We start from the raw sequence: 144,179 nt of genomic DNA, 5'->3' as shown, positions 1-144,179 counted from the left end.
GCCTATCAGTGAAAAGGTTCCGAGCCATGAAAGTCCCATTAGGGCTTGCAACACTTCCACGAAAGGTAATTGTGATGGCAATATGGATCGCACCAATGGGCCTATGAGTGCTGATAAGCATTCTGTGTGCGGTTCTAATTTTGTTGCTAGTAAGGCTCTTGAGAGACCTTTGGTGTCGGAATCATGCTTTCGGGTGGATGTTGTTTTTTTCAGTGAAAGAATGGTTCTTATGGGAAAAAATTTGCAGTATGGATGTAAACAAGTAAAGACATATTTTGTAAAGAGAATGCAAAATGCTAAAAGTTCACCTGTGCTTCATAAAGGTCATAAGGACGTGAGGCCATTTGGCCATAGGGATAAGTTTATATTGAGTTCGTTAGACCAATGCAGCAAATTGAGGGAATGCAAGAATATTAAGGAAATGTGAGATGGGTTTGGAGACCCAAAATCTCCAAAAGTGTGGCAGGAGTGTCAGATGCAAGACCAAGGATCCCATCCGGATATATTTTATTGAACCCCCAAGAGGATAAGATTGGATATACATCTGACAATATACACTGCCTTGGGATACACCCATGTGATGTTCCTAGGCTTGAAGCTCTATCTAGTTTGGGTCACAGCATTGATTTATGTGAAAACCCAAATAGGGAGGTTCGAATGAGTACAAAGCTATGATTCTTTCTCCCAAAGGAGCCACTCAGCCACTTGAATGATCAGTTTATTCAGATTACAATAAATGTAGGAAATGCGAGCCCACTGAGGCCGTTCATTCAGCTCATAGTGCCCAAGAAGGGATCGGCCTTATTGATGAGTTATCTGTGGAAAGGCTTGGACTTGTGGCTCTACAAAAAAAAAACCTAAGATCAAAAAATACAAGATCAAGCTTTTAGCTAACTTGCATGAGTAGCATGGGGTTAGTCGACCTATGATATGCTATCTTTGACACCCTGGGTAGTCTGATAGGGTGTGATGTATATGCGAAGGACATCAGTATTACGTGGACTAAAATGACCTATCTAGTTTTAAGCTAGGAAGGCTAGATGCTTTGGATATTATGTCCAGATTTCGTTAAGGCCAAGAGGGCCAATCAGTTTTTGTAGTAAAGTGTTTTATTTCATTAGGCAAAGAGGGCCAGTTGTCTATTTAGTACAGGTGCGGTTAATGGTTTCTTATTTTAGTTCTGTGCTAGACAGGTTCGGAAGAAGAGCTTGGAAGGAGACTTTGTTGCGCGGAAGCTTCTTGTGGCCCTATCCAGGTGATATCTCTCCTTTATGAGTACTGTGTTTTATGTCATTTGTGTCTGAGTACTTGTTGGGGGATTTCCGTCTCTTGTTGGGGACCCGGTCCAAGGCATGAAGTCCCAGGTTTAGGTTCAGTATGTTTGAGGGAGGTCTGAGTAGTCGTTGCCTCCTGTAAAGACATTATCAGACATCAAAAGACCTGTCTTAGAAGGGAGTCCTAGTGACCCTGTTTTGCTAGCTTGCTAGGCAGCCGTTCTAGGAGTTCTTGTTAGTTGTGAGGCAGTTAAACAAGCCTGCTAGAAGAAAAATAATGATGATAGAAGGAAAAAAACCCTGAATATCTTAAAAGAACTAAATATATACAGAGGTGTGTAAAAAGGGGTTCTAACCCCTATAAAAATAGAAAAGAAAGAAACGAAAACTTATAAGCAGTTGATCATTGCCTAGCGAAGGACTAGTAGGTTCCTAGGGACAAGTTAGACCCGGGGCCGATGCCTTGTCTTCCTAGGGGTGGCGTCTTGCTAGAAAAGAAGAAAATAAGGAAGGTTGGAGCGAAAATAAAAGTGAGCGTCAGAAAAGGATTAAGTGTCGCCTTGCGAGGGCTTGGTAGGTTCTTGGGTACCGAGAAAGGACCTGAGGCCGATGCCCTGTTCTCCTTGGGTCACTACGCTCAGCTCCCTCCTTTTTACATACCCGAGTAGGGAAAAATAAAACCCTAAAAGAAAAAATGTGCTGAAAGAAAATACTTCCTGATCAGGCTATAGGAGTTCTCGCCTAGTAGGAGCTCCTGGTTGTGTTGTCCTTGGTTAGGTAGGTAGTTCAGACCACCACTTAGGGCAACCTCTTTGATAGTTCTTTTTAGTTTGGCCGTGTTGGAGTAGTCGATTAGTGACTAGCTTCAGATCTTCTATCAGATTATGCTAGGTCTACTCCTTGTGGATGCCATGCCTTGGTTTTGTCAGGGGGCAGGGTGAGCATTGTGTTGTGTTTAGTATGTATCTATTTTGTATCAACTTGATGCTTCCTTTGGTTGTTTGGTGCAAATCTACTGTGGGATTCGACGGGCTGAGTCGCCCTATCCCGTGGTCGCCAATGAGAGCGAAGTTTTGATGCTGAGAAGTGCTTAAAAATAGCCAAAAATTACGAATATTAAGGGAAAAATATTCAACGTCGAAGGCGGCGGCTCCAGCTAGGACGATTTTAAGCATCAAGTGTTTTAAAGGTGCCCATGCGATACTTCTGGATTTTTAGTAATTTTTTCGTACGCCTGTAGGAGTGAGGGAAGCTGCCGGCCAGTGCGGGATGTCGAGAGGGACGCCTAAGATTTTTCGGATTGCGATTCGAACATTGGACGCAGGAGAGGCCGAGAAAAGGCCAGAAATGAAAGAGTGGACATGCAAGGGTCAAGGAGGGTGCCTCTTGCGAACACCCCCCCACCCCATTTTTTTGAAAAAACCGCCGCGGGCTGTTCAGAAAGGAGGCAGCGCAGCAAAACGACCCCCCACGATGTGATTTGGTGGTTGCAAATAAGCCATAGCAATGATGCTGTAGGGATGATACACCATCCCTTCGCTCCGTATCGCCACCCTTCGCACATGAAATGACTGACTCTAGAGAGAGAGAGAGAGAAAATCAGTCTTTCTCTCTCCTCCCTCTCTCTCCTCTAAAGGGTGGTGCACGCGGGAAGAAGAAGGAATGGCAGATACTCGTCCGGCAAAGATCAGACTGCTCCATGGATGAGGAGGGGCTGGAGACGGAAATGCGGGAAGATGCTGAGCATTAAATGCATGCTTGAAATCAGTCCCGTAATCAAGACCAAGAATCCGAGATCTGAAAATAAGCGGTAATGCTATTTTTACAAAGGAAAATGGTCTTTTTATGCTATTTGCTTTATGAAACCTTGTTCATATGGGGTGAAAGTTCACTATGATATTATTTGCCATGAGTTTCAACTGTTTGCAACCTGAAAATCAAAAAATATAAGGCTACACGGCCGGAATTAATGTAAAAATACATGAAAAACACGCGTTTTAAGGGTAAAATTGGGTTTTTGCTATATAAAGAGAAAAAATGATATGTCAAACCAACTAAATCTGAGTTTTTTCTGTCAATGAACCTAAGGGCCACAACCCACAATAAATTTTCATTTTTAGTTATTATTTATTAAAGAAAAATAGGAAAAATACCTAAAAATGGGTTTAAAATTAGGAAAAAATAGGAAACGGGCTGAGGAAAATTAGGGAAAATTATATCTATGTTTGTGCAATGTATAACGATGGCAAAGCATGAGGTTGGCCTCGATTTGTCCACGTTTCTATGTTTTGTGCATATTTATCGTTCTTTTAAAAGGGAAAAATGCATAGAAACCCTATCTAACCGATCAATGATGCAAAATGCTAAGAGTTAGATGAGGAGGGGCTGAAACGCTGAAGGATAATGAAAAGATTTGATTTATGCATTGCACTTGGCATATAGGAACCGGTTTGAATAAAGAGAATGGTAGCATGAGCATATGGCTCGGTGCCTCCTTTCAACGCAGTATGCGTTAGTGAAATTCATGGAAAGAATGCTTTATGCACCATGCACGATGCTGATCTTTCTTTTGTCTCAGCACATAACCATACACAATTTGCATTAAGCATAACAATTAAAAGGTATCAAAAAAACCTCCTGGATGCATGGCACCTATCTTCCTTAGGTTGTGACCAACGATGAGCATGAGAGGATGTCCTAAGTTGTAGGTTAGCCGTTGGGTCCTGGGTACATACTCTGAGCCGTAGAATACTAGAAGAAATGGCATCTACATTCTAAGAAAGGGACCTGGGTTCGCCATGTCCTAAGAACAAGGTAGGCAACACCTTCCAGGAGGCTCAAGTTTTTCCTCTAGAAGGCTGTAATGAAGAAGCTCCCAACTAGAGAGAGGTTGAGGAAATCCATGGGCATTTCACCGCTCTGTGGGTTGTTCAAGCATGAGAAAAAAACAATAAGGCACATTTTTGGAAATGCAGGGAGGTAGGGGGATCTTGGAGTCAACTACAGACTTGGATTAGGAGAGCAGGCTTCGTTGAGCAAATTGATGTCAAGAGGGTATTGTTTGGTGACCGAGGCAACAAACATGACCAGATGATGAAAATGTGGAATGTAGTTAGAGCTGTGACTCTCCAAGAAATAAAAAAAGAAAGTCTTTGGTAGAAGTAGAAAAACCTTAGGCCCTAATGTTCAATGGGCTTGACTCAAGCAAGAAGTCTTGGTAGCACTTAAAGGTTGTCAAACCATAGATAAGGTTTTTAGAGTATCCTATAGAGGCTTGTCAAGGACGTAGGACTGTTGTCTTGAAACTGACCTAACTATATGCTTTATATATAGCCCTTTTTTTTGGGTATTGATAATATCATTCTACCAATGCATTATAAAAAAGTGTGGATGGATAAACCAATTTGGTAAAGTAGTTGTGTTTCATAAGCTAAGAGCTCATGTTTGGATGATCCAATCACATTGAAGAACATAAGAGTGCCTTAGCCAAGTTCCAATGTAAAGAGAGAAAATAGTGATGCCCTTTCTTTTGTTTGGAAAGTTATGAGACAAGATGTGGATAGGTCCATGTGTTGGGACACAAGATAAGAGTGATACTTGATGATGTGGACCAAGCTAGTAGATACAAGGGTAGATGAAGTATCAAGAAAACTAAATCAAAATATTATAAACTTAGTCTATATTCACTAAAATGGATTAGCATCGATAGCGCAATAGATATGATTTTTGAACTACAAAAGATATTCAAAAGTGCATCTATGTATACCCTTATGCATGCATCAAATGACATGTATCTAAGGTCACATGTATATTATGAGCGGTAAGCATGAAGATAAATTACACATGCATCCTTTGTGACATAGCAAGTAAACTTTGCAATTCCAATTTAAGCGTACTTTTATATGCCATTTTACTACAATATAAGCTCATTTTTAGAGTGGCATTATTAAAGATCAAGCATATATATAAATGGATTGGTAGATGTGCATTTCCATATTTTTAAAAAAACTAGGAAGCTATTGGTTGCAACACCACATATAAAACAATATACATTTCTACAATCAACAGTTGCCTCATTTTATTTTGTTCAATTGCAATTTCAAACTGCACTCAAGTTTAAAGTTGCATGAATTGAAAATTGTGTAACAAAATCCAAAATCATCGAATCTATATATCTATAATATATCAAATGCAAAATTTTTTAATTTTTATTTTCCCTCCCGACTGTCGTGCTGTAAGGAGAGGGAAATAGAATGGAGGGCTAAGCTCCTTGGTGGAGCTCGGCGCCTTCCACCGCCATGCACACTGACACATAAGGAGGGGGATGATTCCCCTCGCTCCCCTATTTAAGAGAGGGGTTGCTCCCTCCATGAAGGGGGGAGTCGACCCTAAACGCCGTCTGCCAAAAGGGAAGGAAGAAGGCTGTGGAAGGCGTTGTAGACCCGCGTGAGAGAGGGGGAGGGTGCTAAGAAGCTGTGTGGCTGCCGCTTGCTATGATCGAGGCCACCACTACCACCGCCAAAACGCCACCAACTGCCGCTGAAGTCACTGCCGCCATCCCACCTGATAGTCGCCATAAAGGCCTTCCAATTCTTTATCGTCCATGTAGTCATTAATCCCCCTTTCTTTTCCCACGTGGCCTTGCACTGATCCCAGAATCTTCTTAGAACCTTCTAAGGGGGCTTCTCTAAGCCCCCTTCCTATTGGATCCACCACAAGTCCATTTTAACTCCCGGGATTTAAAGCCCCTTCCCATTGGAACCCTCCAAAATCCCAATTTCCTCCTTCATGTCCCCTTTTTACCCACCCTTCCCCCCCCCTCGTGTTAAAAATCATTAAGCCTTTTACTTAGGCCTTAAAGACCCTTTTCCTCCCCATATGTAACCCCCTATAAGCACCTTTTATTTGGACTTCAAAACTATTCACCCCGTTTTTTTCCCCCTTGTGTTGCCTTTCATCTTTTTCCCCCCTAGGTTTTAAAACCCCTAAAGTCCTTTTCACTCCCGTGTCCAAAGTTTTCCCAAGGCCTCTTCTTATGCCTTTTGGAACCACACACACACACACCCTTTTTCCCGTATATATACCCCTATAGGGCCTTTTCTTTAGGCTTTGTAAACCTTTTTCCCCAAAAGAAACTAAGACCTTAAAGGTCTTATTACCCCTCCTCGAGGTTAGACCCTTCACTGTTCCGTGCTTTTCCAAAATACCCCTTGGACTTGATTTCTCCCCTGCTCGAAAAAGTGAAGAAGAGTATTGACGTGCAAGGGAGCGATGGTGGAATTTCGGAAAGGAGTGTAAAGCTTCTTCCATGTTCGAAGGACTATAGCTGCGATGCCTCCTAAGAAAGTCCAAGGAGTAGCTGTGGGAGGGTCATCTCCCAGTATCCATGTGGATATCTCACCCCAAACCTAAGCTTTTCCTTCTTAATTTTATATCAGTTTTAATTCAATCGTGCAAGATGAATTGTTAGGGATAAGATATATTTTGTCCTAGTTATTTACGACGAAGGAATTTAGTTTAATTAAACATGCAAAATAAATAAAGTATAAACATAGTTTTCCTTCAAAAAGCATTATGCATTGAAACGAATTATGAGCAAGATTATTTACCCACTAAAGTAAGTATACATCGGTTAAGTCTAGAAGGTATAAAACTGCATCTTGCACTATTAATCCCCTATTCTTTTTACAACGAATCATCATGGAAGGTGCGAATCATGAAACGTTTCTTACGATGCTTAAACTCTAGAAAGTTATCATTGCTAATTACATAACTTAGCAAGGGAAAGATTGCTTATTTGGCTTGAGTTTTGTTCTCAAGGAAAAATGAAGATTAATTGAATTTACCTAACCTCAAATCAATAAAGTTTAGGATTGAAAAAAATCAATTGACACATAGATAACAAATCGTGCGAAGGTGATCTCGATATTACCTTATAAAAGTTAACCAAATTAATATAAACATAGAAATACCTATGCTGCAAAATATTCATTGGGAATGATTTAAAATCCAAGAAATGTTTATACCTTAAATACTTGCCCACATTCCCTGATTGTAGGGTCAGTAAATCGTAAACGTAAAAGAACTAGGGTTTGTCCCTGAGTTTCTTAAAGAAAATAATAAAAGCTAGGAAACCCTAGGTCTGACAAACGTCAGCTTAAAGAAACTGAAACGGATTGTTTCGTAACTCCATTATCACATAGTACGATGTAGGACTTGCGCGGCAATTATGAAGTCATATGGTCTTGTGATTGATTCACAAGAAGAAAGGCTAAATTCCTGCAACAAGGATGGCGGATCCTTACGCAAGTTATCTTGCAAGAGGATGTATACTTTGATATCCTTCTAAGTAAGTAAGGTTAAAAACCGGAAACTAAAGTATCCAATGAACTTTAGGGTTTGACCAAGTTGGGTTAATAGGGTACGCCCTAACCTAGAATATAAGGGATCTTGCCAAGTTGCAAGACACCCCGGATCGAGTGCTGGATGCATTCAAAAGGAAAGATTCCTTTCTTAGCAGTTTGCCAACAACAAAATCGATCAATGGAAATGTTTGTGCTTGTTAGAGATTTTAGAGCACTGTTTGACTTGTTTGACCAATGAACCACAAAATAAATAAGTATCTATACTTCAGGTTGAAGGCCTGAAGGGAGTGGCAGCTTCCGTTACCCCTGATTGCCTGCCTGACCCTAACCAAGGGGGTTGTTGACCGCACCGGGAACGTGGACCCAACCCACCGCGAGAGGTCTCTCCATTGGGCACTACTTGGAGCAGGAGGACGCTTGGGTGCCAGGGGGGCTCTAGTCATAAATCCCTCGCCTTTCGGGTCCTGCACAAGAGGCTAACGTGACTCGAGAATGGATCTCGAGGTGCGCATACTAGTCTACAGGCGAAAACTTGGAATAGTGATCCCTATGGATTGCTGGATAGCCTTCAAGCGGACTGTGGATAAGCCTACGGGCAGAACTTTTGTATTTCAAAGATAAATATGATGATATGTTAATAAAGAACTTGTCTAATATTGTTTTTCTATGTCATGTGATAAGATTACGTGAAGGAACCACTGCTTAACGGATTAATTAAAGAAGCTGGTTGTTACATGTCCAACTAATGTGTTAGATAATTACATAACTAAAAAAAATCGAGGAAAGTGCGCAGGATGGGCCATGGGTCCGTCCTACGGTTGGGTGGTCCCGGTTGGCCGGAAACTTTTCTCAAATCTCAAAGAGCAGTGGGATGATCGTCAAAGGACATGAACAACAAAAGCATATGCTTATAAACTGCAACTTCCGGAGAACCTAAAGGTTCACAATGTATTCCATATCAGCCTATTGAAGAAGTATGTACCTAATCCCAACCACGTACTTGACGACCAACAAGTTGTAATGCCTAGTCAAGGGGTCCTTGAACTAAGGCCTGATAGGATCTTAGAAGTTAGGGAGAGACAATTAAGATCCAAGACCTTTAGAGAATGCCTCGTCCAGTGGAAAGATTATCCCGAAGAGGATGCCACTTGGGTAGATGAAGTCACACTCAACCATCAATATCCCCGGTTTATCTCGAGCTGAGGACATCTCGATTCCTCTAAGGGGGAGAGAATGTAATATATCAAATGCAATTTTTTTTAATTTTTATTTTCCCTCCCGACTGTCGTGTTGTAAGGGGAGGGAAATAGAAGGGAGGGCTAAGCTCCTTGATGAAGTTCGGTGCCTTCCACCGCCATGCAGATTGACACATAAGGAGGGGGAGGATTCCCCTCCCTCCCTCCCCTATTTAAGAGAGGGGTTTCTCCCTCCATGAAGGGGGGAGTCGATGCTAAACGCCGTCTGCCAACAGGGAAGGAAGAAGGCCGCGGAAGGAGCTGTAGACCCACGTGAGAGAGGGGGAGGGTGCTGAGAAGCTATGTGGCTGCCGCTTGCTATGATCGAGGCCGTCGTTGCCATTGCCAAAACGCCACCAACTGCCACTGAATCTAAGCCCCCTTCCTATTGGATCCACCACAAGTCCATTTTATCTCCGGGGATTTAAATCTCCTTCCCATTGGAACCCTCCAAAAGCCCAATTTCCTCCCTCGTGTCCTCTTTTTACACACCCTTCCCCCCCCCCCCCCCCCTCCCCGTGCTATAAGCCCTTTTACCCTTCACCTTTCCCCTTGGCTTGGAACTTACCCCCCCCGCCCCCCTCGTGTTAAAAATCATTAAGCCTTTTCCTTAGGCCTTAAAGACCCTTTTCCTCCCCGGATGTAACCCCCTGTAAGCCCCTTTTATTTGGGCTTCAAAACTATTCACCCCATTTTTTTCCCCCTTGTGTTGCCTTTCATCTTTTTCCCCCCTAGGTTTTAAAACCCCTAAAGTCCTTTTCACTCCCATGTCCAAAGTTTTTCCAAGGCCTCTTCTTATGCCTTTTGGAACCACACACACACTCACACCCTTTTTCCCGTATATATACCCCTATAGGGCCTTTTCTTTAGCCTTTGTAAACCTTTTTCCCCAAAAGAAACTAAGACCTTAAAGGTCTTATTACCCCTCCTCGTGGTTAGACCCTTAACTGTTCCATGCCTTTCCAAAATACCCCTTGGACTTGATTTCTCCCCTGCTCAAAAAAGTGAAGAAGAGTATTGACGTGCAAGGGAGCGATGGTGGAATTTTGGAAAGGAGTGTAAAGCTGCTTCCACGTTCGAAGGACTACAGCTGCGATGCCTCCTAAGAAAGTCTAAGGAGTAGCTGCAGAAGGGTCATCTCCCGGTATCCATGTGGATATCTAGGTTTTTCCTTCTTAATTTTATATCGGTTTTAATTCAATCGTGCAAGATGAATTGTTAAGGATAAGATATATTTTGTCCTAGTTATTTACGACGAAGGAATTTAGTTTAATTCAACATGCAAAATAAATAAAGTATAAACATAGTTTTCCTTCAAAAAGCATTATGTATTGAAACAAATTATGAGCAAGATTATTTACCCACTAAAGTAAGTATACATCGGTTAAGTCTAGAAGGTATAAAACTGCATCTTGCACTATTAATCCCCTATTCTTTTTACAACGAATCATCATGGAAGGTGCGAATCATGAAAGGTTTCTTACGATGCTTAAACTCTAGGAAGTTATCATTGCTAATTGCATAACTTAGTAAGGGAAAGATTGCTTATTTGGCCTGAGTTTTGTTCGCAAGGAAAAAGGAAGATTAATTAAATTTACTTAACCTCAAATCAATAAAGTTTAGGATTGAAAAAAATCAATTGACACATAGATAACAAATCATGTGAAGGTGATCTCGATATTACCTTCTAAAAGTTAACCAAATTAATATAAACATAGAAATACCTATGCTGCAAAATATTCATTGGGAATGATTTAAAATCCAAGAAACGTTTATACCTTAAATATTTGCCCACATTCCCTGATTGTAGGGTCAATAAATCGTAAATGTAAAAGAACTAGGGTTTGTCCTTGAGTTTCTTAAAGAAAATAATAAAAGCTAGGAAACCCTAGGTCTGACAAACGTAAGCTTAAAGAAACTGAAACGGATTGTTTCGTAACTCCATTATCACATAGTACGATGCAGGACTTGCGCGGCAATTACGAAGCCATATGGTCTTGTGATTGATTCATAAGAAGAAAGGCTAAATTCCTATAACAAGGATGGCGGATCCTTACGCAAGTTATCTTGCAAGAGGATGTATACTTTGATATCCTTCTAAGTAAGTAAGGTTAAAAACCGGAAACTGAAGTATCCAATGAGCTTTAGGGTTTGACCAAGTTGGGTTAATAGGGTACGCCCTAACCCAAAATATAAGGGATCTTTCCATGTTGCAAGACACCCCAGATCGAGTGCTGGATGCATTCAAAAGAAAAGATTCCTTCCTTAGCAGTTTGCCAACAACAAAATCGATCAATGGAAATGTTTGTGCTTGTTAGAGATTTTAGAGCACTGTTTGACTTGTTTGACCAATGAACTACAAAATAAATAAGTACCTATACTTCAGGTTGAAGGCCTGAAGGGAGTGGCAGCTTCAATTACCCCCGATTGTCTGCCTGACCCTAACCAAGGGGGTTGTTGACCGCGTCGGGAACGTGGACCCAACCCGCTGCGAGAGGTCTCTCCGTTGGGCACTACTTGGAGTAGGAGGACGTTTGGGTGCCAGGGGGGCTCTGGCCGTAAATCCCTCACCTTCTGGGTCCTGCACAAGAGGCTAACGTGACTCGGGATTGGATCTCGAGGCCCGCATACTAGTCTACGGGCAGAAACTTGGAATAGTGATCCCTGTGGATTGCTGGATAGCCTTCGGGCGGACTGTGGATAAGCCTACGGGCGGACTGTGGATAAGCCTACGGGCAGAACTTTTGTATTTCAAAGATAAATATGATGATATGTTAATAAAGAACTTGTCTGATATTGTTTTTCTATGTCATGTGATAAGATTACGTGAAGGAACCAGTGCTTGACGGATTAATTAAAGAAGCTAGTTGTTACATGTCCAACTAATGTGTTAGATAATTACATAACTAAAAAGAAACCAAGGAAAGTGTGGAGGATGGGCCATGGGTCTGTCCTACAATTGGGTGGTCTCAATTGGCCAGGAACTTTTCTCAAATCTCGAAGAGCAGCGGGATGATCGTCAAAGGACACGAACAACAAAATCGTTGACCTAGAGCTATGTCTTACCCGATTTACGATGTTTTAGGGGAACAGAATGGGACTATGCCTTATGGTAGAGAGGTTGAGCTTTGCATCCCTCTCGTTTCCCATTCTTCTTGAACCAAGTGCAGCGTGAATTCGCTTCGGACCTGGCGTTTCTGCGTAAAGTAGTTCGCTTGGGTCTGACGCTAGTTGCCGTTAGGAAATGACCAATCAGGAAAACCCTAATTCCAGTCGATCCTAAGTGGGAATGTCCAGAATACTTCCGCTATGTGGCAGATGCAGAAAGCCCTAGATCGCAAATCCCGTAACATTCCATGGGAGTGCCGGGCGGAGCTTTCTAGACATCCTTTCCGATGGACTGCTAAGATGTGTCCTGGATGATACTAGTGGACACATTACAATATCTATGTATGCAAAGTACATCAATGTTGTATCTATACATGAACTATCGGCATCACTCCATGTTTGTATTGTAACAAATATATAAAAAATCACAACTAATATATTTAGATTAGTTCAAAGAAATCTATTATGTTTTGTAGCTTTGAAGAAGCTACCTACTACTCTATATACATTAGCCATATCTCATATGAGGAGGTATCATCAGAATTACATCGCTTCTCGTCATCCTTATCATTTCCCTCTTCATCACCCTTCCCTTGGCTCCTCTTCTCTTTGTCTATCATTCTTACCTTGCTCCCCTATATATGTGGAAAACATAAATTTAGAAACAATAAAGAAGTTCCCATGCATATGATAAAATAAAAAAGTTAAGAAATACTACTTATTAACAATGTGATGTTGTGCCATATTTCCTATGTCATGCCCCCCTCATATAGTGTATTAATGTATTAAACTTGCTATAGTGACACTTATAAATTGTTCCACATCTAATGGGATGTTAGCCCACAATATTAAATTGCAAAATGAAAATACCATGATACTTTAAAAAATCAATTACAATATTAAGCAAACATAAACTTAAGCAGAATTTTAGATATTTACAATTTGAGTCACCTATGTATTTACCACTACTAATCCAAAATGTGATGATACAGATTGTTCCATCTAAATTTCTTAGGCCTCTCTCTATTGTGGATTGAAGATCATATGCTCCTCCCTTCTTAATGCTTCTATCCACTCATCATAATGCATAATAACTTGTAAGAGTACAAGATCCATGCCTTACTCTATTCTTCTCTAATATTCTATTGCTCTCTATTTAACCAAGGTCCTCTTGTAATTGGAGATGGTTTTTTGGACCCTTTCTCATGCCCAATTGTTCTTAAAACTTATAGACATGAGATTAGGAAACCGACACGAAACCTATTATGAACAATATGGTTAGTTTTCTAGAGTGGAATTTGACATCAATTGGCAAAGGCTTTACAATAATCCCTATAGTTAGTCTATACTACAGAATGGAGGTATCTCACAACCTTCTTTCCACTTGGGTCTTGAAAAGTTACATATTTTTTAGTCAATCTTCTATATGCACATTCAGTCATCTCATTAGCTTCTATCATCATATATTCATCTTGCTAGTGGGTTGCTAGTGAAAATGGGCTCTAAGTGCCAAAACAAACTTGGAGACATTCTCTAGCTCAACTTATCTTCGTGTGCCTTTGGTTTTGGGATAATATCATTCTACTACGATGACCCTAATAATGGAAATGAGAGAGTAGTTACAACATGAGCTAGCAATGCTACTAGTAGTAGGCCAAGCTAGGCCCTATGATATCAAAGAGATCATTGTTGAGGATTGCTCCTCCCTTCTTAATGCTTCTATCCACTCATCATAATGCATAATAACTTGTAAGGGTATAAGATCCATGCCTTACTCTATTCTTCTCTAATATTCTATTGCTCTCTATTTAAGCAAGGTCTTCTTGTAATTGGAGATGGTTTTTTGGACCCTTTCTCATGCCCAATTGTTTTTAAAACTTATAGACACGGGATTAGGAAACCTATTATGAACAACATGCATGGTTTTCTAGAGCAAAACTTCCTATCAATTGGCAAAGGCTTTACAAAAATCCCTATAGTTAGTCTATACTATAGAATGGATGTAGCTCACAACCTTCTTTCCATTTGGGTCTTGAAAAGCGGCATCTGTTTTAGTCAATATTTTGTATACACATTCAGTCTTATCATTAGCTTCTATCATCCTATATTCATCTTGCTAGTGGGTTGCTAGTGAAAATGGGCTCTAAGTGCCAAAACAAGCTTGGAGACATTCTCTACCTCAACTTGTCTTCGTATTCCTTTGGTGTTTGAATAATATCAATCTACTATGATGATCCTGATAATGGAAATCAAAGACCAATTACAACAGGAGCTAGCAATGATACTAGTAGTAGGCCAAGCTAGGCTCTATGATATCAAAGGGATCATTGTTGGGGACCATGAGTCTATATATAGTCGAGAAGATTGAGAACTATTTATGTACTTGTAAAGCTTAGTTGCACTAAGGGAGTGCCCAAAAAAATGCCTCTACCTTTATCATAAATCTATCGTGTTTTTCAAAATCACTTTCAACAATGGGGTTGGGATTTTTAGATGAAGATCTTGACCACATCAACATTTTTAACACAATAATCAAACACATCTCTAAAAGCACAACATGCAAAAATTAGTGGCATTTAACATCATGATACATTCTAAAAATAATAAAAACATTCTAACATTGACATATATATGATATATGCCTAGCCCATAGGGGCTCTACCTATAAGAAATCATCTATACAATGTGTGTTCAAAGGATATGAAATATAATACCCTTTCTTTTGAACTCACATGGTATCTTATATGTCATGCAAGGTGGACCCCCCAAGGTCTCTAGCTTGGCATACTCATATGTTCAATAGACACATATGTATACATATAGCATGACATAGGCATACACATATAGATACACATGAAATATGCATATGTATATGTAAATCTTTACACCTATAGGTATAAGTATATGTATATGTATATGATTATCCTCCCTCTCATATGACACAAGGAAGATATGGTAAGGTTGCATCTCATACTTTAATTAATGATTACCAATCCCAAATCCAAGCTATTGGATTTTCTTGAATAGATTGGTGATTGGTGATCATATTACCATGTTGCAAGCATAGGTCATTTTGGTAGCTTAAGTGTCATCACCTCTAAAACAAGCATTACTTAGAATTCTTGGGATTAGGTACTAAAATTTTCCCATTTAAATGCACATATGTAACACGTTCATATAGACTCCACTCACTTGAACCCCAAAAAGAATCTAATGAACCTAAGCAACAATTAGGATACCCTCATCCGCTCGGCCATTGCATTACAAAACAAGAATAAAGAAGAGAAATCCTACCAAACATAGAAATGAGCCATATCTTGGATTTTTGCAAAATTAGGTTTTTTCTTCTTCTTCTTCTTCTTCTTGTTTTGTTGTTGCTTCTTCTCCAAGCATCCAATAAGAGAAATCCAACTTCAAACTATGAACACAAGTCCTGCCCCAAATAAAGTATTAGTAGATCAACAATCTTGATATAATGTTAGAAAGAACATGGATTGCATTTATGCAAATGGGAAAATTCAAATGTATATTGTAGACAAAGTGCATTTATTCATGTAACTTGGTGGAGACACATCTATGCTACATAATTTCTATCGAAATTATAAACCTTGAATATCAAAAGCGAGTTTAGTAATGCAAATATAGTCATATTTTATGAATATAATTATGTGTAAGAAGATGGCTATAAACAAGTTTGATTACAACAAACACACAACAAAAAGAATAGAGAAGAATATTTTAAAATAGTGAAAGACAGGAACTTCTATCCCCTACCATAAGCTCTAAACTTCAAAAGAATTATAGGCTATTCTTGTTATTTTGGTGGAAATTAGCTTCCCTACGTGCTCCATGATATAGTAAATTTCAAGTGGGCTTTGAGTAATTTTGTGTGTGTGTGTGTGTGTGTGTGTGTGTGGTGCTTTTCCTCTACATACCTTTATTATAAGATAAGTGTGTGATTTACTTTTTTCTCCTCTATGGAAGAAAGGAAAGAGTAGAGGGATCATAATTTTGAACCATATTTCAATTAGATCATGTTTATGTAAACATAAAAGGTTGAACTTTTGTGCACATGTATATGTAGTTTATCTTTGTATTAAGATATCCTTTTGGTCTTTGCTTTTACATGTGAGTTTACACACGTTGGTAGACATATCCTTAAATGGACATTTAGAAATCACATCTATGCTTCCATTTTGTTATAGTGAATGAGAGATGTGAGAGGTAGAGGAATCACTTGTTTTTCCTTTACTAAAAAAACAACTTGTATAAAAGTGAAAAAACAAAGTTAATACGATTGTGGGAAAAGAAGCCTAATGGCAAGAGAAAAATGGTTTGTACATAAGCCATCAAACATATATGTATCAAAATGTGAGATAAGAAAGGTAAGGTTACTTAAGATGATCAAATGACATGCTAGGTAAATATGTGAAATAAGGATGAAATTTTATTAAATGATGAGACCTCTTGTGAAGAAAGAAAAATAAGTTGTCCATATCCTCTTTTTCTCTCGGGAATCTAGTTCTAGAAGTAACATGTCAATCATTTGACACAAGATAAATGTGTGAAGAAGCTCCACAAAGTGGACCATAGTCAAGTAGAATGTTCAAGATTTTGAAAGATGATAGATCTATAAGAGAGATGTTGTTAGACTCCTATAATGGAAGCTATTTTTGAGTTTTATGATGTTCGTGATGCCATGAGGCATATTTCACACTGGATTCCATGCCACGGTGGATTCCGTGAGGTTTTACGGTGGATTCCGTAAACTTTGTTGACCGGGGCTCATACACAAAGTGGATTATTTGTGCAAGAAGTTGATGGGGACGCCTATCCTTTTCGGGCATTTCATTAATTTAGTGTGTACATGGGTGATTCCATAGCAGGTGATTTCACAAAATACATATTAAATTAATAAACGTTTATGAGTTTAGAGTGCGCACTCGTGATAAATTAAGGTGAAGATTGATTTCTAACCAGTTGTTTTATTTATGTAGCTGAAGACTGCTAGGTATTCACTTTTGTGGGTTTAATTGTATTATTTTACTAATGATTGTGAATGCTTCAGTTGATGTGTAGAGATAGCAGCAGTGGCGGAGGAAAGTATTGGAGGATAGCGTATATTCGAGTTATAACTTATATTTTGATGGGCGCATACCTTAGGCATGGCACCTATATTTTGTCGCGCCTATTTATTGAGGCATTGGATATTTATTAATTATTTTTGTATGCGCATGGGCGCATGATTATGATATTTGTATTTGGACATTGTATTGGGTATGCCTAACTCTTTGGGCGCCCGCCCATTAGCTTTATTCCTATTTTGCGCTAAAGCAAACTCAAAAGCCAAAAGCATGCTATTTTGTAATTTGGGCTATTATTTGAGCTTGAAGATGATTAATATATAAAATACATGCTTTGTGGAGCGCTCACACAAGGCATGGGGGGAGATTGCACCCAATTGGTCTCTTGTTCAGATCGTGCATGCTTTCTACCTTGAGTTTTGTGCAAAAAGTAGAGTTCTTTTGTTCTTGGAGACCTTCCGGCATTCACTACGCAAGCATACAGCATCCGATCTGTGCATCAGTGGTATCAGAGTGAAGCTGAGATCGAGAGCTTCCAATCGCTACCCATCTTGTGTGAAGGCAGAGCTCTTGGAACGATCAAGCTCTACGGTCAGTCTCATCGTGAACGGTCGATACAGGTGGATTCCTAGCGGTCAAGAACCTCTGTGCACAGCCTTTGATTGCGAAGGACCGGCCTGCAACGGCGGAGGACCACTCCAACATCTTCTTCTCCAAGTCGTCTTCTCACAGTCAACAGATAAGACTCCATAATTTCCAAAAGATTAAAAGCTTAAGTTAAAAGCTTAATAAGCTTACTTAAAAGCTTAAAAGCCCCAAATCTCATCGTTTGATATCGCGGCATGCTGATGCCGTGATTAGTGGTACAAAAAATGCCCCCCTAAAATTCGTCGTTTCATTCATACTAAGCTTTAAGCTTAGTCAAGCAAGTCTTCAGTCACACAAATCTTCCAAGTTGATCAAGTTTCGTAAGTTTGCAACTCTGCGAGTCAGACAAGTCATTAGAAGTCAGAACTGACTTGTGCCCAAAACTCCCATAAGGACTGTTCCTGCACAGAAGCACCGAACTGCAAAGTTGTTCCCTGGAAGACTCTATTTGCATACGCAGACTTGTTGAACCAGTTTCAGCACACGCAGAAGGTCAAACACAGATTTTACAAAGGTTTCAAATCCCGTAATTGCCAAAGACGAAGACCGTGAAAGCCAAACAGAAATATATAAGCCTTGTACACCCGATCTTGAGCTACACTCATCTCGCTAATTGGATTTTGAGAGTGTGAGGTCTTTTGAAGTTTGGAGGATGATGGAACAAAATATGGATGATTTAATGGCTGAAGGTGATCTTCCTGAACCTATGGTGGAACAAAAGTTGGATTTAATTATGATGCAGTTGGATGAAGAACGAAGAGCCCGGCAAGCATTGCAAGTTCAATTGGCCAATTTACAAAGATCGACTACTGACAAAGAGGGACCACAATCCGAAGATCTTATCCAACGAACCATCGATTCGACTCTCGAAGCTCAATCCATCCGCAAAGAAACAAAGATAAGTAAAAGAAATTTCAAATTCCGTACTTTCAATGGCACTCGAGATGGAAAAACTATTCTTGCATTCATCAGTCAGTTTGATGATTACTTTCATGAAGAGACATACACTGAAAAAGATAAAATCAAGTGAGTCACTAATCATTTAGTGGATAGAGCATCTCTTTGGTGGACCGTGGTTCGTAAGAGTATAGATTGTCCCACTACTTGGGAGAGTTTCAAGAAGAAGTTTATGTAGAATTTTCTTCCTCCACAATTCCATGAAAAAGCCATAAAGCAATGGGACCTTCTTTAGCAAAGAGATCGTGAGCCTATTTCTCAGTACACCGAACGCGTTTGGAATGCCTTACTTCAATTACGCATGCTTGAAGACATACCTGAAGCGACTCACAAGCGTAAGTATATGTTTAGATTACTTGGGCATTACTACGCTGAAGTTAATATGTTCAAGCCTGCAACTCTTGAAGATGCAATTTCTTTAGCTCATGACACTGAAGACAAGCTTCGAGGAAGAGACAAGTGTCCACAACAATTTCAAGCAAATTGTAACTATGGTTCTAAGCAATTCAATTCAAATTTTAGAAGATTCACAATCAAAGTCGATTTCCTTCATCATCTTTCCGTAAGTCTTGGACAAAACCAACTGCTTTGCCATCGAATACCAATCAAAACCCTAAGTCATCTTCATAGCCAAATCTTAATATTCCTAGATTTCCTGCCATTGCAAACAATGTAACTAAAGCCAAACCTATAGTGTGTTACAAATGCCATCAACCTGGACATCTAGCAGCCAATTGCCAATCGAAGAAGCCACCTCTCCATATCAACTATCTTGGAGCAATGGAAGATGAAGAACATGAGGAAATGCCTAACTCTACGGAAGATGAGGATGACATTACTACTCCTTTGGATACTTTACCAGGTATGCCAACTCCACATTCTTTGTTGACAATGAAATGTTTAGTGCATGGAAAAGAAAAGATTATTTTGCATGATGATGGTAGTACACATGATTTTATTTCTGCAAAGTTAGTGAAAGAATTGAAATTACAAACTGTTCCTATACATTATCACATTAAAGTAGCATTCTTAAGCACAAGGTATAATGGAACACAAGAGGTACATGATTTAGAAATTCAAATTGGTGAGTACACTGAAAGAAGGAATTTTCTAGTTGTACCATTATAGTCCAGTGATATTATTTTAGGTATGCCTTGGCGTCATTAGCATAATCCCGACATATATTATTCTAGGCATTCAATTAAAATTCATTTTCAAGGAAAAAAATTATATTTTATGGTATGCATGCATCTAATGCTTTTCCACTGCTTACTCATACTCAAGCTAAACGTGCATTATGCAAAAGTAATAAATCTTATCTAATTTGGGTGAATGAAGTGCAAGCTCAAGAAAAACATATGCATCCTAGACATAAAGAATTTCTTGCACAATTTAAACATTGTTTTGCTGAAGATCTACCACTTGGACTACCTCCTTCACGTCCTGAAGGCCACAAAATAGACTTAATTCCTGGTACACAACCACCTCGTAAAGCACCATATAGGCACAACCAGGTAGAGCAGAAAGAAATTCAAAATCAAGTTGAGGAATTATTAAATAGAGGATTGATTAGACCTAGTAGTTCTCCATTTGGCACACCTGTTTTGTTGGTAAAGAAAAAGAATAATACTTATCGTATGTGCATTGATTATCGTTCCCTAAACAAGATTACTATAAAGAATAGATATCAAATTCCTAGGGTAGATGATCTTATGGATAAACTACAAGGTTCTGCCATATTTAGTAAAATAGATCTTAAATCCGGTTATCATCAGGTGAGATTAGATAAATTTGACATATTCAAGACTGCATTTAGAACACAATTTGGTCATTATGAATTTTTAGTGATGCCTTTTGGATTGACTAACGCACCTGCTACATTTAGTAGAATGATGAATCGCATATTTTTGAAATATCAGCATTGTGTTATAGTATTCTTTGATGATATCTTGGTATTCAGTAAAAATGAGAAAGAGCATTATGAACATCTGTCTTTGGTTTTCAAGTTGTTGAAAGATAATCAATTGTATGCTAATCCGGAAAAGAGTGAGTTCTTTCAAACAGAAATTGAATATCTAGGTCATATTGTGTCATCAGAAGGTATTAAAGTTGACCCTAAGAAGATAGAAGCAATATTAAACTGGCCAATACCTAAAAATGTGCATGAGTTATGTTCTTTTCTAGGTCTTGCTAGTTTTTACAGAAAGTTTGTGCGAAATTTTTCATTACTTGCTTTGCCTTTGACTAAAATTTTAAAGAAAGGTATTGTTTATCATTGGTTTGATAATCAACAGAAATATTTTGATTTATTGAAACATGCATTAACCCATGCTCTTGTATTACAACTACCTGATTTCAATAGATCATTCTTTTTAGTAGTTATTGATGCTAGCAGATCTGGAATAGAAGCTGTACTTATGCAAGATAATCATCCCATAGCCTATTCTAGCTGTAAATTGAAACCCTCCAAACTTAAATATTCCACATATGATAAAGAATTGTAATAACTGTTGTACAAGCTTTAAGACAACGGAAACATTACTTAATGGATTCTGAGTTTATGATTAAGACTGATCAACAAAGTATTAGAGATTTACTTAGTCAACCTCAAATATCTGACTGACATATCAAATGGGCAGCTTTTATTTAGAGTTTTCATCCCCTTATCCAATATCAACCAAGTAAAGAAAATGTAGTGACCGATGCATTAAGTAGAAGACCGACCATTCATAATATCTCTGTTATATCATTTGATTCTCTAACTCCTATGAAAGATACTTATCATCAGGACATTACTTTTCAATCTGATTAGAATAAATTAGTTGCAAATAACTGAATTCCTATTGATTCACTGTCTTACAATGATGGATTCATGTTTTATGAAAATAGATTATGTGTTACAGTCCCATTTAGATCTTTTGTTTTGAATGAGATTCATTGTCCTCCATATCAAGGTCATAGAGGTATCATATCTACTTTGCGCATATTGACTGAAGATTTTTATTGGCCACATATGGACATTGATGTATCTAACTTTGTTTCTGAATGTTTGGTTTGTCAAAGAGTTAAGAGACATCATGGTAAATAGTATGGATTACTTATGCCTTTATCTATTCCATCAAGACCATGGAAACACATTTCTATGGATTTTATTATTGGTTTACCTAATACTAAAGCTAACCATGACATGATTTGGACTATAGTAGACATGTTTAGTAAACAAGCATATTTCATTCCATGTAAGAAAACTTTAACAGCATCTCAGGCAGCACAATTGTTTTTGAAAACTGTTTTCACTAATCATGGATTACCAAAAGTTATTATTTCTAACCGTGATTCTAGATTTTATAACAACTTTTGGATTACTTTGTTTGCTAACCTAGGGACAAAGTTTGATTTCTCCTCTACATTTCATCCTGGAACTAATGGACAAACAGAAGCCACTAACCGTGATTCTAGATTTTATAACAACTTTTGGATTACTTTGTTTGCTAACCTAGGGACAAAGTTTGATTTCTCCTCTACATTTCATCCTGGAACTAATGGACAAACAGAAGCCACTAACAATACTATTTTAGATCTTTTACGTACTTACACTATTTCTAAACCACAGACATGGGTCACACATTTACATTTATTGCAGTTTGCATATAACAATACACCACACACATCTACAAAGAAAGCATCGTTTGAAGTGATTTATGGTTATAGATTGTCTACACCTGTTACATCTTTATCAAATAGAATTCAGAGTGCTGATGATATTGCTAACATGCACGCTACTATTTTTGATGAGGTTAAAGACATGATTTCCAAAGGCGAGCAATCGTATACAAAACAAGCCAATAAGAAAAGACATGCCATTAATTTCAAAGTTGATGACTATGTTTGGTTGAGAATAGAAAAACGTAGATTACAAAGTGTAGATAAACACCCAATTGTGAAATTAGCACCTAGATTCTATGGACCATTTAAGATCATTCACAAAATCAATGACAATGCATTTAAGTTAGAACTACCACCTCACTGAAAAATTCACAACACATTTCACATTAGTTTATTACGACCCTTTAGAGGCCAATTACCCGTACACCCTGTTTATGAAAATACACCTTTATTAGATGAAGAGACTGAAATACTTGAACTTGAAGTTATCATAGATACTAACTTTATGACCACTAGAGCTGGCCGTAGATATTCTAGATATTTGGTCAAGTTTAAAAACCATCCCGTTGAAGAAGCCCAATGGATGCACGCTAGAGACTTAAATGCTTAATTCCCTACTCTGTTAGCTCCACATTGAGCTAATAGCAATTGAGGACAATTGCTATCCCACCCCGGGGGTATGATGCCAAGAGGCATATTTCACGGTGGATTCCGTGCCACGGTGGATTCCGTGAGGTTTTACGTTGGATTTCGTAAAATTTGTTGACCGGGGCTCATATACAAAGTGGATTCTTTGTGCGAGAGGTTGATGGGGATGCCTATCCTTTTCAGGCATTTCATTAATTTAGTGTGTACATGGGTGATTCCATAGCGGGTGATTCCGCAAAATACATATTAAATTAATAAACATTTATGAGTTTAGAGTGCGCACTCATGATAAATTAAGGTTAGGATTGATTTCTAACCAATTGATTTATTTATGTAGCTAAAGACTGCTAGGTATTCACTTTTGTCGGTTTAATTGTATTATTTTACTAATGATTGTGAATGATTCAGTTGATGTGTAGAGATAGCAGCAGTGGAGGAGGAAAGCATTGGAGGATAGCGTGTATTCGAGTTATCACTTATATTTTGATGGGCGCATACCTTAGGCATGGCGCCTATATTTTGTCGCACCTATTTATTGAGGCGTTGTATATTTATTTATTATTTTTGTATGCGCATGGGCGCACTTTTATGATATTTGTATTTGGACATTGTATTGGGTATGCCTGACTCTTTGGGTGCCTGCCCATTAGCTTTATTCCTATTTTGTGCTAAAGCAAACTCAAAAGCTAAAAGCGTCCTATTTTGTAATTTGGGCTATTATTTGAGCTTGAAGATGATTAATACATAAAATACATGCTTTGTAGAGCGCTCACACAAGGCATGGGGGGAGATTGCACCCAATTGGTCTCTTGTTCAGGTCATGCATGCTTTCTACCTTGAGTTTTGTGCAAAAAGTAGAGTTCTTTTGTTCTTGGGGACCTTTCGGCATTCACTACGCGAGCATACAACATCCGATCTGTGCACCAATTTGTGAGAAGAAAAATAGACATAAACTTGAAGCTCATGAGCATAAGATGGTATAATTATTTGTTGTTAGAAATAATAGCTAGCTTGGGGTTCATGTGAAATAGTGAATAGTGGCTTGATTATCTCTTGATCAGCTAAAGTGAGAAATAAGGTTAAGATGTGGGATATGTTAGTAGTGAATATTTTATGGGTGTTAGTATACTTATCATGCTTGCCACTAGGTGCCTTTATGGAAAGTTGGATGGCTCATTAATGGGTTGGTTCATTTATCTTAAGTCTCTTCCTAGAGCCTCCATATACACCACTTTTCAATTACTCATTGAATTGGATCACATCCACTTAGAGAGATGGGTGTTGGAGGTAGTATTGTGTTGGATATTGGACTCCACTAGCTATTATAAGTTATGGGATCATGGGATGTGTTTGGTCACATTTTCCATGTATGCTTGTTGGCTATTGGTTGTAACTATCCGATATTAAGCTTTTCATGAAATATAATGGATGTACTTGAACTATTCTTTGATCAATATATTTGTTTCATGTTCAAGAAACTATCTACCTAATCCTTTTTATTTATTTCCTATTCAATGGTTTAATAACACTGCACTCTATGTTGGGTATAGGTGTTGGACTTTATGGTATTATTGTAAGATGTTTATACTTGATTTAAACTCATTTACCACAATAATCCTTACCTTACCAATGGGTATTGTTTTGGCTCCAAGGGGATACTAACTACGTCAAAATGAAAATCTATTGCATGTCTGTGTGTTAGATGACACCAAGCAAAGTGAGGGGGAGAGAAATCAAAACAAAGGGTAGATCAAGTGGAGCAAGTGCACTATCTCTTTGTGTCATGGTTGCACAAGGCAACATGCAAATTGGAGACAAATATGTATCCACATGCCAAACTTGCACTATATGTATGTGAGGTACTTTGTGTTGGCTTGGCCAAAATGAGCTCTAATAACAATTTTTTCATGACAAACACCCATAGCACATTATTTATCAAAGGACTTGCACATAGTGGGTTCAAATCCTCCATGCATGCCATTTGTAAACCTTAGAAATGTGGATGCTTTATTGAGCATTGAGAAAGTAGAAATAAAGGTTCATATTTGCTAATAGATCAAAGTGAATTTTCTATTTCTTATTCATCATTGCATCTTCCTTCTCTTTGCATCTCAACTCTTTTATCTCTCTTAGGGGGTGAAACGTCCCTCCAAACAAGACAACAATATTACCATCCAACTAGAATATAGAGGAGGTAGAGGTCTAGGATAAGGTGGTAAGTGAGGGACCCCTCGATCTTATAGGAAGACCTAGGTTTTTGTTTGCAAGAATGCCATTACTAGCATGAATGCTTGGAAGAACAAGATTATGATGTTGAAAAGCTATGAAATCATACAAGAAAGGCCTTTATACCTTGAGTTATCATAGTTAAAATTGAGGAGTTATCCATTCTTGCAATCAATATTATTATCCACTCTAGGAAGAGAGCAAAGAAGTAATCAGTGGAGAATCTTATTGGGGTCCACCAACACGATTAAAAAGCCATTTGGTATGATGTTAGAGTAGTCACACTAGTGAAATTACCCCATGATACTTAGGTCCAATTGTAGTTTTAGATGAAGGCCTGATATAGTGATAGGAGAATATCATGCCATAGGGCTTGATAGAAATCCCTAACCGCAAGTCCATGTAGAACACATATTGATGGAAAATGCTACCCTATCTCCTTACTCTATTAGCATTCCTCTTGGCCAACTTTTCAATGTAGCCCTATCATTCCAAGATCTTCTACTTTAGATGTTTGAATCTACACCTTTGACTCCTCCATTGTTGGAGATGGTAGCCTCAATAGTAGGAGAAATGGTCTATGTGATGTGCAAGGCACAAGACAGTCGAATTTTACCTAGACCAATAGTAGACTTGACTATATTGATAATTGCTATATTCAATGTCAATGTTGGATTATGAGTAATCTTCCTCTAGATATTAGCTCCATTTTTGTCCACATGGAAAATCAATACCAGGCATGACCCTCAAGTGTGCTCCACTTCTTGGTCATAGAATTATCTAGCACTTATTTTTTTTGAATCCTTTGTGGGTTTGAAATGTAGACATGGTAGGATGACATTATCACCTTCTTTTAGGATACACGATTGGCTCTAACAAGCCCATAATAGTCACAATTGGAATACGGACTACCTCACCATCAGATGTGGACCCCCTCAACCTTTGATAGCACCATCACAATATCAAATTTGCTCTAAATAAGATTCCTACTCCACCTCTTGCACTACACCATGCCATCATGAAAATAGTAAATATAGTTGAGTATCTAAAGGATGATTTAAAAGCTTATTAAGGATGAAAATACTTACTAAAGTTAAAATTTCATATATTTTTCCCTTCCCTACATGGAGAACATTCTTGATGAAGTTGATTGCCATGAAATGTATTCTTTTTGGGATTGCTTTGGTGGCTACAATCAAGTCCAGTTAGCTGAAAAGAACCATCCAAAATAGTATTTATCAGGGCTTGAGGGGTGTTTTGTGTAGACTCATGTGGTTTGATCTTATAAATACAATTGTTGTCAAGAATCACGTGGTGGGGGGACTTGCTCGAGATGATGCGCCGAACACACACAGAATGCACAAGGAGAAGCTCACTCAAGAGACAAGAAGAGAGATGGAGGCGAAAACGTTTTATTGCTGATTTCTTCTTCTTCTTTCACACACTTTTCAATGTACACAAAGTATAGATAAGATACAACATAAAGGAAAGTGGCCTACTAAGTCAAACAATGCATAACCGACTACACTAGTCGACTAGCGCTATAACTATGCCAGCTGTAGATAGGTGTAACAACCTGAATATAATAAGTAATGAGTCAATGGCCATGTGAGAGTCATAATGACCACTGACATGCTAAGTGTAGACATGTGGACCCATCTAACCAGGTGGTCCCTCATCAATGCCCGCATGTGTTAAGCTTGTCATCTCAACACTCCCCCTCAAGCTCAACTGCATCTCTGCAACTCCAAGTAAGCTTCCAAACTTTTGAAGCTTCTATGTATCCAATGCCTTCATGAAGATATCAGCTATCTGATCCTGTGTGCTAACATACACCAAGTCAATCTCACTTGCTAGTATCTTCTCTCTCACAAAGTGGTAGTGTACCTCAATATGTTTTGTCCTGGCATGGAACACAGGGTTCCTAGCCAACTGTATACTGCTCATGTTGTCACAATAAATGACAACTGGACCTTCCACCTGCACATCTAAATCAGCCATTAACTTTTGTAGCCATACTACCTCACATGCTGCAACAACAGCACCTCTATACTCAACCTCTGTACTCGACAAGGCAATTGTAGATTGCTTTTTGCTGCTCCAAACAACTGCTGCACTACCAAGAAAGAACATGTATCCGCTGCTAGTAGATCTTGTATCAGACATACTACCAGCCCAATCTGCATCTATGTATCCAAACACCTGTACATCTGTACCTGCCTCATAGAAAAGTCCATAATGTAATGTGGACTTCACATATCTCAATATGCGTCTGACTGCATAGTTGCATAAACTGACTCACAAGACCAACATCGTAGCTCAAGTCTGGCCTTGTAATGGTCATGTAGATGAAACTCCCCACTATCCTCCTGAACATAGTAGGGTCTTCTATCTCATCCCCAACATCAGCACTCAACTTTACATTCTGCTCCAACGGGACTGAAAGTGGTTTGCATGTTGTCATACTATACTTGGACAACATATCCAAGCCATACTGTCTTTGGGACAGCCATATACCATCATCACATCTGATCACCTCAATGCTAAGGAAGTACCTTAGCTCACCTAAATCCTTCATCTCAAACTTTTTCTTCAAAAATTCCTTCACTTCAGCAATCCCACTATCACTATCAGCTGTAATAATCAAGTCATCCACATAGATGACTATGATGACCAAACCTGCATCTCCCTTTCTCACATAAAGTGAGTGATCAGCATCAGAAACATAAGAGCCAATATTGACAAGATACTCTCTGATCTTTTCAGACCATGCTCTAGGTGCTTGCTTGAGCCCATAGAGCGCCTTCTTCAACCTGCATACATACGTGGGATGCTCTAAATCTTCATAACCTGCTGACTGATCCATATACACTTCTTCCTGCAAATCACCATGCAAGAAGGCATTCTTCACATCCATTTTTTGCAACCTCCAACCATTGGCTGCTGCCAAAGCAATCACACATTTGACAGTTGCCATCCTAGCAACTGGACTAAAGGTTTCTTCATAATCTATGCCATATGTTTGGGCATAACCTTTTGCAACCAGCCTAGCTTTGTACCTACTAATAGAACCATCGACATTGTGCTTAATCCTATAAATCTACTTACATCCAATAGCTTTCTTGCCCTTCGACAATGATACTAGATCCCGTCTTATTGGCCTCTAATGCAGCCATCTCCTCATCCATTGCTGCATCCCAATGAGTATGACCAACAGCATCCTCAAAACAAGTGGGCTCAACATCCTCAACTAGTTTCACCATATAAGCATAATGGTGAGCTGCATAACCTTCAAAACTAAATCTTTTAACAGGGTATCTCACCCTGCTAGACTTGCGTACCACTGGATCACTTAATGGAGTCTTTGCATTGACGCGTGCTCTCTGCACACCTGGAGTCCTCACTGAAGGAATGCCAAGCTCATCATCCAAGCTCTCTGAGCCACTGGAGTCTCCATAAAGAACTGCATCAATGCCATCTGATACTTTATTATTTCCTTTGTCTTTATCTGTAGTGCTACTAGATGCACCTGAAGATGTAGAGCTGCTCCTTAGTCTCCCAGACCAAGGACTACCAGATGATGTCTCTGGTCCACTAAGAGTTCGTGATTCTTGCTTTTCAGCCTGCACATGAGTGTCATGATCATCATCATCATCCAATGCATCACCACTAGATGCATACCAACTACTCATTTCATCAAAGATGACATCCCTGCTCACTCTGAACTTACATGTGACAGGGTTATAACAGCGATACCCTTTTTGCTCTAAAGAGTATCCAATAAAGACACACTTTTCAGCCTTTGGATCCAATTTCTTCCGCAACTCATCTAGCACATGAACATACGCAATGTAGCCAAACACTTTCAAGTGTGAGACATCAGGCTTCTTACCTGTAAAACATTCTTTGGGGGTCATACCATGAACTGCAGCTGTGGGAGTTCTGTTCATAATATAAACAGCAATATGAACAGCCTCTTACCAAAAATGCTTAGGCATATTCTTTTCAGCCATCAAGGCATGTGCAACTTTTGCAATATGCCTGGTTTTTCTTTCTGCAACACCATTTTGCTATGGGGTATACCTGCATGTGAACTGTCTCTTTATCCCATGAGACCTCAGAAAATCACTGAACTCATTCAAGAGGTACTCTCCCCCTCCATCTGACCTGAAGAACTTTACTTTCAAGCCTGTTTCTCTTTCAACTGTAGGCTTGAAAGTTCTAAAGTGCTCAAACGCTTCACTCTTTTCCGTCATAAAATATACCCACAGCTTTCTAGAACAATCATCAATGAATGTGACAAAATATGAACTGCCTCTAAGAGATACATTTTGTGTAGGCCCCCAAATGTCTGTATGCACAACATCAAGGATATTTCTGCTTACATCTCTGTCATGTGAAAATGGTTGTCTTGCCTGCTTACCAAACTGACATGCTTCGCATACCTTATGAAATTCTGCAACTCTAAATGTAGGCAAACCTGTAACCAACCCTTTGGACTGCATTAATTTCAGCCTTTGTACATTGCATGTCCAATGCGTTTGTGCCAAATTTCAATATCTGCTACAACACCTTTTCCTTTAGCATACATAGCAGCATTCATAGTAGGAATTCCAACATCCAGAGTAAACATATGTCCAACTCTACTTCCCTTTGTAACCAACCTGCACTTGTCATTGAAGTCTTCTACAAAGCAGCCCTTTGCATTAAATCTGACTTGCAGTCCTTGCTCTACCATTTGACCGACTGACACCAAGTTCTTTGTAATAGATGGCACATGTAATACATCTGAAAGACTCTTTGTCTTACCATCATGAAAGGACAAGGGAACTTTTCCAATGTGTGAAATTGGGTGGCATGAATCATCACTCGTCTGCACACAACCTGCATTTTGCAAATATTGCATCTCTCCAAACCATTCTGCATGGCTGGTCATATGATTGGATGCACCTGAATCAACATACCAAACATCATCATGTGTTCCCTTTCCTATAACAGCATTTAGCATATGCTGCATAACAAACAGACGTTCATTTTTATCTTCATTCTGTCACGAAGATGATGCATAGTTTCCTTGCTACAACTTACCATTGCAGATATCATCTTTCTTAGCATAACATTGGGCTGCGATATGATCTGTTTTGCCACAGTAGTGGCACACAATACCAAAGTTGTTAGAACCTCTGTTCTGCCATCCACCTCTTCCTCTAAAGCTCCCCCTGCCTCTAAAGTTACCAGGACCTCCTGAAACCTGCATATCGCCAAATTGTTGATTCAATCTGTTTTGTTGGTTGTCACTACCACGTCGTCCTATACCACGGCCTCTTGAAGAGAACCTGCCACGTCCCCTTCCTGAACTGGAGTAGAAAGCTTAGACCTGTTCACCACTTTTTTCAGATATCTCACTCTGCATGTTGATCTCTTCAGTGATCATAAGGGAGACCAACTCATCAAAATCTGGAAACGGCTTTCTAACATATACGAAAGCTACAAAAGACTTCCAAGCCTTTTCATTGTTAAGTCCACCCAAGGTAGACGACACCAAATCATCATCATCGGGCATTGCATCAATCGCTGCCAAGGCATCTGCAATGCTCCTTACCTTCAGTGCATACTCATTGATAGACATCTTCCCTTTCTTCAATGTATTCAACTCTTTCTTGAGTTGAATCTTTCTTGCCTTTGTATTTACAGAAAACATACTTTCAAGTATGGTCCAAGCTGCATATGAATTCACTGCATTTCTAATGTGTCCCAGCATATTATTGTCAATTACTGCAGACAACCAATATATGACCTTTTTATCTTTTGCATTCCATTCCTTCCGTGTCTTTGTCTCTTCTGTAGTTGGAGGATCACTCACCTCCGGCTCCTTTTCTTCACCTGAAACAAACTCGTAGAGGCCTTTTCCAATAAGGAAGTTCGTGACACAGAACTTTCATGAAGGGTAGTTGTTCTGGTCGAGCTTCTCAATGATGGGGCTTCCACTGTTCTTTGCCATTATCACAAAATTAATACCAACAGCAAGCAAATCTTCTGCAACCCTCGACTTGTAGTGCACAACAATACACCAGACAACCTTTTTCACTGTCTGCTCAACAATACATGCAATCTACAACCAGTTTGCAGATAAACCTTGTGTTTACTTGCTGGTAAACACCTTTGAAGTTACAGATCTGAAGTCTGTAACCTGTGCTCTTGCTCTTGAATCTCTCTCTCCAATCTCTTTTTCTCCTCTTGCCTTAAGGATGCCTCCTTTTTCAAATTTTTGATCTCCTCTTGATACTTGCATGCCCTTTCTCTGGTGCTACTTCTAGCATTTCTGTAGCATCTTAGACATTCTTCATTTCTTTTTGTAGCTCTTCATACAACCTTGCCAGCTCGGTGTGTTGTTGCATCCTCACTAGACCATATTTCTCCTCACCTAGCCCTACCTCCTACTTTCCTTCTTTGCCTTCCTTAGCTTCGAGCTTTACATTCAACTCATGTATTTCTTTATAGCACATAGCTACTTGGTGGGTATTTTCTAATTGGAACACCGCCATGGACTCCTTTTTGGTTTTCTAACTTAGCCAATGCCACCTTCTTATCCTCTACTTTCTCTAGCTAAGAGAAGCTCTTTGACATACTCATCATAATTTGCAAGTGGTGTCATCATCGTGGGAATGGAGGCCATGGAGATTTCCACCCTCTGCCTCTTAGGGTCCTATCTCAACTCTGTTTACTGCTACCAGTTGCTTGGTTCCTGCTCCAGGGGTACCTTCACCTGTCCCTTGGGCCATTTATTTATTAACCAAGAATTGCACCTAGGCCAACATGTTGCTAGCATCAACTTTAGGCGTGGAGCATTGGGTGGTTGTGGTTGTTGGGGTAGTGGGAACAAGGAGAGTAGGGATGGGTTCAATTAGGCCCCTACCCCTACCTTCTTTCACTAGAGGGGGTCTAATATCTAGAACTTGGGTAGTTGAGCCTAAGACATTATCTTGTGGTGGGATCATAACACCTATATTGTCATGTTTGCACTACTATTCTATTGACATGCACGTTGCTAGTGCAATGTCATCTTCTTCCTTCCTCTTCAATTCTTCCTCTTTTTTAGCTGCTTTTCTCCTTCTCTCCTCTTTGACTCTTCTTGATTCTTCATTTAATCTCTTAGACTCTTCTTTTTCTTTTTTCTCCTTTCTTCCTCTTCTTTTTTAGACTCTCTTTGAGCCTTTTGTAGATCTACTTTCTCCTTTTCCTCCTTTCTTCTTCTTGCTTCTCCTGTGTAGTCTTTTTGTATTCTTTCTTAGCCCCTCCTGTGGCTAGATTGTGTTTCCTTTTCCTCCTCTTCGCCACTTACTATTCTCTCACTTTATTGTTCTCGTTCCTCATAGGGAGGCGACATGTCAGGTGTTTCATCAACTCCTCCTTCTCCTTGTCCTTCCCCCAAGGCTTCCTTAATGATAATAGTTAAGACCCCACCAAACCCAATGGTCAAGGCCTTTGTGGATGATGCCTTTCTTGTTGCCTTAGAAGCACGAGACTCCCCTATTGCAGGTCTTCCTCTTGTTGCTAATTCCTTTGTTGAAGGCTCAATGGTCTTTCGCACGAGACTATTCAAGTTTACTTCTTTTAGAGATCCGACGGTGATGCTCTCCAGCATAGGCACATTGATCTGGCTCATTATCGAGTTGTACATTTGGCTAGAGAATAGTGCATGCATTATTTTAGCTTGCAACTAGATTTTTGGATTAGAAATATCAGCCAAGCTGATACCATCATTAGTGTGGAACAATAACTTTGTCAATTCCCAGTATGGCATATATATCTCTCTTCAACCATCTTTCCACCTTGTTGGCTAGGACCAATGCCTTCTCCACCAACTTAGGTGTCAAGTCAATATTTACTTGGTGGGTTTTCTCTCCTTTTCGCATCGTCACAGTGCTGCCATTCTTATTGAAGGTCCAAAGGATTTGTGCGCACTGGTTATAGTCCACCATCTGGTCAATTTCCTCCACATACTTTTGTAGATAGCATTGCTCCACAATCTATTTTATCGCTTCCTCCTCCATGGCTATATCATCCAAGTCCTAGCCCTCATCATTAGATGCGCCATGGCACAGCTGTCGATGGCGTTAGGGTCAAAGAAGAGGGGAGGCAGGCCACGTTCTTGTGGAGTCAGGTCCTTCTTAAGTAATAATTTAAGTACCCTAAGATAATTACATGTAGTTAGGAAAGCTGGATCAGGGCATGAAGAGAAATCCGCAAGAAAACGCGTCATGGAGTCATCCAAGCTTTCTGAGTTGAAGAGGAGGGCATGTTCAAAGGAAACAACATTAGAGTTGTAGATGATAGGAAAATCATAACGCCCATGGAGGGTGGCATCAAAATACACACCTACCCTATGAGGGTATGCCATGAACGTGGGGTTGTTCCTCTCATAGAGTAGGGTGTTGCAAAAAGCCATCCAAGCGAGCATGCTGATGTCGCACACCCGCCTTCTCCATAGGGGTTGGCAGTTATATCCCTGTACGGTACGTGGTACTTCTGATGCACAGATCGGATGATGTACGCTCGCGTAGTGAATGTCGGAAGGTTCCCATGAACAATAGAACTCTATTTTTTGCACAAAATTCAATGTAAAAAAGCATAAACGACATGAACAAGAGACCAATTGGGTGCAATCTCCCCCCATGCCTTGTGTGAGCGCTCCACAAAGCATGTATTTTATGTATTAATCATCTTCAAGCTCAAATAATAGCCCAAATTACAAAATAGCAAGCTTTTAGCTTTTGAGTTTGCTTTAGCACAAAATAGAAATAAAGCTAGTGGGCAGTGCCCAAAGAGTCTGGCATGCCCAATACAATGTCCAAGTAGAAATAACATAATCGTGTGCCCATGCGCATACAAAATAATAATAAATATCCAACGCCTCAATAAATAGGTGTGACAAAATATAGGCGCCATGCCTAAGGTATGCACCCATCAAAATATAAATGATAAATCGAATACTCGCTATCCTCCAATGCTTTCCTCTGCCACTGTTGCTATCTCTACACATCAACTGAAGAATTCACAATCGTTAGTAAAATAATACAATTAAACCGACAAAAGTGAATACCTAGCAGCCTTCAGCTACATAAATAAATCAACTGGTTAGAAATCAATGCTAACCTTAATTTATTATGAGTGCGCACTCTAAACTCATAAACGTTTATTAATTTAATATGCATTTTGCGGAATCACCCGCTATGGAATCACCCATGTACACACTAAATTAATGAAACGCCCGAAAAGGACAGGTGTCCCCATCAACTTCTCGCACAAAGAATCCACTTTGTGTATGAGCCCCACTCATCAAAGTTTACGAAATCCACCGTAAAACCTCATGGAATCCACCGTGGCATGGAATCCACTGTAAAATATGCCTCCTGGCATCATACCCCCGGGTTGGGATAGCAATTGACCTCAATTGCTATTAGCTCAATGTGGAGCTAACAGAGTGGGGAAAGCATTTTAAGTCTCTAGCGTGCATCCATTGTGCTTCTTCTACAGGATGGTTCTTAAATTTAACTAGATATCTAGAATATCTTCGGCCAGTTCTAGTGGTCATAAAGTCAGTATCTATGATAGCTTCAGGTTCAAGTATTTCAATCTCTTCCTCTAACAAAGGTGGGTTTTCATAAACAAGGTGTACAGGTAATTGGCCTCTAAATGGTCTTAATAAACTAATGTGAAATGTGTTGTGAATTTTCCAGTGAGGTGGTAATTCTAACTTGAATGCATTGTCATTAATTTTATGAATAATCCTAAATGGTCCATAGAATCTAGGGGCTAATTTCACAACTAGGTGTCTATCTACACTTTGTAGTCTACGTTTTTCTATTCTCAACCAAACATAGTCATCAACTTTGAAATTCATGGCTTGTCTTTTCTTATTGGCTTGTTTGGTATATGATTACTGGGCTTTGGCAATCATGGCTTTAACCTCATCAAAAATAGTATTATGCATACTAGCAATATCATTAGCACTCTAAATTCTATTTGACAAAGATGCAACAGGTGTAGATAATCTATAACCATAAATCACTTCAAACGATGCTTTCTTTGTAGATGTGTATGGTGTATTGTTATATGCAAACTGTAATAAATGGAAATGTGTATCCCATGTCTGTGGTTTAGAAATAGTATAAGCACGTAAAAGATCTAGAATAGTGCTATTAGTGGCTTCTGTTTGTCCATTAGTTTCAGGATGAAATGCAAATGAGAAATCAATTTTTGTGCCTAGGTTAGCAAACAGAGTAATCCAAAAGTTGTTACAAAATCTAGAATCACGATCTGAAATAATAACTTTTGGTAATCCATGGTTAGTGAAAACAATTTTCAAAAACAATTGTGCTGCTTGTGATGTTGTTAAAGTTTTCTTACATGGAATGAAATATGCTTGTTTACTAAACCTATCTACTACTGTCCAAATCATATCATAGTTAGATTTAGTATTAGGTAAACCAGTAATAAAATCCATAGAAATTTGTTCCCATGGTCTAGACGGAATAGATAAAGGCATAAGTAATCCATATTGTTTACCATGATGTCTCTTAACTCTTTGACAAATCAAACATTCAGAAACAAAGTTAGATACATCAGTGTCCATATGCGGCCAATAAAAATATTTAGTTAATGTATGTAAAGTAGATATGATACCTCTATGACCTTGATATGGAGGACAATGAATTTCATTCAAAACAAAAGATCTGAATGGAATTGTAACACATAATCTCTTTTCATAAAACATAAATCCATCATTATATGACAATGAATCAATAGGAATCAAGTTATTTTGAACTAATTTATTCCAATCAGCATGAAAAGTAATATCCTGATGATAAGTATCTTTCATAGCAATCAAAGAATCAAATGATATAAGAGAAATATTATGAATGGCAGGTCTTCTACTTAATGCATCGGCCACTACATTTTCTTTACCGGGTTGATATTGAATGATAGGATGAAAACTCTGAATAAAAGATGCCCATTTGATATGTCAGTCAGATATTTGAGGTTGGCTAAGTAAATGTGTAATACTTTGCTGATCAGTCCTAATCATAAATTTTGAACCCATTAAGTAGTGTTTCCACTGTCTTAAGGCTTGTACAACAGCTGATAATTCTTTGTCATATGTGGAACATTTCAATTCTGAGGGTTTCAGCTTACAACTAGAATGTTGAGATATCGAGCTCCACTCGTGATACGCCAGGGTGACCGTTGTGCATTTATGTCACCGACGTGTTAGTTGCAGATGCGGTTGGTACACCGCCCATGAATAATAGCTACATGATAGCTATCCTTATCTACTCTAGTTCGTGGCTCAGTTAGTATGCCACCTTAGTTAGTTGAGTTTGGTTTGAGACCCATATAGAGGGTTCTTCTATTTTCTTTGTACTTGAGTTTTTTTGGCTTACACAACTAAGAAGAGGAAAACTGTTTTCAGCCTCCACCCTTGTGTGTCTTCCCCCATTGTGCAAGCAAGAAAGCTTCAAGCGAGACTCCTTCCTTCTCTCCCACAATCTTGACATGGTATCAGAGCCTTGTTCGTGGTAAGGAGCTCAAGAAAGCAAGCCAAGCTCGCGGTGGTCTGGTAAGAGGAGCAGTGTTGCTTTCATTTCCTGTTTTGGGAGCAGATCTCTGCAGGTAGCACAGCCGGAAATTGCAGGAGTGCATTGTCTCAGGTTGAGACGCCCTTCGCGGTGAAGCAAGAGGGCAGTATATGCTGCGGGAGAGGGTTTAAGCCTCGGCGACCTTGTTTTTTTGATTTGAGGCCATTTCGGGGCCTGTTTTGCAGACGGAAGTTTTCTGCACGCACTCAAGAAAAGGCTCAGTTTTATGCTGTGCGACCACTGTTCTACATGTCGGTGAAAAGTTACTGTAGAAATTGCATCGTATGCTTGTGCGCAGAGACATTGGGAGTTTCAGAATCATCCTTGGTTCCTGTTTATGCAAAATCGTCACTAGGAAGTGACTGTGTGGTCAAATACCACTTTCGCCAGTTTTGCAGATTTGCCCTTGTGAGGCTGAAGCTGTGGTTTTTGCAGTGACAGAATTTTTTGCAGTCTTCTGTAATGGCATCTGATTCTCTTTCACAGATTGTCACTGAAAAGCTTGACAAGAACAACTTCCAGGCATGGAAGTTTAGAATGACGAATTTCCTTATGGGAAAAGGATATTGGGAATTTGTTGCAGGAAATGAAGAAGAACCAGTTCTTCCTGATGTTCCCAATCAACAACAAATGCAGGCATTTAAAACATGGCATGAGAGAGCCAGGAAAGTTATGTATTGGCTGTCTATCAGTATTTCAGACTCTATGATTGTGCATATTCAGGATGCAAGTACGCCAAAGGAGGCATGGGATACTTTGTCAAAAATGTATAGCACAAATACGCAAGCCAGGAAAATGCAGCTCAAGCAAGAGTTGCATAATGTGCAAAGAGAAAGTATGAGCATCAACGACTACCACATGAAGGTGAAGAAGATTGCAGATGCACTTGCTTCCATTGGGTCGCCAGTGGAAGATGATGATTTAGTTTCCGTGACCTTGAATGGTCTAGGAAAGGATTATGCACAGTTTCGGACATCCATTTCAGTTCGTGAAAGATTTCCTGATTTTGAGGAGTTGATTGCTCTTCTAATTTCTGAGGAACAGAGAAATGGTGGTGCATCTTCTTCAGGAGGAACATCAAAAGAAGCTGTCTTCTACTCAAATGCTGGAAGAGGTAGAGGCAGAGGTAGAGGAGGCCGATTTGGAGGCCGTGGCAGAAATCAGAATATGCAGCAAACTCAAGAAAACCAGTCCTATGGAGGAGGACGTGGTAACTCTAGAGGCAGGGGGAGCCAAAGAGGTCGTGGTGGATGGCAAAGAGGCCAAAATGCAAACAGTAATGTTGAATGCTACTACTGTGGTAAAATGGGTCATATGGCTAAAGACTGCTATAAAAAGCAGAATGACATCATGAATGGAAAACTGCAACAAGGGAATTATGCATCTTCTAGTAGACAGGGTGATGACAGAAATGAGCATTTGTTCATGGTGCAGCACATGAACAATTCTATGACAAGTGCAGAAGAAAGCAATGATGTATGGTATGTTGACTCAGGTGCATCAAACCACATGACAGGTCATGCAGAATGGATGGAGGATGCAAAGAAAATGGAAAAACCAGGATTTGTGGAGACTGGTGATGATACTGCACATCCTATTGTGCAGATTGGAAAAATTCCCTTGTCTATGCAGGGTGGGAAAAAGAAATACCTGTCCGATGTATTTCATGTCCCGAATATCACCAAGAATCTGGTTTTTGTTGGTCAAATGGTTGAACAGGGCTTGCAGGTCAGATTTAATCCTCATGGATGCTTTGTTGAGGATATGAAAAATAAAGGTCGCTTGATAGCAAAAGGAAAGAAGAAGGGCAGAATGTTTACATTGGATGCAGACATGTCTGAATTGAGTGCAGCAATGTTTGCACATGGGACCGGTGTAGTTGCAGATATTGATATCTGGCATAAACGCATTGGTCATGTTAATGTACAGCGACTTAAATCAATGCAGGCCCAAAATATTGTTGCAGGATTGCCCAAATTCAAGGTTGCAGAAATGCATAAGGTATGTGAAGCCTGTCAGTTTGGAAAACATGCAAGGAAACCATTTCCTAGACATGTTCAAGAGAGTGAGAAGCCATTGGAATTAATCCACTCTGATGTGTGGACTACTAAAGCTGCATCTCTTGGAGGCTGTCATTATTTTGTCACTTTTATTGATGACTATAGCAGAAAAGTTTGGGTGTATTTTATGAAAAAGAAAAGTGAAGTTTTTGGGCATTTCAAAACCCTTAAAGCTATGGCTGAAAAAGAAACAGGTCTGCAAATAAAATGCCTGAGGTCAGATGGAGGGGGAGAATACCTCTCAAATGAGTTTGCAAAGTTCTTGCGGGAGCATGGCATAAAGCAACAATATTCATGCAGTTATACCCCACAACAAAATGGAATTGCAGAAAGGAAAAACAGGCATATTGGAGAGGTATCTCGTGCCATGCTCAATGAAAAAGACTTGCCAGATTTTTATTGGGCTGAAGCAGTTGCTACAGCAGTCTACATAATGAACAGGACTCCCACTGCAGCAATACATGGAATGACTCCAGAGGAGAGGTATACTGGTAGGAAACCAGATATTTCTCATTTGAAAATTTTTGGTTGCATTGCCTATGTACATGTGCCAGATGAGCTGAGATCCAAGTTGGATCCAAAAGCTGAGAAGTGCATCTTTATTGGTTACTCTCTGCAGCAAAAAGGGTATAGATGCTATAACCCTTCTACTCGTAAGTTTACAGTGAGCAGAGATGTTGTTTTTGATGAGATGAGTAGCTGGTATAAACCAGTAAATGTGATTGATGATGTAGATGCACAAAATGGTAATGCTGCACAAAATTCACAGCAGCAGTCACAAAATATTAGTGGACCTGGAGCGTCCTCTAGCAGTGGTTCACATTCTTCGCCATGGACAGGCAGATTGAGATCAGGAGATTCTTCTCAAAGCAATGCAGATAGTGGTATGCAGGTATCACGAAAAGGAAAAGAGAAAGTTGATCAGCCCATGTTTGATGTGAATGCAGGTCACTCTTATGTGGATGGTGAATCCAGTGGCTCAGAGCAGAGCATTGATGATGAGTTGGGTATTCCTTCTATTGTTACACCTGGAGTAAGGAAGACCAGAGATGTTTTGAGAGCACCTGGGAGTGAACCTACTTTGCGCAGGTCTACGAGAGCTAGGTATCCTGTGGATAGGCTGAAATATGATGGATTTACAGCCATTCACTATGCATATATGGTCAAGGTGATACAGGAACCAGAACCCACTTCTTTTGAGCAAGCCATGGGAAAAGAAAAATGGGAGAAAGCCATGGATGAAGAAATGGATGCCTTGGAAGCAAATGCTACATGGGAGTTAGTACCTTTGCCTAAAGGTAAGAATGCAATTGGCTGTAAGTGGGTTTATAAGGTGAAGCACAATGCTGATGGTTCTGTGAACAGATACAAGGCAAGATTAGTAGTCAAGGGGTATGCACAAACATATGGCATTGACTATGAAGAAACATTTAGTCCGGTTGCAAGGATGGCAACCGTAAGAGCAGTCATTGCTATGGCTGCATCAAAGGGATGGTCTTTACATCAGATGGATGTAAAGAATGCCTTCTTGCATGGTGATTTGCAAGAAGAGGTCTATATGGAGCAGCCACCAGGTTATGTGCATGCTGTTCATCCTGAGTTTGTTTGCAGGTTGAAGAAAGCCTTGTATGGCTTGAAGCAAGCACCTAGAGCATGGTCTGACAAGATAGGACAGTATCTTGTCACTATTGGCTTTCAGATTTCCAAGGCAGATTTCTCACTTTATGTGAGAAAAACAGAGAAAGGTATTATGCTGCTTGTCATTTATGTTGATGATTTGATTATGACAGGTGACAGTGATGAAGATATCCTTCATGTGAAAATGCTATTGAAGCAGAAGTTTGAGATGAAGGATTTGGGAGAGCTGCGTTATTTCTTGGGCATTGAGGTGATTAGATCACCAAGTGGGATACAGCTATTGCAGAGGCAGTATGGATTGGACATGCTGTCCAAATATGGGATGACAGGCTGTAAGCCTATTTCAGTTCCTTTGGAGCAAAATGTGAAGCTGAGCACAGATGCAGGTGAGCTTCTAGAAGACCCTACTATGTACAGACGCATAGTAGGAAGTTTGATTTATATGACTATTACCAGGCCAGATTTGAGCTATGCTGTTGGATTGGTAAGTCAGTTTATGCAGGCTCCAAGGAAACCACATTTGGATGCGGCTAGACGCATACTTAGGTATGTGAAGTCCACATTGCAGTGTGGACTATTTTATGAGACTGGGGTTCAGATACAGTTGCATGGATACACTGATGCTGATTGGGCTGGTAGTATTTCTGATAGACGATCTACCAGTGGATATGTATTCTCTTTTGGGAGTGCTGCAGTCACTTGGAGCAGCAAGAAACAGCCTACAGTTGCCTTGTCGAGCACAGAGGCTGAGTACAGGGGTGCAGCAATGGCTGCATGTGAGGTAGCTTGGTTGCATAAGCTACTTTATGATATGCATCAGTCTACAGATGGGCCAGTTGTCATTTATTGTGACAACATGAGTAGTATACACTTGGCAAATAACCTAGTCTATCATGCTAGAACAAAGCACATTGAGGTGCATTATCACTATGTGCGAGAGAGGGTTTTACTAGGTCTTATTGATCTAGTTTATGTCAGCACAGAGGATCAGGTAGCTGACATATTCACGAAGGCATTGGGCGCAGAGAAGTTGCGCAAGTTCAGAGACCTGCTTGGTGTGCAGGAATTGGGATTGAGCTCGAGGGGGAGTGTTGAGATATCGAGCTCCACTCGTGATACGCCAGGGTGACCGTTGTGCATTTATGTCACCGACGTGTTAGTTGCAGATGCGGTTGGTACACCGCCCATGAATAATAGCTACATGATAGCTATCCTTATCTACTCTAGTTCGTGGCTCAGTTAGTATGCCACCTTAGTTAGTTGAGTTTGGTTTGAGACCCATATAGAGGGTTCTTCTATTTTCTTTGTACTTGAGTTTTTTTGGCTTACACAACTAAGAAGAGGAAAACTGTTTTCAGCCTCCACCCTTGTGTGTCTTCCCCCATTGTGCAAGCAAGAAAGCTTCAAGCGAGACTCCTTCCTTCTCTCCCACAATCTTGACATAGAATAGGCTATAGGATGATTGTCTTGCATAAGTACGGCTCCTATTCCTGATCCACTAGCATCAGTCACTACTAAAAAGAATGGTCTATTAAAATCATGCAACTGTAAGACAGGGGCATGGGTTAATGCATGTTTCAATAAGTCAAAGGATTTCTGTTGATTATCGGACCAATGATAAACCATCCCTTTCTTCAGAAGTTTGGTTAATGGTAAAGCAAGCAATGAAAAATTACGTACAAACTTCCTATAGAAACTAGCAAGACCAAGGAATGATCGTAACTCATGCAAATTTTTAGGTACAGGACAATTCAATATTGCATCTATTTTCTTAGGGTCAACTTTAATTCCATCAGATGATACAATATGACCTAAATACTCAATTTCTGTTTTAAAGAATTCACTATTTTCTGGATTTGCATACAGTTGATTATCTTTTAATAACTGGAAAACCAATGACAAATGCTCATAATGTTCTTTCTCATTTTGACTAAACACCAAAATATCATCAAAGAAGACAATTACACAATACTGATATTTAAAAAATATACAATTCATCATTCTACTAAATGTAGCAGATGCATTAGTCAATCCGAAAGGCATCACTAAAAATTCATAATGACCAAGTTGTGTACTAAATGCAGTCTTGAATATGTCAAATTTATCTAGTCTCACCTGATGATAACCAGATTTAAGGTCTATTTTACTAAATATAGTAGATCCTTGCAGTTTATCCATAAGGTCATCGACTCTAGGAATTGGATACATATTCTTTACTGTGATCTTATTTAAAGCTCGATAGTCAATGCACACACCATAGGTATTATTCTTGTTCTTTACTAACAGAACAGGTGTACCAAATGGAGAACTACTAGGTCTAATCAATCCTCTATTTAGTAATTCCTTAACTTGACTTTGAATTTCTTTTTGATCTATCTGGTTATGCCTATATGGTGCTTTACAAGGTGGTTGTGTGCCAGGAATCAAATCTATTTTATGGTCTTCTGGTCATGAAGGAGGTAAACCAGGTGGTAGATCTTCAGCAAAACAGTCTTTAAAATGTGCAAGAAATTCTTTATGCCTAGGGTGCATATGATTTTCTTTAACTTGCAGTTCATTCACCCAAATGAGATAAGATTTACTACTCTTGCATAATGCACGTTTAACTTGAGTATGCGAAAGCAGTGGAAAAGCATTAGATGCATGCATACCATACAATGTAATATGTTTTCCTTGAAATTAAATATTAATTGAATGTGTGGAATAATCTATATCTGGATTATGCTGATGTCGCCAAGGCATACCTAAAATAATGTCACTGGATTGTAGTGGTACAACTAGAAAATTTCTTCTTTCAATGTATTCACCAATTTGAATTTCTAAGTCATGCACTTCCTGTGTACCATTATACCTAGTGCCTAAGAATGCTGCTTTGATGTGATAATGCGTAGGTACAGTCTGTAACTTCAATTTTTTTACTAGCTTTGCTGAAATAAAATCATGAGTACTACTGTCATCATGCAAAATAATCTTTTCCTTTCCATGCACTAAACATTTCATAGTCAATAAACAATGTGGAGTTGGCATACCTGGTAAAGTATCCGAAGGAGTAGTAATGTAATCCTCATCGTCCGTGAAATCAGGCATTTCTTCATGTTTGTCATCTTCCATTGCTCCAAGGTAGTTGATATGGACAGGCGGCTTCTTCGAATGACAATTTGCTACTAAATGTCCAGGCTGGTGGCATTTATAACATACTATAGGCTTGGCTTTGGTTACATTGTTTGCAATGGCTGGAAGTCTAGGTACATTAGGATTTGGCTGTGGAATAGGCTTAGGGTTTTGATTGGTATTGGATGGTAAAGCAAGTGGTTTTTCCCAATTCTTACGGAAATATGATGAAGAGAAACGACCTTGATTGAATCTTCTAAAATTTGAGTTGAATTGCTTAGATACATAGTTACCATTGGCTTGGAATTGCTGTGGACATCTGTCTCTATCTCGCAGCTTGTCTTCGGTGTCATGAGCTAATGAAATTGCGTCTTCAAGAGTTGCAGGCTTGAACATATTAACTTGAGCATAGTAATGCCCAAGGAGTCCAGACATATACTTGCGCTTGTGTGTCACTTCAGGTACGTCTTCAAGCATGCGTAACTGGAATAGTGCATTCCAAAAATGCTCTATGTACTGAGGAATAGGCTAACGATCCCATTGCTAAAGAAGGTCCCATTGCTTTATAGATTTTTCATGGAATTGTGGAGGAAGAAAATTCTGCATAAACTTCTTCTTAAAATTCTCCCAGGTAGTGGGACAATCTATACTCTTGCGTACCACAATCCACCAAAGAGATGCTCTATCCACTAAATGATTAGTGACACATTTGATTTTATCTTTTCTGCATAGGTTTCCTCATGAAAGTAGTCATCAAACTGACTAATGAATGCAAGAACAGTTTTTCCCTCTCGAGTGCCATTGAAAGTACGGAATTTGAAATTTCTTTTACTTATCTTTGATTCCTTGCGGATAGTTTGAGCTTCGAGAGTCACGTCGATGGTATGTCGGATAAGATCTTCAGATTGAGGTTCCTCTTTGTCGGTAGACGATCTTTGTAAAGTAGCCAATTGAACTTGCAATGCTTGCCTAGCTCGTCGCTGTTCATCCAACTGCATCACAAAGTATTGTCACGGTGGATTACCATAGCTTCTCCATGATCCTATTCGATGTGCAGTGGTTTAAAGTGGTACTTGAAGGAGCTGGAGCAACAGTTTGACAAGGTCTATCTGGATTTTTCAAAATAGATTTAAAAAAAAATGGACAGATTTTCACGACATGTTTGTGTTTCCGGCCCATTGCGAACGAGTGCATGAACATGTGTGTTTTTTAATTGTATTACGACATGGTACATGTCACAATAGCTAAATCTCTCTTGTACGTGACTGTGAACATGTACTTTTCTATCCAAACCCCCGACAACCTTGATGGTGGTATGTTATACCTTTAGCTCCCCGAAGTGCGAGAGTATATGATCAAAGCGATGTTCCGAGCATAGATGAGGAAAATATGCAAATAGAGGGGTCGATATTGCAAGGGGTGGAGGCCACCGAAATCTTGGAGCATGTAGAGGAGCCATCATCAAGTAACAATGATGGAAATACAGGAGTCCATTGAGAACGAGGTGGACTCATATTTTTGTGGTGACATGTCTATCGACCTTCCAGTGTATGCGGAGTTATGTTAGGAGATTGACATGGGACCATAGGGTACTTCAAACTTGGAGCATCCACCTACTCAATTCGTTGATGAATCACTTATAAGGGTGCGTAAGATATGCATTTTAAGTAAGATCATTTTTTAAAAATTTATATTACCATGATTTGTATAGGATGAGTCGAGGGATGAGCGATGAGGAGCTAGAGGAGATCTTCATCCATGTGTCTCAAGATCAGATGGCGAGATTCATAGAGATATGGCGGACCAAGAGCTGTCTCGGACACCGTTAATCCGCTCTATTAGATCTACTTTGGCATGCTCTGATGCCTCAGTTTCTAGCAGACGAGGTCGAGGCTCCAAACTTGGGACAAATGAAGGGAGTGGTTTAGGGGGATGCTGCAGAGGTCCGGATACAGTGAGCTCACGATCAGCTCAGGATACAGGTGCTACTCCTTGTGCTCATGGCGGTTTCAGAGAGCGTGGCTCAGGTGGTTGCTATGGAGGTACGGACATCGTGTCTTCGTCTCGTCGTTCTGCTGGAGTTGCATCACCTCCGAGATTTGTCACACCTGTGGGGACATCTACTCCACTCACTCTGGCTTTTGCTCAGCCGTCCGCAGGACACCCCTATGGGTGCTACTCCGATAGATACTACCCCGGTAAGAACGCCGGATATACAGGGGTCTCCTGGATATGCCCAAGAGCGTGGTTGCAGGTGTGAGAGGACCTATCTTAGGCATACCCAGAGGGGTATGCCTACCTTATAGATGAATGGTTAGGAGCCACCATCATGAATGATGAGGGGACGAGGGTGATAGCTCGCATGAGAGAGTTGTGCCAACAAGTTTTTCAGCATAGCATCTTAGATCATTGGAAGAACATACCGGAGGGGGAGCAAGGACTACATAGTAGCATCCTTGCATGAGGAGTTTCTGGTACTAGCAGCCGCAGCAGATAGGTTTTCTATGGGCTTGATGATGGAGTGCATGCGTGCATATATGTCACACAGACGATCGAATGCACGCAAGGCACTCAATAGTGGGGCTTCAAAGCTCGAGTGGCTAGACGCAGACGACTGGTGCAGGCTCAGGGAGGAGGCTATAGATTCTCCAAAACATTGGAGATAGCAATGTGAGGCAGTAAGGGCATGACTAGAGACCGGAGTGGTCCATCATCTTGGGAGTGTGGCCACAGGACATATCTTGAGGACTTTGTAAGTTTTTCTTTTGTTTTGCTTGCTTATTTTTTTACAATATCCTTTGTATTGATGATCGTGTTTCTAACAATTGTATTTTGTTTTCTTTGCAAAACTCCATTACAAATCGCGATCCTACAGGCCTTAAGACTCGATATACAGAGAGGCATGGTCTCATTGCATTGATCGACCAACTGTATGGACATGGCGGCCCTGTAAGTCACTCATCTTTCTTGTCCGTAGTTACCATGTTTAATTAGAATGCATTATTGTATGGTGGACTGATTTGTAGTTGTTTCTTTTTTTGCAGAGTCCGTCCGATGCTCCTTTGCGACGGGACAAGCTTTTGAATGGCGATGATCTATAGCTTGCCCTTGGATCCTTGGAGCTCACATACCCTTCTTTTTTGGTCCCCTGATTTGTGTAGACATTTTCTATGTAGTAGTAGTATCTTGTCATGATTGTACCGGTTGCTTTCATTATGCCATCATGTATTTATTTCATGTATCACTGTTATGATTTAAGTACACTTTGCCTTTATTTACACGAGTATTATACACATTATTGAAACTATTTTGTATGGCCCAAATAAAGCACATAGTGCTATATGTGCTGCCCTGCCACAAAATTTTTTTTCCCTTGTTACCGTCGCTATTAGCGTCACAAATTTACTACACGCGTCACTATTAGCATTGCAAAATGCATCGCAAAGTGTCGTTATCAGCGTCATTATTTGCATCGGTATTTGCGTCGCCTGATATCGACACAAATAGCGATGTTGATAACGATGTTGATACTGGCTGTTCTATGGCGTTGCCAATAACGATGCTTTTTGCAAAGACGGGGGAAATTTTTTTTCAAACATTTTCGTCGCTTTTAACGTTGGTATAAGGCCTATATCTTGTAGTGATGGGGTGACTTTCTGGATATAGTGGAAAATTTGAGTTAGATCTAGTTTGCCTTACAATGGCATTACCAAAGAGGGTGAGATGGATAGCTAGGGTGTTCACTCTTTGTGAAGGAGATACGCCATATGTGAGTGACGAATCCTAGAAAATCACATATTTATGGCTTGTACAGGAGATATCACTCACCTTTTTATGCTTATACAATGCATAAAAAATCCTCATATTGACCAATCATAGAAGACTAGAATATTTCTTATGCAAAATTTACATGTTGCAATGTTAATGAAACAAGATCTTGTGCCTCTTTGGGATGAATATCCACATAGAGTGAGATGGATAGCTAGGCTGCTCACTCTTTGTGAAGGAGATACGCCACATGTGAGTGAAGAATCCTAGAAAATCACATATTTATGGCTTGTGCAGGAGATATCACTCACCTTTTTATGCTTATACAATGCATAAAAAATCCTCATATTGACCAATCATAGAAGACTAGAATATTTCTTATGCAAAATTTACATGTTGCAATGTTAATGAAACAAGATCTTGTGCCTCTTTGGGATGAATATCCACATAGTCCCCAAATTTCAAATATTCAAGGGAGCTGGATATTTCATCCCCAAGGCCTACCTACCACAACTCTTAATCAAGATTTTCTCAAGATTGAAGACTTGGAGCTCTTAGTTCAAATGATTCTTCATGATAGCAATGAAAGCTTCTCATATTAAGCTTTGCAATTCATGAAGGCTTGAGCAAGGTTCATGGGCATCACTTAAACAATAGTGCATGACTGTGATACTTGTAGATTTCAAGACATTCAATGCAATTTTCTATGGATTGATTTGGTAGAGAGATTCAAGTCTTTCAATCGTGAAATCTTAATCTCACTCCTTCAAGCAAAGAAGAGGTGTATCTTGAATCTTAATCTCTCTCATTTATCCATTTTCTAAGCCTATGCCCAATTTCTTGAGAGACATTAAGTGTTCATCCCTATTTTATATTAATCATCATCTTTTGCATGGAATGGTTCAAATGATTGCATCAATCTGCACTCAACCACTCATTGCATGCATAAATGCTTGTAGATCAACCTAACCTCATTCCTTCTGCTGAAATTTGTAATTATTACCTGTAACCATCTTTGTTTTGTATGGTTGAGTCATTGAGTTGTTGATGTAATCCCTTCCTCATCCCACCTTTATTATTTCAATTACATCTTGTCGAAAGAGAAAGCTCTCTTTTAATAAATATTGCATTGCATATTGTTACACTAGCCTAGAATACTATTGCCATGTTTACTCCAGCTAAGAAAAAGGAAAATGCTAAGCAAGGTGGCAATACAATAGTGAGATAACCCTTCCTTGCCACTAAAGACCCTAAAGGAGTGCACAACCTAGTTTAAGGATAAACTTTACATAACCCTCAAGTCTCAAAGCCTAAAACTTATTTTTTTGGTGCAAGTGCATTCCCCCTTTATCCATTTAAAGAAAATTGAAAGTGGAAACTGGATGTATGCTACAAATATATTGATAAGGGTTCGACAATAGGATATTATGGAATCTTGCAAGGGTTTGATAGTGAATTGTAGGTAGTCAGAGACCATGTATAATGTTAATAACATACTTGTAGTGAGATGTGTTTCATGTAGTAGCTCTCACAATGATTTCACCCCATAAAGAGATCAAATAGTGAAATTTAGGTCCAAGACAATGATGTAGAAAATTCAAGATAATCACATAAAATGTATCACTATATTTTATGTATTATATCTATGAGAGAGCTTTATAACTCATTATGAAGAGGTAATGTCTTGTTTGATTTGAATTAGAAAGTTGCTCGATGAGAGTTACGGTCTGAAAGTTATTACAGTCTTAGTGAAGGGAAGTCATGGGGACCACATTAAAAATGAAAAAGCATAGAGGAAAATGGAAGTCCCATTAGGAAATTTAGATAGATATAGGAGACTTTGGTGAATCTATGAATGAGCCTAGCTTTGGCCCAAGAGTATCATGGGTAGAGATACAAAAAGAGGTACCTAAAATTGTCACCTATAGCTTGTTGAATCAAATGCTATGTTAGCATGGGATTTACCATCTAGAGAGACATAATGTTATGGTAGCCAACCACAATTAAAATCTCACTAAAATGAATAAGTAATTGAATAGATATCCCACTCCAATTCTTAGACTCAACAAACACTTGAGTAATTCACAACTCTTATACTTAGTAAGCGACCGCTTAGGTACAACAAAAAGTGAATGACTCCAAGCTTGAGGCTATAACTGCCCCAGTGAGATAGCAATAGCCAATCATTGGCAGGAGCCCCCCACTTATCCCAAGAATCCTTCAAATAATGGTGGTCTAAGTGGCAACTATTTGGCTCAGCAAAATCATAGCTAGCAAGGTGTTAATTGGCAACATGGCATTAATAAATAGCATGGGCCATATGGCATTAATGGATAGTATGGTTTATAATGGAAAATGTGGCATTTATGAATAGCAAAGGTTCAATGGACAACAAGGATTTAATGAGAAAAATGGCCCAAATGAGCTCCATGATAATATCATTCTCAACACATACAATGGGAAATTACCATCCACATGTGACTAGAAAGAATGGACCCTGAAGATGGAATCTTACTTTAATATTTACCCATGCCCCAATGATCAAAAGATTCTCTTTGCTTATCTTCATTTAGAGGGATTTTCTTACATATGGTGGCATCGCATGTGTAGGAAGATCAACAATTCATTAATTGGGATGACCTAAAAATGCAAGTGGTGCAATATTTTGTGTCTCCAATGGAAAAAGGACAATTAGTACTAGGTTGATCAAAAGAACCACATACTAGGGAGTACACAAATCAATTCATGAACTTGACAATGTATGCTGAAAGCGTCATTGATGATGCAAAGTTATACAAGTATGTCTATGGGTTGGTATAATGGATGAGTGGTGATGTTTAACTCCGAGAAGTGCTTAAAATTAGCCAAAAAATCAAAATTTCAAGGGGAAAATAAACTCCGTGGAAGGCGGCATAGGCAATCGAGTCGATTTTAAGTAGCAAGCAGCCGACGGGTTCCAAAAGTGCTTTAAAGACCCACCGAGCGATGGTTGGGGAATTTTAATAATTTCCCAAGATGTCGGATGAGACTTGAGGAGATGCCCGAAGTGGGGGACTTTGAGATGGACATGTAGTAATTTCCTGCAGTCGAATTGGAGGCCGGATAATCAAATGGGGGTGCCCGAAGTGGAGGACCAAAAGAGGGGAAGTGTAAATGGTCTTGGCTAGGAAGGGGGGTGACCCTTGGGGTCTCTCAACCCCTGAAAATTTGACGAATGGGGGGGGGGGGGCATTTCTTTTCATGGTGTGAGAAAAAATGGAGGCGTCTTCTAGATTGTGCTGATTTTTTGAGGGAAAGGGGGTAGTGATCACTTCCATATAACCCTATAATCTAATTCCAGCAGAGATATACACTCTTTCCTTGCTCTCCATCACAACCTTGAGCCCTCAAATGGCAGCATGGATGGGAAGATAAAAAATCAGTATTTCTCTCTCCTCCCTCTCTCTCCTCCTTATGGGTTGCTCATGCACACTACTTTGAAGGAGGAATCAGGAAGGAGATTGAAGAAAATGATGATGGAGATTAATAGAGATGCTGAAGATTGATGTGCAACATGGATTTAGAGAAGTGGAGGCTCCATCCGCTGGTCACGTAGTCATTCAATGTGTCTCGGGGTTCCTAGAAACATGGTATGACTATTTTTTATGAAGGAAATGAAGGTTTTTTGACATTTTATGATGGAAATGATGTTCTTATGCAATGAAAAATTGTTTGAGTTCTAGTTACACCATGTTTAATTGCTATTGATAAAAAAATTATGATTTTTTATTGATGCCAGGAGGCATATTCCATGGTGGATTCCGTGCCACGGTGGATTCCGTGAGGTTTTACGGTGAATTCCGTAAACTTAGATGACCGGGGCTTATACACAAAGTGGATTCTTTGTGCAAGAAGTTGATGGGGACGCCTGTCCTTTTCGGGCGTTTCATTAATTTAGTGTGTACATGGGTGATTCCATAGCGGGTGATTCCGCAAAATGCATATTAAATTAATAAACGTTTATGAGTTTAGAGTGCGCACTCGTAATAAATTAAGGTTAGGATTTATTTCTAACTAGTTGATTTATTTATGTAGCTGAAGACTGCTAGGTATTCACTTTTGTCGATTTAATTGTATTATTTTACTAACGATTGTGAATGCTTCAGTTGATGTGTAGAGATAGCAGCAGTGGCGGAGGAAAGCATTGGAGTCTAGCGAGTATTCGACCTATGGATCATATTTTGATAGGCGCCACGCCTATATTTTGTTATGTCTATTGAGGCATTGATTATTGATTATTATTTTGTATGCGCCTATGCACACGGATATGTTATTTCTATTTGGACATTGAGATTGGGCGTGCCAGACTCCATGGGCACCATCCATTAGCTTTATTTTCTATTTTTGTAAAAAGCAAACTCAAAAGCTAAAAGCTTGTCATATTTTTGTAAATTGGGCTATTATTGAGCATAAAGATGGAAATATACATAAAATACATGCTTTGTGAAGCGCTCACACAAGGCATGGGGGGAGATTGAACCCAATTGGTCTCTTGCTTCTTGTCGTTCATGCTTTTACATTGTTTTTTGTGCAAAAAGGTAGAGTTCATTGTTCTTGGGGACCTTCCGGGATTCACTACGTGAGCATACAGCGACCGATCTGCGCACCATTTATAAATGATTTACATGTGCTATTTAAATCCTGCAAATTTCAAAATGCGGTTTTTAAGGGTAAAATGATAGTTTTGTCGTTTTGGGTGGGTGAAATGTGTTCTTATGGGGGAAAATGGAAAATGAAAATTGAATTTCAGTATGCTGAAATGATTAGTATGAAAGAAATTAGGATATAATAGTGATTATTGATAAATAAATGCTTTAAAAAAGGAAAAATAGAAAAAAAATAGAAATACGCTTTATAAAAATAAGAAAAAATATAATCAGTGTTTGTGAATGTATAGTAGTGGTGAAGCACCAGGTTTAGCCTCATTTTTTTCTATCTCTTTATCAAATTTCGTGATTTATCGCTTTTCATACATCAAAACATGACAAAATGAAACCTTAAACCTATGCAACGAAAGCAATATCTAAAAGTAGGGGGTGGGGTGTTTGAATGATGCGATTTGAGTGCTATTTATTACTGATTTTTCTTATGCATATCATGATATAGGATTTGTTGTATTTTAATTAAGAGAATAGTAGCATGAGCATTATCTCGGTGTTATCCTTAAATCGCTGCAAGGAGTTAGTAAATGAGCATTGGAAAGCCTGATTGTGCACGACACGTTTCTGATTGAAAATTATGTTTGAGTAACTTAGGATCATCCACTTTTGCATGTGCATATCAACCAGGTATTAGAACACAAAGAACTGGATGCATAGCATATGTTTTCCATTATGATGACCTACGCTTGAGTGTGTGAGATGACCTAAGCTGTAGGCTAGTCAATCATTTTCTTGGGGAATTGTTTGGTCAGGACACATGGTATCTCCTCAAATACATTCAAAATGAAAGAGTGGAGCATGTATCTTGTGTACTTTATGTTGGAGCGATGCATCTTGGGGCCAATCCCCGAGGTGTAGGAGAGTCATAGTGGAGCTAGGGTAGTCAACCAAGAGGTGCTTCCCTATGTTTGTATTATGAGGTATTATGCCTATATGTTATGGGATTTCCCTCCGACGAGAAGGGATGGTAAATGTTGGACTATGACCTAATACAAATGAAGATTCCACATTAGCATTTAGTGCAGAGTGAGTCTTAGACGCTCCTGGCCGCAAGGCCATGTGATGGGGTTGTTTGTTGTGTGTATGAGGTCCGGTTAGTGCCATAGCAAGTGCCAACCCATTTTAGGTCCCATTAGTGGTGCATTTGTCAAGAGCCGCCAATAAGGGGTGGTTTCGAATCTAGGGTTTCTAGGGACAAAATAGTTGGTTTATATCCTCTAACAAGAATCATCAAGCTGAAATACAAAAAGAGGAATGTGCTAAGTGTTGAGATATCGAGCTCCACTCGTGATATGCCAGGGTGACCGTTGTGTATTTATGTCACCGACTTGTCAGTTGCAGACGCAGTTGGTACACCACCCATGAATAATAGCTACATGATAGCTATCCTTATCTACTCTAGTTCATGGCTCAGTTAGTATGCCACCTTAGTTAGTTTAGTTTGGTTTGAGACCCATATAGAGGGTTCTTCTATTTCTTTGTATTAGAGTTTTTTTGGCTTCCACAACTAAGAAGAGGAAAACTGTTTTCAGCCTCCACCCTTGTGTGTATTCCCCCATTGTGCAAGCAAGAAAGCTACAAGTGAGACTCCTTCCTTCTCTCCCACAATCTTGACATGGTATCAGAGCCTTGTTCGTGGTAAGGAGCTCAAGAAAGCAAGCCAAGCTCGCGGTGTTCTGGTAAGAGGAGCAGTGTTGCTTTCATTTTCTGTTTTGGAAGCAGATCTCTGTAGGTAGCACAGCCGGAAAGTGCAGGAGTGCATTGTCTCAGGTTGAGACGCCCTTCGCGGTGAAGCAAGAGGGCAGTATATGCTGCGGGAGAGGGCTTTACCCCTTGGCGACCTTGTTTTTTCTATTTGAGGCCATTTCGGGGCCTGTTTTGGAGGCGGAAGTTTTCTGCACGCACTCAGGATAAGGCCCAGTTTTATGCTGTGCAGCCACTGTTCTACAGGTCGGTGAATAGTTACTGTAAAAATTGCATTGTATGCTTGTGCGCAGAGACATTGGGAGTTACAGAATCATCCCTATTGCCTGTTGATGCAAAATCGTCACTAGGAAGTGACTGTGTGGTCAAATACCACTTTCGCCAGTTTTGCAGATTTTCCCTTGTCAGGGTGAAGCTGTGGTTTTTGCAGTGACATAATTTTTTGCAGTCTTCTGTAATGGCATCTGATTCTCTTTCACAGATTATCACTGAAAAGCTTGACAAGAACAACTTCCAAGCATGGAAGTTTAGAATGACGAATTTCCTTATGGGAAAAGGATATTGGGAATTTGTTGCAAGAAATGAAGAAGAACCAGTTCTTCCTGATGTTCCCAATCAACAGCAAATGTAGGCATTCAAAACATGGCATGAGAGAGCCAGGAAAGTTATGTATTGGCTGTCTATCAGTATTTCAGACTCTATGATTGTGCATATTCAGGATGCAAGTACGCCAAAGGAGGCATGGGATACTTTGTCAAAAATGTATAGCACAAATACGCAAGCCAGAAAAATGCAGCTCAAGCAAGAGTTGCATAATGTGCAAAGAGAAAGTATGAGCATCAACGACTACCACATGAAGGTGAAGAAGATTGCAGATGCACTTGCTTCCATTGGGTCGCCAGTGAAAGATGATGATTTAGTTTTCGTGACCTTGAATGGTCTAGAAAAGGATTATGCACAGTTCCGAACATCCATTTTCGTCCGTGAAAGATTTCCTGATTTTGAGGAGTTGATTGCTCTTCTAATTTCTAAGGAGCAGAGGAATGGTGGTGCATTTTCTTCAGGGGGAACTTCAAAAGAAGCTGTCTTCTACTCAAATGCTGGAAGAGGTAGAGGTTGAGGTAGAGGAGGCCGATTTGGAGGCCGTGGCAGAAATTAGAATATGCAGCAAACTCAAGAAAACCAGTCCTATGGAGGAGGACGTGGTAACTCTAGAGGCAGGGGGAGCCAAAGAGGTCGTGGTGGATGGCAAAGAGGCGAAAATGCAAACAGTAATGTTGAATGCTACTACTGTGGTAAAATGGGTCATATGGCTAAAGACTGCTATAAAAAGCAGAATGACATCATGAATGGAAAACTGCAACAAGGGAATTATGCATCTTCTAGTAGATAGGGTGATGACAGAAATGAGCACTTGTTTATGGTGCAGCACATGAACAATTCTGTGACAAGTACAGAAGAAAGCAATGATGTATGGTATGTTGACTCAGGTGCATCAAACCACATGACAGGTCATGCAGAATGGATGGAGGATGCAAGAAAAATGGAAAAACCAGGATTTGTGGAGACTGGTGATGATACTGCACATCCTATTGTGCAGATTGGAAAAATTCCCTTGTCTATGCAGAATGGGAAAAAGAAATACTTGTCCGATGTATTTCATGTCCCGAATATCACCAAGAATCTGGTTTTTGTTGGACAAATGGTTGAGCAGGGCTTGCAGGTCAGATTTAATCCTCATGGATGCTTTGTTGAGGATATGAAAAATAAAGGTCGCTTGATAGCAAAAGGAAAGAAGAAGGGCAGAATGTTTACGTTGGATGCACACATGCCTGAATTGAGTGCAGCAATGTTTGCACATGGGACCGGTGTAGTTGCAGATATTGATATCTGGCATAAACGCATTGGTCATGTTAATGTACAACGACTGAAATCAATGCAGGCCCAAAATATTGTTGCAGGTTTGCCAAAATTCAAGGTTGCAGAAATACATAAGGTATGTGAAGCCTGTCAGTTTGGAAAACAGGCAAGGAAACCATTTCCTAGACATGTTCAAGAGAGTAAGAAGCCATTGGAATTAATCCACTCTGATGTATGGACAACTAAAGCTACATCTCTTGGAGGCTGTCATTATTTTGTCAGTTTTATTGATGACTATAGCAGAAAAGTTTGGGTGTATTTTATGAAAAAGAAAAGTGAAGTTTTTGGGCATTTCAAAACTCTTAAAGCTATGGTTGAAAAAGAAACAGGCCTGCAGATAAAATGCCTAAGGTCAGATGGAGGGGGAGAGTACCTCTCAAATGAGTTTGCAAGGTTCCTGCAGGAGCATGGCATAAAGCAGCAATATTCATGCAGTCATACCCCACAACAAAATGGAATTGCAGAAAGGAAAAACATGCATATTGGAGAGGTATCTCGTGCCATGCTCAATGAAAAAGACTTGCCAGATTTTTATTGGGTTGAAGCAGTTGCTACAGTAGTCTACATAATGAACAGGACTCCCACTGCAGCAATACATGGAATGACTCCAGAGGAGAGGTATACTGGTAGGAAACCAGATATTTCTCATTTGAAAATTTTTGGTTGCATTGCCTATGTACATGTGCCAGATGAGTTGAGATCCAAGTTGGATCCAAAAGCTGAGAAGTGCATCTTTATTGGTTACTCTCTGCAGCAAAAAGGGTATAGATGCTATAACCCTTCTACTCGTAAGTTTACAGTGAGCAGAGATGTTGTTTTTGATGAGATGAGTAGCTGGTATAAACCAGTAAATGTGATTGATGATGTAGATGCACAAAATGGTAATGCTGCACAAAATTCACAACAGCAGTCACAAAATATTAGTGGACCTGGAGCATCCTCTAGCAGTGGTTCACATTCTTCGCCATGGACAGGCAGATTGAGATCAGGAGAATCTTCTCAAAGTAATGAAGATAGTGGTATGCAGGTATCACGAAAAGGAAAAGAGAAGGTTGATCAGCCCTTGTTTGATGTGAATGCAGGTCACTCTTATGTGGATGGTGAATCCAGTGGCTCAGAACAGAGCATTGATGATGAGTTGGGTATTCCTTCTATTGTTACACCTGGAGTAAGGAAGACCAGGGATGTTTTGAGAGCACCTGGGAGTGAACCTACTTTGCGCAGGTCTACGAGAGCTAGGTATCCTATGGATAGGCTGAAATATGATGGATTTACAGCCATTCACTATGCATATATGGTCAAAGTGATACAGGAACCAGAACCCACTTCTTTTGAGGAAGCCATGGGAAAAGAAAAATGGGAGAAAGCCATGGATGAATAAATGGATGACTTGGAAGCAAATGCTACATGGGAGTTAGTACCTTTTCCTAAAGGTAAGAATGCAATTGGTTGTAAGTGGGTTTATAAGGTGAAGCACAATGCAGATGGTTCTGTGAACAGATACAAGGCAAGATTAGTAGTCAAGGGGTATGCACAAACATATGGCATTGACTATGAAGAAACATTCAGTCCGGTTGCAAGGATGGCAACCGTAAGAGCAGTCATTGCTATGGCTGCATCAAAGGGATGGTCTTTACATCGGATGGATGTAAAGAATGCCTTCTTGCATGGTGATTTGCAAGAAGAGGTCTATATGGAGCAGCCACTAGGTTACGTGCATGCTGTTCATCCTGAGTTTGTTTGCAGGTTGAAGATATCTTTGTATGGCTTGAAGCAAGCACCTAGAGCATGGTCTGACAAGATAGGACAGTATCTTGTCACTATTGGCTTTCAGATTTCCAAGGCAGATTTCTCACTTTATGTGAGAAAAACAGAGAAAGGTATTATGCTACTTGTCATTTATGTTGATGATTTGATTATGACAGGTGACAGTGATGAAGATATCCTTCATGTGAAAATGCTATTGAAGCAGAAGTTTGAGATGAAGGATTTGGGAGAGCTGCGTTATTTCTTGGGCATTGAGGTGATTAGATCACCAAGTGGGATACAGCTCTTGCAGAGGCAGTATGGATTGGACATGCTGTCCAAATATGGGATGACAGGCTGTAAGCATATTTCAGTTCCTTTGGAGCAGAATGTGAAGTTGAGCACAGATGCAGGTGAGCTTCTTGAAGACCCTACTCTGTACAGACACATAGTAGGAAGTTTGATTTATATGACTATTACCAGGCCAGATTTGAGCTATGCTGTTGGATTGGTAAGTCAGTTTATGCAGGCTCCAAGGAAACCACATTTGGATGCGGCTAGACGCATACTCAGGTATGTAAAGTCCACATTGCAGTATGGACTATTTTATGAGACTGGGGTTCAGATAAAGCTGCATGGATATACTGATGCTGATTGGGCTGGTAGTATTTCTGATAGACGATCTACCGATGGATATGTGTTCTCTTTTGGGAGTACTGCAGTCACTTGGAGCAGCAAGAAACAGCCTACAGTTGCCTTGTCAAGCACAGAGGCCGAGTACAGGGGTGCAGCAATGGTTGCATGTGAGGTAGCTTGGTTGCATAAGCTACTTTATGATATGCATCAGTCTACAGATGGGCCAGTTGTCATTTATTGTGACAACATGAGTAGTATACACTTGGCAAATAACCTAGTCTATCATGCTAGAACAAAGCACATTGAGGTGCATTATCACTATGTGCGAGAGAGGGTTTTACTAGGTCTTATTGATCTAGTTTATGTCAGCACAGAGGATCAGGTAGCTGACATATTCATGAAGGCATTGGGCGCAGAGAAGCTGCGCAAGTTTAGAGACCTGCTTGGTGTGCAGGAATTGGGATTGACTCGAGGGGGAGTGTTGAGATATCGAGCTCCACTCGTGATACGCCAGGGTGTATTTATGTCACCGACTTGTTAGTTGCAGACGCGGTTGGTACACCGCCCATGAATAATAGCTACATGATAGCTATCCTTATCTACTCTAGTTCATGGCTCAGTTAGTATGCCACCTTAGTTAGTTTAGTTTGGTTTGAGACCCATATAGAGGGTTCTTCTATTTCTTTGTACTAGAGTTCTTTTGGCTTCCACAACTAAGAAGAGGAAAACTATTTTCAGCCTCCACCCTTGTGTGTATTCCCCCATTGTGCAAGCAAGAAAGCTACAAGTGAGACTCCTTCCTTCTCTCCCACAATCTTGACACTAAGAGGGCTAGACAACATGCTGAGATTATAAGGCGCTATTCTCCTCAAACGAGAAGCCCGATACGCATAAGCAGTAGTGGTTCTAATAACCTAAGTGTCACAAGTAGTCCTTTGAGTGCAAGGGGAAGTCCTAATACCTCCCCTCTTCCAGTCAATCAACCCACTTCAAGTGGGAGTGTAGTTTTACCTACACAAACTCCTATTGTCAATTCGGTTGTAGCCATCGCAGAATCCATCGCAATTCTGATAGGGATAGTGGATTTACCAGCATTGGGAGCACCTTTTTCCATCTTCCACAGGTTAGCAAAAGAAGATGGAGAAATCCATATTAATGAGTTTCAAACACTCATGTTCAACTATTGAGTTCAACATGAAAGACACCTAATGATATTCTTCAACATGACATTAAAAGGAAGGGCAATACTATGGTATCACAATTTAGAAGTCGGAACCATAACTAGCATTGACAAATTCTTCATGGCCTTCCGTAGAGAGTTTGCCCTTGAGAGGGATGGATAGTATTAGTTGCATGTCTTGAATGTAACACGCCAAGAGCCAAATAAGAATGTCCACACCTATGCCAAGAAACTAAAGCAAGTTCTTCGCAAACTTAATACTTATATCCCCATTCCACCGGCTGCATAGTTGCAATATTTCCTACATGGATTAGATTTCAACATCTAGGTGCAACTTAGTAGTGTTGCTTTGGCCAACATTGACCCAAGCAGAAGGAGTAGAGTCGCACTTACAAGAGAGTTATGCAGCAAGGATAAATTGAAATAGTAATAATTTGGCACTGACCAACGGGAGTTAAGGGGACCCCATGTCAAATGCAAATGGAAGAGGGAATATCATGCCAAATTTGCATATGTTACCATCTCCTTCTAGTCTGACTATGCCTATATGGCTAGTCAAATGGGCCCATTGAATAGTGGAGGCCAAACGACGAACCCTAATGTTGTCCTAGTAGGTCAGCAGCCAATTCCTAATCAAGTGATTAGGCCGATGGGATGACAGATTGACGATTACGACTATGAGTCCAGTGCCTCAAATGTCCTTGGTGAAGTCAAGGATATGATGAAGCATTACACTGACATGATTAGTGAATAATATAGAAAAATAGTTGTGGATGCCAATTTCCTTAAGAAGCAACAAAATTTGATAGGGAGTCGACGCTCTGAAGAGGGTGCCCCCTCAAGATTGAGTTATAAGTGGTGTGGTGGCCAACATTTCCCTAGGAATTATCCAAATGTCAAATGTGATATTTGTGGAAAGTCTGGCCACTTAGCTACTACTTGTTGGAGTAAGATCACTTCTCTCCAACAAGGAAATAAACAACCATGTGCAGTTAACCATCGCACGTAAGGGAATAATCTTCAGCAAGACGATGGACCGAGACAAATACTGCAAAGAGGAAAGGCTATTGTAGAGGAGTTGCCTCATGGAAGTGGAGTCAGCCTTATTGAGGCCGTACATATCAATGACGCTGAAACTTCTAATCAAGGAGCTGTAACAAGAGGTCAAAAGACTAAAGAGGATGACAAAGGAACTATAAAACCTATCGAGGAAAACCCTAAGCAAGTTGCTAGGGAAAAGCAAGTCCTAAATCTTGATATGGAAGGTGGACCTCTAAGGCCTCTTGATAGTAAAATTGATCCTGAGAAGGATAAAGATTTGCCAAGAAAGAAGACAAAAGTTAAAAAAGAGGCACCAACGCTGGTCCAAAGACCAGAGGAGAGAATGGTTTGGTGAGAGAAGAGAACTTTGGCTAACTACTACGTCTTTGACCTAACAAATTCTCTTTGCGAAGTTAAACCAGACATGAATCTCCTACAATTGATTAAATTTTCTCTAGGAGTACGCAATTGATTCAAGAAAATCCTACGTTGTCGTCACGTTAAGAGTTGAAGGTCTACCACCGGGGCTTTTAGTGCAGAAGAAGAGTTTAGGATTCAAGATTCAGAAAGGAAAAATGGATTGGGTTTTAATAAGATTCAGGTTTAAAAATGATTTAGGTACGGAAGAGGAATTCAAGCCTTCTCTCTTTGTACTTAGCATACATGAATAGAAGGATTAAGACTAACTTGAATACATCAAATGCTTCAGGATACATACATCATGTCATAAAGGATATTTTCAGATTTCAAATTCATTTATGAATGTCAAATGAAAGCTCTAGTGGCATTTATTTCATGTACAAAGATGGATTTCAATCCTTTGGGTCAAGTATATTGTTGCTAGAATCAAATGCATCCAAGATTTGGGCCAAAGATACATGAAATGAATGGGAAAAGTATAATTTTAGCTTCAGCCCTGTTTTAAAACAGAAAATTCCAGCCCATAATCAAGTTCAAAATGAGTGCATAAACTCAAGAAGAAGCACTTTTGATCATCTATGAACAATGTCCTGAAGAAAAGAGGTCATTTCCCTCCATTACAACCATAAAAAACCCATGTTTGCTCATAAAAATAAATCAAAATAGTGGGCTGCCCTATTTATGACTGGTTATTTCAACCCATAACAGTCCATAAGTCTTCAATATCCTCACCCTTTGCTTGCCCCAAAGTCACTCAAGTACTTGGGTACAAGTCGAGCTTCATTGGACCATGAATAAGGTAAACAAGATGAGAGAAGTCGTGCATAAGAGCAGGCTGAATACTCTTCTCTCAGATTTCCCCTCTTTTATAGATAGTGGAGCATGCATTTTTGTCAGACCAAAGAGGCAGAGAAGTGGAGCTCTCACCAAGTTTACATCTTCAGTAGTTGGGCCTGTTAATCTTCAGTTTGCATGCTCCATTTCGTGCATCTCAGCTCCAGCTTTCTTCCAGTTTTCCTCAGACAGAGCAGCCCACATTTTGCGCCAAAAATCACGGGCTGCTCTCTGCTCAGTACCTGGCCACTTTTTGACGAGCCTAGGTCTTTTGCTGGTCACTTAAGTCAGTTACTTTTGGTCCCATGTGGACCTAGTGGACTTTTGACAATTTTTGGCATCATTTTTGGGTTTTGACCATCTTTTTGTACCTGAATTAATGTGATTTATCCAGCAGACTGTCAATTACTTCCATATGTCCAAGTTATAGGTTTCCATAGACTTATTTTTCATGAATGTACATGGTATAACTGCAAATTATATGCTAAATACAAAAGAACTTGTATAACTAAGGTGGTTATTGGATAACAATGCCTGAATTTTGTATGCAAATATCTCATATTACTTCCAGTGAAACTCTTCTATGTTCATAAGAATCCCATGATTTATATCATGAACAGTAAACTCTTTGACATTCACCCCCTCCTAACCTGCACATCCTCCGGCATGTGCCATTTCATAAGATTACAGGTGAAGGAGGGCCTTCTTTTTCATCTTCATTCCTTAAGTCTTTTTCTTCCTGCATATCTTCAAGTAGAGGGCTTATATCTAAGTCTTCAAGTTCATAAGTTGAAGATTCTCTTCGTTTGAAGAGTTTGATTCGTTTCCCAGCTATTGGATCTTTATCATGGTCCCATCTATTTCAGCTAAAGAGTAAGTAGCATTATGATGTACTACTTTTACAACATATGGTCCAAACCATCGCTTGGCTAACTTCCTATGAGCACTATGTTGATTGTCCAAGCTGCTATCATAAACAAGAACCCAGTCATTCTCTTGAATAGCTCTTGGACGGAGTCGATGGCGCTTGTCAAACCTCTTGTTATTCTTTAATCTTGTTGTTTTTAGCCTTTCAATGGCTATTTTAACATCTTCTAGCCTTCTTTCAAGTTGCCTTATACGTAAAGACAACAATTCCTCCATGTTCATGCCTTCATCCCAAGGCAAGATACTCCATGTGACAATAGATTCCTCAATAGGCATAATAGGTGGCTGTCCATACATGAGTTCAGCTGGCATATAACCTGTCACTGCACTATGGGTTGTTCTATCAGCCCATAATGCGAATGGTAGCATTTTAGGCCATTCCCTCAACCTCCCTTTGCATGATTTTGCTAAAGCTTTAAGAATTGGTTGATGGCCTCTTTCACTCTTACCATTGCCTTCAGGATTGTAGGTTGAAGTAAGAGATAGCTTAATTCCCAATTGAGCAAAGAAATGGCGAGCTTCATCGGCATCCAATTCTCCTCTACCAGCAGTTACTTTAGCAACACATCCATACCTGCAAAATACTTCTTCAAGTAAAAATCTACAAACAGCATGAGTCGACTTTGTTGTCAAGGCCTTTCCTTCCAGTTGATTTGTGAGATCTTCTCTAGCAAGTACTAGATATCTCATGTTCCAAATTCATGTAGGCATGGTTACTAGATCAATAACCCATCTATAGTGAATGGATAAAGGATAGGTAGGCTAAAGCCCATCTCTATGCTTTACCATAGAATACATTTGACAATCATGACAAGACTCAACAAAATGCTCAATGTCTTTATACATGTTTTTCCACCAAATTTTCACTTTTATTTTAGAAAAAAAGCCCCATATGCCTCTATGTCCAGCCAATAGGCTTTCATGGAATTCTTGCATAACCTGTATTTGTGTCTTTTTGTCACCTAAGACACGAACAGGCGCCCTTCCTTTCTTTTTTGCATGCCTCCAAAGGTAGCCATCTTTAAGAAAAAAACCATAGGCTTTTCTCTTAATTCTCTTGAACTCTTCATGAGTCCATTCTTCCTTCTTTGTCATAATGCTCAAAGATTGGCCAATTTTTAGCCAATCATCTTCATAATATTCTTCTTTAAAGTGTGAACAAACCATAACAAAACATGGAATATGCTGTTTACTAGCTGTCCATTGTCCTTCTTTGGTTGATTCAACCATCCTTGCTGATGTAAAAGCTGTTTTATTAGCTGAACCTGTTGTTCTTGCTGTAATTTTTGTTGTACCTGCATTAACAGCATCATTTATAAATTTTGATTCTTCTTCATCCATCATTTCTTCTTCATCCATATATCTAGCACGTGAAAGTATGTCAGCAACTGGATTATCCCTTCCTGCAATATGTTTCAAATCAAGATTTAAGGATTTAATATAGGCTATCCATCTTAGCATGGCTATGTCAGGAGTGGAACAGTTAGTTATCATGCCCAAGAGTGGAAGGCAATCTGTCTCAACTACAACATGTGCGCCCATGAAGTACTCCGTGCCACATTTTAATGCAGTTACTACTCCCCAAAGCTCTCTTTTAATTTGAGCATACCTTCTTTGTCATTCATTAAGAACCTTTGCTCCAAATGGGATTACATATCTGCTGCCTTCAAGGTCATCTTGACCAACTGCCCATCCTATTCCAATAGAACTTGTGTCTACTGTGAGTATAATGGGATGTCCATTGGAGTAGTTAGCCCTCTTTAAAGTGGGAGCTGAAGTCAGTATTTTCTTGAGTTTCCGAATATCTTGGGTGTGTTCTTTTGTCCATAGAAACCTTTGGCCCTTTCTTAGAAGCTAATAAAGACTTTCAGCAACATGAGCAAAATGTGGTATCCAAATAAGGTAGAAGACACATGCACCAAGAAATCTTCTCACTTCTGAAACATTTGTACATTCTTCTTGCATTTTGCTGATTGCATTTATTTTAGATGGAGAAGGCTTCCGGCCATATGGACCACACATATGTCCGACCACAAGGACTTCTTCAACTCCAAAAACTGATTTAGCTCCTAAAAGAGTAAGATGAACTTCTTCTAATTTAGACAGGATTTGAGCACAATCATTAATATAATCAAAAACAAACTTTCAACATCCAAGTTCATTGAGTTCTTCATTTTTTTCATGAACTTCACATCCTTTAATTAGAACATCATCAAGAAAAGGAAGAGTCAATTGAGGAATATAATCCCTCAATACTTTATGCATGGCATTCATCATGTGAGCTACTGAATTCGTAGCCCCTTGAGGTAGAGTACACATGCGGACTAGGCCAAGAGGCGTCTTCACTGTGGTAATGCCACGACTTTCCAAAGCAAGCTGAAATTGGTCGTAGCCTGAATATAAGTCTCCCATGGAATAGATTGCCCTACCTGCAAATGCTTCAGCGAACTCATCCACAATTGGTCCTGATCCAACATTTCTTATAGTAACTTTATTGACGAGTTGCAAATCTTGAATGAATCGTAAAGATCCATTCTTCTTAGGTACGGTAAACCATCGGTTGGAATATGGAGCTGAAGATGACTCCAATATTCGCATTTTAATCTTTTCATTTAAAAGTTCCAATAACTTAGGCAAATGAGCTCTTGGAACTGGAATTGGTTTAAGATTCCAAGGCACATGTGGGACCGTAAAAATTACCATTGGTGCCACAATGCTTGGATCCACGCAGCCAATTTCATGTGGCTGAAATGAAAAAGCTTTACCATGGTTCTTTAACATCTGCATGAAGATTTGCTTTTCAGCCCGCCGGCAAGAGAAAAGAGTCTTCACCAATTTTCAGCTTTTGTAGACTTTCTGTTGTAAACTGGTGACCAATATCTTTAGGATCACGAAGGCTTGGTTGTTTGGATACCCTTTCTGCCAGTCCTTTGCTTTCAGGTGGTAGAGGAGTAGCTACCGGTTTGACCTTCTTATCAACTGTTTTATATTTTGTTTCTACTCTTGCTTCAACCTTGTTTGGCTGTCCAAAAGCTTCACAATCTGCAAATTCTTGAATTATGTCATACATATCCAATGTACATACCTGTATGGACTGATTTTCAGCTTGATTTTCTGCATGAACGGTTGTATATATTTCAGCCATTGTATCATTATAATTCATCCCATAAAATAGTCCTGAAATTTCTTCATCTTTAGGTAAAACATCAATTTGCTTCAGTTTTCGCTCCATATGACTCAAATACTTTCTTTTAGCCCTGTTCATGGCTGAAAATTGTTTATAACAGCCCACTTCATTGGCTGAAAAAACCTGCAAATCAGCTTTTGGCCTTGCCTCCTTCATATGTGGAGGCAATTCTTTGTGACATGATGCACTGCCATAGCCTCCACTTATAGCAGCGCTACCTGAAAACCCTTAAATTCTCGGGCATTAGGAGGAACAGGATGATCTCTCAATCGGTCCCTGTTCCGATGGTGATTAACATAGACAGTTAGGAATTGAACAGCCTTATCATTATCCTTGCTTCTTATCCGAGCATATGATGAACCATCATCAAGAGCCTTTGTCTCTAAATGAGACTCGAAAATAAATGGTTATCTAAGAATGATTGGATAACTGCAGGAATCTTGAATAAAGAAATGAAATTCATCTTTTACATTACCAATAGTAACTTGTACATAAGGGCATGCTGCATAAAGATCGCCAGAAGAGTTATTGGCTGCCTTCATGCGCCATCCTGGGTCCACATCAATAGGCCATCCACCATTCTCATAGAGACTTCTTGACATAACATTAATTTCCAAACCATGGTCTATAAGGGCAATGCATGGAGTTTCTTTCTCATCGATTTTGACAACAGCTTCAGTAGTCACCCTTGCCCAATGGGTACGGGAATAGTGACTACTTGGAATGAAGTGAGTTTCACTTTCTTCTTGCATGTTGTGAAGAAGAGACTCTTTCTTATGCATGGGCTGCACTTTAGATTGAGAAGTTTCCACCATTATGGCTTCTTCAGCTTCTGCTTCACAAATGTCTTCATCTTTGGCTTCTATGGCTGCAATCAATTCTTTGATTGCCTCCAATCGAATCCCTTGAGTTTTCAGCTTCTCTTCATCCTGCAAATACACATGAAGTACTTGCAAAAAAGCATGTACAGATTCTTCAGTTTCCTCACCAACATATTGCCTTTTTCGTTTAATTACATCAATTATTACATCATGAAATCCTCGTTTTGCAATACTGAGAATTTCGTCTAATGTAAATTCAATTCTACTTCCAAGAATTCTTTCTTCTAGGATCCGTTTAAGATCCGTTGCAGTCTCTATGTCAGACTGCAACTTGTAACTGGGATGTTTTCTTTTTCTTTTTCCTTCTATCTTCTTTGCTTGAGGGGCATCTCCCATGTCAAATTCTGGTGGCGGCAGATTTTCAGCAGCCTTCTGTAGGTTTGGTTTACTTCTTATTATACGTTTAGTTGGTCCTAAAGAGGAAGGACCGGCAACATCTTCATCTCTTCTTCTCTTTTCTTCTATCATGGCTTCTTGATTATTAATTTCAGCTAACCAGGCAAAAGCTAAAAATGAATCCACCGGCTCGAACCATCCGCTTCTCCTTCGAATACATTGACTGGCAGTGGCTAAATCATCCTTAGTTGCCTTGCCTTGCTCCATGCGTTCCAAGGCCTGCATCCACGCTTTAGATTTTGCATTAGTTTTACATGCTTTAACAATTTCATTAATTGGTTTAATTTGCAACCCATAAGTTGCAGCATCAATAGCTGCATAGGCTGTTCTTGTTGCCAAATCCTCCAATCTTTTCTTCATGCCGCCGTTACCGAAGTTTGGCTCAAGAGGAAGCCCGGTTTCGGTTGCATGAATTTTACCATCCTTCCAAAAGACTAATTTTTGTGCTTCAGCTTCACGGAATGCACCACACTCCCTCTTGTCATGCTGAAGTCTATCACACCAAATGCAACGTCTTTTGAAGCCTTCTCGTGCAGGCCTTTGGGCAGTTGACCGACCCCTTTCTTCTACTTTTACATCAAGCCTTTCTACTTTAGAATTAATTTCTGTTAAATTAAGATGGAGATCCCGCATGCTTTTAATTAGCTCATCCATGACATCCTTCTTTGGAGAAGGAACAATAGGATTTCTTGATTGCTCGGTCATAGAGATAGGAGGATGAGAAACTGGAATAGGCTCCTTCATAGATTCAGTTGTTGGGGGGGGCTGATCCCCATCTTAGATGCAATCGCTCTCTTCGAGCAATCATATTAACTGCTTCAGTGACATCACTCCAAGCAGTCTTCAAACCTGAATCAGAGTCAGGGTCTTCAAGTCGGTCAGTCAATTTCTCCTAAAGAGAAGAATCTGCAACCTTTAAAAATAATTCAATCTTTTGACTTTCCATACCTTGTTGGTCATCGGGATCTAATTGGGCAAATTTTCTTTCAAATTCTCGATGAAGAGCAATAGCGGTTAGACCCTTATTGGGCCTTTCGACCCATTCGGTGAAGACTTTCTTTGTCATAAGGTCAGAGTCTTTAAGGAAAAATTCTTCTAGAAGAGCCTTCTTAAACACAGTCCATCCAGCATCTTTTTGGAAAAGACCATGAATTCGGTCCTGGAGACCATGCACAGCCAGGCGAGCAAAATAACGGCTCCAGGCATGTTGAGAAACTCCAAAGAAGACCATCTTGTCAGTGTAGAGGCGGATAAAAGAGGACACATTTTGTCCATTAAATTGCTTGAGCTCATGCCCAACTGCTTCTAAGGCCTTAATGGCAGCAGCATCAATCCGCTCTTCTTCTTGTCTCCGTTGTTGTTGCAATTGTATCTGCTACTAAAATTGCAGCTGTTGTTTTTGGTTCTCTTGCATTAGAAGAACCAACTGTTGCAAAGCATCTCCTCCCGAGCTTGATGATTCTCCCGTTGGACTTCTTCTTCCGTAGCGGACCTTCACGTCGGGTTCACCACTGTCGTCGTGTTAAGAGTTGAAGGTATACCACTGGGGCTTTTAGTGCAGAAGAAGAGTTTAGGATTCAAGATTCAGAAAGGAAAAATGGATTGGGTTTTAATAAGATTCTGGGTTTAAAAATGATTTAGGTACGGAAGAGGAATTCAAACCTTCTCTCTTTGTACTTAGCATACATGAACAGAAGGATTAAGACTAACTTGAATACATCAAATGCTTTAGGATACATACATCATGTCATAAAGGATATTTTTAGATTTCAAATTCATTTATGAATGTCAAATGCAAGCTCTAGTGGCATTTATTTCATGTACAAAGATGGATTTCAATCCTTTGGGTCAAGTATATTGTTGCTAGAATCAAATGCATCCAAGATTTGGGCCAAAGATACATGAAATGAATGGGAAAAGTATAATTTTAGCTTCAGCCCTGTTTTAAAACAGAAAATTCCAGCCCATAATCAAGTTCAAAATGAGTGCATAAACTCAAGAAGAAGCACTTTTGATCATCTATGAACAATGTCCTAAAGAAAAGAGGTCATTTCGCTCCATTATAACCATAAAAAACCCATGTTTGCTCATAAAAATAGATCAAAATAGTGGGCTGCCCTATTTATGACTAGTTATTTCAGCCCATAACAGTCCATAAGTCTTCAATATCCTCACCCTTTGCTTGCCCCAAAGTCACTCAAGTACTTGGGTACAAGTCAGGCTTCATTGGACCATGAATAAGGTAAACAAGATGAGAGAAGTCGTGCATAAGAGCAGGCTGAATACTCTTCTCTCAGATTTCCCTTCTTTTATAGATAGTTTCAGCGTGCATTTTCGTCAGACCAAAGCAGCAGAGAAGTGGAGCTCTCACCAAGTTTACATCTTCAGTAGTTGGGCCTATTAATCTTCAGTTTGTATGCTCCATTTCATGCATCTCAGCTCCAGCGCTCTTCCAGTTTCCCTCAGACAGAGCAGCCTGCATTTTGCGCCGAAAATCGCGGGCTACTCTCTGCTCAGTCCCTGGCCACTTTTTGACCAGCCTAGGTCACTTGCTGGTCACTTAAGTCAGTTACTTTTGGTCCCATGTGGACCTAGTGGACTTTTGACAGTTTTTGGTATCATTTTTGGATTCTAACCATCTTTTTGTACCTGAATTAATGTGATTTATCCAGCGAACTGTCAATTACTTCCAGATGTCCAAGGTATAGGTTCTTATAGACTTATTTTTCATGAATGTACATGGTATTACTGCAAATTATATGCTAAATACAAAAGAACTTGTATAACTAAGGTGGTTATTAGATAACAATGCCTGAATTTTGTATGCAAATATCTCATATTACTTCCAGTGAAACTCTTCTGTGTTCATAAGAATCCCATGATTTATATCATGAACAGTAAACTCTTTGACAATGTATTGGATATATTGTAGAACCTTTGGGCATAGCACGAGTGGGAGAAGATTGGTTCGATCATGCTAAAAGCATTGTCGTAGGGTTCCAGCATATGTGGATGGAATATTAGTAGAGTATGCTATCGTGGACACTGGATCCTCTGTCAATATCATGAGTTCAGACTTGATGGAGAGGCGAGGTCTAGAAATCCAAAAATACGGCTCCACACTTCTTAGGATGGCCAATGACAGTTTAAGGCAACCAGAAGGTTGCATCACTAAAGTCCACGTTACTGTTGCAAGCATGGAATGTTATCTAGACTTTAGGGTGATAAGGTTTGCAGGATATCCTAGTTGTCGAGTTTTTCTAGGCAGGCCATGGATTTTACAAACATACTATCAAGTCGATATACCCGCTGGTCGAGTGATTGTAGGTAGAGGTGCCAATCATGTAATACTGGATGCTTATCCTTAGTCTCCTCAGAGTGAGAGAGCTCCTTTATCCTCTACTCAACTAGAAATAATAGATGATCCATCTGGTAGTGAGACATCATCAAGTAGTAGATCTAAAGAAGGGTCCACTATAGAGGACATTTATAAGATAACTTTGAATGAGCCGATAGAGCCTCAAAATAGGATAAGAGATGCAGATGTGATTGAGTTGGACCTTGGTATGCCAAATGATTCACAGCCAATCAAATTAGGTTCCATGCTCAGTTCAGAAGAGAGAGAGGACTGTGTGTCCCTAATTCAAGAGTTCCTCAACATCTTTTCTTGGAGCTATGATGAACTTAAAGGTATTCCTCCTAGCCTGGCTATGCATGCCATTCCTCTAAAGGAAGGAAGTAGGCACGTACATCAGAAAGTAGAGCCCATGGCTTTTGAACTAAGGGATGGGTTGTTTGAGGAGCTACAGAAGTTGCAAAAAGTGGGTTTGATCTTCCATGTTTAGCATACTGAATGGTGTTCACCAATTGTGATAAAAAAGAATAATAATAATCAAATCTAGCTTTGCATAGACTTTAGAGAGCTCAATAAGCAGATTCTTAAAGACTATTACCCGTTGCTGTTTATTGACCAAATTTTGGATCAATTAGCGAGTATGGAAATATAATCATTCATGAATTGCTTTGCGGGGTATAACCAAATGGCGATTACTAAGCAAAACAAGCTAAAAACGATATTTATTAATGTTTTCGGTACCTTTGCGTACCATGTGATGGCATTTGGTATATGTAATGCACTAGGTTCATGGCAAAGAATGGCTTACAAGACCTTTGGTGACATCTCCCTAAAGGAGTTGAAAGTATTCATTGATGACTTGGGGGCTACCAGCATAACAGAAATGCAGTTGATTATTTTGCAGAAGTGTTTTGAGCATTGCAGACAATTTTGCATAGCTCTTAACCCACGGAAGTGTGTCTTTGGAGTGCCTTATGGGCTATTGTTAGTCCATGTGGTTAATATAGTAGGGATTGCGATTGACCCTAAAAAGATCAAGGTCATAGTCGCCATGAGTCTGTCACATACTCCAAAGGAGGTACATAGCTTTATGTCATCGGTAGGGTATTATCAAAGGTTTATCAATGACCTGGTAGAAAGAACATTGCCACTAACAAACCTATTGTTCTTTAACTGTTTGTTTGCATGGAGTGATGCTTGCAAAGTATCTTTTGTTGATGATGTGAAGCGAGAGCTTGCTAAAGCACCTATTTTAAAAGCACCTAAAAGGGACGAAATGTTCTATATATTTTCAACAGCAATAATGTATAGTATCAGCTGTTGTTTGGCCCAAATTTGGGAGAATAAATGGTACCATCCGATTGCTTTTGCTAGTCGAAAGTTGGGCATATCGGAAATTAACTACACCTATATGGAGAAGTTGTGCCTTCCGATGGTATTTGTGACCAAAACATTCAGGCACTACATTCTTTATGAGAAAGTGGTTTTTTATACGAAGGCAGAAGGGCTTTAATTGTTGCTGAACAAGTTACAGTCTCCTATTCGTTTAGCAAAGTGGTTAGTCACTTTGCAAGAGTTTGATTACGAGATTAAGAGTAAGCCATTGAAGCTACATGGCATTGTAGAGTGTATTTTGGATTTCGGAGAGACAAACGAGGTCTTGGTTGAAGGAAAAGTAACATGGAAACATTGTTTAAGATAGATACGACATCTATTCTCTCCTAGTATGCTATTATAATGCATTATCTATCTATAGGAGAGACTGGAGGTACTCTATCAAAATCTGAGAAGAGGAAAATTAAACAACAAGCATAGAGATTTTCCTTGATTGCCGAAACACTATATTGGCAGGGCATTGATTGTAATATTTCCGCTCGAAAATATTACTAAACCCGACTCCCCGCATGCTGTGTAAAACTTGTGGAAGGTTATCTTCCGCATTGTATTTACCGGCAGTCAATCCGTACCCCGCACTCGCAAAAATGAGGCCTCCGCATTGTGAAATCGAGCCTGGGGGTTCAAGTTGCATAACCGCGGGGAAACACCCTCTTGGGAGGGGGAAAAATGGATAATAATAATGCAAATTTTATTATTATTATCATCCCTTTCCCCCAGCCGATGCATGGCTGGAGGAGAGGGAGTGTGGGGAGGGATGGGCTAGGTGAGAGGTGTGGGCTGCATGAGGGGGGGGAAACCATGCACAGCCCACATGGTTGAGCTTTCCTCTCCCCCCCTTAAGCCTATATAAGAACCCCCCTTAGTGGGGGATTGGAAGGGAGGAAAGGCTGTGAGGAGAGAGAGAGGGAACGCTGCTGTCGACTCCATGACGTGGAGAGAGGAGGAGGACTGCTACGCTGCCGGCTAAGAAGCGCCGCTCGCAACACTGTTGCTGCCACCATTTTCCCCTGCCACCCCCTTCAACAATCCCTTTTTTTTCCCAATCATTGGGCCTCCCCATGATGTCTCTGTGGGATCCTCAGAAGCTTCTAAAGGATAAGGCCATAGGCCTTGTTCATGTGTGCTTTCTCGGGTTTGAAACCGAGCTCGTTAAGCTCCATTCCCACAGCTTCCTCGTAAAGCCCCCATTCCCACAAGCCCTTTTCGCAAGAGCCCCATTTTCGCAAACCTCCTCGTAAAGCCTCCATTCCCATAAGCTTTTTTGAAAAGCTCCATTCCCACAAACAAAGCTCCAACGCCACAAGCCCTCCCATAAGCCAAATCCCACAAGCTCGATATTTTCAAGGATCCGCATTTCAGTGAAGGGATCTCCTATGTATGAGGGAAAAGGGAAAGATCTAGAGGCTGCTTACCAAGGCTGGAGGAAATTCACGGATCGTGTAGTAAGGGTAAAGGCAAATCGGAAGTCCATAATCATACTTGCGATGGCCCCCAAGAAGTCGCAAGGTGCGCTTGTGGGAGGTTCTTCTCCTGACATTCATGTGGACATCTCCTCAAGCCCACAAGCCCAAGTTTTACGATTTTGATTCCACGCTAAAGTAATGCATTAAGCACGATAACTTCATGGAATAGGAAGCACCTATGCATGTTCAAATTCACCTAGCCTAGTTAAATGCAATTGGAAAAGAATTGACTATTTGAACAATTACTAGAATTAATTCATGACATGCAATTGGGTCATTCGTATTTTCAATGTGATGAACACAAATTGTCTATCCATCTGACGACCTTAGTAGTATGTTGCCTTGTAGTGCATTTCAAAGTGACGAGCCTAGAATACCTATTGCCTATCATTATAAGGTTGAAATTATTAAGTGCACTTTTCACTAGACATGGGAAGAATAAGCGTATGTTGCATTTTTAGGAAAAATCTTCATTGTAATGGTTCATGGGAAAAAGTAGTTAACACCCGTAGGATGTTATCCGAAAAGTAATTGCAGAGTACGAAAAATGAATCTATGGATTTGCATGTGGCATGTGCTTGCAAGATGGAATAAGCCAACACTAGTCCTACTATATTCACTTTGCATGAACTTCATTTCACTACATTGTAGTTAGGAAAGGGTTGCATGTTGCACATTCGTCGTGCGTAAAATTCATTCATCAAGAGTTGCATTTAGGGAAAGGTCGCATGGTTTATTAAAGCATAAAATTCTAAAGCTTAGAAAAAGAGTTGTAGTCATGATTCTTGAATGTAAGTCCTAGTAGGTTCTATGAAAATTATTCTACAAATTATTCATGCATTTTGATTTTAACAAGAAAGGTTAGGGTTATTACGAATCTAGTGGTACGTAGAAGCAATGAATTGCGTGTTTACGTGTATTGTGACATGTTGCAACTAGTTTTCTCCTTTAGATCAAGTTTATCATCTCTAGGAATGGCTCGTCCTTGTCGCAAGACAAGTAGATCGAATTATCTAAATCACCTAACCCGCAAGGAACACCATATTGGGGAATATGGGAATTTCCCATAAGTTTGGGGCATGTGGTCAAATCTTTGGATTTGTCATAACTTAAACACTATAACTCCAAATCGAGCGCTCTATAGCTCAATAAATTCCATTTTTCAAGTGCTTTCCAATGATAGGTCACATCATATGGTTTTGAGAAACTTATAGGCATGTTATCCGGGTACCACCTTTTTAGTATTCAAAAAATGGGAATTGGGAGATTCCCAAACTCACTAATATTGTGTTAAGGGATTCGTATAGGCATGATTCAGTCGATACGATAAATACCCCAAGTGCGAACTAGGGTTTAACATGTTAAGGATTCGGCCTAGTTTCACACTTGTTGCCAAGTCGAAACCCTCAAACCCGAAGGTCCTACCCACATTCATGGAATGTTGGGTCAACTGGACACTCATGCAAATAACGATCTAGGGTTTCTACCCTAAGAATCATTTGTTCAAATGCCGGATTGAGTTGGAATCCCTAGGACCGAATGTTGGGCTAGTGCAATTAGGATTGGGTTGGGTAAGATGACACCCTAAACCCTGCTTCTTGTCTAGACATAATTCCTTGACCAAAAAACGCCATTCAATGGGTGAAATGATCCCATAGAAAAAATGTGACACTTGTGCAACAAGTTGTAATGTCGCATGGCCTTGTGGTTTGATCACAAGAGAGTTCTGCCATTCCTTGGAATGAGGTTGGCAGGTTCTTGCGCAAGTTTCACTTGCAAGAGGATGGGTAATCATCCTGTTACATCACCTTCCTTGGGGACAATTGCCAAGTTAAGGGAAGATATGTATTTTCTTGGAAGTAAAGGACCTATCAAGTTAGACATGGTCACCAGGATTTACTATTAATTTATGACCTAAGGTGTTGGTTAAGTTGGTTAATAGGGTATGGCCCTAACCCAAGGACAAAAGGATGAACAAAAAACCCTTGGGGGATCTTGCCATGTCACAATTGATCCCGGATCGAATGCTAGATGCATTCAAAGAGAAGGATTCACTCCTTAGCAGTTGGCCAAATAAACAACCACTAGTTTGATTGTGCTTGTAACAGTTTAGGAGCACTATTCACATTTTTTGCTTAAGGAACTAATTGATGGAAAGTTAATTAATGCTTCAGGTTGAAGGTCTAAAGGGAGAGGTAGCATCAGTAACCCCCGACTGTTTGCCTGATCCTAGCCAAGGGGGTTGTTAGCCGCGTCAGGAACGTGGACCGAACCCGTCGTGTGAGGTCTCTCCGTTGCGCTCTACTTGGAGCAGGAGGACGCTCGGGTGCCAGGGGGCTCTGGCTGTAAATCCCTTGCCTTCAGGGCCCTGCACAAGAGGTCAACGTGACTCGGGATTGGATCTCAAGGCCTACATACTAGTCTACAGGCGGAATCTTGGATTAGTAATCCCCGTGGATTGCTGGTTAGCCTTCAGGTGGATTATGGTCTTGGCTAGGAAGGGGGTGACCCTTGGGGTCTCCCAACCCCCCAAAATTTGATGAATGGCAAGGGGGAGGCAGCATTTTCTTTAATGGCCTGAGGAAAAATGGAGGCATCTTCTGCACTACGCCTAGTTTTTTTAGGGAGAGGGGGCAATGATCACTTCCATATAACCCTATAACCTGATTCTAGCAGAGATCTACACTCTTGCTTCGCACTCCATTGTCGCCTTCAGCCCGTGAAATGGATGCTTCGATTTTAGTATGCTGAAATGATTGATATGAAGAAAATTTGGAAATAATAGTGATAATTGACAAATAAATGCTTTAAAAAGAAAAAAAATATGAAAAAAATAGAAATACACTTCATAAAAATAAGAAAAATATAATGAGTGTTTGTGAATGTATGGTAGTGGTGAAGCATGAGGCTTAGCCTCAATTTTTCCTATCTCTTTGCCAAAGTTCGTGATTTATCACTTTTCATACATCAAAACATGACAAAATGAACCCCTACTGATGCCAGGAGGCATATTCCACGATGGATTCCATGAGGTTTTACGGTGGATTCCGTAAAATTTTATTATTACCGGGGCTCATACACAAAGTGGATTCTTTGTGCGAGAAGTCGATGGGGACGCCTATCCTTTTCGGGCGTTTTGTTAATTTTGTGTGTACATGGGTGATTCCATAGCGGGTGATTCCGCAAAATACATATTTAAATTAATAAACGTTTATGAGTTTAGAGTGCGCACTCGTGATAAATTAAGGTTAGGATTGATTTCTAACCAATTTATTTATGTAGCTGAAGACTGCTAGGTATTCAATTTTGTCAGTCTAATTGTATTATTTTTCTAACAATTGTGAATGCTTCAGTTGATGTGTAGAGCGAGCAGCGGTATCATTGGGAAGCATTGAAGGATAGCGTGTATTCAAGTTATCGTCAATATTTTGATGGGCACCTATCTTAGGCATGGTGCCTATATTTTGTCGCGCTTATTTATCAAAGCGCTTGATATTTATTTATTATTATTGAATGTGCATGGACGCACGATTTAAATACTTGTATTGGACATTGTATTTGGGTATGCCTGACTTCTTGGGCGCCCATTAGCTTTAATTCTTTATTGGCACAAAAGCTAAAGCATGCTATTTTGTAATTTGGACTATTAAATTTTGAGCTTGAAGATAAATAATATATGAAATACATGCTTTGTGGAGTACTAACATAAGGCATGGGGGGAGATTGCACCCAATTGGTCTCTTGTTCATGTCGTGCAAGCTTTCTTCATTGATTTGTGTGCAAAAAAGTAGAGTTTTTTGTTCTTGGGGACCTTCTGATGCTCACTACGCACGCATACGGTGACCGATCTGTGCACCACCTACACCTATGCAATGAAAGCAATACCTAAAAGTAGGGGGTGGGGTGTTTGAATGATGCGATTTGAGTGCTGTTTATCGGATTTTGCTGATGCATATCATGATATAGGGTTCGTTGTATTTTAATTAAGAGAATAGTAGCATGAATATTGTCTTGGTGCTATCCTTACATCGCCGCAATGAGTTAGTAAATGAGCATTAGAAAGCATGATTGTGCACGCCATGTCTCTGATTGAAAATTATGTTTGAGCACTTTAGGATCATCCACTTTTACATGTGCATATCAACCATGGTATTAGAATACAAAGAACTGGATGCATAGCACCTATTTTTTGTTATGATGACCTATGCTTGAGTGTATGAGACGACCTAAGCTGTAGGCTAGTCAATCGTTTTCTTGGGGAATTTTCGGTAAGGACATATGGTATCTCCTGGAATACATTCAAAATGAAAGAGTGGAATATGTATCATATGTACTTTATGTTGGAGCGACACATCTTGGGGCCAATCCCCGAGGTGTAGGAGAGTTGCAGTGGAGCTGCAACAGTCAGCCACCAAGAGGTGCTTCCTTATGTTTGTGTTACGAGGTATTATGCCTATATATTATGGGATCTCCCTTTGAGGACAAGGGATGGTAAATGTTGGACTGACCGTGCGTGTTAAACTGATCGTGAGGTTGTGTGGTGGGGTTGTCTATTATGTGCATGAGGTCTGGCTGGTGCCATAGCCAAAGCCAACCCATTTTAGGTCCCATCAATGGATAAAAAACCCTCTACCCTATTTGATGCGATAGAGTTGGCTGAAAGATATGCACATAAGTACTGCAAGGATGATAGTTTGCAACTAGGTTTTGGACAATGACAAGAGCTCCCATAATAGAAGTTATAAATTTGAATTAAGATTTTGTGCCCAAAATACATTGAAGGCATCTTTTTGTGTTCCATGACTTGATTTTGTGAAAATAAATCTAACACACCCTATTTTAAATAAATTTACAACCAAAAATAGTATCTAAACCCTTCTAATAAATACATAAAAAATATATCTATTGTACATGTACACACACAAAGTTCTTAGACTTATGAACACAGACAAAATATAATATATCCATATTGCATAGTGTATAATTTCAAATAATATTGTCATACTATGTAGCATCTAATTTCCATGCATTAAAATGCACATCCTAAAGTAAGAATTTTGTATAACTTGGTCTAATAATATGTATACCAAAACACAAAACACATAATAATATGTATACCAAAGAATTTCATATAACTTCGTCTAATAATTTCGTCTAATAATATGTATACCAAAACACAAAACACATAAGTATTGTGCCTTCTATTTGCCAAGCATAATGTGATGAGTATCACACATGCACCTCATGTGATAAGACGAGTATCACACATGCACCTCATGTGATAAGTTATAGCTCATACAAAAAATAAACAAAATCCATAATAAATAGATATAAAATCAACTTATTTCCATAGTAAACTCAAGTAAAATAGTGTGTTAAATATAATTCCATAGCAATAGACCTCCTAGAGCTCCTCAATCCAATCATTATGCAATTTTAATGTGGATGTTTGCCCACATCGATTAGAGTGAATCAACCACTACATTACCTTTGCCTTTGGTGTACGAGATATTAAAAACTATAATTTTTTAGGGTTTCCACCCATCTCCTTTGCTTAGGAGTCAAAGTAGAGTGAGTCAAAAAGTACTTGATGAATTTCTGGTCACTCTTTACTCTAAATCAAGATTGTCATAAAGATAATGGTGCCACTTCTTAACCACATGAAGGATGGCTAACATCTAGTAACTAGTCATATATATTCATTTACATTTTCCTTTCATCAAGCTTGCAACTCTCAAATCCAATTACACCATGATTCTACAAAACATCACATATATTCCTTCCACTAGTATTGCATTGGATGGTACACTTATTTGAGAAGTCATGGCATACTACGATAGGCATATAGTGAATATTTCCTTCATTTGATTAAATTTGTGATTATCTATGGCATCCCAAAAAGTGCTTCCTTCTTTAATCTATCTGCCAAGGGCATTGCAACGGTTTCATAATGCTTAACGAATCTCTAATAAAATGATGAGAGACCAAGAAAACCGTGCAAGGATGTGATATTTTAGTGTGTGGGCAAATCTTTTACACATTAAACCTTTTTGGGGTCAGACTTCATCTCATTCTTAGTCAAAATTTGGCCCAAGTACTCTAGTGATATCTACATGAGTACACACTTGCTCTCCTTAGCATACAATATTTACTCTCTCAATATGTTGAAACCCCTTGTGACATGTGATAAGGGCTCTTCCAATGACTTTCTATAAATAACAATATCATCAAAAAACATGAGTGTGATTAGTCCTAAAAGTTGTCTTTACCTCATTACCCTCTCAAATGCAAATTTGATTATAGCTAGATATCATATCAATCTTCATAAAGTACTTTTCCCTTTCATCCCATCAGGCAATTCATCAATCTTTAAAATGGGGTATTGGTTCTTGACCATCATTATATTTAGGTCTCTATAATCAATGCACATTCTAAAATAACATTTCTTCTTCTTGAGTAATAGGACTAGGGATGGATAAGGAGAAGAACTCGACTCAATAAACCCATTCTCAAGAAACTCCCCCTTGACCTACTTCATAACTTCTTTGCACTCACAATTGGAGAGCTTGTAGGGTGGCAGTATATGAGGGTATAGTAGAAGCAATCCCACCAAGGTCACAACACAAACATCAATACAGATCAAAGGGAACCCATTAGACCAATCATAGATTTGCTCTTGCTCAAACTCCTCCTCATACTTATCATTTTTAGCATGTATTATGGCATTCATAGAATTTGGGTCCTTATTTTTATTTTCCCAATCTTCCATGGCATACTTGCTATGAAGCATAGACCTATTTCCTTTCTTTTTTTTACTACATCTAGTGGAATAAACTTGTAATCACTTTGTCCATCTAGGATAGAGGCATTCCTTGGCCTATTTTTAGCACACTTACTATCCTCTTTTTGAGTGAATGCTATCCCAAATTTACCTTGTTATCTTTCATCATTAAAAGGTGGGGTAAGTAGGGATCCATGGGCTGGTACTGGGCAAGTTATCTAGGCTCTTTAAATCCCTTCATATTGTCTCTACCTTATGTGAGCTCTTTATTACCCAAATCCTTGTTAGAAACCATAATTCTTGTGGTACTTATTTTCATATCATTTACCTAGTCCTATTGCATCCAACAAAGTGGGTGGGTTTTCAGCCATTACGTTAGTTAAGATACTTAGTTCTAGTCCATAGTTATACTTGTCTAGCTTAGCATCATTAGTAATGCTTTCAACATACATTATCAACAAGTCCATAAACTAACTTATGTACTCTCTCATTGTGAGGTTATGTTGGCCAACTTTGTTCCACCACCTTTACAATTGTTATTTTTCCACTAGAGACAAAAAAACTTGCATTATTTGCATTTCAGAGTCCTTCCAAACAATGAATTGTTGATTTTCACACTATACGTAATAATGCCACCATGTGTGAGAAAATAACTCTAAATAAAAATAAGAAAAAATAATCTTTTGATCATTAGGGTACATGTAAATATTAAAAAAGGACTCCAACTTGGAGGCCCATTCTTCCAACTCAAATGGGGATGGTGACTGTCTATTATATTTGGTGAAAATGTTTTTATCTTGGAGCTCATTTGGGCCCTATCGCTTGTTGAATCCTTGCTTATCATTCGTGCCATGCTACCCATTAAAACCATGCTATCCTTGCTGCCCATTAAGGCCATGCTAGCCATGATTCTACTAAGGCAAATAATTGCCATTTGGACCACCATTATTTGAAGGGATCCTAGGATAAATGAGTGGGCTTCTACTAATGACTGGTGGCTATCTCATTGGGGGGTTTACTTCATTTATAATGTGAGAGATCCAAATAGGCTCTTCATTTTTATTTGAGGGCTCACCTACTTCAAGGCACTAGATGGGATATCCCTAATCCGAATAGTGCCCTAGGTGCCACATACATGCTCCAATGGGAAGGGCCGTATAGCCCCCATATAGCTTCAAGCTTGGACTCATTTTCTTTCTCTTGCATCTAAGTGGTGAACAACTAAGTGATAAGCATTGTGAGTTTCTCAAGTGTGTAGAGTCATATTATGAAGTTTTTGTTGAGTCCAAGAGTTGGAGAGGGCCATTTTCTCAATCACATGATCCATTTTGGAGAGCATTTGATATAGAGTGTCTACCATTTCATTTTGTCTCTCCATATGCAAAGATCATGTTGACATAGAGTATGATTGTGTAAGTTGTAGGGGTCAATTTTAGGTACATCTTTCTTCATCTCTTGAGGGTAATCTTGGGAAAATCTAGGATCATTTATACATGAATAAGAGTCTCTTATTTCCCTTTGAATGTCCTTCTCATCCTCCTTTTTTTCTCAATGCTTTGTCATTTTTAATGCAATCCACATGACCTCTTATACTAAAAATACAATAACTTTCATCGTGTAGCTCTAATTAATAAACTTTTTGAATAGCTCGAGTACTCTCTCACATTCTACAATCAATTTTTTGTGAGTTTCCAAACTTTCCTGGACAAAAGTTTCACTATTTAACCTCTTTATGATTTGAAATCCCTATACAACCCATTATGTAACATATATATTAGTACAAGCATGCTATGAACTCCACAAATGGTCTAGAATTGCCTACAATCTATTGAGAAACCTTTATAAGAGCTTGGAATGCCATATATTTAACTCTTTCTCAATACCTTTTGCATATAACCAATTACTACTTTCAGTCTTCTTCAAATAGGATAAAGTGTAATGTAAATGGGTAAAGGGAATGTACTTGCACTTGTAAACAAGTTCTAGGATTCAATACTTCAAGGTTGTGCAAAGTTCCACCTCTACCTTGGTTGTACACCTCTCTAGGGTCATTAGTCAAAAGGGAGAGTCATCTTACTCTTGTCTTGCCACCTCACCTAGCATCAACCTTTTTCTCAATCAGAATAGACATGCTAGTATCATACTATGCTAATCAAACAACATGCAATGCAAGTACGATAGAAAGAGAGATTTTGCTTTCAATGAGATATAGTTGCAATAAGAAGAGTGGGTTGAGGAAGGGTTTACCTTAGTATCTTACCAACTCACTAGCTACTAACTTATCCCTTTTACAAAAATTTTTAGATTTACTCAAGGATCAAACAAAGCCAACATAGTCACAAATTAATATTATAGTTTTCAACTCAAGGAAGTAGGTTGAATTGATATGTAACCATTGATACATGTAATGAGTGATTTAATAATAGCTAATGTAATCATTTAATCCAATCTATGTAGAATATATATATAGACGAGAATTGAATTTGTAATGTCTCTCAAGCAATTGGCATGGGCTCAACAAAATGATAAAGCAGAGTCTCCATTGTTGTACTAGTACTTACTATCTTGAATAAATAGGGTTTCTTGCTTGAAAAGGAAACTAGATATAAAGAAGAAAAAGGGGGAAAGGACCAAAGCTAATAGCTCTTATACCAATTATAAAGTAACTAAGGAGAGAGAAGAGAATAGGAAGAAGACTGTAGTAAGGAGAGAGAAAGACTAGAGAAATAGAGAGAAAGATAGGACGAGAGAGAAAGAAGGAAGGGAAGCCATGGAAGCTATGAGGAAGATGGAGAGAGTTAGTTTTATTCAAATTTTGGATGCCCTAATTGAGTTACTTTGCACCTTCTATGACTAAGTATTTCTCATGATTCATGCACTATCCCACCCCTTTTTTTAAAAAAAGTACTATGAACCTCATCACTTACTTATCAAAATAACCTAGTCAATTAGCACAAGCAAATCTCATAAGTTCTTTATAAGAATATTAGGGGTTTCCCTTATTAATGCAAATATGGTTAAATACAAAATTATTGACCCAAGGTCAAATGGCATCTCATTTAGGCGATCATCTCCTAAATATATTTCCCATAGAACTAGTTAAAATATATATCTTGACAAGTCAACGGCTTCTTAAATAAGTAATGACAAATAATGTATTTCTTGTCTATAGACCCATCATGTTTTAGGCATTGGTTCATTGTCTATATCAAGCAATAAATCCTCTTATGAAGCATACAAATAGTAGATGCTGACCATATTTAATCTTTTTGCCTAGGAGACTCTTTATAACACATATTAATTAGAAAGTTGTGACCTATATAGATCCCAATTCATGCTTGATTCCATGGCTAGAATTCAAGCTTATAGAAATTACCTCAAGAGTAGAGCATGTCCAAAGAAATAAATATATTCTTCATAACCTTGAACATATCTCAATGATACAAATAGTCATCCAACTACTAGGCCATCTGATACATCAAAGGAATGATCTTCTCAATCAAACAATCTCCTCATCTCCAATTTCCAATAAATATTGGTGCACACACCTAAGTTAATGGAAATCAATCTTATGGATTCAAATCAAATATGTGTTTTTATCTTATTTAATTTTTCCTTTATTTGTGGACTCTTCTATCTTAATCATTCCTCAAATACAAAAAGCTAGGTGCCTCCTCTAAAACAGATAGGATTCCTTTAATATAGTTGACCAAAACTCTAAATCCATGCATATTACTCTATTGTGTCCACTTCCAAAGAAATGACAAACTTAGCAGGATATGGAAATTTTGATTTCATAATGGAAGCATGGGATTGTCATCTAGTCCACTACCCACTTAAGAATTTGAGGGGTCACTCATAAAAAATATGTACCTCACATGAGTTCAAAAAAATGTACTTTTTAAATATCATTTTTACATATTTTTTACATATAGAGATGTGCTTGAATAGAAGATGATATGATATATCTAGGAAAATTTCACAAAAGTCTATTTGTAAATAGGCCTTGAATGCTATGATATAGAGAGTTTACATAAAATGCAACCAATTAAAGGTGAGAGTGGGTTAACACCACACTTGATTCAAAGAGATTGGACTATCTTTTATACTTTGATGATCATCATGATTAGTGTTCAACCACACTTCATTCCCCCAAAAGGATATTAGACAAGTACTCATGCTATCAGACTAAGGTGTTGTAAAATTGTAGAGTGACTAATTTTTTGAAATGAATAAACTTATTTGATTTATTTCAACTAGTTCTAATATTAAACATCTAGTTTAATTTTTTAAAATTTTAGAAATGTTTAAAATATACATGATACATTTTATCAATTAGCACTACAGTTAAAATGTGTAAATATGAAAATGTACTAATAATTTACATTTCTTCAATGGAAATAATTTGTTGATACCATTTGCACATTAATTTAATTGTTTCAAAATTTCAAGTTGTTTTATTTAGCAGTTGTTATGTAATGTGAACATTACACAAAGTTGTTAATGAAGTTAGTTGTAAAACTGACATAGTGTGTAAATGTTAGTGATTTAAAAAAAATAAAGCTTATTTGGATGAGTGTGAGTTAAGTGGATGTTTATCCTCTCCACATGAGCAATCTAGGGATGGATGGAGCAGATCAATCAAGTTTCCAATCATATCATACTAGGATTACAATAGGTTAGAATAAAGTATTTGAATCTAGAACAACTTGTTTTAGGGGGAATGGTGTATTGTAGAGTACTAATCACTTGAGTCCATACTTGAGTCCATGGAAGACTAAAAGACTACCATACTCCCTATGAATCAAGTGCAATTTGGCCCATGTTCTCTGTAGTCACCTTGGACAAATGATATGGCATTATTGACAAGTAGATTACCTAGGAGGATGTGTATTGATGCACTTTTTATCAAGGTCACATTGATATTTCAAGGTATCTTGATCAGTTGATTACCCTCAACCTATTGTCCAATCAAGTGTCCATTTTAGATGAGTCTATTTTTGTTTGGGTCTTTTGAGGACTTTGTATAATCAAATGGTGTAGTTGTTGTCTTCTTCTCCTCTTCAACCTCTATTTAGACTAAAATGGGAAAAAATTTCAAGAATAGGGTGTGTCATAGAGTTCAAAAAAAAAAACTCTCTTACATACTTAAATACGTACCATTACATACTAAGGTAATTGTGGATACACTATGCATTAATAGAGTATACATATACTATCCTCATAGGAATATAAAACTCATGGAGGAAATAATATTTTATACATTATCTAAATAAATACATCTTAGAACTTAAATTTAGCAAAGTCACGTTACTTGATAAGTCAAAGGAAAAATCTCTTTGGACCTAATTGACTCCTTGAATTCCATTTCTTAGTCCACAAACATTAATCGAGGAGCAAAAATTGAAGCATTATTTTAGGCTCCTTCCAAAACTCCAAAGTTTGATTAATCAACTATACTTGAATACCTTCTCTATATGTACTTAAAGGGATTCTTGAGTATTTGAATAAATACCTAGAGTTCCATGCACACTACTGTCTACTTTCCCTTTCAAGGAGACTAAACTCAGATGGATATATGAGTTCTAGTCTATTTTGCATGGAGAGTGTTAGATGGGGTTTCCCTAATAACAATCTAATATTCATCTAAGAAGGGTAAATTTGCAACCAATCAAATATGAGAATAGCTACACTACATTTAGTTCATAAAGATTTGAATACGTTTCTAAACTTCCACAGTTTGAATGATGACTACTATAGCATATTGATTTCCCCTAACCTAAAATAGTATTACCATAGGCTCTATCCTATTGATGGTAGCCATATTCGCATTGCTATTTCTAGAGTTCAAAAAATAATGCAAGATCTCCCTTTCACCCTATTGAACACATAACCTACTCTCATGTGTATAAGCACACAAACTCATACAATAAGTTATTTATTTTCTAACTACAATTGAACATGCTTATATTTAGCCCACTTTGTGCAAAAATATGTTTTTGTGCCATGTAAGTTAGTACTTTAGTTAGTTAATAACTATAATAACTAAGTTATTATTATTATTATTATTATTATGAGCGAGAGGTGCTTTTTAGGGGATTGAATGCACATGGGCTATAATGGGGGTGGGAACCACCCCATGATAGCCCACCACCTCACACCTCATCACATCCCACCACACCCCTAAAATAAAACTAATACACCCCTCTTTTTAGAAAAAATGAAAAAAAAAAACTCTCCCCCCTCCAGCCATAGTAAAAGAAAAAGGAACCCTTTGTAACAAAACAACCCTCCCCCCTCTCCGAACCTATAAATACACCCCTCCTCCCCCACCTTGCACAAAATAAGAGAGAAGGCCCATAAGGCTAGATGAGAGAGAGAGAGAGAGAGAGAGAGAGAGAGAGAGAGAGAGAGAGAGAGAGAGAGAGAGAGAGAATGGAAGCTGAAAGATTTGAAGCACTCCTATGATAGTTTTTTGGAATCTTCTTGGAACTATAGGTGGTTTCCTTCTAACCCCTATAGGGTGGACACATGAATACACAAGATTGGCTCATTAATCCTAAAATATATCTCCCCTATCTCATAAGTAGTGTGTGGTATACCTTTCTTTTCAATGATTCCAACATGTGGATCAGGATTAGAAGGCTAAAATGACTCTTTATCCCCACTTCCCTTATCTATGATCGATCTATGCTAGCACAAGCATAGATATTTAAGCAGTGAGCTTGTCCAATGATCCTTTAATGGAAATACTTAATTTATCCAAAGATTCTTTAGTGGAATGGGTCATCTACTCCATTACTTCTTGGATTTGACTGTTAGATTGAACCATCTACTCAACCACTTGATCTAGCTTGGAAACAAGCTCCATGTGTCTAATAGAATGTCTAGTCTCATGTTACAAAGTGTGGCATTCAAAGTACTATAGGCTCCATATTATTGTGATTCCTCATCTTCATCATGTGGCTTAGCCATTCCATCTTGAACTTCCTTTTTTTATTGGTGGACATCTTCATTTGCTTTATTATTTCCCTTCTTTTCTACCATTTTTGTTCACTATTAAACATAGTTTAAATATATCCCCCACCACAAAAATGGCTACAACTTTTGACCACGATATCCAAATGAGGTACTTGATTCAATTCAAAGCTAACAAATAGCTCTTCAACATGGGATCAAGATAAAATATCAATCTTCACTTCAAAATCAACTCTAAATATTTTAAAAGTATTTATTTTTCATTATACAAAACAACCTACTACCCTCTAAACTCAATGTTTGGGTATTCCAAGCACTTGTAGGTCCAAATCATGGTCTTTAAACCCTCGAGCACCTTCGATAAGACCTACAGGTGATAAGTACCATCTACAATAACCTGTAAAAGCCCATTTTAAGCTCTCTAACAACTTATAGTATCTATAAATGAGTGGATATTATCCCCAAAGTGACTCCTAGTGCCTTGTTTCACCTAACAACCTATAAGCAACATGTATAGGACTTAGAATAGTTTATACTTCTTGTAAATGAGTGAAAATATTTTCCAAAAAATTTCCAAGTATCTTGTTTCAGGTGCAAATATATGTAACCCATCCTTAAAGGCCAAAAGAACATGTAATCATTGTAATATGATCAATGAGTATGCTATTTTTATGCTCTTTAGCTCAGGTCTTCGAATCTTCAAGAAATCGACTTGCAATACCTACTATCTACTGACATGAAAACTAGGTGTGTGTAGTTGTCAATCATATGTGCGCCTTGAATAAGTTGGTAGTTGACTCAACTAGAGTTAGAGTCAGTCAGTGATTAGTCACTAGACCCAAGTTATGTCTAAACTATGATGAATAATTTATCAAGAATCGCATGATGGAGGGACTTGCTTGAGTTACTACACCAAACACACAGTGTACACACAAGAGGAAGCTCACTCAAGAACATAGTAAGTGAGATGGAGGCCAAAAGGTTTTCTTGCTGAGTTTTTTTCTTCTTCTTCCACACTCAATACAATATATACAAAGTATATATAAGATATAAAAAGGAAAGTGGCCTGCTAAGTCAAACAATGTAAAACTAACTATACTAATTGATTGGCACTACAACTATCCTAGCTATAGGTAGGTGCAGCAAAATAAATGTAATAAGTGATAAGTTAGTGGCCATGTGAGGATCATAATGATGATTGACATGCTAAGTGTAGATGTGCAGACCCATCTAGCTAGGCATGCCATCATCAATGTCTACACATGTTGATTTTTCCATATCAACACTCCCCCTCAAGCTCAACTATATCTCTGTAAGTCCAAGTAAGCTTTGAAACTTTTGAAGCTTCTTTGCACCCAATGCCTTTGTGAAAAGGTCAACTATCTGATCATGTGTGCTGACATATACTAAGTCAATCTCTCCTGCACATACCTTCTCTCTTACAAAGTGGCAGTGCACCTCAATGTGTTTTGTCCTAGCATGGAACACTAGATTCCTAGCTAGATGTATGTTGCTCATGTTGTCACAGTGAATGACAATTGGACAATCTCCCTACATATCCAAATTACTAAAAAACTTTTGTAGCCATACCACCTCACATGCTACCATAGCAGCAACTCTATACTCAACCTCTGTACTTGATAAAGCAATTGTAGGTTACTTTTTGTTGCTCCATGTAATTGTTGCACTACCAATGAAAAACATGAGTCCACTGGTAGATCTTCTGTCTCACATGCTACTAGCCCAATCTTCATTAGTGTATCCAAACACGTATATATCATAACCTGCCTCATAAAAAAATTCCATAATGTAAAGTGGACTTTACATACTTGAATATGTATCTAGCTATATCCAAATGAGGCTTTCTAGGCATCTGCATTAAAAAAATTGACTAACAAGCCCAATAGCATAGCTCAAGTCTAGACTTGTGATAGTCATGTAAATTAAACCCACTACTATCCTCCTAAATATAGTAGGGTCTTCTATTTCATCCCCAATATTAGAACTCAAATTCACATTTTGCTCCAATGGTATTGAAAGAAGCTTATTACATGTCATACCATACTTGGATAACATATCCAAGCCATATTTCCTTTGGGATAGCCATATACCATCATCAATCTAATCGCCTCAATACCAAGAAAGTATCTCAGCTCACCTAGATCCTTTATCTCAAACTATTCTTTCAAAAAGTCCTTAATTTTAGCAATCCCATTGTCATTGTCACCTATAATAATCAAGCCATCCACATAAATGACTGTGATGACCAAACATGCATCTTCCTTTCTCAAACTAAGTGAGTGATTAACATTAAAAATATGAAAGCTAATATTGACAAGATATTGTCTGATGTTGTCAGACCATACTCTAGGTGCTTGCTTCAGTCCCCATGCCATATCTTTGAGCATATTCCATGATAGGCTCCCTACATAGGCTCTAAATCATCATGTGGTGGGCAAAGATACCCCCAAGTTGGTTAGTTGCATCCCTTCAAGATCTTTGATAATGAGAGAGAGTCACCTCTCTTTTGTCCCACTATTTTCATTGGCATCCACCTTTTTCCTGAGTGGGAATATCCATGGCAAGATCATGCTACTCATTGAATAGGGATGAAATGCACTTTTGAAATTGAGCTTTCATTCTTTAATGAGATTCCTAGATTAATTGATAAAAGAATATTAAAAATGCAAAACAGGTTGAGGGGGATCAAGGCACAAATCATGGTTATCCATAAGAACATGAAAGATTGGAGCTATGATTGCGATTGGAATGAACTCAATGTTGAAAACTAATCTAAAAGCTCTGATATATTTAAAGAGGCATCAATCTCTTATTTGTGCTTCACCAATCTCCCATTTATAAAAATTAGATAAACTTGAAAAATTGGATAAAGAGAGATTTTAGAGATTAAAAGGGAATGAGTTACCTCTTTCAAACTTAAAAGAAGATGAATCCCACTAAGCTAATATTCACCCAACATTTTGGTACCCAATAGCAACACTATATGTGGAATGGTTACTACTATGGGAGGCTCCCTATCACCGCCAAAAGACAGCATCAAGCACTCTTAGATGTACTACACATTAAATTCATAGGGAGTCTTGCGAAGTTGCACCACAATGATGTAATGTAGCGATGCCATGATGGAATCAACCTATGGGTGAACAACCCTTTTGCTCTAGGGCAAAGAGATAAATGCCTCAATAAGAAGAGAGAGTATTTACCTTTTTGTAAAGAAGCCATAAGAAGTGTGAAATAGCAAGTTGTTGGAATACACCAAGGGAAGCCAAAGATTTAAAAAACAAGAGGCATAAAAGTTGAGGAGCAATATTCAAGTGTGAAGGCCTAAAAGAATAATGATTGCATCTAGTTGGCAAAAATTCAAAGCTTAGCAATAGAGTGCCGATTAAGCTTTTGAAAAAAGAAAAAAATAACATAAAAGAATCAGGTGTTCTAGAAAAAATAGGATTTAAGAAAGACAACCAAATAAATTTTGTAAAATCATTTTCGAGGGCCAAGCTCACTTCCATGTAAATTGTAAGTAATGTGCATTTACTGGCACACGAGTGAGTGAGTTTGGACAATTAGAGTGGACACTAGGCTCGAAGAGAGTGGGCATCAAGAGACTACGGGTGGTGGGCACCTTGAGATAAGAGATCGAGTCCAAGTTTAAATTCAAAGGCCACACTTATATGGTAGGAAACCTTATTGTAAATCATTCCTACGACTAATGCAAAGCAAGCTTATTTATTTCTTCTCCATTATCTTTGCTTCCATGTTTATGTAGCCATCTCATGCCTACACAAGTTCTAACACATAGTAGAGCTTGTGAGCTTGCACTAGGTCTTTGTTGCATTACTCCTTCACTTCCCCTCACCTTCTTGGAATCTTTCCAATTTGTGAGCTAGAAAGGTAGACACTATGTTGCAAAGTCGGAGAGGTAAAGGGGGTTTTGGGAGAGAGAGAGAGAGAGAGAGAGAGAGAGAGAGAGAGAGAGAGAGAGAGAGAGGAGACAAACTTGCTGGAGCTTGGAGCAACAAGCCATGGAGGCCGTATTCTTGCGCCACGTGAAGGACAAAGGGTGTATAGAGCTTTTCACAACGTGCATCAGTGGAGTTGTCGGATCTTGGGAGCTTGCGTGGATTTCTAAACTACACCAAGTGTGTTCTCTTGTAGAGATTAATATTCTTGAGTTATCTTCTTTCTTGACAGGCTGCAAATCTAAAGTTGTGTCAAGTTGAGAGAGTAAGATGAGATGGTAGGAAACCTTGCATGGTAAGAGACTATACGCAAACTTGACTTGAGGGAACACATGACTAATATGCATCATTTTGTCTAGATACACCACGCAGGCAAACACTACAAGGGACTGGGGCAATAGCGATGCCGATTAGCGACGGCGTTTATCGGCGTCGCTATTGGCGTCGCTATATGCGTCGCTATTTTCGTCGCATTTGTGACACAAATAGCGACGCCAATAGCGACGCCGCAGGAAAAAAAAGCGCGGCCGAGACCAGAGCGCCGTTTTCATTTTGTTTTCTTCGCCTTTTGAGAGCGAGAGCGAGGGAGAGAGCCAAGGCTTTGTGAAAGAAGAGGAGGAAGAGACTTGCTGCCGCCGCCGCCGCCGCCACCGCCACCGTCGTTGTTCGCGAAGGAGAGGAGGAGCCCTCGTTGCAAAGAGAAGCCGCCCACGCTCGCCATATCTCATTGGTGAGTCTCCCTCTCTCTTTCTTTTACTTGTTGAAGGTTTAAATCGTTCTCTTTTGTTTATTTAGGAGAGGAAAAGAAAGAGAAGGAGAGGGAGAGGGAGAGAGAGGGAGAGAAAGAGAGGGAGAGGGAGAGAAAGAGAGTGAGAGTGCATTCTCTCTCTCTCTCTCCCTTTTGCTTGTTTAATGTTTAAATTACTTTCTTCTTTGCTTGTTTAGGAGAGGAAACGAGAGAGTAAGAGAGAAAGAGAGGGAGAGGGAGAGGGAAAGGGAAAGAAAGAGAAAGAGAAATAGAGGGAGAGGGAGAGGGAGGGGGAGGAAATAGGAGAGGGAGAGAAAGAGAAAGAGAGGGAGGTGTATCTTCATCCATTAGTCGATGAGCTTAAGATTTTGTGGGAGGAGGGGGTCACGGTGCAAGATATGAGCAGGCGCGATGGTCGGCGGTCAGCCAACATTCGAGCCATTCTCATGTGGACGATGCATGACTTTCCGGGATTGGGAGAGTGCTCAAGTGAGCAGACCTTTGTTCACGCCGGTAATATCTATATTTTATTTCATTCAATCAAGTATTCACTAGGTCGTGGATCGCCTTGCAGGTCTCGTTACCTCAGGTTATCATGCATGTCCATTGTGTGGGCCACAGTTAGACTCCCGAAGGTCACGAACCATGAAGAAGATGGTATATCAAGGACACGCCACTTTCTTGCCGGAGGATCATGAACTCAGGGAAGGTTTTCTTGGACGACCTCCAGCACGTATGAACGCTGCAAGCTGGTACGAGCTGAAAATGGTAAACCCGGAATCACATCCAAATGGAATGCGATGGTTCTCAGTTTTCTACGAGTTGCCATATTGGACCCACTTACAGGTCAACCACTTGTTGGATCCCATGCATATTTTCAAAAATGTGGGCAGCTTGCTATGGGACCACATCACAGGAAAGAGAGACACTATAGGGTCACGAATGGATTTAAAGGAGGTAGGTAAGATGGAGGCGCTTTGGCCGCAGTCGAGTGCTGAAGGGGGAGTGCAGCTTCCTCGCGCTCCCTGGGTTTTGTCTACCAAAGAAGAGCGCATTGTGAAGCAAGTAATCAAGTCTATCCGCACTCCGACGGGTATGATGCGTTCTCTCAGGTCCGCATTTTCTAAAGATGACCAAATGTCTGGGCTAAAATCCCATGATTGGCATAAGATATGTCAGGTTTGTGAACAGAATGGATTTTAATTAGCGTGGACATTTTGAAATTTGAAAAGTGACCATTATTCTTAATGCTTTCTCATTTGTGGCAGTTTGTCCTACCAATTTGTGGCAAGGTTTGAGCAAGAGAGCCGGCGATGAGCAACGGATCCGAACACGGTTGTGGATGAGATGGAGTATTTTGGGAATTTGCAAAGTATTATTACGGTGGATTACCGTAGCTTCTCCATGATAATATTCGATGTGCAGTGGTTCAAAGTGGTACTTGGAGGAGCTGGCGCAACGGTTCGACGAGGTCCATCTGGATTTCTCGAAATAGATTCTGAAAAAAAATGGATGGATTTGCGCGACACCTTTGTGTTGCCGGCACATTGTGAACAGGTAATCTTCTAGTCATTTGCTTGCTAATTGTAATACGACATGCTTTATGTCACAATGGTTTGAAGACGGTTTGTAAGTGTTTGTGAACAGGTAATCTTCTATCCAAATCCCCGACAACCTCGATGGTGGTATGTTATACCTTCAACTCCTAGAGGTGCGAGAGTATACGATCAAAGCGATGTTCCAGGCATAGATGAAGAATATATGCAAATAGAGGGATCGAAATTACAAGGGGTGGAGGCCACCGCAAGCTTGGAGCCCGCATCGGCTAACAATGATGGAAATACAGAAGTCGTAGAATTTTTTGAGAACGAGGCAGACTCGTTCTTTTGTGGTGACATGTCTATCGACCTTCCAGTGTATGCAGAGTTATGTCAGGAGATTAACATGGGACCATAGAATACTTCATTCTTGGAGAATTGTATTACTCAATTCGTTCTTTAGATCTTCCATAAAGGTAGATAAGATATGCATTTTAAGATGGATTTTTTCAAAAATGATTTATATTAATGCGCTTTGTATAGTTTCAATTGATTATTCTAACATTATTTATTATCTCTGCAGGTATCGATATTTTCAGGATGAGTCGAGGGATGAGCGATGAGGAGTTTCAGGAGATGATGGCACGTATGTCTCCAGATCAGCTCGCGAGATTCAGAGAGATAGCAAATCAAGAGCTGTCTCGTTCTTCGTCAGGGCGCTCTGCTAGATCAGCTTCAGTGCGATCAGATGCTTCAGCTTCGAGCAGACGATCTCGACGCTCGCGACTTGGGCCAGAGGGAGGGACTGCGACTGCAGGAGGATCAGGGGGGTGCTGCTGTGGAGACACGGACGCGGTGTCTCCGTCTCATCGTTCAGCTAGAGCTCGGTCACCTCCAGGATTTGTCACACCTGTGGGGACGTCCACTCCAGTTACTCCGGCTTTTGCGCAGCCGTCGGCAGATGTCACGCCTTTTGGTGGCACTCCTTTTGGTGGCACCCCCTCTGGTGGCACTCCTTTTGGTGGCACCCCCTCTGGTGGCACTCCTTTTGGTGGCACCCCCTCTGGTGGCACTCCTTTTGGTGGCACCCCCTCTGGTGGCACCCCTTTCAGTGGCACTCCGGGAGAGGGTACCCCCGTCGGTACACCGGATGTTCAGGGGTCTCCTGGATATGCCCAGGAGCGTGGACGGAGATGGGAGAGGGCCCATACGAGGCACACTCCTAGGGATTATGGATACCTAGTGGATGGCAGGTCAGGAGCTATCATCATGAATGATGAGGGGAGGAGGGTGATAGCTCGCATGAGGGAGTTGTGCCAACAAGTTTTTCGGCACAACGTCCTGGATCATTGGAGGAACATACCAGAGGGGAGCAAGGAGTACATAGTAGCACCCTTGCACGAGGAGTTCCCGGTGCCAGCCGCAGTGGATAGATTCTCTACGGGCTGGATGATGGATTGCATGCGTGCATACATGTCACATAGACGATCCGACGCACGCAAGGCAATCAAGAGTGGGGCTCCAAAGCCCGAGTGGTTAGATGCAGAGGACTGGCGCCGACTGAGGGAGGAGGCTACAAATTCGCCAGGACGTTGGAGTCAGCAGCGGGAGGCGGCGAGGGCACGAATCGAGGCCGGATTGGTACATCATCTTGGAAGTGGCGGCCACAGGACATATTTGGAGGACTTTGTAAGTTTCTCTTTTGTTTTGCTTATTTCTTTTTTTGAGATATTATTTGTACTGGCAATCATGTTTCTAACAGTTAGCATTTTGTTTTCTTTGCAGCACTCCATTACAAATCGTGATCCGCAAGGCCTTGAGACTCAATATGCAGAGAGGCACGGTCTCAGATCATTGATCGACCGATTGTATAGACGCGGCGGCCCAGTAAGTCTCTCATCTTTCATGTCCGTAGTTACCATGAGATATTTGAATGCATTATTGTATAGTGGATTGATATGTTGTTTCTTTTTCTGCAGAATCCGTTTGATGCTCCTTTGCAGAGGGACGAGCTTTCGGGGGACGACGATTTGTAGCTCGCCCTCGGATCCTTAGCGCTCACATACCTTTAGTTTTTAGTCGCCCGATCTATGTAGACATTTTCTATGTATTAGTGATATTGTTTTATGATTGTACCAATCGCATTTTATGCGATATCATGTATTTATTTCATCTATCAGTTTTATGATTTCAGTATAGATTCTTTTTGTTTGCAAACGCTTTGTATGCAGCAGTGCAGAAACTATTTTGTATGGCTCTCATACAGCACACAGTGCTATATGTGGCAGGGCAGCTTGCTGCCCTGCCACAAATTTTTTTTTTTCTCTGTTACCGTCGCTATTTGCGTCGCAAATTTACTGCAGGCGTCGCTATTGTCGTCGCTATCAGCGTCGCAAACTCTCTGTAACCGTCGCTATTTGCGTCGCTATATGCGTCGCATTTGCGATGCATTTTGCGACGCATATAGCGACGCAAATAGCGACGCATTTGCGACGCATATAGCGACGCATATAGCGTCGCAAATAGCGACGCAAATAGCGACGATTCCATGGCGTTGTCAATAACGACGCTTTTTGCGACGACGGGGGCAAATTTTGTTGTTTGTATTTTCATCGCTTTAAACGTCGCTATAAGGTCTATATCTTGTAGTGAAAGTGGTCCTACATCTTGGTTTCATTTTTCGAAGATGCAATGGAATCCTTATTGATGCATTTTTAGCCATAGATGGTGAGTAGAATATGGTGGATCCAAGCTAGATGGATTTTGTTGCCATGATGAGTTTGATGTAGAAATCTCACATGTTGTAGTTAGGCAAGATAGGTTAGAAGGGAACCAATCCATGGTGTGCACTTGTAATTGTTTTTTTTGTAGAATAGGTATGGAATTTTGAGAATTTCCAAATTAGGACAAAAATGATTTTTTTTTTTGGAAAAACTTTGAAAAAAAGCTAGAAAAACAAAACTACTCTTACTTGCTGATAATCAACACAATTTGCATCATAGGCATCAATGAGAACTCTATCATTTGTGCATGCTTGATGGGATGATATTTTTATTTATTTATATGATTTTTCATTAGGAGTTACACTAGCATGTCATCAGCTAGGGGTTTGATGGCAACTAGCTAGTTGCAATCAACACTCAACTACTACCCGAAAAAGCCCTTCACTACAAGTGTCAATGCTAGCGACGAACGAGACTGAAAGATGCATCCCAAGAGCATAAAAATATAGGTTTTTTTTGTAGTTAAGGAAAATTTTCTGAATTGAGAGCTTGTTAGGAGGAACTCATAGAAGGGGTCATTCTTGTTACAATTTGATGCATCACTTGTTGTGAATGAAATTTTGACATGAACGGAAAAGATTGAAGCACATGATTAATGATGAAAAATTACTAAAATTTTCTATTATTCATCACTAAAATTCATTTCGGTTAAGGGTGAGAGAAAGATTTCATGATGGGATAGTAGAACACCACAAAACAATCTAGTTAGTTGTAGGTAGTCCGCGGAGACTAGGACCTGCATGCATAGCAAGAGAATGATGGGGATAAATGTTGACTTCATTTAGCTCAATAAAAATTTCAATTTTTGAATGTTGGATCATTATGAATAATAAAAAATCTATGATTGGTTGCTTGATGTTTTACCAAACACTTGTTAGGAGTGCCTAATTGTTGTGAAAATAGTGTGATTATCAAGCTTATGATTGAAAGTGTTTTGCCCAAGAAACTAGATGAGTTGATTACTAAAAATTACTATTTGAACTCTTGGAAAGTAATAAAAATTTGTGAAAATTTGTTGGTTTTATGAAGTGTAAGCACATGTGCTAGATAGGGTTTCGCTAGCTTTCTAGGGCCTACAAGAAACCTTTTCTTAGTCATGTTGTTGATGAATGATCAAATTGAGCATTGCTATAACTTACTATGTGAGAGCAACAAAAAAATCATTTAAAATTTTATTGGAATTTGAGGCATAGGTTGGGAAAATCACTTGACCCAATAGGAGAGTAAACTAGCTATGTTGATACAACCATTGGCTAGTCAGACTAGTGAAAGTCTAAGTCAAACTATGCGAGCTATCAAAATGAGCATTGACCATGGGTATCATAGAAACCACCTATTTCAATGAGTTACTCCTCCATAGTAGTGTTGACAAACTCCCCTTAATGGGGCCCAAGGTTGCACAGTTGGAAGAGGTACAAACCGAGGTAATAAAGGACTTTACACCCATGTTTAGTTCAAAGAAAATTACTATTATTACAGGCCCTAGAGATATGTTGAGTTGATTTTATCACAAAAGGCTATTGGTAGAGCTTAGTAGTCCATTTAAAGGGCCTGAAAAGCTAGTTTGGGGACTCTTGGAGACATAGTTTCAACCAAATTGTAATCGTGAGCTCTTATACCATTCCCCTTCATGGAATTTCAGGTTTATGGGCTGAATTGCAATTTTTGCACTAGCAAGCCTTATGCACTAAGTCATGTTCTAGATAGATTGATTGATGGGAAGTGATCAATTAGTTATTTCCTAGTAGTGAGCTTTCCTTTTCGGGATCAAGGGAACAACTTGCTCATGGTTTGGTTGTCTATCTCCTTGTGTTGAAGATCACCAAGTCATTCGCAAGAAATCCACTCTAAAGTTGAAGGAGGTAGCTTATAGCCTCGCAGAATCGCACGTGGACCATGACCTCTAATGACAACACATCAAGGACTACTAGGGGTTATTGGGAGACCTCCTTAAGGACCAACCAATTGCATGAAATAGGTTAAGAACCTTGGTAGAAAGATGAAAGTCTCTTCAGTATCCACTTATCCCATCCTCTTAAGTCACATACAATTTGTAACCTTCTGATCAAGACTGAAGTTGGTAGAGGTTATCTATCACCTCACGACTCCCAACACCTTGAGACTTAGGATTTGAAGCTCCTCTCATCCAAAAGACACCCACTTGAGGTGTGTGGGGGAGTCTAGGGCTAATCCAATACAAACCAAACATGACTTAGTGGCATTGACAAGGGTTGCCTAAGAGACTCACCAACCATGTCTCGAGTGATGAGAAACCAACCATTTCTAGAGAACACCTTGGCCTCTAGATTCCAACCAGTGATGATCCCTCACGTCCTCACATTGAGAGCTTAATTGTCCAATGACAACACCTAGAATTTGACCAAAAGCTAGACATGTTTAGAAAGCATGAACCAATTACCATTGACAATATTGATACTACCATCATTGTCATTGACACCACCATCCTCAGTGGAAGGGTACCTTCGACTTGTGTGAGGAGACCATAGGGGAAAGTTTGAGTGTGAGAACAACCCAAGTGAGTAGTAAGGAAGTTGTGAGCTAAACAAAATTGTGAATAAAATTGAATCGGTGATACCACACACATCCGAGTAAGCTATGGGGATAGTCTACAATCTTGTGACCTTGAGAAAGGAAGGAAGTACAATCACGAGCAAGAAAAGAATATTTATTAAGGCAAAATAATAAAGAATCAACAACTTGAGAAGTGATAAGGTGATACGAAAGTGTGCCAAGAGGCACCAAGGACTTCCTAGGGATTAAAATATTATAAATCCATTGAGAGGGTGCATGTCCTTGACCTAGACCCTACAATCAACAAAAGTAATAAAGAAAGGAACCTAAATGACAAGAAAGGAACCTAAAGAAGGTCAGTGGACACATACAAACCTTGAAGAGAACTCCTAATGCCAAAAAGAAAAGAGACTCAAAGTGCCATCCCATCCAGGGTTGCAAGGCAACAAGGTAAAAGCACTTTCACGGTGCTAATGCTAAGACTCATTAGCTAGAAGCAAAGAGTATTTCAAGCTTCCAAAGAGTCCCTATAGAAACCCCTAGCACCTTATCTAGGCTCATTAGCCTCATTCAAATGCTTGTCACACAAGAACATCTCGAAACCATGGTAGAAACAAGTTCAAAAAATGACTCCTTGGAGTGCAATGCGATGGAGTTTCCAATTGATATTCAGCACTTAGTGTTACTCTATGATGAGAATACTCATGTTAAACATAGAAGAAGAGAGGTAGAAGAAATCATAACAAACATAGATGCAGAAAGCAAACTCAAAAGGGACCTCATAAGGCAAGTTGCAAGATTCACACACAACCTACAAGTAGACAAGTGAATAAGGGAGACCAAACTAGGACAAATATAGTGCATTTTGGATCTGGTAAGAGGAACCACCATAGGAGAAGAGGTAGGAGAAGAAAAAACACTTGATACAAAACTTGGCCCATTCGAGATCTTGCTCAAGAGATTATTAGACCGCATGTCAATAGACAAGGGTAGTGTTGTACTAGCTACAACACACTTTTGACGATTAGCTTGGAAGTAGTGCCCAGGGATAAGAGCTAGAATATTGACTAGTTTGAAAATGTCTATGACGCAAACAACCTCATGGGTGTAGATAAGAGAGCATAAGCTTTTAGGTTATGTCTTGGGGAAAAGGGGTAGACTTGGTTCACAAGCCTCAATGACATTGAGAAAAACAACTTTGATGCACTTAAGAACTTGTTCATCAAGCGCTTCTTAGAGGTAAGGTACTCTGATAAACCAATTGTCAAGCTCATGAATGTGAGCCACAAAGAAAAGGAGGAGATTGGAGATTATGTTAACTATGTGACAAGTCTCTGTACAATAATCCCTAAACTTGAGAGACCTATGGCCAAGGCAGTGTCAATAGTGTTTATTGATGGGAGGAATAACAAAGAACTATATAAGACCTTAGCAAGAAATTGAAATCTATAGCAAGATGTCTTGGCTAACATGTTTGATGAGACCATAAGTGTGGATGATCTGCTAAAGAAAATAAGTAGCAAAACCTCACAAGTGACATGAATCATTACTGTCCATAGCAAAAGATCCACCATTTGTAGAGCAATCAGATGACCTGTAAAGCTCAAGAGAAAGGCAAGAGTGTGGATTTCTCCCATTAGATATCTAATCTCAAGATCAAAGTGATAAGGCTTTAAGATGATCTACAAAGACCTACAAGGATAAACATTCAATGAGTGCACTATAGTAGTAATCATGTAGTAGTTGAATGTCCAAAGCCGAGACCTTGGACTTGTGCCAATTGCAGCAAGTATGGGCATGAATATATGCACTAAAAATTTCCTTGATTATTGCCATACTAGCAACTTTATTATCCAAAATATCCAATGAATCGCCCCTTCTAGTTAGGTCAAGCAGCTACATTAGCTCTACCAACTCTTAGTGAGCAAACACTAGCTACACAAGAAATAAATCCAATACGAATACCTAGACTCCTAGCACCAATCATCACCTTTCCTTAGAGCAATTCTCCCCTTCATTATCTAGAGGAACCCCTCGATGAGGAACCATTTGTCAACCCCTACATCTCATACTGATGAAGAAGGAAACCTAGTCCTTATGGACTATAGACCCATCCAGGTGATGACATTGGGTAGAGAAAAAGGATGTGGATCTGGAGGAATGTAGTCACAAGAACCAATGACATGTTGGAATTGAGGTCACCTTGGACACATCTCCTCGAGATGCTAAAAAAAGGAACAAATGAACAAAGATCAGGGTGAGTTGTGATGCCCTGAGAACAGAAAAACCCATTTATATGTTGATTGCCCAACAAGAAAGGCATCAACAAGTGACTCTAATATTCCATCACTTCCCTTGGAACTATTTAGGATAGAGACTCTTAGTGATGACACAACACCCATACCACTTAATGTGATGGCCTGGGCACAAGCAAAGCCAGCAGGAGTGACACTATTTGGACCTAGTAACATAGGTTTATCTTCCATCAATAATAATAATAATAATAATAAGAAGAAGAAGAAGAAGAAGAAGAAGAAGAAGAAGAAGAAGAAGAAGAAGAAGAAAAGAAGAAGAAGAGAGCAAAAGGAAAATTCAATTTAAAAAGTGATAGTGCAATGACATTGGCATTAGGGGGAAGGCAAGTTCCCAATGTAGAACTTGAGACATTTGCACCAAAGACTGAGAAGAAGAAGAAGAAGAAGAAGAAGAAGAGAGCAGAAGGAAAATTCAATTAAAAAAGTGATAGTGCAATGACATTGGCATTAGGGGGAAGGCAAGTTCCCGATGTAGAACTTGAGACATTTGCACCAAAGACTGAGAAGAAGGGGAGTGCTAAGGACATTTGCACCAAAGACCGAGAAGAAGAAGAAGAAGAAGAAGAAGAGAGCAGAAGGAAAATTCAATTTAAAAAGTGATAATACAATGACATTGGCATTAGGGGGAAGGCAAGTTCCCGATGTAGAACTTGAGATATTTGCACCAAAGACTAAGAAGAAGGGGAGTGCTAAAGTAGGAGAGTACCCCCACCCTAGGCATCAAATGGAGATTATAGAGAAAGTGAGAGGATAGCTAGAAGAGGCTCAAGCACACATAGGAGAATCCTCACTAGATCATGAGGACCATGAGATATCTAGCATAGAGTGGCCCTCCTTACCAATCTACTTGAGATAAGTGCCTAGCCGTTTGCAAGAACCTCACCCTTAACTAGAGGAAACCACCTTGCAGCAACCCAACCTAGGGATGGGAACTCAACCTCCTAAATGATGAACAACCAATGAAATTGATGTAGGACTACCATTAGCTCTTGTATCAACACAAGTTATTGCTCTTGGAGCAATTAATGAGGCAAAATCTAGGGTGGCGAAACACCTTTAAAGCATGGATTGAGAGACGAGAAAATTGTGCCATCAGATGGAACCAATAGTGATTCCCACATACCTACTGTCACACCACCTCTAGGAAGGGACCGAGATGCATGCCATCCTATCCATGATGGCATTGGGAGATACAACACACAAAGGAATAGTAGATATAGGATCAAGAGTGAGTGTCCTTAGCTACACTATACTACAAGCTTGGGGAAGTCGACTAGTGGAAAATAATAGATTCAATGTGGCCCTGGCTAATGGTATGAAAACTTGCCAATTAAGAGTGCTTAAGGATTGGCCAATCAAGGTAGGGGGAGTGCAATTTTTCATGAATTTCATCGTGATGACAGGCATGTATTACAATACCTTGCTAGGATGACATTGGATGAGAAATTCCTATGTAATAGAGGATTGGGATAATTGAATAATATTCTTTAGAAATAGAAAGGAAGCGAGTGGAGATGGAAACTTGGAAGGCCTCAGCCATTGACCTTGATGTCATCTCAACCATGCTTAAAGAAGGATTGTAGATTAGCCCCAACTATGGTCCATTAACCAAGTATGTACCATGTCCATATAGGATAAGCAGGATTGGATGCACATGCTTGCAAACCATTGATTTTTCATTCTCTAATGATGAGGATGACCACGAATGATTTGTGGAAAGGCAAGAACCTTCATTACCCAAGCTAAAGGTCATGTACCAGAGGATGATGTCTTGCCTATGAAACCTTTGTGCATGTTGGCACAAAGCTCAAATATGAGACCATCATCCATGACTTATCATATTCTATCAAAAAAACTATAGCTCCACAAAATCCTTGAGTATCTAATGAGAGAACTCGCATGCAACCCTATAGCTGACCTAAAGAATCTCAGGGATCTCTTAGAAGAAACAATATGGAAATGAGCCTAAGTAAATGAATTTAACCTACTATACAATTGGGATCTACTAAGAGAAAATAAAAATGTATAGGATGATGAATCAGAGGAGGGTGAGCCTTGGAAGCAAGAGGATTTTGATGACAAGTATGTAAATTGTGACTCTAGAAATGAGGAAAGTGAGGAGGAAGCGGAAACCATAGACTATGACACTAACAGGCGGACCATTTAGAAGATAATTATGGACTCCAGTCCCAATGATATCAATGCCTTTGTAATAGAGAAAGAGGTAATGAGAGTGGATTGCAACTAGACTTAGCTGGAACACCTACATGAAGTAGAATCAACATCTTAGCTCCGACCACCTAGTGAGACTTCTTCTTCTAGTGAAGGTTGCAACTTCAACTCAGATTTTGAAATAAGCTATGATAGTAATCCTAAATTTTCAAAATTCCCTAGGACCTAATGCACCAAAGGAGACCTCCTAGTCCACTTGAGATGTAGACGACTAAAGGAGGAGGCAAGGGAATAGTCTAAGGAATCTAACACTAAAAGGCAAACGAGACTTTACAATCGACCCAAATGATTCACAAAGTCTACGAAGGGTGATAGGATAGTGGTACTACTAGGAGTGAAGAGACAAGGTCAAACCAATGAGCCCATCGCTTGCCAAGGCTAAGGAGGTCAACTGGTTGGGCTGGCGAAGGTAAAACACCTTGGTTAGTATTCATAGTAAATGACCTAACCATGGATGAGGAGGCTAATCTTATTAGTCTCCTAAAAGAGTTCTCTCGTGTATTTGCATAGTCCATTGAGGAGCTAAAGGGTATCAATCCAAGCATAGTAACTCGAAAATCCCTAAGGTACCTAATGCAACACCTATAAAGTAAAGACCATATGCCATGAATCCTAAGCATGCTCATGGAGTGAAAGAAGAAATTGATAAAATATTGAGTGTAGGATTCATATTTGAAATCAAGCACATGGATTAGGTATCACTTATTGTGATTGTACTAAAAAACAATGGCAATATTAGAGTGTGTGTAAACTACAAAAAAGTCAATACAGTGAAACTAAGAGAGATAACGATCCATTGTTGTACACTAAGAATATGCTTGAGAGAGTGGCACAGTGAAGGAGGCATATAGCTTCCTAGATGGGTTTTCAAGCTATAATCAAGTGCAAGTCCAACTTGATGATAGGTAGAAAATAGTATTCACCATTGAATGGGAGGTATTTTGTTACATAGTCATGCCATTTGGGCTAACTAACGCCCTAGCCACTTTCTAATGCCTCATTTGTGCAATCTTCAAAGAAATGCTTAGAAGTGGTTAGAAATATTTGTGATGACATGTGTGTTCATACAAATTGGGTAGAACACCTAGAAAAGCTCTGCATAGTCTTTGAACGGTCTAGGCAATACGGTCTCTCATTGAACCCTTTGAAGTACCAATTTTGGGTAAAACATGGTTGTATCTTAGATCAAATTGCGCCGAGGAATGGAATTTCCACCAACTTCTCAAAAGTGAAGGTGATTGTTGATCTTCCACCTTCAACCAACTACAATGGAGTTCAATGCTTCTTAGGCCATACTAGATACTATTGGTAGCTCATGTTGAGCTACACCCTGTTTGCTACACCATTGTACAAACTATTGATTGTATTTGAATGGACTGAGAAGTGCAAACGAGTTTGTGAACAACTTAAAGAGGTATGATATCAACACCTATCCTATGGGCCCCGATTTGGATCATTACCTTCCACGTATATATTTATGCATCAAAATGTGTAGTGGGACCAATGTTGTGTCAACCTAGCAAACATAAAATGGATTCCCATGTGTGTTTCACAAGTAGGAAGCTCATTGATGCAGAGACAAGTTACTCAACAACAAATCAGGAAGGTTTGGCAATGGTTTTTGCTATTAAAAACTTTAGAAATCACCTTTTGGCTACACCATTCATCTTCCTCATTGATCATCAACCATTTCCTTATTGGGTTAACAAGCCTTGTGTAATTGGAAACATTGCCAGATGGCTACTACTCTTGTTAGTGTTTCACTTTCAATGGTTGTATGAAAGGGAAAACATCATTACATGCCACATCACATGTTGCACATAACCATAGGAGAGAATTCTAGAAAAGGCATCATGGATGATTTTCTTGATGATCACATTTTCAAAGTATCCAATGAAAAAGATATTTACAAAGGGAACTCATGCCATACTAGGCAGATAATATAGTACAGATTTTGGAGAATGGGATCCCTGATTGCCCCATTGAAAAAGCTAGACTAAGACATCTCATCTTAAAGATTTAGCCATATTAGATTATTGTAGGATAGCTTTATTAGCTAGGGTAGGATAGGTTGTTAAGACAATATATCTACGAGAATGAAATGCACATTATGCTCATTGAAGCACATAGTGGAATTGCAAGATAACACTTCGACAAGGATACCACTACATGAAAGGTCTTAGAGTCTCAATTGTGGTGTTCTATGCTATTCCATGATGCTATTAAGTTTGTTAAACACTACGATGAGTGTTAGCGCACTAAAGTTCCCAATGTATGTAAGGAAGGACAAGATGGAGTTAATGCCAGTGATAGCATGCCAAGCATTTGAAAACTATGGCCTCGACTTCATTGGACCCATCATTCATATTGCTCAAATACATCATGGTAGCCACAAACTACCTCATGGAATGGGTAGGGGCAAAGGAAAAAATAAAAAATGATGCAAGAACCACTACCAAGCTCCTTTGGGTGTAGAGCTTGCATAGAGGTAATCAAGTGTTTGTTTTCCACCTTCTTCGTCATCCATAGAAATTTATCACCATACTATCCCCAAGCCAATGGTCAAGTGGAAGCTACAAAAAAAATATTGGTCAATGTGCTAACCAAAATTGTATTTGCTTTGCAAAAAAATTGGCACAATAAGCTAATGGTAGCCTTGTGGGCGTATCACATGGCCTGCACAAGAGCTATTAGACAAATGCCATTTAAGCTATCCTATGAAATCGAGATGATCTTGTCGATCGATTTTTTTGTTCCAAGCTTATAGATAGATTTTCAAGAGAGATGAGAAGGTGAGGAAGCATGGATTGAATGTTTAAATGAAGTAGAAAGACTATCTAAAACTTACATTATTGCCACACATGTACTCATTTGCAAAAAGGCACGAAGGAAGGCCTGGTTTGATAAGCATGTCAAACAACGTGACTTTGAAAAATGAAACTTGGTGTTGATATATTCAATCAAGGTCCATAAGCAAAAAATAAAGTTTTGTGGATTAGGGCCATTCAGGGTCTATCAAATGAGTAGAACTAGCAATTTGGAGCTTAAAACACTAGGTGCAGAGGGGACTAGCTTTTTCAATGAAAGTCACATCAAGAAATACTACCCGCTATTGTTACATAACTAAAGTTTGTGCTTCCCTATAGTAGCTAGCAAGGCATCAAGGCCACAAAACTGAAGCCATAATGGAATGACTCAACAATATTGCAAGCAAGAGCCAAAAAATCCCCACACCATCCACCATCACTATCTTCCCACAAGTGGAGGCCTAAGCCTCCAGAGGCTACAACCCTCCCACACAGATACACGCAAGCTACACCATTGGACTCCAACTAGCAGACTCTAGAGATAACTATGCCTTCACCACCACAAAGTGCCCCAATCACTACTGAGGGCTGAAATGATGAACGGGTTGCCTCTTACCCATCCAACCTTGAATCCTCACTAAGAGAACTAAAGAGGGGCACCACCTAGCCAAAGGGAGGATGGGCTAGGACATCCATTTTCTCAAAGAGAATCAAGAGAACCAAGACACAAATTTACAAGAGAGAATATATGTACTAGACACCATATTGGAATATAAGAGAGAGAGAGATGAGAGGAGAGGGAGATAAGAGGAGAAGAGGTAGAAGAAGCTTGCCATTATGCTACATGGAATGAGAAGATGAGAGGAGAGGGAGATAATAGGAGAAGAGGTAGAGGAAGCTTGCCATTATGCTACATAATAAAAGAACTCACTCGTAGCTCACCTCAAAGAGATGAGGATATTCTAGAGTGCTCTCATGGACTTGTCATTGTCCTCTCTCCCACTTCTTCATTCTCCATGGGCTCTTTATATAGCCTCCATGAGGGATTAGATTAAGCTAATATTCTTGATTAACATAATCCTAGATGATGTATGGCATCTTTGAAAATATGGAGCATAGTGGATGGGACAAATCCCCACCTTGGTCATCATGCAAGAAGCCAAGGGTGGTGGTAGACAAAATAGAGAAATGGAGCTAGATTACAAGAGGTGGGTACCCAAAGCACATTATTATAATATATTTACAAGAAGGACAGAGTGGAAAGTTGGTGTGGTGAAAGAGAGAAGAAAATTGCATGTAGCCAGCAGTCTGCACCTTTGTAACTTCAAATCCGTGAGGAATTTGAAAAAAGTTTCTTCTGCAACTTTGTAGACCAGGTCGAAACTGATCGGCCAATGCGAGAATTTTCTTGAAATTCGTTTTTTCTTGGGAGTTATTGAGATTATAAAAAATGGCTTTCAAAAGATGCTTTGACTTTAGTCCCCCATATGTATATAAATACATATAAGCATGTGACAAAAGGGGTCCATGCTTGTAAGCTTTTGTGCAAGATCCAAATGACAACATGATGTGGATATTGACTTGTGTGCAAGGGTGAGGTGTCCTCTAATGATGGTGATAGATTCCAAATCTTAGTGATGCAGACGGAGCCCATGTATAGTTGGAGGCTAGTCCTTTGAAAAATCTATGCATTCACTCAACTCCTAGGTGTAATCCATTTTCATCTTCACTAAGATAACCATCCCTTTGACCCTTTACATTGACATGACTTCTAAGAACTTGTTCCCCCCTTTTGCTAGAATTATCATAATCGAGAAGCAATGTAGCATACCTAGTGCTTGAAGAGTAAACCCAAAGTGATATGGTAAGCTCTTGATAGGGGCTTTGGCCAAAATTTTGTGGTAATAATCCGGGTTGTAAAAAACCCGGATCATTAGCCCTCCCCTTAGGCTAGAGGTATACATGCCTCTAGCTTGAGAATGATGGTCCAATAGAGCAAGGAGGACTGCACCCCCTCATTGGTGGCTCTTCATTGAATGACTGCTCCAAAGTGTTCATATTTCTTTGAAAATAAGGTTTCAGTCACCATCCATTTACCCTTGTCTTGTGAACCTTCCCATCCATGTCACCGAGCTTATAGCTGCCATTTGAATATCTCCTTATGACCATGAATGGCCCTTCCCACTTGAACACAAGTTTAGCATGCTTTCTGTTATCAAAGCGGTTATCATAGCGTAGCACAAGTGATCCTTCCCTTATGTGTTTGCTAGCCAACTTCTTATTAAATGTCTTCCTTCTCTCTTCAGCTTGCATGGAATACTGTTGGACTGCTGCTTCTCTATCTAACTCCAGCCTCTCTAGATCCAAGATCCTTTCCTCTAACTTCTTATCTTGATTCTTCTCTTGACTGGCTACTAAAACACGCAAACTGGTCAGTTCCACCTCTATAGGAAGCAAAGCTTCTTGGCCATAGACGAGGTAAAATGGAGTATAGCCAAGCGAGGTTCTAAATGAAGTCCTGTAGGCCCAAAGAGCTGCATTCAATTTTTTATCCCAGTGCTTGGGGTTCATGTGTACTTGCTTGGTAATTATTTTACAAATCAGCCCATTTACTTTTTTGACCAAACCATTACACTGTGGATAGTAGGGAGTAGAATGCCTGTGCTTGATTTTTAGCCTTTCCATTAGTTCCCCTACTAGGTTCGCCCTAAAACCAGGACCCCGATCAGAGATAATTTCCAAAGGTGTGCCAAACCTGCAACAAATATTTTCAAACACAAATTTTCCCACTTTTTGGGCTGTGATCCTACTAGTTGCTGAAGCCTCTACCCACCTCGTCATGTAGTCCACTCCCATTATGATGTATTCCTTGCCAAATTGAGTTCGTGGGAGTGGCCCTATTGCATCAATCCCCCATTTCTCAAATGGGCCATATGTAGTTATGGGATTTTGTTCCTCATGCACTAGCTTCCTTTGTAATATTCACACCCGTGAATATTGACTTCCCGCACACTGCGTAAAACTTGTGCAAAGGTTATCTCACATATTGAAATTGCAGGTAGTGTAACCTGTGACCTGCACGCAAGAAATCGGGACCTCCGCATTGGCAAGGCAAACCCGAGAGTTCAAACCCGCAAATCACACGTAAACACCCTCTTGGGAGGGGCAAATTGAATATTATCAAGGCAATTTTTTTTTATTTTTATCCCTTTTCCCCAGCTGATGCACGGCTGGAGAAGAGGGAGTGTGGGGGGATGGGACGTGATGGAGTCGTGGGCTGCATGGGGAGGGGGGAACCCACGCAAGGGGCCACGTGGTGGAGCCCTTCTCTCCCCCCCCCATGCCTATATAAACACCCGCTAAGGTGTTGAAGGAAAAGGAGGAGGCTTTGATACTCGTCGCCGTGCTGAGAAGGGAGGAGGCTCTGATACTCGTCGCCGTGCTGAGAAGGGAGGAGGCTCTGATACTCGTCGCCGTGCTGAGGAGGAGGAGAAGGATTGCGAAGAGAGGCCTGAGGTCGCCGCCTGCTCAAGCCGGCAGTCACCGTGCTAACGTCCAGAGGAGACAAGAGGGGAAGGAGGGGGCCGAGTTGGAGGATCGAGGGGAAGGGACACTGCCGGGCTGAGCACGCCACCGCTTGCAGCGCTTGCTGTTGCTGCCATTGCAGCGTGCTGGCGGCGCTGAGGCTCCACGTCGCCACATAAGGTCAATCACCCCCCCCTAAGCGACGTCATCTTTCGCCACGTTATCACCCCCTCCCTCTTCCACGTGGGTTCTGGTCATAGCCAGAAGCTTCTTTTAAGAAGCTTCTAAGGGGGCTTTCATAAGCCCCATTCACACAAGCCATCTATAAGTCCCTTCCCACTAGCCACCGCGGGTTTTCAAGGGAACCCATTTTTGTGGAAGAATTCTTGCGCACGAGGGGGAAAAGTCCCAGCTTCCTTAAGACCTATTTTCGCGTGGTCACCACGGGATTTTTAAAAGAAGAAGAAGAAGCTTAGAAAGCCTCCATTCCCATAGCTCTCTCGTAAAAGGGCCATCTCCACAATCCAAGCTCCAACCCCACAAGGCCTCCAATAAGCCCAAACCCCGCAAGCCGGTATTCTCAAGGATCCGTACTTCGGAGGGGATCTCCTACGTACGAGGGAAAAGGGGAAAGATCTTGAAGCTACTCACAAACGGTTGGAGAAGACTCACCGATTGCGTAAGGGTAAAGGCAAACCGGAAGTCCGTAAGCACGCTAACGATGGCTCCCAAGAAGTCGCAAGGCGCGCCTGCGGGAGGTTCTTCTCCTAGCATTCACGTGGACATCTCCCCGAGCCCACAGACTCAGGTTTTTACTATTGTGAATTCATACTAAAGTAATGCATTAAGCATGACAACTCCAAGGATTAGGAAGTACCCGTGCATGTTCAAATTCACCTAACCTAGTTAAATACAATAGGGAAAAATTGGTATTTTCAATATAAATGCAAATTGTCCATCCATCTTACGACCTTAACAGTAAATTGCCTTGTCGTGCATTTTCAAAGGAAAGCCACATATTGCCTAGGTTTAATTAGGAAATTGTTAAATTCTTTTGCACGGCATGAAAAAGAACCCCGATCTTATATAAGTTGCATGGGAAAAGATGCTTGCAATTAGATTAAATCAACACTTGCCTTAGTATTGCATGAACTTCATTCACGATGTTGTTGTATCTAAGGGTCGCACTTTTACTTTCGCAAATTTCATTTCATCATGTAACATTTAGGAATGATTGCATGGCTTATAAAAGCATGAAATGCAAATACTTAGACACAAGGTTGTAGGTGTTATTCCTTGATGTAAATCCTAGTAAACCCTTTGTAAGTTATCCTTCAAATTATCTTGCCTTTTGACTTTAACAAAAAAGGGATAGGGCTATTGCGGATCTTATGGTGCGTGGAAGTAATGAATTACATGTTTACATGTATTGTAACATTTTGCAACTATTTTCCTACTTTAGATCAAGTATATCATCTCTAGGAAAGAATTGTCCTTGTCATAAGACAAGTAGGTCAATTTACCCAAGTCATTTGTGGTATCACGACTGCTAGGGTTTCGTATAGGCATAACTAGCCGATTCGATAAAAACCTCAAGTACTAGCTAGGGCTCAGCACGTTAGAGATGTAGCCAAGTATCGTACTTGGACGCCAAGTCGAAGTCCTCAAACCCAAAGGTCCTACCCACCTTCCCGGAAAGTTGAGCCAATGGGACGCACACGAAAATAATGATCTAGGGTTTCTACCCTAAGGATCATTCGACCTAATGCCAGAACTTGGATTGAGTTGGAATCCCTAGGACCGAACGTTGTCGGCCTAGTGCGATTAGGATTGCGTTGAGTAAGAAGACACCCTAAACCTATTTCGATTCTAATCATAATTCTTTGACCAGAAAACACCATTCAACGGGTGAAATGATCTCTTGGAATGGAGGCGACACTTGTGCAACAAGTTGCAACGTCGCATAGCCTTGTGGTTTGATCACAAGAAAGTTTTGCCATTCCTTGGAATGAAGTTGGCAGGTTCTTGCGCAAGTTTAACTTGCAAGGGGATGAGTAGTCATCCTGTTACATCACCCTCATTGGGAAAATTTGCCAAGTTAAGGAAAGTTAGGTATTTGCTTGGACGCAAATGATTAATCAATAAATTAAAGCGACATGGTCGCCAGGATTTACTATTAATAAAACCTAGGGTATTGGTTAAGTTGGGTTAACAGGGTATGGCCCTAACCCAAGGACAATAGGAATCTTGCCAAGTTGCAATTGATTCCGGATCGAATGCTGGATGCATTCGGAGAGAAGGATTCACTCCTTAACAGTTTGCCAAATAAACGACCACTGGAATTGATTGTGCTTGTAACAGTTTAGAAAGCACTGTTTGCATTGTTTGCTCAAGGAACTAAAGGATGAAAAGATTTATAAATGCTTCAGGTTGAAGGCCTGAAGGGAGAGGCAGCTTCAGTTACCCCCGACTGCCTGCCTGACCCTAACCAAGGGGGTTGTTGACCGCGCCGGGAACGTGGACCGAACCCGCCGCGAGAGGTCTTTCCGTTGAGCTCTACTTGGAGCAGGAGGACGCTTGGGTGCCAGGGGGGGCTCTGGCCGTAAATCCCTCGCCTTCCGGGTCCTGCACAAGAGGCTAACGCGACTCGGGATTGGATCTCGAGGCCCGCATACTAGTCTACGGGCAAAAGATTGGAATGGTGATCCCTAGCGGATTACTGGATAAGCCTTCGGGCGAATTATGGACAAGCCTACGGGCGGAACTCCTTGTATTTCAAAGATAAAATGATGAAATGATAATAAAGAAGTTGTTTGATATTGTTTTTCTATGTCACGTGATAAGATTACGTGAAGGAACCAGTGCCTAACAGGGTTAATTAAAGAAGCTGGTTGTTATATGTCAAATTAATGTGTTAGATAATTACATAACTAATACAAACCGAGGAAAGTGCGGAGGATGGACCATGGGTCTGTCCCACGGATGGGTGGTCCCGGTTAGCCGGGAACTTTTCTCAAAAAAATCTCGAAGAACAGCGGGATTATCATCATTATCAAAGCGAATAATGAGAGCGATAACCTAGAGTTACGTCTTACCCAATTTATGCTGTTTTAGGGAAACGGAATGGGACTATGCCTTATGGCAGAGAGGTTGAGCCTTGCATCCCTCTCGTTTCCCATTCTCCTTGAACCAAGTGCAGCGTGAATCCACTTCAGATCTGGCGTTTCTGCGTAAAGTAGTTCGATCGGGTCTGACGCTAGTTGTTGTTAGCTAATGACCAAACAGGAAAACCCTAATTCCGGTCGATCCTAAGTGGGAACGGCCAGGATCCTTCCGCTACGTGGCAGACGCGGGAAGACCTAGATTGCAAAACCCGTAACATTCCATGGGAGTGCCGGGTGGAGTTTTCTAGACATCCTTTCCGATGGACTGCCAAGACGTGTCCTAGATGATTCTAGTGGACACGTTACATCCTTGGTCCGGCCTTTTGGCAATTGTCACAAGTGCGGCACCAATGTTGCACATCTCGATGTAGACTAGGCCACACAAAACCGGCTTGGAGAATCTTTTTGCTGGTTATTTCTTGAGCAAAATATCTGCCACAAACCCCTTCATGGCAGCTCTTAATCACATCTATAATCTCCTTTGCTGTTGGCACCCTTCTAAGCACTGCATCCTTTCCTTTGCAATACAACACATCATTTATCAAGTGGTATTTAGTGGCCTTAGTAGCTAGCCACATTTTCTCACTTTTACTCATATGTGTAGGTGCCTCACCTTGCTCGAGAAAATAAAGCACATATTGTAGTTGAAACTTACCCTGAAACAAGGGAAGCTTTACTGTAATGATGCCCACCATTACCTCTTTCAATTTTTCAGCTGCTAGAGTATCTGCGTCACCATTTGTGCGCCTTGGCACAAAATAGATTTGCGCTTTCTGTAGCTTTCTCATGAGAGTTTTAGCTTCCCTCATTTTCACTGCTAAGTTATCATTTTTACAAGCCCAGATTCCTTTCATTTGCTTAACAATGAGCATAGAATCCCCAAAAACATTAAGTCGAGTGACACCATGTGAAAGACACCACCTCAAACCTAAAAGCAAGGCTTGATATTCTGCCTCATTGTTAGAATGGACATCCTCCAAGCTAATACCTTCTCCATAAAGTTTGTCACCTTCGGGACTGAACACCGCTATTCCTACTGCCGCTTTGTCTTTAATACACTTGTAGGCTCCATCAAAGTAAAGGGCATGGGCATTCTCCACCCGTGGCGGCTCCTCAAGAGGAGGTGTCTCCTCTTTTACCTTTCCCTTCTCCTTTTCCTTCTTTTGATGGCATCTATGGGTCAACAAATCAGCTAGGCAAGCTCTAGTAGAATCCTCCACCTTGAAGATGTAGTCAAACTCTTGGAGTTGTATCACCCACTTAGCGATTCTAGCTGAAACATCCATGTGCTGTAAGGCATAGGGAAAATGCTCTTCTGTCGTGATCACTGTGAATGGCCTAGGGAGAAGATAAGGACGAAACTTTCTTATAGCAAACATTAGAGACAAAACCATCACCTCGACCATCTTGTACCCTCGTTCTGATGCTGTCATTACTCTACTAGAAAAGTAAACCGGTCTCATTAGTCTAGTTTTAGCATCCTTTTGTATTAGTGCTGCCCCTAGAGCATCTTCCCCAAAACTCGAGTTGACAAAAAACTCTTGATCCCAACAAGGCTGTAAAATTATAGGAAGGGTGCTAAGAGCCTTCTTCACCTCGTGAAAGCACCTTTCGCTTTCGTCACTCCACAGGAGCTCCTCAGAGTGGGTTAACTATTGCAGTGAAAATATTAATTAGGAGAGGAGATGAATGAACCGCCCCATATATCGCACCTTCTGAATGAAAGAGGTTAGTTGCTTCACAGAAGATGGTGATGGCACCGCCAATAGGGCCTTAACTTTTTTTGGATCTGCTTCAATGCCCCTCTCACTTACGACATGCCCTAACAAAGTTACACTGCTTTCGCCAATGCGACACTTGTCATGGTTTAATTGCCCCCCCATTTGTGCAAGGCGGTTGAAAGCTTCATCCACCTTTCCTAGATGTAAAGCCTTAGAACTATAAATACAAAAATCATCAATAAAGACCCTGATAGATTTTCCAAAATATGGTTGGAAGACATAATTCATGAAGCGCTGGAAGGTAGCTGGGGCATTTGTTAATCCAAATGGCATTACTTTGTAAGCAAAAAAACCCCAAGGTGTAATGAAGGTGGTCTTCTGTTGATCCTCCTCAGCCACTCGAATCTGGAAATAACCTGAATACCCATCACAAATAGTGTATCTCTCATGCCCGGCCACCTCGTTAAGTATTTCATCCTGAAAGGGAAGAGGAAAGTGATCTCTCTTAGTTGCAGCATTTAGTGGCTTGTAATCCACACAAATCCTCCATTTTTCATTCTTCTTGGGTATCACCACCACAGGTGAAACCCACTCTGATTCCCCTATTGGATAGATGAAGCCTGCCTTTAAAAGTCGTTGCACCTCAGTGAGTAGAGCGTTTTGTTGAACTACTCCCAATCATCGTAGTCGTTGCACCACTGGTCGTGCTCCTCTTTTAGATTAATGTGATGCTGTACTGCTGTCACACCTGTGATGTGTTCATAATCAGAAATAAAAAGTGCAGAGTGTTTTATCACCACTTCCATGTAGGCTGCCTTCTCCTCAACTGATAGATCCTTAGCCAACATTTTTTCTAACCCCTCCTTCTCAACCTTTGGAAGCTGCTGCGGAATTTCACTACTAGAAGGCCCTTTTAATGTAATCCCCATCACTTCTAGAGAGCTTTCTTCCTCCTCATTACAAGACTCTCCCTCTGTCATAGGTGACCAACCCTCGCTGGAACTCCATTCATCAGTGGTGGTCTCTAATACAAGATCCTCTGTCGGCCCTCCTTCATGTTGTAGATAGTGCTCTTCCATTTTTTATGCAACCCCTTTTGTGGCCTTAGCTCTAAAGCCCCTGTCTCCCAATCTTGTCTGGCTTTCATTCCCATTAGCCATGGTCGCCCAAGAATGAGCGGATAGCCGTCCCCCTTCACTAGCATCACATACATGTAAAGCTCCAATTTCACTCCACACACCTTTACCTTGACTTTCTTTATAACTCCCAAACAATTTACTACCACATTGTTAGCCATTTTGGCCCCAAATTTAGTAGTTTCATTTACCTCTAATCCCAAACGATGCATCAATTTTTCCGTCATGACACAAATCTCTGCACCTCCATCCACATATGTCTTTGACACTCTCTGCCCATTGATTTCGGCTTCCACTAGAGGCACAATATCTTTCATCTTTCTAGCCTGGATTGCATTCACATGTCTATTCTTCATGGGTCTAATGCTTACCATCTTTGACCATTGTCGCCGCACTGTTGGAGATAGATGTAGTAAGTGTGGCCATGAAATTTTTGGCCCTTGATTCCTCACATCAGCAAGAAAATCATAAGCTCTAGTACCTTTACCCAAGGCAAAATCATCTGGCTCAATGTGTTGGCGTGAGCGAGCCCTCCTCTTTTTACTGTTGCGTGTCTTTGCAGCCACTGATGACTCTGCCTCCTCTTCCATATTTTCAACCTCCTTTGGTGGTGTAGGCTCCATCTTCTCAATTCTCCGGGCTTTCTTCACCGGCATTGCTTCGACCTCTACTAATTTGGCCTTCCCTTTGACATCACTCTCATCTAAACTAATTATCCTAATATCATGATTCTCTGGCGGTTGGACAGGCAAGGGTGGCACCTCTGCAAGTGGTCGAGGATGCTGGAGAACTTGAACTGGTGGTGGAGGCCTTGGATTCGGTGGAACAAACCTTTCCCTAGGTGGTGTCACTTGTTGTCCCCTCCTTCTTGGTTGGAACCCATTTCCTGGAAAACGCCTGGGATGAGGGCAAAAGTACATACCATGGCCAGTCTCCCCACAATTATAGCAAACATACTCTCTTTCTTGTCTTCTTGGACCTTGATTGCCTTCATTTATGAGGGGAGGGGGCGGCACTCCTTGCACCAAATTTAATGAAAGGCTTTCGAGTTGATTAGTAATGCGTTGTAGGAGCTCTTGTTGTGGTATCTCTGGTTCAGGTGGGGCCTTTGCTATTTCTCTAGGCCTTGGCATGGTTGGTAAAACTTGCATGGGCTCAACTTCCCCCTTCAATTGGGCTTGATACTTCAATTTTCTATCTTTCTCCCTCGCATAAGTGACTGATTCTTCATAGGATGTGGGAAACTTTCCTTTGACCTTATCCCTTAGTAGAGGATGGAGTCTGGCCAGAAAACAATCTTTCTTAAGGCAATCAGGTACTCTTTCTCCCTCAGCTAAAGATGCTGTCCATTTATCCCACAATTTTATAAACATGCCTTCATAGGTTTGGTATTCCCCTGCTACGGTTTGGCGAAGATCTAAGAGTTGTCTCCAAATATCTTTAGGTGGCTCTGTATCTTGGTACTTGTGCATGAATGCAGTCTTGAGATTCTCCCAATTACCCCTTGTAGCCTCTGGGAGAGCTTGATACCACACTCGAGCATCACCCTTTAGAACTAAAGAGAAGGCCCGTACTTTGGTTGCTTCATCATCCCGGCCTGTGACTAGGAAGGCCATTTCTAAGTCATCCAAAAAGTCTAGAGCTTTCTCCCCTTTGTGCCCAAAAAAACTTGGAAATGCCATGTCGCCTTAGTAGAGTATGAAGATGAAAACGTCTAGACTTAAGTTGTATTTTATAAGGGGAAGGATGAATGGGTTCACAGATGCATTGATTTCAGCAAGACGTCTAGGCCCCAGTATGCTTCTAATAATGCCTTGGAATCTAAGCTTTGTGCTAGCTACAATATGCACAGTTTGCATAGCAAGTGGACGGATAGGTCCATACATGTCGTTTTGATTCATGAGAAACTATTATAATAGGATAAATACATGTACATTGAAGGATGCATTGTAGTCTAGCATTGGGAAGATTATAGGTTCTGGTGATACAAGAATCTCCCTTAATCTTTCAGCCCCAAAGTACATGACAAGACGCTGCTGGAAGAAAATCTTCCTACTGATGCATACATTAACTCGGATGTTTTGTACAGAGTGAAAGGTGTAGAAATTCGGGCCATTATTATTATTCATGAGTGGAGACTACTTAAGGGAGTAGAGAGAATGCACTTTCTTGATTTATGAAGGATTTTTCCCAGTGTTTCTTTTTGGAACCCACCAACTTTGCTATACAGAGAATTTGCTCACCAGTGATTGTTCTTGCCTTGGTGTGTCCATCCTCGGTGACATATATTTCATAAGGTGTGATGGCCACCTTTTCAACCACACCCAACCTTCGAGCTAACAACAGTTGAAGGTAGTCTCCATACTTTGCACTTCTACAAAACTCCACACCGTTCATGCATAGTTATCCTCCTTTGATGTGGATTAGGACAGAGAGAGAGAGGGATTTGATGATTTGGAGACGAAGACCTCTCGGAATGGCTTTCACTTTGTTTTCAAAACACTTACCACAATTATGAGAACCTAGCAATTGATGGCAACATATTTTTTTCCCTTGTGAGATAATGGAATTTCTAAAGTGAACACCTTTTACCCGCATGCGTGCCGTCATTCGATAGGAATACTTTCTTTCTTAAGCTTCTTTAGAAGACAATTCTGGGAGTCGTGGACTTCGACTAGCTTCAAAAATAGTTGGTGAAGGCGTTGAGGAAGAGCCACTTGTGGAATTTGTTGTAGAGGATGCACCACCATGTGTTGTATCATTCCACATAAGGAGGTAGAAAATTGTGGTTGAGAATGTCCTCAGTGGGGGCACCAAAAATGAGGGTTGAAATGATGAACGGGTTGCCTCTTACCCATCCAACCTCGAATCCTCACTAAGAGAACTAAAAAGGGGCACCACCTAGCCAAAGGGAGGATGGGCTAGGACATCCATTTTCTCAAAGAGAATCAAGAGAACCAAGACACAAATTTACAAGAGAGAATATATGTACTAGACACCATATTGGAATATAAGAGAGAGAGAGATGAGAGGAGAGGGAGATATGAGGAGAAGAGGTAGAAGAAGCTTGCCATTATGCTACATGGAATGAGAAGATGAGAGGAGAGGGAGATAATAGGAGAAGAGGTAGAGGAAGCTTGCCATTATGCTACATAATAAAAGAACTCACTCATAGCTCACCTCAAAGAGATGAGGGTATTCTAGAGTGCTCTCATGGACTTGTCATTGTCCTCTCTCCCACTTCTTTATTCTCCATGGGCTCTTTATATAGCCTCCATGAGGGATTAGATTAAGCTAATCTTCTTGATTAACATAATCCTAGATGATGTATGGCATCTTTGAAAATATGGAGCATAGTGGATGGGACAAATCCCCACCTTGGTCATCATGCAAGAAGCCAAGGGTGGTGGTAGACAAAATAGAGAAATGGAGCTAGATTACAAGAGGTGGGTATCCAAAGCACATTATTATAATATATTTACAAGAAGGACAGAGTGGAAAGTTGGTGTGGTGAAAGAGAGAAGAAAATTGCATGTAGCCAGCAGTCTGCGCCTTCGTAACTTCAAATCCGTGAGGAATTTGAAAAAAGTTTCTTCTGCAACTTTGTAGACCAGGTCGAAACCGATCGGCCCTTGCAAGAATTTTCTTGAAATTCGCTTTTTCTTGGGAGTTATTGAGATTATAAAAAATGGCTTTCAAAAGCTGCTTTGACTTTAGTCCCCCATATGTATATAAATACATATAAGCATGTGACAAAAGGGGTCCATGCTTGTAAGCTTTTGTGCAAGATCCAAATGACAACATGATGTGGATATTGACTTGTGTGAAAGGGTGAGGTGTCCTCTAATGATGGTGATAGATTTCAAATCTTAGTGATGCAGACGGAGCCCATGTATAGTTGGAGGCTAGTCCTTTGAAAAATCTATGCATTCACTTAACTCCTAGGTGTAATCCATTTTCATCTTCACTAAGATAACCATCCCTTTGACCCTTTACATTGACATGCCTTCTAAGAACTTGTTCCCCCCATTTGCTAAAATTATCATAATCGAGAAGCAATATAGCATACCTAGTGCTTGAAGAGTAAACCCAAAGTGATATGGTAAGCTCTTGATAGGAGCTTTGGCCAAAATTTTGTGGTAATAATCCGGGTTGTAAAAAACCCGGATCAACTACCATTCCCAATTCACCTATAATAACTAGAACACCTCTAAAGGTACCAACACTACACAACAAACAAGCAAATCCTTCAGTGAGGTCAGGTAAAGGTACATTGTGGTAAGTAATGCGAAACGCAAACCACTTGTTGAGTTATTGCCCTATTCCCTCAGACCTTCCATTGTAGAGCTTGCAATAGCTATGGATATTCATCATAGTGAGAGTATTATCAACATCATCCACCATCTTGATAATACATTAACCCTATTTGCTCATAGCTATGACTCCTTCGACCTAGGCTTATTAGATGAAGACATCAAAATGGCAGTAAAACACCATATTGGGGAATATGGAAATTTTCCATAAGTTTGGGACACGTGGTCAAATCTTTGGATTTGTCATAACTTGAACACTTTAACTCTAAATCAAGCGCTCTATAGCTCAATAGATTCAATTTTTCAAGCGCTTTCCAATGATAGGTCACATCATATGGTTTTGAGAAACTTATGCGCATGTTATCCGGGTGCCACCTTTTTAGTATTCAAAAATGAAAATTGGGAGATTCCCAAACTCACTAATATTGTGCTGTAAGAGGCTTGCCTTGCTCTTAGGAAGAATATGAAGTCATCTTCACCAAGCAAGCCTCTATTGTTGAAGATCTCATTGTCACTCAAGCTAGTAATAAGGAACAAGACATACATGGCCAATCGATCACATCTTTCAAATGTAGTCCCGTGGAAGCCCCTCGGGTAAGTTACTCATGAATATATTTTTGCATCAGGTGGGTCCAAAATAAGGTATTTTTAAGATACAACTTTTATACATTTTTTACGTATATAAGGGTTTAACATTAAAGGGTTACTTACAGATTGAATAAAAAATGATTATGTTTTATTGAGGAAAAGTTTACAGATAAGGATATTTATAAATAAGCATTGAACACACGTGATGCAGAGCATATACATATAGTAACTTCCTTGAGGGAAGCCTCCAAGACTGGTGCGCAAAAATCGGATGTTGGATGTATAGGTAGCCAGCGCCGAAAGGTCCCCAAGAACAAAGAACTCTACTTTAAGCTCAAAAATCAAGAGAATAGTCTTGTACGACATGAGGCAAAAATACCAATTGGGTACAATCTCCCCCAATGCCTTGTGTGAGTGCTCCACAAGGCATGTATTTATAAATTTATTCATCTCAAAGCTAAAAAATAGCCCAAATTTTACAATTAGCATGCTTTAGCTTTTGTGTTTGCTTTTGTCCAAATAGAGAATAAAGCGGTTGGGTGGCCCAAGAGTCGGGCTGTGACCAAATATAATATCCAATAATGAATATTTAAACTGTGCATCCATGCGCATACAAAACAACAAATATATGTCAAGCACTTTAATAAATAAGTGTGCCTAAATAAATATTAGCACCACGCCTTTAATGATAAGACGTGTGCCCATAAAAAATGATAATTTTATCTAGGTAACTTGAATACACGCTATCACCCAGTGCTTCCCAACACCACCGCCGTCTGCTTTACACATCAACTGAAGCATTCACAATTGTTAGAAAATAATAAAATTAAATCGACAAAAAGTTAATACCTAGTAGTCTTCAGCTACAAAATGAATAAATAGGTTGGAACTCTATCCTAACCTTAATTCAATATGAGTGTGCACTGTAATCTCATAAACATCCGTTAATTTAAATATATATTTTGCGGAATCACTCACTATGGAATCACTCACTTGCACATTAAATTAGCGTGATGCCCGAAAAGGATAGGCATCCCCATCAACTTCTCCCACAAGGAATTCATCTTGTGTATAAGCCCCAAAAAATAAATATAGTTTTACGGAATCCACCGTAAAACCTCACAGAATCCAATCCACTGTGGTCTCACAAAATCCACCGTGGAATATGCCTCTTGGCATCATACCCTCGGGGTGGGATAGCAATTGTTCTCAATTACTATTAGCTCAATGTCGAGCGAGCAGTGAGGGGTAAGCACTTAGGTCACGAGCGTGCATCCATTGGGTCTCTTCAACAGGATCATTTTTAAGCTTTACCAAATATCTAGAATATCTACAATCAGTTCTAGTGGTCATGAAATCAGTATCTAGAATAGTTTCGGGTTCAAGGATTTTAGTTTCTTCTTTTAACAAAGGAGGGTTTTTATATACACGGTGTACAGGTAGTTGGCCTTTAAAAGGTTGTAACAAAATGATATGAAAAGTATTGCTGATTTTCTAGTGTTGGGGTAATTCTAATTTAAATGCATTGTCATTGATTTTGTGAATGATTTTGAAGGGTCCATAAAATCTAGGAGCTAACTTTACAACAAGGTGTTTCTCAACACTTTGTAATCTTCTCTTTTCAATGCGTAACCAAACATAATCATCAACTTTGAAACTAATAGCTTTTCTTTTCTTGTTAGCATGTTTTGTGTATGATTGCAATCATGTATTTAACTTGAGTAAAAATATTAGCATGCATATTGGCAATATCATCAATAGCTTGAGCTTTATTTAACAATGAGGTAACAAGTGTAGGCAATTTATATCCATAAATGATTTCAAATAATTCTTTCTGTGTAGCTCTATGTGGTGTGTTATTGTATGAAAACTGAAGTAAATGCAAGTGTATATCCCATATTTGTGGTTTTGAAATTATGTATACATGCAAAAGATCCAAAATTGTATTGTTTGTAGCTTCTATTTTTCCATTTGTTTCAGGATGAAATGCAGATGAAAAATCAATCTTTGTACCTAAATCAGCAAACAAAGTAGTCCAAAAATTATGGCAGAATCCAAAATCACAGTAAAAAATACTAACTTTTGGCAAACCATGGTTAGTGAAAATAGTTTTAAAAAACAATTAGGCAGCTTAAGATGCAGTTAATATTTTCTTACATGGAATTAAATATGCTTGTTTGTTAAGCTGTTCTACAATAGTCCAAATCATATCATGATTAGCTTGGGTGTTAGGCAAACCAGTAATAAAATCCATTGAAATATGTTCCCATGGTCGTTTTGAAATTGATAAAGGCATTAACAAGCCATATTTCTTACCATGGTATCACTTAACTCTTTGAAAAATTAAACATTCAGATACAAAATTAGAAACATCAGATTCCATCTGTGGCTAGTAAAAATCTTTAACCAATGTATGTATAGTAGAAATAATGCCTCTATGGCATTGATATGAAGGACAATGAATCTCGTGCAACACAAATGATCGAAATGGAATAGTTACACAAAGACTTTTCTCATAAAATATAAATACATCAGAATAAAACAATGAGTTTATCGGAGTCTAGTTATTTGCAATTAATTTATATCCAATCAGCTTGAAAATTGGGGTCTTGGACATAAGTATCTTTCATAGGGATAAGGGAATCAAAAGATATCATAGAGACATTATGAATAGTTGGTCTTCTACTCAAGGAATCGGTCACAACATTTTTTTTTCTGGGTTGATATTGGATAAGTGGGTGGAAAATTTGAATAAATGCAACCCATTTAATATGACGGTCGGAGATTTGTGGCTAACTAAGGAAATGTGTGATACTTTTTTGGTTAGTTTTGATCATGAATTCAAATCCCATTAAATTGTGTTTCCATTGTCGTAAAGCTTATACTACTGCTAGCAATTCCTTATCATAGGTAGAATCCCAGATTTCAAAGGGTTTAAGTTTGCAGCTAGAGTAAGCTATGGAATGTGAATGTTGCATAAGGACAGCTCCTAGTTCAGATCTACTAATGTCAATGACTACGAGGAAGAATGGTCTATTAAAGTCAAGTAATTGCAATACAGGAGCATGTGTTAAGGCATGTTTTAGTAAATCAAAAGACTTTTATTGATTTTCAGACCAATGATACACAATACTTTTCTTTAATAATTTTGTCAAAGGTAAGGCAAGCAATGAAAAATTTCTCACAATTTTTTTGTAAAAGCTAGCAAGACCTAAGAAAGAATGTAATTCATGTAGATTTTTAGGTATCGTCCAATTCAAAATTGCTTCTATCTTTTTAGGATCAACTTTAATACCTTCAAATGAAACAATACGTCCTAAATATTCAAGGTGGGTTTGGAAAAAATCACTCTTGTTAGGATTAACATATAATTGATCCTCTTTCAATAATTTGAAAACCAAGGATAAATGTTCATAATGCTCGTTTTCATTTTTATTGAAAACCAATATGTCATCAAAGAAAACAATGACACAATGTTGATGCTTCAAAAATATGCAATTCATCATACAATTGAATGTGGCTGGTGCATAAGTTAAACCAAATGGCATAACAAGGAATTCATAATGTCCAAATTGAGTCCTAAATGTAGTTTTGAGAATATCAGGTTTGTCCAATCGTACTTGATGATATCTAGATTTAATATCTATCTTTCTAAATATTCTAGCCCCTTGTAGTTTATCCATGAGGACGTCTACCCTAGGGATTGGATATCTATTCTTGACAGTGATCTTATTTAGGGCACGATAATCAATGCACATCCTATAGGTGTTATTTTTCTTTTTAATTAATAGGAAAGGTGCATCAAAAGGAGAACTACTGGGCCTAATGATTCCTCGGGTTAACAATTCTTCAACTTGGGTTTGAATTTCTTTTTGTTCAATTTGGTTATGTGAATAATGTGCTTTACATGGTGGTTGATAACTTGGTATTAATTCTATTTTATGATCTTCAGGACGTGTAGGTGGTAAGCCAGGTGGTAAGTCAGTAGTAAAACAATCTTTAAATTGTGAAAGAAATTGTGTGTGCCTAGGATGCATCTGATTTTCCTTAGCTTCAATTTTATTCACCCATATTAAGTAAGATTTTCTACATTTTCTTAATGCACGTTTAGTCTGTGTATGACTAACCAATGGAAAATTATCAAGGGTGTGCGTACCATGCAATGTGATTTGTTTCCCATTAGAATGAATCTTCATTGAATGCATGTAATAATCTATATCAGCATTATATTTATGATGCCAAGGCATTCCCAAGATAACTTCACTAGATTGCAAAGGCACAACTAAGAAATTTCTACATTTAGCATAATCACCAATTTTAATTTCTAAGTCATGTACTTCTTGTGTTCCATTGTATCTAGTGCCTAAGAATGTAACCTTGATGCGATAATGAGTTGAAACAATATGTAAACTTAATTCTTTGACCAATTTTGAAGAAATAAAATCGTGTGTGCTCCCGTCATCATGTAAAACAATCTTTTCTCTACCATGCACAAGACATTTCATCGTTAATAAAATCGTGTGGTAAAGTATCTTGCAGTATCCAACTCCTTTGTAGGCTCACCAACCAAGTGCATGGGCTAGAAAAAACTCATCCACTTTCTCATAAAGATTTATGAACCTGCTTGGAGACCTCCCCGTCATTCATCTTCCCTCCCTGTAATATGGTGTTGGTGTCTTTTCCCTCTGCACAGTTTTTTTCATCTGGTTCGTTTTTTAGCATACAACACACAATTTTAGCATACAGAAAATCGGTCTCTTCCTCCAAGAAACCATAATCAGTAGTCCAGGCATGCCCAATAGTAAACTTATGAAATCGCAACATATCCATCACTCCAACATGAGCAAGGGCACATCCGAAAGGGTCCGGTCTCTGATTGATGCAAGTAGCTACCAGAAGGCCTTCGTTGCTATCTTCCTCGATAGCTAGTTTCTTTGATTGAGTGTACACTTCTTTAAGTAAGAATTCACCACATGATATAAAATCATCAAAACAGTTTTGCTTGTTGGCTAGAGAACCTGCTTTGTGCCATTCTTCACCATACTCCCCACCTCCACGAATGTTTGCAAAAGCAAGTACCTCCCCATAATGTCTAGCAAAAACTATAGGTGATACATTAAATGATGGTGTTATACTGATATTGAAGCCTCCATAACCATATAATAGTGCAAGATTCTCCCACTAATGAAAGAGCACAATGTTTAGGATTTAATTCTTCCGTCAATCAATCTTCTTTGACTCCTGGTATACCTTTCATTTGTTTTATCATCTTGATGTGTTGATCTAGTGCAGCCTCAACAATTTCACTTGGATTGTCCATTTTTCTTCTAAATTGTTTGTAACAAATATAAGATTCACTCCCAAACAGCACTTGTTTCTTCTGTGAAATTGAACATGAACCAACTGAAGGCAAAACCTTTAGGTAGAGCAAAGCACAACGTCTAAGTATGTACAAAGTAACAAATGTCACACACATAACGTTTTGGTGGATTCCACACCTTAGATGCGTAGCAATATGACATCCACCCCCTTTGATCCTGTGCATCCTCTAGATGTGCCAACTACCCATGATCATTATCATCAAGATCCATATACAGATCAATCTGTTCATTGTCTATTTTCGGTATATCAGCAAGGCTATCTGTCATATCATTTGTCTCTTCTACTGGAGTTTCTTCTCGTTGCTCTTCTCTTACAAATTCTTCCAATGCATAATCCTCATCATCTCTTTTCTTGAAAATCTTGATTCTTTTTCCTGCAATGGGTACTCTAAGTACTGTCCCATCCAATTCTCTTAGCTCATATGTTGCATTGTCAAAGATATGTCTGACTATGTACGGCCCAAACCATCTTTTCACCATCTTCTGAAGTGCAGTATGTTGATTTTCAAGGATGCTATCAAAGACTAATACCTAGTCTCCCTCTTCTATTGCTCTAGGCAGTAAGCGATGCCTACTCTCAAACCTGTCCTTATTTCTAAGTCTAGCAACCTTCAACTTGTCAATAGCTAGCTGAATATTCTCTAGTCTTCTCTCCAACTTCTGGATCCGAAGAGCTAAGAGCTCCTCTCTTGTCATATCCTCCTGCCAAGGTAAAACTAACCAAGTCAAAGCACAAGTCTTAGTTGGTATAACCGGTTTCTGACCATACATCAACTTTGCGGGCATATATCCTGTGGTAACACTGTGAGTTGTACGATCAGCCCACAAAGCAAATGGTAGAAGTCTCGGACATTCTCCAATCCACCCTCTGCATGCTTTGGCTAATGCTTTCACTATCGGTAGATGCCCTCTTTCACTCTTTCCATTTCCCTCTGGATTGTATGATGTGGCCAAAGCCAACTTGATTCCTAGTTGAGAGAAAAACTCCCTAGCTTCATCTGCATCTAATTCACCGCGATCTGCAGTGATCTTACCCACACAGCCATACCTGCAGAAAATTTCTTCCAATAAGAACTTACACACTCCACTAGTGGTCTTTGTTCTCAAAAGTCTTCCCTCAACATGATTGGTAAGATCCTCTCTAGCCAAAACAATATATCTCATCTGCCATAGACCCATCGGCATAGTAACCAAGTCAACTACCCACTTATAATGAATGCATAGCGGATAGGTCGGATGAAGCTCATCTCGATGACGCACTACGGAATACATCTGACAATCTCTGCAATTCTCTACAAAGCGAGAAACATCTCTGTACATGCCTTTCCACCAATATTTTTCCTTAATTTTCTCATAAGTAGCCCACACTCCTCTATGACTAGCCCAAGGACTCTCATGAAACTCTCTCATCACCTGTAACTGGGTCTCTTTATTGCAGACAACCCGCAAGGGTAATCCACCTCTTTTCTTGGGGTGCTTTCAAAGAAATCCGTCCTTGAGAAAATAACCATAAGCTTTTCTTCTGATCTTCTTGAACTCTTCATCTATCCATTCATCTCTTTTGCTTAGTGTACTAAGGTACTTGCCAATCTCCAACATAGAGTTCTTCTATGAAAGCCACAATATCATAGACATGGCAAACATGATCAACCATAGTGGCTAAAATTTCTGCATCATCCTCTTCTGCAAGTAGTATCTCCTCATTATCATATCTGGCTCTAGACAGCATATCTGCCACTAGATTATCCTTCCCTGCTATGTGTTTAAATTCTGGATTTAATGACTTTATGTATGCAATCCATCTCAGCATAGCTATACCCGGAGTAGAGAAACTTGTAATCATGCCTATCAATGGCAAGCAATCTGTCTCTACCACAGCTGGAGCTCCAATAAAGTACTCCTTGTCACATTTGAGAGCCATAAGAATTCCCAGTAATTCCCTCTTGATTTGCGGATACCTCATCTGTCTCTCGTTTAGGACTTTCGCCCCAAACCGAATAGCGTACCTGTTTCCATCTACCTCATCTTGACCCACAGCCCAATTGGACTAGTGTCAACTGTCAATACAATAGGCCTTCCACAATTATACTCCGCTTTCTTGAGAGTAGGAGCAATCTGCAATAAGTTCATCAATTTCCGCATGGCTCTAGTGTGGCTCTCATCCCAATAAAATTTCTGCCCCTTTTGAAGGAACTGATATAAACAATCTGCTATGTGTGCAAAATGGGGTATCCAAATCGTGTAAAACACACAGGCTCCAATGAATTTCCGTACCTCTGAAGTGGTAGAACAATACTCCGTAATATTTCCTATAGCATCCACCTTCTTAGGTGAAGGTTTCTTGCCATTATACCCACACATATGTCCAACAATGACAACCTCATTTACTCCAAAAACAGATTTTTGCCCTAATAGTGTCAAATTCACTTCTTCTAACCTAGCCAAAATCTTTTCACAAGCTGCAATATGATCAGCCACAAAGTATCTGCATCCCTGCTCATTTAGACTCTCATTCTTCTCTTCTTCTACACACCCCTTAATGGGCACATCATCCAAGAAAGGCATGGTAAGCTGAGGTATGTACTCACGAAGGACCTTATGCATGGCATTCATCATATGCGCAACATAATTAGTGGCACCTTGAGGCAAGGTACACATCTTGACAAGCCCAATAGGAGTTCTCATAGTGGTTATGTCCTTGCTTTCCAAGGCTAGCTGAAACTGATCATATCCCAAATATAAGTCACCTAAAGAATACATGGCACATCCAGCAAATGCTTTTGCAAACTCATCCACAACTAGACCTATACCAACATTCCTGATAGTAACTTTGTTTACTGGTTGCATGTCCTGTATAAATTGGAGAGTACCATTCTTCTTTGGAACCATAAACCACCTATTTGAGTATGGTGCAGATGATGGCTCTAGGATTCCCATCCTGATTTTCTCATTCAACAAGTCAACTAACTTTGGTAGGTGTCCCTTAGGGACTGGAATAGGCCAAAGGTTCCATGGAATATGAGGAATAGTAAAGATCACCATAGGGGCAACAATATCCAGATTCACACATCCAATATCATGTGAAAAGAAAGCAAACCCCCTTCCATGTCACTCAAGCATATCCTGAAAGCATTGCTTCTCTGAGGGTAGCAAGGAATCACCATTTCCAATTTTTAATTGAGCAAGAGTCTCTGCTGAAAATTTATGGCCTATATGCTGAAAATTTTGTGTGAACCTTGGCTTCATTATGATTCTCTACATTACTCAAATCTTGATGTAAATCAACAATTCTGCCCTCTGGTGGAGTGAATATCCTCAGCCCTCAGCTCTATGGACTACATAAGAACATCCCTAAACTCTGGATGCTGAAATATTTCAGCAGTAAACTCTATTGGCTGAAAGTTTTTAAGCCCTCTATGTCTTTGTAGGCCGATCATAATTAGCCAGAAACTCTGTTTGCGGAATTTCTTCAGCACTCGACACTTTTTGCTGAGTCACCTCAGTCTCTGACTCTATCTCTAACACAAAATCTGAAATTTCATGAAACATGTTGAGGGACTACACTGATACATTATTGTGACAACTCTGCATATCAACTTTCAGTATATTTTCTATCTTTGTCATCATATCTGCACAAACCATACTATCATACATCCCATCTATATGCTCATCATCCTCTAAAATACCAGCATTTTTCAAATATTTCTCCTTCATGCATATGTACTGCCTGGCAGCTCTAGGCAACTTAGAAATCTTCTGATAACTCATCGAACTGTTTGCTGAAATTCCAAAAAAATTGGAGGAGAAAATACTATTGCCAGGAGGCGAGAACTCCAATCTCCTCTGCTCTGTACCACCGTCGTCTTGCGGAACAGCGGTACCTAATGAGAACCCGAATCCCTCACAGTGGGTAAAGATGCATCTCGAAGAGTATCCCTATTTCTAGCATTATTTACACACAGTCATAAACTGGACTGCTCTCATACCATCTTTACTGTGAATCCGTGCATAAATAGATCCATCATCCGTTACTTTCGTCTCCATGCGCATTTCTATGATGAATGGTTGTCCAAGGATTATGGGGTAAGAGCATGAATCCTGCACAAAGAAATGGAAATCCTCCTCTACATCTCCAATAGAAATCCTGGCACTAGGACAAGCAGCATACAAATCACCTGCAGTGTTGTTGGCAGCTCTCATACGCCACCCATGCTTTGCATCCATAGGCCATCTATTACTTTCATAAACTCCACGAACTATGAGATTAATCTCTGAACCATGATCCACCAAAGCAACATAAGGCACCTGTTTCTCTCCAATTTTTACCATTATTTCTGTAGTTGCCCTAGCCCAATGACTCCGTGAAAAATGACTACACGGTATCAAGATAGGCTCATCAGTTTCAGCATAATGCATAGGCTGAACTCTCTTCTCTATCTACGAAAAATCTGAAGCATTCTCAACCATAACCTCATCCTCATCCTCATCCAACTCCCCAATCAAAACTCCCTGTGTATCAGTAGTAGGAAATGTATGTCTTTTCCTCTTCAGGACTTCTTGGAAGAGATCTTGAAACTCTCTTTTCGAGATGCCCAAAACCTCAGAAATAGTAAAAGTCACCTCACTCCCAAGTATCTTGTCATTAAATATTTTCTTCATGTCCGTAGATGTCTCAATATTGGACATTAATCTAAATCCTAGCTGCTTTCTCTGTCTAGGCTCCTGCCTCTTTTCTTTCTTTTGAGCATCTTCCATTTTTCGTTCTGGCCCTGGTCTCAAAGACGGCCCTGCAGTAGGTGGAGTAACAAACTCACCCCTTCTAGTCTTTTTAGCTGCATTTGGATTCTCTTCATCTCTATTATGCTTCTCCTCAACAAGTACATCTGCTCCCTGAGACTTAGCCAAGTAGGCATAAATAGTGTACATGTCAACAGGCGAATCCCAACCTGTCTCAGATCTGATGCTAGAACCTGCACTAGTCAAAATAGTCTACTGAATTTTCCTCTTGTTTGCTATCTCCATAGCATAGATCCATAATGCTGGCTGACTCTCTGAACCTTTCTCAATCTGGACTCCATGTGCAGAAGCATCTCCTCTAGCTGCCACATAAGAAGTACGCGCAGCCATGTCATCTACTAATTTCTTCATTCCGCCTTTCCCAGAATTGGTAGCAAGCAGAGCTCCTATTTCAATCAACCAGATCTTGCCATCTTGTCCCCAAAATACCAAATTCTTCCTCCTTGCATCTTGAAAATATTCACAATCCCTGCAATGTTGATGGTCCATACTATCACACCAAATACATATTCGATCTCTCCCATGTGCACTAGGAGCACTAGAAGAAATAGTAGGCGCGGTCGAAGAAAACTGCTCTTTCAATTTTCCCACCAATTTTGCTTTATCTGACTCCAGTGTTAAATCCGTTATGCCTTTGATTATGTCATCAAGAAAGGAAGGAACCAAAGGAGCGGATGATTTTGGAACAGAAGGAACCGGCATCCGTCTTGGAACAGGAGGAACAGGATGATTAGAAACAGGAGACACTGGCATAGGCCAACTAATTGGCTGAGGAAGAGAAGAAATGACAAGGGTAGAAGTAGACATAGGAGTAGAAGATGGTGTCGGTGTCATAGATCCATTCTGTAGGCGAGTCTTCCATATCCGCCTCTTGGTCAAAGTCAAGACCGCATCCTGGGCGTCATGCCAATCTGTTTTAAGACCCATAGGCTTTGTGCGATCCTCAAGAAGCTCTCCTAATTCTTCCTGAAGAGCAAGATCTGCATCTTGCAAGAAAAGCTCAACTTTCTCAACATCCAATGCTCTTTGTTCAATAGTATAAAGCTGACTATACCTCTCTTCAAATTCTCGTATCAATTCTGAAGCAGCTAGACCTTTGTTTGGCATGTAGACCCACTCTCGGAATGACCGTTGTGTAGCCATCCCAAAGTCCTCAATAAAATACTCCTCTTTTAGGGCCTTTTTAAAATCTTACCAATGCGAATTTTGAAGGAAAAGATCAATCACTTTTACCCTCAAGGAAGGTATGACAAGGCGAATAAAATATTTAATCATAAGTCCTGTCGGTACTCCAAAAAATCCCATCTTAATCTTATACGTCTTCAAATAAGCCGATACATTACGGCCATCAAATAGCTTTTTTTCATTTTCAACTGCTTCAATCGCCTTAGTTGCGCTGATTGTATTCTCTTGCTCCGAATATAGTTGCCTTTGCTGAGACAATTGTTGTTGATATAACTGTTGTTGCTGCTGCATATACAATTGTGTCTGCTGATTTTGAAGTTGCATATACATAGACATATTCTACAAAATTTGCTTTAAATCATCCATTGAAGTACTTGAAGCAGAAGTCAATGATGGAGTCGAAGTAGAGGACAAAGCAAGAATCGTAGAAGGGGCTGAAATTGATGTTGAAGTATCTCCCATCCTGAAATTTTTAAATGCGAAGCTTTCACATCGGGTTCACCAAAGATGTTGAAGGGTTTTCGAAAGCAAAAGTTGCATCTACAGAGGACCTTAACGAATTTCAAGATAGAAGATCAATCATGTGAATAAGCAAGATGAGAAATGATTGCATAGATCTTTGAAGCTCCTTCTTGCATGTCAGCATGAGAAGAAAAGCGCAGGCGAGCTTTTCTTTGGGGAAATAAAGACAAGTATTTGTTCCAGCATGAGAGGAAGATGCAGGTTCACTAACACAAGTTGGTTTGTTTTGCCCTTTTGTGTTTCTTTAACGGCTGTGAACTCCAGGATTCAGTCAAAGCTACCCAATACTGATCGCCATAACTATAGCAATTCAGAGAAAACATGATGCACTGTGTTTTATATATAAACTTGATCAACACGGCAGGTCACAGCACCAGTATATCAATAAATTACAAATGCACATATCCACTGTAAAGAAAACATAAGGACTGTTGAAATACCCAGCCATGAGTGCAAACTGTAGAAATTATCAATTCCTTTTGCACCATGATACTTAAAGGCTGACCAAATGCCAACTATAGCCAGCACAAAAGCCAATGCTTAGATAGTAAGATGAATTGCTTTCTTATAACTCTTTGTACCCGGAACACCCTTGAACACCAGAATTGCTTCACTTGTGAGGACAATGAATCCCACTAGCATGAAAACTGGATGCACATTGAAGACAAGATCATTATTGTCTGTTAGATGTGAGTTGTATGCGATTAGCGGGAGGCCACCTCAAGCTTGTCTTTGGCCTTTTGCCACAACCAATCTAGCGCACTATCTGCATCACCCTTTGCTCTAACAAAGCCACTAAGAGGAAAAGTTGTGAATTACCCTGTGTAAACACCATTCTCATTGAGATGACCAACATTCAGCTGCACTGACGCATCTTCAACATCTTGCTGGTGCTCTACTTTAACTTTGATGTTGTTCGCATTAGGTTCAAAGCATTAAAAAAATGACATTTTCAGGTAGAAATCTGCAAAAGGGCTGAATAGATTCTTCAATAGAAAATCATGTCTAACACACCATCAATATTGTTTCACAAGGGAGCATCAAATCCCAAAGCTTTTGATGTTGTAAAGTGATCAATGGGAAGACCAGTACCATCTAAAGCACAAGCCCAAGAGGACAAAAGTTCATGCGGTCCTTGCAGTCATGTAGGTGCCCAATGTCACGCTCAAGTTGCTCCACATATGCCAGTAGAAGGTAAGAAACAAGTATCGATTGAGCCCGTCGAAGGTATGTATAACCAGGTACAATTAGATCTTGATCCTTTGTAGCCAGATTGACTAAAGCAACCTACAGCCCAACAATCTGAGCTAAAATAAGATCGATGGCATCATGGCACCATAGTCGAACATCTATGACAACTTGATCATTTCGACTCCTTGTAGTATGCAACTTCTTTGCAGGCTCACCAACCAAGTGCATGGGCTAGAACAAACTCATCCACTATCTCATAAAGATTTATGAACCTGCTTGGAGACCTCCCCGTCATTCATCTTCCCTCCCTGTAATATGGTGTTGGTGTCTTTTCCCTCTGCACAGTTTTTTTCATCTGGTTCGTTTTTTAGCATACAACACACAATTTTAGCATACAGAAAATCGGTCTCTTCCTCCAAGAAACCATAATCAGTAGTCCAGGCATGCCCAATAGTAAACTTATGAAATCGCAACATATCCATCACTCCAACATGAGCAAGGGCACATCCGAAAGGGTCCGGTCTCTGATTGATGCAAGCAGCTACCAGAAGGCCTTCGTTGCTATCTTCCTCGATAGCTAGTTTCTTTGATTAAGTGTACCCTTCTTTAAGTAAGAATTCACCACATGATATAAAATCATCAAAACAGTTCTGCTTGTTGGCTAGAGAACCTGCTTTGTGCCATTCTTCACCATACTCCCCATCTCCACAAATGTTTGCAAAAGCAAGTACCTCCCCACAATGTCTAGCAAAAACTATAGGTGATACATTAAATGATGGTGTTATACTGATATTGAATCCTCCATAACCATATAATAGTGTAGGATTCTCCCACTAATGAAAGAGCACAATGTTTAGGATTTAATTCTTCCGTCAATCAATCTTCTTTGACTCCTGGTATACCTTTCATTTGTTTTATCATCTTGATGTGTTGATCTAGTGCAGCCTCAACAATTTCACTTGGATTGTCCATTTTTCTTCTAAATTGTTTGTAACAAATATAAGATTCACTCCCAAACAGCACTTGTTTCTTCTGTGAAATTGAACATGAACCAACTGAAGGCACAACCTTCAGGTAGAGCAAAGCACAACGTCTAAGTATGTACAAAGTAACAAATGTCACACACATAACGTTTTGGTGGATTCCACACCTCAGATGCATAGCAGTAGGACAGCGGGATGAGCGTAACTCAAAGTCAGAATTACAAGGCTTGTTTTTTCTCATTTTTTTTATAAATTGATTTTTTCGATCTTTCTTCTTTTCGGATACAGAAGTTGATGAAGTCCTTCTTCCAAGCAGAAAATATACTATGTATGTCAGTTTGTTGGCCGAAAATTGTCTCTGCTAGAGTGTAGGTCAAACAGGGGCTTACTGGAATTGTAGAACCGGTTTGGGATTGGTTATGTGTGAACTGCTGCTATGGGAAAGATTGAAAATTGGGATTTTGAGCCTTAGTAAATCTTTAAGTTTTAGTAAGGTTTTAAAGCCTTAGGCTTTAGTAAAGAAAACTTAACGATTGTTTTTTAAATGATCTGGGAGAAGAGGACGTTGATGGCAGATTCGGCGCCCACGAGTTCATACTACCACTGTCATCATTGACATTTGGGCTTGAGCCTTTTCTTTCTTTAAGCTTAAAGCTTAAGATTTCACAATTCAAAGAAAATTAACTTTCTATCGGAGAGGGAGGGAAAAAAAAAAACGTCTTCAAAGAAGCTTCCTTGGTGGTCCTCTGTTGAGAGAGAGTGGTCCTTTGTGATCCAACACTATAGTAGGGGGTTCTTACCAACCAGAAACACAGTGGTATTGAGTCATTGACTGTAGAGCCCATTCCTTCCATGAGATTTGCCTTCGCATAAGATGATAAGCGATTGGAAGCCCTTAATCTCAGCTTCGCATTGATACCACTGGTGCACAAATCGGATATTGGATGCGTACGTTAGTGAGCGTCGCAAGGTCCCCAAGAACAAAGAACTCTACTTTAAGCTCAAAAATCAAGAGAATAGTATTGCACGACATGAGGCAAAAATACCAATTGGGTACAATCTCCCCCAATGCCTTGTGTGAGTGCTCCACAAGGCATGTATTTATAAGTTTATTCATCTCAAAGCTAAAAAATAGCCCAAATTTTAGAATTAGCATGCTTTAGCTTTTGTGTTTGCTTTTGTCCAAATAAAGAATAAAGCAGTTGGGCGGCCCAAGAGTCGGGGGTTGTGGCCAAATACAATGTCCAATAATGAATATTTAAACCGTGCGTCCATGTGCATACAAAATAACAAATATATGTCAAGCACTTCAATAAATAAGAGCACCTAAATAAATATTAGTGTCACGCCTTTAATGATAAGATGCACACCCATCAAAAATGATAATTTTTCTAGGTAACTTGAATACACGCTATCGCCCAGTGCTTCCCAACACCACCATTGCTTGCTCTACACATCAACTGAAGCATTCACAACTGTTAGAAAATAATAAAATTAAATCGACAAAAGTGAATACCTAGCAGTCTTCAGCTACAAAATAAATAAATAGATTGGAACTCTGTCCTAACCTTAATTTAATATGAGTGCGCACTCTAATCCCATAAACGTCCATTAATTTAAATATGTATTTTGCAGAATCACTTGCTATGGAATCACCCACTTGCACATTAAATTAACGTGATGCCTAAAAAGGACAAGCATTCTCATCAACTTCTCGCACAAGGAATTCACCTTGTGTACAAGCCCTGACAAATAAATATAGTTGTATGGAATCCACCGCAAAACCTTACAGAATCCATCGTGGTCTCTGTCAAGATTGTGGGAGAGAAGGAAGGAGTCTCACTTGTAGCTTTCTTGCTTGCACAATGGGGGAATACACACAAGGGTGGAGGCTGAAAACAATTTTCATCTTCTTAGTTTTGTAAGCCAAAAGAACTCTCATACAAAGAAATAGAAGAACCCTATATATGGGTCTCAAACCAAACTCAACTAACTAAGGTGGCATACTAACTGAGCCACGAACTAGAGTAGATAAGGATAGTTATCATGTAGCTATTATTCATGGGCGGTGTACCAACCGCGTCTACAAACTGACAAGTCGGTGATATAAATACACAATGGTCACCCTGGCGTATCACAAGTGGAGCTCGATATCTCAACACTCCCCCTGGAGCTCAATCCCAATTCCTGCACACCAAGCAGGTCTCTGAACTTGCGCAGCTTCTCTGCGCCCAATGCCTTCATAAATAGGTCAGCTACCTGATCCTCTGTGCTGACATAAACTAGATCAATAAGACCTAGTAAAACCCTCTCCTGCACATAGTGATAATGCACCTCAATGTGCTTTGTTCTAGCATGATAGACTGGGTTATTTGCCAAGTGTATACTACTCATGTTGTCACAATAAATGACAACTGGCCCATCTGTAGACTGATGCATATCATAAAGTAGCTTATGCAACCAAGCTACCTCACATGTAGCCATTGCTGCACCCCTGTACTCAGCCTCTGTGCTCGACAAGGCAACTGTAGGCTGTTTCTTGCTGCTCCAAGTGACTGCAGCACTCCCAAAAGAGAACACATATCCACTGGTAGATCGTCTATCAGAAATACTACCAGCCCAATCAGCATTAGTGTATCCATGCAGCTGTATCTGAACCCCAGTCTCATAAAATAGTCCATATTGTAGTGTGGACTTCACATACCTGAGTATGCATCTAGCCGCATCCAAATGCGATTTCCTTGGAGCCTGCATAAAATGACTTACCAATCCAACATCATAGCTCAAATCTGGCCTGGTAATAGTCATATAAATCAAGCTTCCTACTATGCGTCTATACATAGTAGGGTCTTCCAGAAGCTCACCTGCATCTGCGCTCAGCTTCACATTCTGCTGTAAAGGAACTGAAATAGGCTTACAGCCTGTCATCCCATATTTGGACAACATGTCCAATCCATGCTGCCTCTGCAAGAGCTATATCCCACTTGGTGATCTAATCACCTCAATGCCCAAGAAATAATGCAGCTCTCCCAAATCCTTCATCTCAAACTTCTGCTTCAATAGCATTTTCACATGAAGGATATCTTCATCATTGTCACCTGTCATAATCAAATCATCAACATAAATGACAAGTAGCATAATACATTTCTCTGTTTTTCTCACATAAAGTGAGAAATATGCCTTGGAAATCTGAAAGCCAATAGTGACAAGATACTGTCCTATCTTGTCAGACCATGCTCTAGGTGCTTGCTTCAAGCCATACAAAGCTTTCTTCAACCTGCAAACAAACTCAGGATGAACAGCATGCACATAACCTGGTGGCTGCTCCATATAGACCTCTTCTTGCAAATCACCATGCAAGAAGGCATTCTTTACATCCATCTGATGTAAAGACCATCCCTTTGATGCAGCCATAGCAATGACTGCTCTTACGGTTGCCATCCTTGCAACGAGACTGAATGTTTCTTCATAGTCAATGCCATATGTTTGTGCATACCCCTTGACTACTAATCTTGCCTTGTATCTGTTCACAGAACCATCTGCATTGTGCTTCACCTTATAAACCCACTTATAGCCAATTGCATTCTTACCTTTAGGCAAAGGTACCAATTCCCATGTAGCATTTACTTCCAAGGCATCCATTTCTTCATCCATGGCTTTCTTCCATTTTTCTTTTCCCATGGCTTGCTCAAAAGAAGTGGGTTCTGGTTCCTGTATCACTTTGACCATATATGCATAGTGAATGGCTATAAATCCATCATATTTCAGCCTATCCACAGGATACCTAGCTCTCATAGACCTGCGCAAAGTAGGTTCACTCCCAGGTGCTCTCAAAACATCCCTGGTCTTCCTTACTCCAGGTGTAACAATAGAAGGAATACCCAACTCATCATCAATGCTTTGTTCTGAGCCACTGGATTCACCATCCACATAAAAGTGACCTGCATTCACATCAAACATGGGCTGATCAACCTTCTCTTTTCCTTTTCGTGATACCTGCATACCACTATCTGCATTACTTTGAGAAGATTCTCCTGATCTCAATCTACCTGTCCATGGTGAAGAATGTGAACTACTGCTAGAGGATGCTCCAGGTCCACTAATATTTTGTGACTGCTGCTGTGAATTCTGTGTAGCATTACCATTTTGTGCATCTACATCATCAATCACATTTACTGGTTTATACCAGCTACTCATCTCATCAAAAACAACATCTCTGCTCACTGTAAACTTACGAGTAGAAGGGTTATAGCATCTATACCCTTTTTGCTGCAGAGAGTAACCAATAAAGATGCACTTCTCAGCTTTTGGATCCAACTTGGATCTCAACTCATCTGGCACATGTACATAGGCAATGCAACCAAAAATTTTCAAATGAGAAATATCTGGTTTCCTACCAGTATACCTCTTCTCTGGAGTCATTCCATGTATTGCTGCAGTGGGAGTCCTGTTCATTATGTAGACTGCTGTAGCAACTGCTTCAGCCCATTAAAAATCTGGCAAGTCTTTTTCATTGAGCATGGCACGAGATACCTCTCCAATATGCCTATTTTTCCTTTCTGCAATTCCATTTTGTTGTGGTGTATGACTGCATGAATATTGCTGCTTTATGCCATGCTCCTGTAGGAACCTTGCAAACTCATTTGAGAGGTACTCTCCCCCTCCATCTGACCTTAGGCATTTTATCTGCATGCCTATTTCTTTTTCAACCATCGCTTTAAGAGTTTTGAAATGCCCAAAAACTTCACTTTTCTTTTTCATAAAATACACCCAAATTTTTCTACTATAGTCATCAATAAAACTGACAAAATAATGACAGCCTCCAAGAGATGCAGCTTTAGTTGTCCACACATCAGAGTGGATTAATTCCAATGGCTTCTTACTCTCTTGAACATGTCTAGGAAATGGTTTCCTGGCTTGTTTTCCAAACTGACAGGCTTCACATACCTTATGCATTTCTGCAACCTTGAATTTTGGCAAACCTGCAACAATATTTTTGGCATGCATTGATTTAAGTCGCTGTACATTAACATGACCAATGCGTTTATGCCAGATATCAATATCTGCAACTACACCGGTCCCATGTGCAAACATTGCTGCACTCAATTTAGACATGTCTGCATCCAATGTAAACATTCTGCCCTTCTTCTTTCCTTTTGCTATCAAGCGACCTTTATTTTTCATATCCTCAACAAACCATCCATGAGGATTAAATCTGACCTGCAAGCCCTGCTCAACCATTTGACCAACAGAAACCAGATTCTTGGTGATATTCGGGACATGAAATACATCGGACATGTATTTCTTTTTCCCATCCTGCATAGACAAGGGAATTTTTCCAATCTACACAATAGGATGTGCAGTATCATCACCAGTCTCCACAAATCCTGGTTTTTTCATTTTTCTTGTATCCTCCATCCATTCTGCATGACCTGTCATGTGGTTTGATGCACCTGAGTCAACATACCATACATCATTGCTTTCTTCTGCACTTGTCACAGAATTGTTCATGTGCTGCACCATAAACAAGTGCTCATTTCTGTCATCACCCTGTCTACTAGAAGATGCATAATTCCCTTGTTGCAGTTTTCCATTCATGATGTCATTCTGCTTTTTATAGCAGTCTTTAGCCATATGACCCATTTTACCACAGTAGTAGCATTCAACATTACTGTTTGCATTTTGGCCTCTTTGCCATCCACCACGACCTCTTTGGCTCCCCCTGCCTCTAGAGTTACAACGTCCTCCTCCATAGGACTGATTTTCTTGAGTTTGCTGCATATTCTGATTTCTGCCACGGCCTCCAAATCGACCTCCTCTACCTCTGCCTCTACCTCTTCCAGCATTTGAGTAGAAGACAACTTCTTTTGAAGTTCCTCCTGAAGAAGATGCACCACCATTTCTCTGCTCCTCAGAAATTAGAAGAGCAATCAACTCCTAAAAAACGGGAAATCTTTCACGGACGGAAATGGATGTTCGGAACTGTGCATAATCCTTTCCTAGACCATTCAAGGTCACGGAAACTAAATCATCATCTTCCACTGGTGACCCAATGGAACCAAGTGCATCTGCAATCTTCTTCACCTTCATGCGGTAGTCGTTGATGCTCATACTTTCTCTTTGCACATTATGCAACTCTTGCTTGAGCTGCATTTTCCTGGCTTGCGTATTTGTGCTATACATTTTTGACAAAGTATCCCATGCCTCCTTTGGCGTACTTGCATCCTGAATATGCACAATCATAGAGTCTGAAATACTGATAGACAGCCAATACATAACTTTCCTGGCTCTCTCATGCCATGTTTTGAATGCCTGCATTTGCTGTTGATTGGGAACATCAGGAAGAACTGGTTCTTCTTCATTTCCTGCAACAAATTTCCAATATCCTTTTCCCATAAGGAAATTTGTCATTCTAAACTTCCATGCTTGGAAGTTGTTCTTGTCAAGCTTTTCAGTGACAATCTGTGAAAGAGAATCAGACGCCATTACAGAACACTGCAAAAAATTCTGTCACTGCAAAGAACACAGCTTCAGCCTCACAAGGGCAAATCTGCAAAACTGACGAAAGTGGTATTTGACCACACAGTCACTTCCTAGTGATGATTTTGCATCAACAGCCAACAGGGATGATTCTGTAACTCCCAATGTCTCTGCGCACAAGCATACAATGCAATTTCTACAGTAACTTTTCACCAACCTGTAGAACAGTGGTCGCACAGCATAAAACTGAGCCTTTTCCTGAGTGCATGCAGAAAACTCCCACCTCCAAAACAGGCCCCGAAATGGCCTCAAATCATAAAAACAAGGTTGCCAAGGGCTAAAGCCCTTGCCCGCAGCATATACTGCCCTCTTGCTTCACCGCGAAGGGCGTCTCAACCTGAGACAATGCACTCCTGCAATTTCCAGCTGTGCTACCTGCAGAGATCTGCTCCCAAAATAGAAAATGAAAGCAACACTGCTCCTCTTACCAGACCACCGCGAGCTTGGCTTGCTTTCTTGAGCTCCTTACCACGAACAAGGCTCTGATACCATGTCAAGATTGTGGGAGAGAAGGAAGGAGTCTCACTTGTAGCTTTCTTGCTTGCACAATGGGGGAATACACACAAGGGTGGAGGCTGAAAACAGTTTTCCTCTTCTTAGTTTTGTAAGCCAAAAGAACTCTCATACAAAGAAATAGAAGAACCCTATATATGGGTCTCAAACCAAACTCAACTAACTAAGGTGGCATACTAACTAAGCCACGAACTAGAGTAGATAAGGATAGCTATCATGTAGCTATTATTCATGGGCGGTGTACCAACCGCGTCTGCAAATTGACAAGTCGGTGATATAAATACACAACGGTCACCCTGGCGTATCATGAGTAGAGCTCGATATCTCAACAGTCTCATGGAATCCACTATGGAATATGCCTCCTGGCATCAAAGATAGAAATAACAAACCTAGATAAGCTAGCTACATCAAAACATGAATTCCTTCTAACTCATCTTATCTACACAGTGGGAAGGACATATCTATTAGATAATGACAAATTCAGAGCAATGATGAACCATCAAGACCAGTAAGTATGATCCCACTTACATTGTACCTACTTCTTTCTGTGTTCTAGCCATCACTCGCGACACCCCTTTGGAAGATCTTGTGCTTGTACATCCATATTTAGATAGAGTCGTATGTGAGGAGGAATTGCACATTGCTAGATGCCTAAACACAGGTTTTCTCATAGATGTGCTCACTTATATTACACCTATGGGCATTAGACCAAGTGACATAGACCACTATGCTATCTAGATTTCTATGATTGGCTTTTGTAGAAAGGTCTGACAAAATATCCTTAATATACATATAGTGTGCCTTTCACCTATTCCCTTGTACAAACTTCATTTTCTTCTATTTTTTTGTTCATTTCTTTTTGTGAGTTTTGTAATAACCTATTGTATTCAATGTTCCATGGCCCTACCATCCTCGCCTGTTGCAAGCTAGGAAGCATTGTTAATTTTTTGAGGAGGGAAGGGAGTGTTCAAGTGCAAATGCAATCATTTCTTACATAGGTAGGTTGCCCTGGTGGGTGTCCCTCAATCATAACCATGATGCAACTGTGATTGAAAGGATGATCATGAAGGTTAACAGTAAACAAGTGGTCCCAAAGGTGATGGCCTATAAGTTAAGCAATTGGGCTTACAACCATGAGGTTGCAGGTTCAAGTCTCACTAGGTGCATCACTTGGCTGGACACAGATGCCCATAATTCTTTGTTTGGGCTATAATATTCAGCCCACTTTCTTCTCATAAATAATTCAAGAAGGCTTCTTGACATTCCTCTCTTCAAGCTTCCTCTATGGTAGATTGCAGTAAGCTTCCAAGAGCAAGAATGAGCCCTTTGTGTCAAGATTCATCAATAAAGCAAGTACATGAACTTTAGCCCTTCAAATTACAAGATTGGAAGACCAATAACAGTCCTTATTCAACTCTTAAAAGACTCAAGAGAGTGGATTTAATGTCTCTCTTGATGACATGGGAGATCAAACTTAGCATACACAAGTTAGGCCTAGTCCTTCCTCAAGACTCATAATCGATCCCCTCTATGTATGTGTTGCTGCCCTTTAAATACACAATTCTGCCCTATTTTACTCAGCCAAGAATGGCCTTCCATGTTTTTCAAAGCACATGAAGAGTAGCACTTACATGTCAAGTGGAGTCTGTTGCAGATACTTGTGGTTAAATGGCTTCCTCTCCCTTTGTTGTGGCAGTGAAGGAGCTCTTTTCCCCCATCCACGATGCACCTTGATTAGTTCTGAGATTTGCCCGCAAAATGCGGTGCAGATCACGCTGCCCCTTGATCTCTTCCTTGACTATTTTATTAGTCACATAAGCATGGCACAAGACATATACAATATCCTATGCTTAGTCAACGTATTTAACTCTGTCTCCCTTGTGACTTCACTTGTGAATATACTTAAAATTTTGAATATCATAAGTACACAACCACATCATTGGCTCCTGGAAAATGTAATCCAAGGGAACCTACCAAGTCAACTGCTCATGTCCATATTTCTTCTTGCTTAATGTACCATGACTTTTAGAACTTGTAGCAACTTCATGTAAGCAATGCAAGGACATTTAAGAGTAAGTGACCAAATTCAATCATCTTGTTGAGGACCGATGATAAATTTATTGCATTTAAGGCAGAGAGCCCCATTTTTTATTCCACCATGCCATATGCTAGTAATCTAAGGTTTTTAAGATATATTGTACTAGGCGAGTCTCCATGTGGCATGTCTAGATTTAAAGTGACTAAGTGATATATGTAAAGGATTAAAGTTTTATGTTTAGACCATGGGCAAAGAATCTCATGACAATGCCTGAGAAGGATAAGCATCCCCATCAACTTCTCGCATAAGGAATCCTCCTTCTGTATGAGCCATAGAAGAATTCAACCTCATAGAATCCATCATGATATATGTCTCTTAGCATCACTTTGTGACATCGAGATCTATAAACTTGGGCCCCGTCACACACTTTTTGGCTCTTGAATCGAGTAGTTGCTTTATAATGCGAAACCTTGCGGGGATTAAATGGGGGGTCAAACGACTTCCGATTGACAAAAAGAAACTTGTGTTGGATTCTTGATGTCAAAATGCATCTAGAAAAACTCCAACTCAGCCATTCGCCAGTGTCTGATTTTTCATGAAAATTGAGTATTTAATGCCCTCAGGCACTTTTCAGCTCCAAAAACGGGCTCCAAATCTTCAAGAACAAATCCAA

This window comes from Lygodium microphyllum, chromosome 22 (assembly GCF_053477565.2).
Source record: "Lygodium microphyllum isolate KBCC chromosome 22, Lygodium_microphyllum_v1.1.10, whole genome shotgun sequence".
Taxonomy (NCBI): Eukaryota; Viridiplantae; Streptophyta; class Polypodiopsida; order Schizaeales; family Lygodiaceae; genus Lygodium; species Lygodium microphyllum.
This window is presented reverse-complemented; position numbering follows the sequence as displayed.